General features: G+C 40.1%; 9 protein-coding genes across 13 annotated transcripts; 4 read left to right on the plus strand and 5 right to left on the minus strand.

Annotated features, from left to right (window-relative positions):
- Positions 1-272: 272 nt before the first annotated feature.
- grid2ipb (glutamate receptor, ionotropic, delta 2 (Grid2) interacting protein, b) lies at positions 273-50,926 on the minus strand. 3 transcript variants are annotated; one of them, XM_044337803.1, is made up of 28 exons: positions 50,840-50,926; positions 49,998-50,138; positions 49,683-49,810; positions 44,118-44,371; positions 43,581-43,910; positions 41,781-41,935; positions 23,685-23,966; positions 21,386-21,471; positions 18,808-18,877; positions 16,918-17,070; positions 16,635-16,790; positions 15,660-15,811; positions 15,269-15,403; positions 12,297-12,382; positions 11,965-12,115; positions 11,149-11,450; positions 10,485-10,529; positions 9,059-9,814; positions 8,199-8,351; positions 7,640-7,727; positions 7,006-7,083; positions 4,228-4,424; positions 3,991-4,146; positions 3,819-3,905; positions 3,602-3,731; positions 3,058-3,176; positions 2,392-2,556; positions 273-2,100 (listed from the first exon to the last, which is right to left on the minus strand). In XM_044337803.1, exons 4-28 carry the CDS (start codon positions 44,361-44,363, stop codon positions 2,029-2,031), a joined length of 4,350 nt encoding a protein of 1,449 aa, XP_044193738.1. In that variant the 5' UTR covers positions 44,364-44,371; positions 49,683-49,810; positions 49,998-50,138; positions 50,840-50,926; the 3' UTR covers positions 273-2,028. The 3 variants fall into 3 exon arrangements, with proteins under 3 accessions (XP_044193738.1, XP_044193737.1, XP_044193739.1); XM_044337802.1 differs by lacking the exon at positions 50,840-50,926 and having other exon boundaries at positions 49,998-50,290; XM_044337804.1 differs by lacking the exons at positions 10,485-10,529; positions 50,840-50,926 and having other exon boundaries at positions 49,998-50,290.
- LOC122971237 (eukaryotic translation initiation factor 4 gamma 1-like) lies at positions 27,338-31,089 on the plus strand. The gene is made up of 3 exons (XM_044337809.1): positions 27,338-28,696; positions 29,056-29,187; positions 29,362-31,089. Exons 1-3 carry the CDS (start codon positions 27,920-27,922, stop codon positions 30,544-30,546), a joined length of 2,094 nt encoding a protein of 697 aa, XP_044193744.1. The 5' UTR covers positions 27,338-27,919; the 3' UTR covers positions 30,547-31,089.
- Positions 48,661-53,736, plus strand: zdhhc4 (zinc finger DHHC-type palmitoyltransferase 4). 2 transcript variants are annotated; one of them, XM_044337811.1, is made up of 7 exons: positions 48,661-48,789; positions 50,862-50,998; positions 51,119-51,192; positions 51,678-51,856; positions 52,447-52,572; positions 52,885-53,129; positions 53,314-53,736. In XM_044337811.1, the coding sequence occupies exons 2-7, from the start codon at positions 50,876-50,878 to the stop codon at positions 53,611-53,613; spliced, it is 1,047 nt and encodes a 348-aa protein (XP_044193746.1). In that variant the 5' UTR covers positions 48,661-48,789; positions 50,862-50,875; the 3' UTR covers positions 53,614-53,736. The 2 variants fall into 2 exon arrangements, with proteins under 2 accessions (XP_044193746.1, XP_044193745.1); XM_044337810.1 differs by lacking the exon at positions 48,661-48,789 and adding an exon at positions 50,462-50,611.
- An 891-nt stretch (positions 53,737-54,627) lies between these two features.
- On the plus strand, positions 54,628-58,140 carry LOC122971240 (phosphoglycolate phosphatase). The gene is made up of 2 exons (XM_044337812.1): positions 54,628-55,530; positions 56,445-58,140. The coding sequence occupies exons 1-2, from the start codon at positions 54,936-54,938 to the stop codon at positions 56,768-56,770; spliced, it is 921 nt and encodes a 306-aa protein (XP_044193747.1). The 5' UTR covers positions 54,628-54,935; the 3' UTR covers positions 56,771-58,140.
- Positions 58,141-58,621: 481 nt separating this feature from the next.
- On the plus strand, positions 58,622-63,405 carry bricd5 (BRICHOS domain containing 5). Its single transcript, XM_044338097.1, has 6 exons — positions 58,622-58,777; positions 59,024-59,155; positions 59,252-59,401; positions 59,541-59,648; positions 61,027-61,180; positions 62,446-63,405. The coding sequence occupies exons 1-6, from the start codon at positions 58,724-58,726 to the stop codon at positions 62,538-62,540; spliced, it is 693 nt and encodes a 230-aa protein (XP_044194032.1). The 5' UTR covers positions 58,622-58,723; the 3' UTR covers positions 62,541-63,405.
- Positions 63,014-66,037, minus strand: mlst8 (MTOR associated protein, LST8 homolog (S. cerevisiae)). The gene is made up of 8 exons (XM_044338095.1): positions 65,909-66,037; positions 65,539-65,590; positions 65,251-65,413; positions 65,092-65,167; positions 64,807-64,959; positions 64,312-64,436; positions 64,057-64,220; positions 63,014-63,820 (listed from the first exon to the last, which is right to left on the minus strand). The coding sequence occupies exons 1-8, from the start codon at positions 66,035-66,037 to the stop codon at positions 63,702-63,704; spliced, it is 981 nt and encodes a 326-aa protein (XP_044194030.1). The 3' UTR covers positions 63,014-63,701.
- A 377-nt stretch (positions 66,038-66,414) lies between these two features.
- Positions 66,415-74,038, minus strand: meiob (meiosis specific with OB-fold). Of its 2 annotated transcripts, none has more exons than XM_044338094.1 (14): positions 73,919-74,038; positions 73,552-73,642; positions 73,249-73,306; positions 72,908-73,039; positions 72,470-72,542; positions 72,112-72,307; positions 70,372-70,472; positions 70,100-70,152; positions 69,817-69,912; positions 69,503-69,595; positions 68,962-69,106; positions 68,631-68,817; positions 68,141-68,227; positions 66,415-66,497 (listed from the first exon to the last, which is right to left on the minus strand). In XM_044338094.1, the coding sequence occupies exons 2-14, from the start codon at positions 73,606-73,608 to the stop codon at positions 66,462-66,464; spliced, it is 1,314 nt and encodes a 437-aa protein (XP_044194029.1). In that variant the 5' UTR covers positions 73,609-73,642; positions 73,919-74,038; the 3' UTR covers positions 66,415-66,461. The 2 variants fall into 2 exon arrangements, with proteins under 2 accessions (XP_044194029.1, XP_044194028.1); XM_044338093.1 differs by lacking the exon at positions 66,415-66,497 and adding an exon at positions 67,752-68,054 and having other exon boundaries at positions 73,919-74,037.
- A 23,110-nt stretch (positions 74,039-97,148) lies between these two features.
- On the minus strand, positions 97,149-121,544 carry si:dkey-121b10.7 (heparan sulfate glucosamine 3-O-sulfotransferase 6). Its single transcript, XM_044338608.1, has 2 exons — positions 120,684-121,544; positions 97,149-98,843 (listed from the first exon to the last, which is right to left on the minus strand). Exons 1-2 carry the CDS (start codon positions 121,160-121,162, stop codon positions 98,225-98,227), a joined length of 1,098 nt encoding a protein of 365 aa, XP_044194543.1. The 5' UTR covers positions 121,163-121,544; the 3' UTR covers positions 97,149-98,224.
- A 17,419-nt stretch (positions 121,545-138,963) lies between these two features.
- Positions 138,964-142,494, minus strand: msrb1b (methionine sulfoxide reductase B1b). The gene is made up of 4 exons (XM_044337758.1): positions 142,270-142,494; positions 140,878-141,020; positions 140,630-140,747; positions 138,964-139,996 (listed from the first exon to the last, which is right to left on the minus strand). Exons 1-4 carry the CDS (start codon positions 142,322-142,324, stop codon positions 139,980-139,982), a joined length of 333 nt encoding a protein of 110 aa, XP_044193693.1. The 5' UTR covers positions 142,325-142,494; the 3' UTR covers positions 138,964-139,979.
- Positions 142,495-143,314: the final 820 nt, after the last annotated feature.

The following is a 143,314-nucleotide window of genomic DNA, read 5'->3' on the forward strand; positions in this document are numbered from 1 at the left end:
AGCAAAAACAGTGAATTTACAATCTCAACAATAGTTCATCAACATGAAATACAACAAAACTACAGATACGCTGTAGATCAGAGAAGCGGGAAATGACCATTTACAGTAGGATGTTTTCTTTCCTCCACATGTTTAACAGCTCATTCATCCAGCAGCCTCCCACTTCTTTAAACAAGGCTGAAATACTCAACAAAGAGCACAGCTATTAGCTGTCCTCTCTGCCCAAAGCACTCAGCTCAACCTTCACGTAAAAGCTGGCATTTATCTTTCTGTACTGACAAAAAAAAAAAAAAGACACTAACTGTTGAAAAGATTTACTATTCCACCCACACACGTCATGAAACAGATGATTTATGAGTCAGATTTCATAATGCATCTCATATAATGGTGTGCTGATGTAGTCGGTGTCACCTCACTGTGAAAGGTGCAATATTGTTCAAGTGTTCTGAATGATGGTTTGCAAATAAATGAGAGTCCTCGTAGGAAGAACAAACATGCTGAATGGCTGACAGCTGCGGCTCCTATAATTCCTGGTATATCTGCTGCAAACTGGCGTGATTGGACAGATTTCAGTGGTAGTTTAAGATCAGGATTGAGTCCAGTTGGGATGTGATGGCTGGACTTTGTGACACTGCTTCTAACAAAAGTGGGCAATCTCAAGTGTTAACCACTCGAGCAAATATATAACAATGTCTTCATCCTTGATCACACAGTTACAGGGAGCTGAAGCAAAAGTTAAACATGACCACCCTCTTGTATACTGGCAGCTAGGTGGCTAATGCAACTTTTTCATTGATAATTTAGAGATGTAAATCTGAAATGTGCTGAAAGTGTGAATGACTTTAGCTCCCTGTGTAAAGGAAGTAATATTAAGGAACAGACATTCTGGGAAATATATTTGCTTTCTTGCAGAGTTAGATAAAAAGATTGACACCACTCTCACATCTGTGCTGTAAATATGAAGCTACAGCTTAACTTACAGTTGCAGTTAGCTGAGCTTAGCATAAAGACTGGAAACACAGGGAAACAGCTAGCCTTGCTTTGTCAAAAGGTAAAAAAGTCCACCTCCCAGCATCGCTAAAGCTCACTAATTAACATGATCTTGTTTCATCCTGGAGTCTTGCCGTCACCATGAGGTTATCGGGCAACCAGCAAAGACTTTGGGAAATCACTGCTCCCGGCCAAGAAAGAGTCCTGCATACGCTAGTAGGCTAGTAATCAATTTTCTTGCACATTTTTGTACCGATTAATTATTAAACAAGATAAAACATGTTAGTGAGCTTTAGTCCGGCTGTCCTTGGACAGAGCCAGGCTAGCTGTTTCCCCCCGTTTCCAGTCTTTATGCTAAGCTAAGTTAAGCTAACTGTCATCCAACTCTCAGGAAGCATAGAATCATTTTCCCAAAATGTCGAACTGTTTTAAATTCCCATAATACATGGGAGGCAGTGAGTAAAACTAAACTACCAGATAACTGTCGTCAGTCTACATCTACGCTTAATCTTTACAATTTTTCAAATATGATCTGATAGAAAATATAAACTTTATATAGTCATATAATAAACATAGCAACTTATCTGTAAATATCCACACCAGTTGTTTTCATTGCTAACATCTCATTTTAATGCAGCATCGAGATGCAATGAAGTGATTAAATGTACATGGATGGTTTCTCATATGTATCTATCTTTCTATCTTGTGTTAAAAAGAGATGTACACAATGGAAAAAACTGGTTTAACTCTTCAGTGTGTGTTGAGTTCCTGTTGACCTTTCGAGACCTGAATGTTCCTGCTCTACCCAGCACCTGAAATAACAGCACTGCTGCACACGGGGCACTCGTTAACTGTTGTAATTATCTACAGATTTTCATTTTTGTCTCTTTCTATTTGCTATAGATGAAGTGGTCTCTCTTCCCGTTGGTTTCGAGTGTCTCTGTGTGTGATCTTGGCACTTTGGTTTTGGAGAGCAGACTGAAAATGGAGCCGACCGGCCTGTCGGTTTGGCCCGACATCCGCTCGCATTTCTTTCTTCTACCAGGCCAGAGGGGAAGACAGTCTGGGGCTTCTGGGGTTTTCTGGGGTCTGCGTCTCATTGAGAGCTCTCTGCAAAAACACAAACCCATAATCTGATCTGATTTATACTCATTTTGACTGGATAATAGTGCACATATTTCCAGATTTAGATCACAATTGGTTATTCCACAGAATAACTTTCTAGCTGCATGCTGTCTGCACTCTGTGTGAGAGCATACGTACTTATTTTTGCAGGTCTGAATCTGTCCAACACCTGCTGTGTATGTCAAAATATGAGCTGCACACTTTCAGGAGCAAGTCAAACTTAGCCTGGCTGGTTCTCTCTATACATTCAAACAGTACAGTACGGTATTAGCTCACCTCAAACTTGGACATGAACTCCGCAAATATGCCGAAAAAGGACTCTGTGTTGGAGGACTTGCTGTCCTCTCCGAAGTAGGAGGCCACCTTGGAGAACTCCTCCATTGCTCGGGTCTGCAGAGACTCAAGAGACTGGATCGCAGGGTGGCTGTTCTCCAGAAAGCTCTGTAAGGTGCAGTAGGTCAAACATTTAAAAGGGGCACTCCACTGATTTTACAAGTCAAAGACAGTTTACTTGTCACTCTGTCTTCTGTGGCTCTGGAAGAGCTTTCAGTAGCCCTGATGATGTCACAGTGATGTCATCAGGGTTATGTCAGCTTGGGCTTGGAGACTACAAATGTACAAGCCTGCATGACAAACTGTAGGTGTGGAAAGATGTGGGCATGTATGGAGGATTTAACAGAAGATGCTATCAAAATGGATTATGGGAAATGTAGGATGTTTTTGGAGCTGGACCCATACTAAGGACTAAAAGTCAGGATATTGGTGCTAAAAACAATCATATAATGCATAAGTCTGTAGTCAAAGTTCATTTTTTGGCATAAAATGTCCAAAAGATACGAATCGAGCAAAATATTATCAATTAGCGGCTTCTAAAATATCTGTAGTGGCTTTCAAAAACCCACAAATTTCTTTATGTTTGAAGTGTATCAGCTGTTAACGTACGCTCATGACAGAGGCAAAGTGGTCCTCAGAGGTGGGCGGGATCTTCAGACAGGCCGTCCTGATGTCCTGGATGGTTGAGTGAAGGTCACTCAGCTCTGCTGTGATGGCCCTTTGGTTCACTGGACAAATCAGAAGGAGTGAGGTGAAGAGTTGCCAGAACAGTAATGAATGGTCTAATGATTGTAAAATAGCAACAAGGAAATGTGTTGATGTCTGTCCACAAGTGAGAGCACAAGATATTTTAACAACCTGCAGTCTGCAGAACAACTTGAAAATGTCAAATTAAAATATGCAAGCTATTATCTTGGGTTAACAGAAAAACATACTGTACCTTAAAACAGCAATTTGAACAAAAAAGGCATAAATCTGCATTAAATTTGATGCTTTTAGTCAAGTATGCGAGCCCAGCTGTGACATCGGCACACTGTGTACTACAGTATACAGAAATTAGCATTTGACAGGATGGAACGACCACATTCTGATACAAAATGTTACTGCGGAAGGAAAGCAGAGTTAAAGCGCTTCTGCTGTAACATCATCGTACCCTTGGCTGCCAGAGGAACTGTTGTAAGGTCTCTGGAAAAGTTGAGCAGCTCAGGGAAATGTTGGCACAGAGACTTGGCCAGAATGTGGAGAAAGGTGGATTTCCCGTCTACTGTTTTGGTTGTGCTTAGCTGCAAGAAAGAAGGAGAGAATGAGACACAATCCTCCAGAGACTAAAAACCAAGAACATGGTTAAAGCACAGGCGCACATGCTGTACCTCAGTCAGGAAGTTAATCTTAAAACTGGTTGTCCTGTGGCTCTTGGGCTGGCCGTTGTTCAAGTAATTCCCCATTGCAAGAACAAACTGTGGGCAAAAAAATATCTTATTAACCACTGAATCCATATAGAATGATGCCGTTATATTAATTTCACCTCCAGTGGATTTTCACCTCAAGGATTTTGGCCAGTTTCTTGCTGGTCTTCAGCTCCACTGAAGCCTTGTAGATGTAGTCGTACGCGACTTTCATCTCCTCCGTCCTCTCTTGCAGAGTTGTCTTGAAGTGGAGGCTCCGCAGACGGGTCTTATACTCAGGCACCATCAGCATCTGAAACACACAAAACACTTAAATTACACCATTCCATCTTGATTTTTACAACTTTGGCCTCTCTGAATTTTCTTTCTGTACCTGGAAAATGAACTGGTCTGGCTCGCTCAGTTTGGCCGGGTCTTGCTCAAACAGCTCGTACTGTTTGACCTCGTCGTCGTCGGGGGCATAGAGCAGCAGCTGCTTGATGTGCGCCGGCTCCAGACGGTCAGTGGTCATGTTCATCAAGACCTGTCGCAGCTCGTTGGGGGAGAGCTTCAGATGGGCGATGAGGATGGCTGCAGAGAGGAGGAGGAGGAAACTACATGGTAGTGGGTGAAACATTATGAGTAACATTAACTTCATACTAGGATCACCGTGTTCCCAACTGCAGAAAGAACCTTTCACTCCCCTGCGATGATGTGTAATTTTCCAGTGTATTTTTCATATTTTTCACTGTGTTTCTCTGATGTCAAATTTACTCTGAAATCTGAAATCACAGTATAAACCTGGTAATGAAACTCACTGAAAATTTGGGGGAAAAAAAACAGCATTTTGGATGTGATAACTGCAGAACAAATCCTTCTTAACAGGGAATTGAACCCATCATCCACAGTATAATAAGGTATAATTTACATACCAGTGAAGAAGCAAGTTCAGATCTAATAAAAGAAAAGACTTTGAATTGTAACCAAGTTTATCAGAGCATCACAAAATTTTCTGTTTATTACTCAATTTGAATCACTGTTGCATTTCAAAATAAAATGGTCATTATCATATAATGCTGTAAACAGTAACTAATTCTCAGAACTCCTAAGAGATTATCTAATAGTTTTGCAGAGTTTATGATTCTACTTGCCTTTACTGGCCATCATCACTGCAAATTAATTTACTGATGTCATCATATTGTTAACATTATGCGATTTAGTCATTTCTCTCTGTTAATATTGTTTATTACAGTAATTTCCCACTGGGACTGGTGTGTTGTGTGTAGAGTGAACTGTAATAAGCTCCTTTAAAATACTTTGCTTTGTTTTTGTTAGTCAAGTGTATTTTTTGTACTATGTATGTCACAATGAGCTCACAATTACTACTTTTGTTATGATATTTTTGTGTAATTTTTTGTAATTTGTGTAGCACCCGATGATATCGATAACTTTGCTAATTTGATTGTAATGTGCAAACCAGCAGTTATCAGTTATTTCTTTTAGTATTTTCTGGAGCTTGTTACCATGAAGTTGGTTGTGGTTGAGCTAATATCCTGTTGTTAAACGTCATCATAATAAACAGCTAGTTGGAGACAAAGTGTCACTTTGTACCTCTTTCTCTACACAATGCTAGAGCTTGTTATAAATAAGTCAGTATTTGAAATGATGTAGAGTAAGAATGACTGCTGTATTACTGTATTGTAAATATAGATACTGTGGTCTATAGTTTGACTAGTTTTCTATAGTTTGTATAGTTTGACATTCATACAAGGCAAAGGCACACCAGTTTACTCTTTCTGTTCTCATTGCATATGCATGTAAGGGCAATAAACAAAACCAAAAATAAAGTAATCAAAATATTTACATCAATTTGTTCATTTACTCAAACTGCAATTTACACTACATGACATATTAGTTACAATGTCACTTACCCAGGCAATCTTACAATTAGTAAATGTTCGGATGTTTAGTATCGTGCTAACAACAGCCGTAATTTTATGTATTAGGTGCGTCTCTCCTTATTTTATCTGCATGTGAGGGAGGATAATGTTGTGCAAGTTGTGGTGGTGTTTTGCGGGGTAAATTCTCTGCATATGAAAAGCAGGCATAAAAATAGCGCTACAGGCTGCAAATACATTTATCTCAGTATTCTAGTGAAACATCAGCTATATCAACTCCTTCTCCACCTCCACCTGCTGCAGTCTGAGCTGTTGCATCTGCCGCTCCCTCATCCCCCTCCCTTTCTCTATCTCTATCTCTAACTGCCAGGTTTGTGCATTTTACAGTTTTTCTCCATTGTTTAGATGCAGTATTAGAAACAAAAGCCTGGTTTTTAGGTGACACAAACACCAAAACTGTGTTTCTTTTTGCAAAACAGCAAATGCTCCTAAAGGTGTTGCATTCTTGAAAATTCTTCATACATAAAATCACATTAAAGAAATATACTGCAGAAAAAAACCCTCACTCTTTTCAAAACAGTGCAAACCTGCAGTTCTTTGGCAGTGATAAACAAAACTAAAAACAACTAAAAATAAAATTATCCACATATTTTAGTCTGTTTACTGCTCCATATTTTACCTGTCATTTACATGTCATAGACTTTCATCCACATCACAGCTACTGTAATAAATAAACAAATACATTTTCCAACCTTTCATTCACACACCCCTACATCACAGCTGCTTTTCCTACTCCTTCCTACTCTTTGCTTTTTAAGCAAACACCAGATAACCAATCTGCTGTGTCCCTTCTTTACATGTGACTTCAGACTGATTACACAGTCAAATGTTCTGTACCTCTACCTGTACATTCTCACACAGTAAATGAGCTGACACAGAAGAAACAACTGAAAACGCATGTTAAATGTTTCACTAAACATGTTTTCAATGTGACTGTTGTCAACTGTTGAAAAGAAAAGAAAACTGTGTGAAAAGAGCCAGAAATCATTAAAAGTTAAGTGAATGCATGTGAAGTTGTGACCATTGAATTTGCAGTCAGTTTTGCACCTCATATGTAAAGACAGAAGGCAGTTTTTGCCAATTGAAACTGGGACTTAAGCCAAAACCAACAGCAAAAACACTGTTTTAGTTGTTATTTCGCTGTAGTCTCACAGGCTTGAGCCTTGGCCTTTTCACATGTGTGTGACTTACAGCCACGTTCTTGTCATACTCACATGCGTTGTAGGCTTTCTTATGCGACAGAATCTCCACCACGTCTTTCTTTTTAAAGTTCTCTGGCAGGAAGGCTGGCTCTGGAGGAGAGACTGATAATTTTAACAACAGTGTAAGGATGTGTTCTCCAGGCACCAGGGATCAATAACACACATACACAGAGCCTACATGTGGCAGGTTGATGGGATAATAACACAGCTCTGCCATTTTATTCTCTCGAGGCCAAAATGCTCTGTCTAGAATATCTTCAGTAGATAACGGTAAGGTGTGTTTTTCTCTGGCAGAGCTGTGTTATTACTGAACTCTGTCAAGACAGGAAAGAAAAGGAGGGGGAAGTGGAGTATGGTGCCTTATGGAGAATGGATTTGATGAGCAGGTGATTGGAGCAGCTCCAAAGCAGATTATGGAGAACATCATAACTGTGAAGGTACAAACAAAACAGGTGATGTCAATAGATATATATACACACATACTCACATGCAATGTATTATTTTATAGTTATGATTCATACAAACAGCATGAAGTAGGATTCATAAACAAATACTATGTCATACTGAGCATGATGTACACAAACATATGACGTGCTAGTGATGATGATGCAGTAGATTAAATAGTGATCAGATGTGCATAACTTACTGGATCTGCGTTGAGTACCAAAGTGCAGATCGAGATCCAAGTATTTCACCATGTCAGTGAGCTTGTCGTAGTCTGAATCCTCGCCGAGCTAAACATAGACAAGGACACGCTCTGTACTCTCCAAAGGCACAGTCAAGGTTTTGTAACCTATAAGTAGATGTCTAAAAATATGTTTTAAAGACAGTGTTCTACACAAGTGCAAATATCAGACTTTATCCATGTCTGAAAGGGTTGTAGAGTAGGACATTTTGGTAAATATAAGCAGCATGTATTCTATTTACAAAAAAAAAAAGATTTTTGCTCCGATGACTCATCAGAGACACAACAGAGCAGATGAGTAGGTTTTTCCAAGTATGGCAAGTAGGTGGAGTGAGAAAACTCACAGGCAAGGTGGGAAGACTCACAGGTGAGGTTACAATTTCACACCAAGAGGTTTTACTTTTAGTTCAGTTACCACGGTTCAATAAACCACAAATGTGATTCGTATCAAAATGATTCTCAAGTGTCATTTATTGTTTATTTTATTTACTGCATTTGAGAATAAGAGCTCACCACTCACCTGACCCCATATGGTGCCCTCAGAGTTCTCCACCTGCTCCCAGCGCAGCCTCTTCACGCTCATGTGGTTGGTGTCCGAAGCGTGGTGGCCTGGCTTGGGCAGCGGAGGCGGGTCACAGGGTGGGGGCAGGGGTGGAGGTGGAGGCGGGGGTGCCTTGAAGGACGATCAAACAAGATATTCTCAATAGGGGAATAGAATATTGTTCTTGTATGTAACGTGTACAACAAGCAGTTGTCTTGTCCCCCTCTGCTTTCCAAAACCTCAAGGGATGCCACATGACAAATTTTAGGTAAATATGAGTTGTTCATACAGTATATTCTCCATCACTTGCAGCAAACACAGTGAATGTCCAGTTAGACTTGGACCTAAGACAGCTCAACTGTAGATGTGATCACTCTGAAGACTGTGTGCTGATGTTTGAGCTGAAACTGTCTGCTTGAGATGTACCTTCTAGCTCATTTCTTTTTAAAAATAGGCAGATATTTGAGAGTTATTTTTATTGTGCCTTTCTGACGTCTGTGTGAAATCTGTGACAGAAGCGAAGAGTGGGTGAATTGCTAAAAAGTTGTCTATTCTGTCAAATCTTAAGAAGGTCTTCTATTTTCCAAAGACAGCTCAAGAACTTTAGTCGGAGTGGTAGCCTGCATGATGCCACTTCTTTTTTTTTCTATCTGTTGCTAGGCATTCATTGCCTACTACTGCTGCACTATACCTCTCTGTGTTGTCATCTTCTATACATTTTCTGAGAGATAATACAATTTAATGTTTCATTCCAGATGAATAAATCTAACAGTGAAACTGTCCTTATCACATTTTTTAGATGAACAGATTAGCTACAGTCCCAAAAATGCAGATGTTACCTGCGGTGACTTGTGCTCCGGTCGCAGGGTTTCATAGGTCTTAGTGTGGGTGGGGAGGGAGGAGTGAGAGGCCGGAGGCTGGGAGAGCAGTGAGGAGGCCGTGGGGCCTTGGGTCTGGGACGGGCTGTGATCCTCGAGGGACGGCGGTAGCGGGCCCTGGTAGCTGTGTTGGTGGTGGAGCTGGTGGTGCCTTTGGAGGACGAGGTGGCTCGGCCTCAGCACCTGAGGGGAGGGCTGGGGGGACGGCTGGCGGATAGGCTGGGGCTGGCTGAGCTGCCGTGGGAGGTAGCTGGGGCGGGACGGCTGGGACGAGCGCAGAGTAGTGCAGGCCAGGGTGGTGTGGCCGTGCGAGAGCCGGGTGGAAGTGGCCTGGAAGCGCTGGTGAGTCTTCTCCGCTTCCTCTGTGGTGTGGACCACCTTGTGTAGAGGAGAGCGGCTGGACAGGAGGGTCCTGGGAGGGGGTGGGGGAGGAGGGATGATGGGGTGGTGGGGCTGGAAGGGCATCCGGCTGCGGGGGATGTGCTCTGGGGAGAAGCGGATGGGCGGCAGGGGGTCGGTGAACTGGAGAGGAGGCGGTATCATGGACTGGAAGGGCGGGGGAGGTGGGGGGCTCTGGGTGGGCGGTGGTGGGATGTGTTCAGAGCCTGAGGAGTAGGTGGGAGAGGAAGCCTCGTCGCTGCTACTGTGATCCTCACTGCTGGCGCTGCTGAGCTGTCGAGGCATGAACCCCAGGTCCTGTTCATCCTGGAAACTCATCTGGAGGGAAGAGAGCTACACAATCAGACCTTCTGAAATTTAAAAGAGGATACTAACTCTTCTTAGTTTTACACTCTTGCTTATCAATATGCTGTAAATCTGCTGTGATTCTAGTTATTTTTAGGCTCATTTAGGCTCTGAGTATTTGTTACGTGCACTGTTGGATATCTAGAAACAGAAACTTACTCTGCTGCACCTCATTAAAAAAAGCTGTCAACTAAATGCTTTCATAGTAAAGCTTATGTTAATTGTAAAAGTGTTTTTACCTACTTATGGGACAAAAATGCCATAAAAAGCAACAAAATAGAATAAAAGAAAATAAAAACCTTCTAAACTATGTGATTTTAAAACACATGCACTTAAATATGATTAGTACCTACCCTATCTATGTATGGAACACAAGAAATGTACATAATGTGATAAGTTTGCTGTTAAACACTGGAAACAAATCTAAAAAGGTAAATAGCCTTTTAAAAGCTGTCACACTGAGTGCTATTCTCCCAATTTCTGAAGACGAACACAAAACCACCCCGACAACACTGTTATCATGTTTGTTTGATGAATTAACTTCAGCAAGCACCTTATTATAACCTTAGATTTCTAGTCAGGAGCAGGCAGGCATAATTAGACTCTACTGTATGACCGAGTAGTTTAATCATGTTTTACTTACAGGCACACCTCTTCTTCTGAAACCATGACAACCACCTTGATATATCTGTTCATGTAACACAAGTGTTCATTGTAGCACACATTAGAGCTACTCTAATGTCAACATGCAACACTACAACGTCATTACTTCCAAATGTGAATTTGCTTATTATTTGATAATAAGCAAATGCACAGACAGTAAGATTATCTATTAATGACACTATATGTAACATTTTAGCACCAAAAATGCAGTACCACAGTAACTATGAGACATTAGTATAATTACCACAAATACCTGTGGTCTCTACTGGCCTCTACAGTCGCTACTCACACTGTGTGCAATTGTATCAGATTGCATGGAAAATATGCAGTATGCACAGAGAAAGGGTGCTGTTCTGTTCTTAAGCCCAAAAATTCAGACTTTGTGGGACTGAAAGTAATAAGAGTGCCATGAAATGTCATCTGTTTACAGTAATTATACTAAGGTGTCAGATTTAAACTGAAATAACATACTGGTATCTAAAAACGATAAATAATAATAATCATTTATATTCTATAATACTAACATCCTAAGCTCAAATTTTGAAAAAAGCATATTAACACACATATACAAACAAAGCATGTACTGTATGTGTATGTAAAACTACAGCTGATGATGCTGTTATTTGGAGGCGGGTCTTCCTCACCTCCTCATAGTCGTTCTCCCCGGGCACAAAGTCATCCACCAGAGTGACCGGGTGGCCCAGCTGCTCGCTCAGGGCATCCAGGAACTTGTCTGTGTCGCGGCTGCGTGGTGGGCGGGAGAAGGTGAACAGCTTCTTGCGGTGGGTCAGCGTGTTGAGACCTCCGTCCGAGTGCTGAGGCGAGGCCGGGGGGCTCTCCAGGCTGACGTAAGGGTTGGAGTCCACGCTGCTCTGGTGGTGGATTTCGTACACGGGAGTGGGGAGAGGCTCCTTCCAGGTCAGGGACAGGCCGGATTTACGGGTACCTTTAAAAAAAAAAAAAGTAACTGAAGATGTCTGCTGTTGGTATTAATTCAGTGAAAATCACACTGCAGATGTTTATGCTACTTAGTTTTTTCAAGAAATTGTGTGACATTCTTGTCACCTGAAGGATCATTTGGTTTGAGAGGTTCCCATGGCAACAAAAAGATAAATTGCATGCTTATATGCACATATAGATTGTAGAATTTGAATGAGTTATAACTCAAACACATTCAAAAATCAGTGGTTCTTAAGCCATGCTCACACCAGATTCTTGTTTAACTCGTGTAAACATCCACATGAGCATGTCATCAGTCATGTGCCATCCAGGCCCAAATTATGCAGTTTTTGCTAAATACTATATCTGACTTCAATAATTCCTTCTGAAAAGACATTGGGTCCAGATGGCAAATGGCTCTGAACCATTGATGAAAGCATGTGTCTGAAAGCATGTGTGGATTGTGTGTGTGTGTGTGCATGCAATTGAGTGTTTGGGTATGTGTGTCAGCCCCAGAGTACCTGTGAGAGGGGGGAGTGTGAGGGGGGAGAGAGAGCGCCCGTAGGCCTCAGTCTGTCCCGGGCCCTCGGGCTCCGCTGAGGAGTCACCGTGCAGCGGAGACACACTCTTCCCTGCGTACACGTTCTCCAGCTCCGTGTACACACCTGTCATCTATGAATGGAGGCATGATCAGCTGGTTAACACATAGTCTCTGTGGTACACTTACTTTGAAGGCCTGCTGCTTTATAGACCTTCAAATAATGTGAGACCAGAGAGCACAGATAACATAACTAGCACTCATAATGCCAGTTGTTGAGTTGCTAGGGCGCTGAAAAGCTGCAGTTATACCTACATGATTGAGGTCAGGGGACTCCGGGAAGGAGGTTCCATCTCCTGACTGCCTCTCCTCCGGGCTGCCAGATTCATCGACATGAATTCCTAAAGCACAATAAAGCATGAACAGTGACACAAGGACATAAGCCTCCTCCTTCCATCCACCTCCAGCTAAGAGGGAGAGAGGATGAAGCAAAGCAGAACAGCGTGGAGGAGCAAAAGGCACAAGCTTGGCTCCAGGAACAGGAGTTAGCAATGGCAATGGAAAACAGGGGAACCCATGAATGAAATATCTGAAGCCTGAAAAAGCCTTAGCTGGAAATAAATATGTGCTTTTGAACTGATAGCTTTGGGATCTTATTGAAAGCAAAGGCAGCTGCGTATGGAGTTAATGTATGAACTGGTGATGACATTTTTTTTCTCTTATTTCACCCTCGAGTATCCATAGAGGATACACACATCTTTTTCAGCAACAGCCTTCTGCACGTTTTAACAATTACACTCATTCCCACCTGGGAGCTGACCAATGCACTTATTACATAACACGGCTTCATATGAAGCTCTGAGCAGTTCAAGGTGCTCAAGGTAACATTGTTAGTATAGTGACTGCTGAAGGAGGACTCATTTATTGTCTTTACCCAGATTTTCCTCGTATGTCCGGGAACTCCAACTTAAACAATGATGCAATAATATTGAATTAATATTGAAGAGGTGGCTTCAATAAACATACAGTGGCTTTCAAAACAAAGCTGCACAAGAAATACCAATTTTCCAAACAACAATACATGCTTATTTTGTAGTTGTTGAGTAAAAGGCAGGCATTTACATAGTGAGATTTAAATGAATTTCTCAGAGTGGCAGACTGTGGGGTAAACAAAGTTTTATTCAAGCTGCTCTTTCTACACAACTAAATTCCTCCTCTGATCGTAAGTGACCAGTGACAATTCATACCACTCGTTTGATACTTGGAGACAGTGTAAATAAGGTCACTAGCTACAATACAGAATCCACCTGAAACATACTTAATGTTTGTTAGTGGGTGCATTTCTGTGATTGGTTGAAGAGTGGGATCAAAGTCTAAAACTGTTTGGAGTTGAGTGTCAAGTCAAAAGTCAAGACACACTCAACAATATTTAGCATAATTACATGGCTTGTTGAATACTCGATTCTCATTGGTCAATTACGGCATTCTACGGTCTGTTATTTCTGAATAGCAGACTGCTACTATGAATAATAGACCGTTGCTAAGGACGCAGTTCTGTTCATAGTCTCAGGATGACCATATCCAATTATGTCAATCTGCAGAAAGAAGTCCGGTAAAATTACCAAATACAACTGATTCACGACACCTTGTGGCAGAAAAATGTTAGAGATAATGTCTGTGACTGGGCACAGATGTGATGGCAGCCTGAAAAGCTACTGGGCTCCAACCATTAAAGAAAGAGAAAAGTTTAGCAAGATCCTGTCCTCCAATCCAGGCAATGGCAGCAGATCTGATGAGCGCCTCTCTTAGTTGCGCATCACTACACACTAACTTAAGTGATAAGCGGTACTGATAATAGTAATATCGTTACCAGTTGTAACATTAGTAACAGTTGTGTTTCCAAGTGTGTCAACTGCAAAGCCCCGGCAAGAAGGAAACAGATGAATGACAGAAACGTCATAATCTTCAGAAGGCTACAGAGCTTTCATAGATATTCACGTTGCTATGCACGCAAACTGTAGAAGCTAACAGACTTTTTTTTTTAATGGAAGCAATAAAATCATTTTTAAATCAATAACATCATTTTTAAATCAATATTTTGGGTCAGATTATGGATTTCTTAAGTAAATAGCCATGTAATAAGCGGGATAATGTACAGCGAGCGGGTCATTATGTGAAAAGAACCCAGACAGGGTGATGCAGGACTTGAATCTTGAATCACCCTGATCCCTTACATGTGGTTGAAAGCTCTGTATCACACAGTGTCTACGAAGACCATGAAAGCTCCTCATAAAGCTAGTAAGTGGACCTTGAGTTGAGATTGTCAAACTTCTATTTCCAAGGTCAAGAATGAACTTTCATGCTTAACTATAAAGTGGCAATCTCGAAGATCGCCGCAGATTTTCATTTTAATAAATGTCTGTTACGTCACTATCTATCACCGAATGAGGTAACACAATGGTTATTGAGCCTATGGTCCCCTGGTGAAAGTCCTTACATTTGCAGTATTGTCAAAGAGTATGATTATTGTGAATTATGTCGATGGTGACTTTCCCGCCATGCATTCAAATCAGCAGAGCTAATGCAACATACTCACTCTTCCTTCACTTGTGTGTGAAGTGGCTTATTTTTTTTTTGAAAAGTTTACTCTTATTGGCTTTTTACTCGCGAAGCTTTTATTGCACGTACAGTAACTGTCTCTCCTGTGCTGCGCTGTGTGTGCAGCACACACACAGAGGGCTGAGCCCTGCCCCTCAGTGCTCCTCAGAGCAGAGGAGACAGCAAAACGCAGTAGAGAGTCTCACACTGAGCTTAAATGAAACAAGTGCACATAAATTAGGTCATTTATGGTCGCGCATGTGTGTGTGTGTGCTGCACACAGCGCAGCAGAGGAGAGACAGTGAACCAGGTGAAGTACTCAAGTTGACAACAGCTACACTTGTTATGTTACTGTAAGAGCAATAAAAGCTTCATGAACAAAAACCCAGTAAGAGTAATTTATTAAAGTTATCCGCGCAAAAGAACAAAACACCTGCAATTACCACTTATCGCCATATGGTGCCGCCAAAGAGAACGAAACAGAGATCTTCGAGATTGCCACTTTAAGCCCTTTAACACAGATGAGAAATCCTAAAAGTGCTCATCAGATCCATCTTTGTGACTACTGCACAAACTTCATCCGCTAATGACCATGTGATACAGATGAAAACCCTGGAAAAAGCTAGTAAGTGGACCTTGAGTTTGAAGTGTTTTGTCAGCCCATGTTGTTGTTTTTATGAGCAACATACCCATTCCCAGGTGAGTCCCGATGATGCAGTCATCAGAGCTCCTCTCTCGGATGCTGCTGCGGTATGACGTCCCCGTCACGCGCATAGAGCTGCTCCGCCGGTGGTGCTCTGGACCTGCGTCAGGCTCCAACACAGCTGCAAAACACACACAGAAAAATACACAGGAATGATGGTGTAAATAGAGAAGAAGTCAGGCTTGAAACTCTTGATGGTATACATGGACTCTATATGACAAACAGAATATCTACACCAAACAGTAAGATCATGCTTTGGGTAAAGTCACGTTGTTTTTTCAAATCAGTCAAGCGTCTAAATAATTGCTTGCTCATGTTTGTATTCAGAGTTTCCCTCCAAAATGCAGATAATCCCCACATTGTGTGTTTTGGCTCACCATTGCTCTTGATACCCAGGAAACGTGACAGCTTGCCCTGGCAGCGTTCCTGTTCGTCGTAGGTCAGAAGCTGGTAGATGAACTGCCAGATCAGTTGCTTGGCCGGGGTGTCTAACACTGGAAACACATCTACAATCAGGGTGTCCACATTCCTGCAAAACAAACACACAAAACCCCAGTAAACACAAACACGTTATCTTTATATAACCAACCCGTGTGCAGCTCTGGGTAACTGATTGTCATTCAACGTGAGGATTTAGCTTAGATGTATATTCTCTGCATCTATAATGAGAAATATAGCTGAGAATGTGGTAGAGGATGAAAACAGATTATCAAAAAGTGGGAGGACAGCAGTTTATGCCTTCAAGTGTTTTCCTGTATGCATTTACAGTAGAATTTAATTGGTATTTTTGTTTTAATCCTGCTGCATCACATGTTTACATCAGAAAAAAAAAAGCGCACACAATACTGATTCCCCATCCATCTCTTAAATACTATCAGTGCCTAATGGGATTTACAAACTTCCTGCTTAGGTATGTTATTTGTTTTCACATTGCTCATTCCTTACTCCACCTCTGTCTCCTGCCTGCATTTTGCCTGCACTGCCTCATATATAGTGTACAGTAAAAAAAAACAGTTTCCCAGGCAACGGCTGATTTTCTTTCACTACTTGTCACTGTAAGCTAGCTAGATAATATCTTTGTTACTGCAAAGATGGTTTGACAGATGCTGAAAACTCTCTTGGTAGCGGCCAACCCCCAAAAGTGCAGTGATGTTTCCTGTCAGAGTATTTGAAAGATGATGAAGATGATTATAATGATTATTAAAAATGTTATGAATCATGCTGTGACTGTTTGGTGCCAGAAGCATTGGGAAGGCTTTGTTCTTGGATTTTGGGAAGTTCCATCAGAATTTCTAATATTCCCAAAATGTATGTTTGTTTATTGACCCTCTTGTTCCCTCCATCCCACTGACCTGTGCTGGAAGAAGGTCTCCAGGGCCTTGCAGACGGTGTACCTCTCCTGGATGGTCAGCAGGTGGTCCAGCTGCTGGCTGAATGTCCGCCCGTGGACTTTGATGCTTGGTGGAAGAATCTCAGCCACCCACTGGAGAGAACTGAGGGCTGGAGACCTGCACAGTGGGCACAATGGAACATTATCATAATAGAAAGGCCGTTCTGATATTAGTTTCTTAGTCTCAGCAGACCATGAACTACTGATAATGTCAACTCAAAATGTCAGGTTTCTTGTCTACTCACTTGGATCGCGGTAACGTGGTGGGAGCCAGGCTGGGAGATTCCTCTGGGTCTGTTTGGTCAGAAGAGTAGTCAGATGGACCTTCCTCTACAACCAGAGTGGGCATCGCCCCACTGCCCTGCAGCATGGACACCACCTTCTCATGCGAACAGTTCCTACAGAGAGAAAACAAGAGAGTGAACCCGAGAGGAATGCAATGAAATGATGGAGCGAGAAAGAGTTGATTGACTTTAACTATAGATTATAATGCAGATGGATTGAAGTCAAATAAGCATTATGTTATCTACTGCAAGACTTCTAACAAATTGAATCATGTAACATTGAGTTCCTAACCATTTTTGGTCTGTGAACATGTAGCATAAGTCTACCGGTTGTAACCAGTAAAACCAAACAGTAATTCTTTTTTTCCTTGTTATAACTACAGAATTTTTAGTCAAAAAAGAATTTAAAAAAAAGCACAGATTAAAAAAGCAATAAAAAAATATATAAACATGCAGAAATATGTTTTGTCTGCTTTCCTACTGCTCACATTTATTTTGTGATTATGTAAATTTGCCAGAGGAATAAACATTAATCCGTGAAAGCAGAAAGTCAGACTGTGAAATGTGTTGATTCTTGGCTATGAGTCTGCACGGCAACGCAGTGACAAGAGATATAAGTCCTTGTCAGAGTCCTTGTAAGACTCAATTCATTGTTAATTGTTATATTCATGGTACAGAAAGTTAGACCATTCTTTATTTTACATAAGATGGACTGTACTGACAAGTCAAAGCCATGTACTGTATGATTTCAACAAACTGATTAACTTATGCTTTCTATGTAAACACTGAATGCCTACACATATCTTGTACTTGTATTTTCTTTCTCTCTCTCTCTCTCTGCTGAACAACTCCCACTGTTTTCCCGATCACCTCCTACTGCTGCAGCACCGTGTAATCAGGGAGCGCAGCAAAATTATACAGCGCCCATCAAATCAGTACATCAGGCAGCCATGGGAACAGCGCTGTGAGCCATCCCTTCACATGGCTATCGAGGGGGGCAGGATGACTAACACCGTTTCTTCTCACAGCATTGAATATATTGGCTGATATATTGGTTGATATACTGTATTTGCTGAGCGCATATAGGTACAATTCAATTTCATCAGCGCTGAATTTCTTATCTCCACTCCCACACTTGCTCTCTGAAATCCAGTAGAAGGTAGAAGGTCAAGAAGTTGTTAAGTCCACAAAACAACTATGACGACTCCCACAACTTATGCTCACGTGTGTCTTGCTGAGAGTTAGTTGAGAAGATCGATACCAAGAGTGGTATCGATCTTCTCAGTTAACTCTAGGCAAGAAAGCAAATAATTTGATGCATTTCCCCCCAAATGCCAAACTGCTCAGCCTATTTACAGCACATCTGTCCATGTGTTTTGCCCCAAATTAGCTTTATAATGAAATTAGGTTTTTGTAAATTGTACTTGTTTCTACTATAAAGTTTCCCTTCCATTCTGGCTCCCAAATAAGGAGAGATATTAAATGTGATAATACATTTTGTATAGTGACATATTTTTGAGGGTTTATTCCTGGCTGACACTTCCATTTTCTCCTGAAGAGGAAGCAGATTTTTTTTTTTTTAATCTAAAAAATGGTGAAATAATGATGACACAGTTCTATGACAAAAAACAAATAACAGCTTCATGTGCTCTGTGGTGGATTATCTGGTACTGTGGAAGCTGTTTCTCATAATGAGAATAAACGTCACCAGATGGCTTCTTCTATAGAGAAACAAGCCCTGATATCTCTAAATTTACAGCCTAAGTTCAAGAACTTGGACAGTAGGCGAAGACCAAATACTACTACTACTACTGCTAATAATAATAATGATGTTATCCACTAAAAACAGACCTCATGTCTAGTCCATTGAGGAACAGGATACGGTCGCCTGGTTTCAGTCCACATTCCTCAGCAGGACTATCTGAGAGGGAGACAAAGATGGCAGAAAATCAGAGATTGAAAAGGGATCCTGGCACAATCTCACCGGCTAGCAAGGTGCACGGAACAGACGGGCATACCAAGGAAAGATGGTGACTAATGTGATGCTGTCAATCTGTGTATGACATCCAATAAAGCCCATCAACAAACGAGATGATCTCCATGCTAAATCTTATTACATAAGGAAACAGTGCTGTCAAAACAATCCCCAGTAGAATCTGTTCTGATTGGGCTGCAACCATCCACCGTCGCCTCCTCATCCGTCAGCTCAGCTGCTGTATTTCTCACACATTGGATGACATGTCACCTTTTTTTAATTTTTTTTTTTTTTATACAAAGTCTGAATACAACAAACTATTCATGTGATAATGCAGCAGGTGCAGGTCCCAGCACATTCACAGACTTAATATCACAGAGTTTGTGGTTTCCTACAGTAGTTATCAGTAAAGATCTCTGTTCAGATCACGATGAGAGACATGCTATCCGCCCCCACTATCTCCAGATCAACCTCCATAAGGCCCACTGAGTCAGCCCGCTCTGGCCGCTTCAGCACACAATGGTGGGAGATGATAGTGGGCGGGCACGGTGCTGTCATCATCAAATACACACACACATACACACACACACACACACACACACACACACACACACACACACACACACACACACCTCCCTCCTCACTGAGGAACCTGGCGAACCTGTCCCTCAAAATTAACTTCACAGCCTCTCTTGTCCGTTGCTTTTGTTGCGGTAAGCCATTACAGTTAATTAGGTGAGCTTTTAATGCAGGATATTTAAAAATTAGAGTAATTTTAAAAAGTTCTAAATAGCCAAATACCCCCATTAATATTCAAAAGTAAGTTTGATCTTTCTAATTAAAGGGCAGCTGAGTATATTTTATCCAAAGCAGTGGAAATAGGAAATGCAGGTAAACCAAAAAAAAAAAAAAGAAAAATCTGCATTGCTGACCTGAGGGAGCAAATAAACATGTTTTGATTTACATCTATAAGGAGAAGACATTTTAATCTACAGAAGGTGCTAAATGGCTAAATGGTCTGTTGTAAGACTGGAAAATGAGGACAAATTTAGTAACCTTAAAGGAATAGTTTGACATTTGAGTCTGATACAGTCTTAACTTAACATTAAGATAAGCTAATCAGCTCCTGGCAATCTCAAAATGTTAAGCTTTTCCTTTAAGGTTACTAAATGTGTCTTTATTGTCCAGTCTTATGACAAACTGGTTAAAGCTAGCTACCCTGGCTCTCTTTGAGGGTAACAAAATCTGCCTACCAGCATCTCAAAGGCTCACTGATTAACACCTTATATCTTGTTTCTTTAATATGTACCAAAACCAAAGGTTAAAAACAACACTGTGGTTTAATGTGGGGTTATGTTAAGAAATAATCCTGTATGTATCATTCCCGATTTCCAGTCTTTATGCTTAGCTAAGCTAAGATAATCATCTCCTGGCTGTAGCTTCATGTTTAACGGACACACATGAGAGTGGTACTGATTTTAAGTGGTATTCAATTTTTAAGGTATTTCCGAAAATGTCCAACTATTCCCTTGATTAATTATTTTTAGGTCATATCTTGGTTGTAATATGAGTTTAAGTTTGTAGCAGCATTACAGAGCATGTATTATATATAGTCCTCAGTAGGAAACATCAAAAATAAAAAGGTAGTCAATCTGAATGCGAGGATGCTTTTCTGAGACTCTGCAAATAAAACTATAGGACATTCAAGATTTTTACCTGATAATGTGGATATGCAAAATCATAAGTTAAATAATCAAATTACAGTTCATAATATTGTGATGAAGTGTGAGAAGTGCATGATAACAAGTATTGCTTATGAAAGTAAGATAAAACTGTGATGTTTATACATCTTTTTTATTTATTAAAGCTTTGTTTTTGCTTTTTTAAATCATCAATTTCTACAAAATAATAATGTGTCTTGACAAGTCTATCATCTCAGTATAATGTGATTGCATTGAACATATAAATAAATATAAATCAAACAAGTGATACTTCCAAACTCTAGGAACTTGTCATGAAATTAATGTTTTCTGTCACTGACAAAAAAACATTAAACAGGATTTGTAGTATACTCGGACTCCAGATGGATAAAAGTGTGTAAAATCCCTGAATGTAACTGTGTAGCATTGGCTGACGGCTATAAGTGTCTGTTACTGCACAGCACAGCCTGTTCTGAGTGTTTTCCTCTTAACATTACATTGGTGAGTCAGACAAATCAACTTCCTGGTACACTCATAGTCACACACACACACACACACCTCCTGATCATCTTCAACCCCCAGCGGCTGGCACCACAACAGACTCACCCACATAAAATACATCCGCCCTCCCTTCACCAGCCAACATAGAACGATGTTTGGGTCAAACCACCACACGCAGAGAGAAGGCGTCTCTCAGTACTGTACTGGACTGTACTGCACTGTACTGTACTTGTGTTTAATATAGAAGCAGTACCTGGAATAACGGAGTCGATGCAGACGGGAGCGTGGCCTCGCAGTGTGAAGCCGAAGGTCTTCTTCCCCCTGTAGACGCGAACGATCCTGAGGAAGAGATGAATGATGGAGAAGCCGATTTACAGGCAGAGCCACAAACAAACTTTTTCTTTATAATGGAATCATCACATCACACTCCTCTTTTATATAAAAATCCTTAAACTTATAAATCTTTAAGGGGACACAAAATAAAATATGGTACAGTGTGGTATCTGTGTGTTTTTACCAATAAAACCTAACTAACTGTTATTTTTACTATTGCTAAATCCTTTTTGAATCATGGATCAATTGTCTATAAAATGTGAGAAAATTGTGAAAAATACCAAGGTGATGTATCCAAATGTCTTGTTTTTTCCAACCAATAGTCCAAAACTCAATAATATTCTGTTTACAATGATATAAAACAGAGAAAAGTGGCAAATTCCCACATTTGAGAGGCTGGAACCAGAGAATGTTTTGCATTTGACTGATTGTTGCAGATTCATTTTCTGTTGATCCACTTATCGCTTAATCTATCAGCACTAAATATGTCATCATCTAACTGCACACGACATACTCTCATGCTCAATGACGGTTCTGTGAATGGACGGGGAGGCCAGCTGTCTGTGGATGGAGCGATCGCTCACTGCTGTTTACAAGGCTGATTGTACTTAACTTTTGTTTTGATTCGTCACTTCCTGTAGGTGGGAGTCTGAATGAGCGGGGATATGACGCTGTTCTTTACTGCAATCCAACTTTGTGATTTACGTTTCTGTTTTTTCTTACATAACGCTATCAACTAGTACAGCCTCGCACATCTTTCTCTGTGTTTTCCCCAAAATAAAAACCATTCAGGATGCACTCAACATAGAAAAAAAGATTTGACATTTTGCTGATGATGGTGCTTCGCTCTCATTCGCCCCAGTGGCGGAACCTCCCGTTACATCAAAGAGGAGACACTTATGCTGTTTATCTGCTGTGGGTTGCCATGGAAACGACTCAAGGCAACACTGCCGTGATATGTAAACACGGGGAAGACAAAAACAGACGAAAGGGGAGAGAAAACAGACAAATCTGTTCTTTGATAGCTCTTATGTAAGATGAGCTAAATGCAGATGGGGTGCTGTGTGCTCGTGAGGGGGCTGCGGGGTGTAATGCTTCACAGCCACATAGAGCGACGCAGCATCAGCTTTGAGCACACTTGACAAACTGAGTGTTTGCGACTCTCAGGCTGCTTAAGGCCCCTGCTGATTCCCAGGAACTTCATACCTTTACATCTTTTACATATTACATAACAGCCCAAAAAGGAATCAATCAGCCCCGCTTAATGAAATCCGCTGGGAAATCAACAACTGGCACACTGTGCAGCAGCTCCAGCAGTGACCCAAAAAGACAATTGCCAATCTATAGAGATTGACTTTGTGCATCTACTGTATATTGATAGAGCGTTTTGTCTATATCTCTATTTAGCTACTGTGGAGACACAACAACATTACACAATCCTCTTTAGGGGAGAAAGTACCAGCACGCAGCACAACTTCTTGCTGTGACTGTGCCACTTATCCCACATGATGTAATCTCTCATTTAACACAATCAGTTCACTCCTATTGTTATGTGACCTTATAATACGGTTACACTTGACATGTTCAGCAATACATTTTCACCTCCATGTGGATGAGCACATATCTTGGGATTTAGTTGGTTAGCGTGGTGTGGGAGTGTGGGCGTGCACTGCCACCCCTGTAATCCTGCACTAAGTCCATTGAGGTGTTATTAATTGGGCGGCTGTGTAATCAGCGTGTTTGTGGGTGGAGGATGAGCAGGAGAGCTTGAATGGTCGAGGGCTTTATAACGCTGCAGGATTAATGTGTTGAATAGGAATCAGTTTCAAGAAGCTAAAGACGGTGTTATTTGACTATATGCTGAGTACTTTTGGCTTTCGGCAGTGTAAAAACATACACTGATTTTTGGGGTTTTCTAAGTGCAGCTTTGTGACAAGACTCAGAGAAAAACATTAGCTTTAGGATGGAAGAATCAGAAGATGAGAGGAAAACATTTCAGAAAGGAAAAGACAACAAGAGAAGGTGTGTGTGTATGTTTCATATACATTTCCAAAACATCCTGCCTGTACAGTAAATGTCTGTATAATAAAGTGAATCTTTAGCTGCTGCATTACATGTTGAGATAAATCAAATTCCTACACTAATACAGCACTTAAAACAGAGCCCAAGAGACTCAAAACAAGACCAAAAAAACAACAAATTAGGAGTCATGTGCTCACCTCTGATTGGGTCCGATGGGGGGATGCCCAGGTTTCCCACAGACGGACTTCCTCAAGCCCCTGTCTCTCTCCGCCTCACCCCTCCCTCCGGGCTCCCCTCCGTCCCTGGGCACTGAGCTGGCCCGTTTGGACCCGTGGTGGCGCTCAGAGTGATCCTCGCTCCGACTGCGCCGGACTCTGCCGTGTGGCTCGCTGATGCTCTTGCTGCGGCAGAGCTTGTTGATCACATTCTGGGAGACGGCCTCGTCGAAGCGCTGCCGGTGCTTCTTGGGAATGAAGATTCTGGCGAACATGGTGGCATGTGAGGAGAATAAGAGGGTGATATTAAGTTTTTGTCCACAAGAGTTGCCTCAGAAAAGGAGCAAGAAAGAGGATGGATCTACATCACTGATCCACCTCGATCTTTTTTGAAAACATACAGTCCATAAGAAAAGATCTTTGATTTCCGGTGAAATTACAGCAGCAAGTCAAACATCCAGCACAGGCAGAGATTTAAAAGTGATGAGCAACTCGATCACTGCTGCAATTATGTTTAGAATCCAAGTCAACACTATTTAAGTTCAACAGGCTTCAAGACATTCAAAGAAAAGAAAAAAGGCTTTTGATGGACAGGTGAGGAGTCTTTCCCCCTGGAGGTTACCGCCGTCCCCGGAGAGGAAAAAAGAAAAGAGAAGTTGAATGAGAAGCCAGAAAGAAAAAGATATTTCTCGGAGGAGAGAGACAGTGAGGATATCTTTCTGTCACTCGCTGCTTGCTGGAGTCTGACTGCTGCAGCGTGAGATATCAGAGCCAGAATACAGCAAGAGAAAAAGGTGTGGGAGTGAGCGAGCATGGGATTTCTCCTCTGCTATCTCTCTCTCTCTCTCTCTCTCTCCATCTACAGTATCTCATTCTCACTTTCTCGTTCTCCTACACTTCCGTCCACGCCTCACCTCTGTGTCACTCTGTCAGTGTGAGCACAGAGCAGGAAGCAGTCATCATCTTATTGACCTCATACCTTACCGATTTTCCCATTTTGACAAAGGAACTCAACACACAGCATTTTACGTTTTTCAGCTTTATGAGGTAAAAGACAAGTGTAATTGTCATGTAAATGTAATTACTCTCATTTGAATTGTGGAGAACAATAAAGAATCTAGTCCAACTCATAATTAAAAAGCTCAGCTGATGACATTTTCACAACATACCAACAACAACAAGGAGAAAAACATTTGAAGTTTCCAAGCTCAAGCTTGATGGCATAATCAGGGTAATAGATTAGTTAGGCATAGAAGACATAATATTGTACAACTTTTTTCACAGGCTGCTGAAAAAAACAGCATAGACCAGTTTAAGATGGTTGCTGATTAGCTGGGTTATTTGGTTTACCAGTCTAGACAAGCTGGTCTGGCTGGTCTTGTCATTATAGTTGGCCAGCTTGGTATGGCTGTTAAACTGGTTAAGGATAAACTGGTTGGATATTTTATGTTAGGGTTTTTTCCCCTCAAACCCATAACTGAGTGAATTCATAATGACCTATGTGGTTTGTTCTGTTCTTTCTCTCAATAGAAAAACTGAAAGATTAAATTTTTAAATTTAATTTATTTATTTTACTTTGAGAAAACTGTAATTTTCAATTCAATGAAGTCAATTTAAAATGATAAATTCAAATGAGCTAAATTCAGTAATTAATTAATTAATTCATATAATCAAACAATTTAACAGTTTAAAATAGATTAAAATATTCGCTCCATAGTTTATGTGCAGGAACTGTGTTTTTGATGTAAATGCAGTGGTAATGTTATTTAACAGGGCAATATGCTGTGGCCATACATACTGGCCATGGCTCAGTATGATGCGCCATCATGGCTAAAATACAAGACTGTATATGGCTCTGTATGAAACGCTAGAGGGCTTTTAATTTGAAATGACATCTTTTAATTTGAATCGGATACAGGAAGTGGCATTGGGCTGACCGATGGTGCAATCAAGCCCCCAGGAACCTCTTTATATTATATTTATTTATATTCACATTCTCTTTATACATCCATGGCTTTGCACCCAATTTCTCATAGTGGCCAAACTGTGTAATTACAACGTCATGTGATGCTACTGAGCCCAAAAAGACTTTTTCCCATAGACTTGCATTGTGAAAGAGACATCTGTAAATCAGTGGATACATTTTTTTTTAGCTTCACAACCCCTGTGAAATGGCTCGTTTCACTATCAGAATTTGATACATTTGGCCCGATTACATTTCGAAAGTCTAGAAGAGCAGCATGATTGAATTGTTTTAACCCCATTCAAGTTAGCCGGAGGGCTAAACCGGACGCTAGCGATTTCGGTCAGTGGAAGTCTCTCATCTGGCCGGCCAATGGTGTAACTTGGGCTGGCCGTACTGTTGCAGTCCAGCCAAAAATAATTTCTGAGTTTAGGACATGCGTAGTGTGACATCTAGCGACCACACTTGGAGGCCTTTTCTTTCTTCACTGACAGCAAATTCGCCGTCACTCACCACTCACCACCTGCTACTGCGGTAAGTAGGCTAACTTATAGCTGCATATCATGTAAAGTTCTTTTAATAAACTGTCCTACATATATAATATCGATGTATTGTTTTTTTTTTTTTTATAAAGAAGCTAAAATCACGTGCAGACTGATCTAGCTCTAGATATGACCCTGGAGAATTACAGTAACTTGCAGTTTGCTAATGTTCATTTGAACTAAGCCATGTTTAGTGAATGTTCTTGTTAGCTAGCACAAATGAACCTAATTGACATACTATTGCACTGGACTTCATGCAGCCCCTCCCAAAATCAAAGGCAGTAATGTTGTATCCCCTGTAAAACAGCAAGTTTTCATTTTTGTTGTTGTATGGATTAAAGAAATGAGATAGCATTTTAGAGATGCTGGAAGATTACCTTTGGACAGAGCTAGGCTAATTTTCTTTCCCGTTTTCTAGTCTTTATGCCAAGCTAAGATAACCAGCTGCTGGCTCCAGCGATACAATTAACATACAGAGTGGTATTATATTGACCTTCTCAACTAACTTGTGAATAAGCCTATTCCCCCAAATGTCAAACTTTTCTTTTAATTGTGTTATTCAATGAATTTGAAGAACCATGGATGATGGATTTGAACTGTACGATAAAGACTCGACTGCGTGTACATGTATGAAAAATAATGTCACAATAAAAAAAAAAGAAAACATAATTTCCTGATCAAGTTCAAATTTGAATGTAAATGTTTACCAAAAACGAGTAAATTACCATGGAACTTTATATTCTAGATTAGGTAATCTGCATGATTAATTACTATACTGTACAAGTGTGCACTCTTCTTTTGGCATACCATTTTATTAAACATGTGTCTCTCTGTCAGTGTCTGTGGGCCCATTGGCAGTAAGACCCCTTTTATGCCTTTTATAGAGTGGATGTCACCACCTGCTCCATATCACCTCAGCCAAATAGGAGACTTTTGTCCGTCTCCTCTTGGAAGGAGCCACTCTGCACCGCCATGGCACCAGAACAGTCAAAAGTTTGGACACACCTTGTTCATTCAAAGGTTTTTCTTTATTGTTACTATTTTCTACATTTCTACTGGCTTTTGAAGCCAATTTGACTTCAATATTGAAGACATCAAAACCATAAAATAACATTTGGAATTATGTTAAAAGTGTTAAAATTAAAAGTGTTAAAAATTCCTCAAAGTAGCCACTGTTTGCCTTGATGACAGCTTTGCACACTGTTGGCAATATGTCAACTATGAATGTGTCCCTTAACTCTGGAATATATGACTTGACTGTGTAAAAAGGGCTGAGGCAGGAGATATTTTATTTATTTATATATTTTATTTTATTTGTCTTATCATTTCACCCTGTTCATTTTACTGTCCTGAGTTATTTATTTATTGTCTTTATAACTGTTTATTTCATCTATAGTATTAGCTTTTAGCTTTAATACAGTATCTTCCTATGTTTTATTATATTTCATTAAGCACTTTCATCTTAAAGTTCTACTTCATCTATTTTGTAAAACTTTTATTTTTGTAGAATATTTTAAAAAATAAATCAATGACATTCTGTTCTGGAACCCAGTCCTTTGTGATGCATCAAAGGACCACCCCTTACATCACCCGTTACATCACCTGGTTCAGCAGAATTTCTTCAAGTAGCAGTCAGTCAGATCTCATTTAGTTTACCAAGTGCCAAACGTTCACAAGTTATCTCCTGTGAGACAGTTTCGACTTTGTACACGATGAGCATGCAAAAACAACCGCAGGAAAACATGAATGCAACATTCATGCTAGTTCCTCTGAATGCAGCAGAGAGGAGGAAAATCAAAAGGAGGGCAAGCATGGTTCAGCCAGTTGTTTTTGTGGAGCCTTCAAACTCCACAAGAAAACGAACAGAGGCAAAAGCTGCCTCTGAACAAGTCTCGAATGGAAAGAAAAACAAAGGACTCAGTTCAAAAGAGCCTGTTGTTTTTCTGGATGAACTGGCCTCCACCGAGACACCACAGGTGAACTTCACTTTTGGGAGTTCATCCATCCAGAAGAAGCCTGTTCTTTCAGGTCAGGGTTCAGCATCCAAAAGTGAACAAGCAAAGGTTGCTTCTCCATCCGCGCAGAAGACCATGAAAAAGCAGAAGGATTCTGTTCTTTCTGGTCAGTGTTCGGCCTCCAGAAAGGAAGAAGCAAAGGGGGCTTCTCAACAACCTGCCATCCAGAGCCGGATGAAGAAAGTCCCCAAACAGAGGGAACGTAAAGGGAAAGCTCCATCTAAGGAATCTGCAACTCTGCCTCGCCGAGCACAGGACAAACAGATTAAGCCAAAAGAGGTCATCAGCTTGGTGAAGACCACCTTGGAAAAGCTGACTGCTGAAACGTTTCATGACCTGATGAAACAGCTCCAGGACCTGACGATGGACACAGAGGAAAGGTTGAACTCAGTCGTCAACCTTATCTTTGAGAAAGCCATGTCGAGGCCAGACTCATCCGTGCTGTATGCCAACATGTGCCGCTTTCTGACAAAAGTAAGTCATGCATCTGTTCTTATTTCTTAACTTTTAGGGTACAGCAGTAAACATTATAGTATACACAACACCAGATAAAATAAATGAATTGATGTTAGAGACAAACAGTCAACTGTGCATTAAGACAAAAAGACATAAAATCAGGTCTGAGTTGATGTAGATGATACTTTTCAAACAATACGTGCTCTGAGCATTGAAAAAAAGAAAAATAAGACCACGTTTTTGCAGTTTCTGACCTTAATTTGTGGCAATTATGAATATTTTCTTCATTTCTTTCCATATGAATATTACATTGTTTTCAAATGGATGTGAGTTGACCATTTTCTAACAAAGATTCCTTATGGTTTTCTCATCTTCAGATGCAAGTCCCAGCAAAAGATGCCCCGAAACTCCCTGGCAGTTTTCAAACACTGCTAATCAGACGCTGCCAGGCTGAGTTTCAGAACAACCACGGCAGAGATGACACCTTTGAGGAGAGGCAGAGTAGAGATGTAAGAACAATGTTTTTTCTGCTTAATTATCACAACTACCAACGTTTTTCTTAACGGGGAGGGGAGTTATATGAGACTAAAAATATTTGAAAATGCAAATATTTATAATAATTCATGTTGACCCTGACAGAAAGCACTGTTGAACATGTTTGTTTTCTTATAATTTGTCAACAGGAAGGAGAGCACGAGCAACTGAGGACAGAGCAGTATGATGCCAATGCGTCCCGTCGTTCTGTATCGAACATCAAGTTTATTGCGGAACTCTTCAGGCTGAAGATGTTGAGCGAGGCTGCGGTGCACAGCTGCATCCAGACACTTCTAAACAAGCAGGACGGAGAATCTCTGGAGTGTCTCTGTCACCTCCTCAACAATATCGGTAAGGAGCTGGAACTGCTGACAGCTAAGAGAGTGATGGACAGGTACTTTAAGAAAGTGGCTGACATCATAAAGGAGGGAAAGATGTCAGCCACAGTATCTCACCTCCTTAAAGACTTGGCAGATCTCCGACAAAGAAACTGGTTGCCTGAGACCACCATGGAAATAGATGAGATCTTTATGGAGGATGAGCGTCCAGATACCACCAGCCTCTCAGCCCTGCAGCCATCAGGACACTGCACCGTTCCCCAGTCATCTGCAGACTCCAGCTCTGCTCATCAGCTTATTCAGGGCACTGAGGAGAGTCACCTGTGTGAACGTCATGACAACAGAGAGCCAGAGCCGAAGAAAGAAGAGACGCGCCAAACTCTTTCTATCACTCCAGCTAAACTCCCACTGACTGAGGATGACATGGAGGACTTCTCAGAGACCATCATACATGAGTATCTGAGGACAGGTGATTTGAAAGAGGCAGTGCACATAATTTCACACCTTAACAGCCCATCTGTCCTCCATGTCTTTGTAAGGAATGCTGTGGACTTGACGCTGGAGAGCGGCAGCAGGACTCGGAGGAAGGCGGGCCTGTTGTTGCTTGAACTCTTCAGATCGGGGGTTCTGCACACGAAGCAGTTCTTCGAAGGATTAAAAGACATCTTGGAGGTCACGGACTATATTTTTGCAGACGTGCCTGAAGCATGGCTCTGCCTTGCTGAGATCCTCAGCCCTGTGCTGCATGAGGGAGGTGTCTCCATGGCAGAGCTCTTCGGAAAAATCAAAACTCTTGTGCCTCTTGGACCAGCTGGTGTGCTTTTGGCTCATATCCTGACCATGTTGTCCAGCAGCATCACACAGAGGACCATCAAAGTGATGTGGAACAACGCTGGAATCAAATGGGAGGATGTCCTTCACAGCAGTGATGATGTCAAAAAGTTTAAGGCCGACTGGATGCTGGGATACACCGAAGGAGACGATCTATGGAGTTAGACTTCCTCCACCCATCCACCAACAAGAGCACCCCACCACCACCATCCTCCACCCCCCACAACCCCAACCTTCCCTTCACAATCCCCCTGCCTCAACCCCAACCTCCCCAAACATCTCCATCTCCTCACCTTTCCTCAAGGACAGAAGTTTACTTGAGGAAAGGTGAGGAGATGTGGATGCATTATAACCCTTCTTGGCCCCTTTCATTTTTATTTAACAACAACTCAAAAAGACTTGTTGTTAAATAAAAATGAATCCAAATTTGGGCGGCATGGTGGTGCAGTGGTTAGCACTGTCACCTCACAGAAGTTCTGGGTTCAAACCTGCTTCTTTCTGTGTGGAGTTTGCACGTTCTCCCCGTGTCAGCGTGGGTTTCCTCCGGATTCTCCGGTTTCCTCCCACAGTCCAAAGACTTGCAGGTTAGGTTAATTGGTGACTCTAAATTGCCCTTGAATGTGAATGTTTTTTGTCTATGTGTGTCAACTCTGATCAATTGGCGACCTGTCCAGATGACCCGTGTAGATAATAAATATCGAATTGAAATCTCTGGTTCCTTTGTCTTTAAACATTATGCCTTTTATCTTGCATATCCCTATTTTAATACTGCTAGGTAAGTAGTATACTACAAAGTTACATCACAAATACCATCAAAGCAACTATTTTGACAAATAACAATGTGGGGAAAACCAAGAATATTTCCATTTAGCTGATGTTTCCTGTTGTTGTTGTAAACACACATATTCAGTCTGCTGTTATATGTAATATGATATTAACTTCATCATGACCAAAGTCATTTTGTAGAGGTGTTTTTTGGGCCTCTGTATGATGGCCGGCTTTTCCCCTGCTTTTTGGCCATTCTAAACAGTTATAAAGACTTTTGCCTTCTGACGTGGTTGGTTGACACAAACTAGCAAAACCCGTCCCTTTACAGAAGTTAATCCACTTCACCTCTTAAAGGTTGCTCTCTAGTGGCAGGTGAATAATTTTACTAAGAAATCATAAGAGCTTGAGGGGTGAATTTTACTCTTGACACACAAACAAAAGTTTTGAAAACATAAAATAAAGTTTTAGAAAAGGGAAAAAAAATCTGATCATATCTACCGAGGAGGATATTACTGAGCGCTCTAAACAAAATTATTTGGTCACACCAACCAAACTATGAGAAATAACTTTAAGCAAAAAAGTCTAGGTGTCTTTTCAAAACTGTCAGTGAAACAGCTTCTTATTAAATCAGTTTTATATTACGTGTCTTCTTGTGTTTGTCAATAGGATTCACCTCTTCTTGGTATGAATAAATATTTGTATAAAGGTCAAATAGGGAACAGAATGAGAGTGTAAGATGAAAATGTAAAATTTTTAGTGAAATATCTTCCCAACTGTATGGATTGCCAATTTTGGTACAGATATCCATAGTGCAGAGATGATTAACTCTAATGACTTTCTAATGACTGGTGATTCCTTAAACTTTGTGTTCAGTATTACATGGCAAATGTTAGCATGCTAACATACTAAAACTAAGATGGTGACCAAAGTAAACATTGTACCTGCTAAACATCAGCATGTTAGCATTGTTGTGAGCATGTTAGCCTGCCGATTTTAGCACTTAGCTCAAAGCATAAATGTCCTTTATACAGCCTCAAAGAGTCGTTAGCATGGCTGTACTCTACATGAGAAGTAAACTGGTTTTCATGCGTGTATTCGGTAGAGTGCCACTTTAAACTGGCAGAAAAGCTTCACTGGGGCTATGTACCATCTTGTAAGTACACCATTTCTATTTGATGCTAAAATATCTTCATAACATCTAGGCCTAATTATAACAAAATATGATTATTATATGGTATAAAACATTAAAGAAACAGTTCAAAATTTTGGGAAATAGATCGATACCAATCTCATGTCTGTAATGTTACAATAAATATGAAGCTACAGCCAGGAGACAGTTAGCTTTGCTATTTATTTTGCTATTTAGAGAATTTAGCTAATAGAACAGACAGTTCTTATATTGTGATTTTGTATTTTCAGATAACATTTTGAAATCTTTTTTGATAATAAAGTAGGTCTAGGTGCTATATAAATATTGTGAAAGTATCAAAATGCTCAGTCCATGGAGAAATGCACACAGCCTGTATTTAGAAACTGTGCCTTTAAACGAGCCGTTTGGACTTCCGTAAGGTTGTGATGTCATAACTTTATGCTCAGCATTTCCCCTACCATGCCTTGGAGGGGGGGGCAGGCCCACCCCTCCAATGGGACCACCCACTCAAGAAATGTTTATTTATGTTATTTACCTAATTTATGTGTACTTGTTTCATTTCAACTCAGTGTGGGAGTCTCTACTGCATTTTGCTGTCATTTATGATCGCGCTAATTTCTCTCCTCTCCTCTGCTCTCTGTGTTTCACCGAGGGCAGGGCTCACACACACACACAGAGCAGAACAGAGGAGAGACAGTTGCAGAGGAAATGCTGCGCAGTTGTTGGATGTCAGGAACCAAATTTGTCATTGCATAGCTTTCCAAGGTTCGGATAACATTATCCTCAGTGGTGGCCATCGCAATTTACTGCTGAGTTTTACCCAAAGCCCTGGTTTTACCTAGCTACAATAGGCTACAATCTGTTGCCTGTGGTTAGCCTAGGCGTTTGTCAATCAGAGAACAGTCAGCCAATCAGAAGAGAGGGACATTGAGCGAACACAAAACAGCCTGTTTCAGGCTGAGTGAGACAGAGGGGCTGCATCCATGGCTTGTAGAGCTGTAACTAGGTGCTTTTTGACCATAAAAACATGAAAATGTTTGTAAACAGAACACAAAAATGAAAATATTAAACTGGGAAAGGGGCATAATATGAGCTCTTTATACACTCTGGCTGCCCTTTGTTTGAAATGTTTAAACACTAGTGCAGATATGATACCTGAGTTTGGTACCAATACTAAAACAATATATGTTTTCTGATACCTTACTTTGAGGAGAATCAAACTTCTAAGATGTTACCCTTTTTTCATTTGACATCAGATGCCAATGTTCTAATGTTAAATGTTACATAAACACGAGCAGCCAACAATAAATATTTTGTATATTATGTTTAGCCATATAAAATACAGTCCAAAATTTGAATGATTTAACCCAGAAACTCTCATCAAATCTCCCAAATCTGACTTGACAGTGTTTGACACTCTGTGGCACAATAAACCTGCAAAATATTAAAGAGGGGGGATACTTGTGGACTGTACATGTTGTTTAGCATGGAGTGCTGGCTGTTTACCGCTCCAGTGCAGACTGTGAGAATAAAACAAAATGAGTCGTCCCACACACACAAGGACTCAGTCACTCAGCTGACAAAAGAAAACAAGTTTCCATTCAAGTGATCAGAGCTGCTGCCAAGAGAAAAGACAACCACCCACACATGCATCACACATAAACACACACAGTTTCTATTACTGTACTTGTGAGGATATTCATCTACCTCCTTAACACTAACCTTAATTTGTTCTACTTATTGTATGTTGTTCTACTGCATATCTAACCTTAAAGGATAAGTTCACCAGTTTTTATTGTGGTCATAAATTTAATTTTTGTTTGCTTGTTGGATATTACTTTATTATAATCATAAAAAATAATATTATATGTTATATAATGACTTTAATATAAAAAAGATGAATCTATCAAAAACATTAATAACATAAAACTATGTATAAAAAACAAACAACATACTAAGCCATAGCCTTAACAGAGCACAATGTAATGTAGACAAAAGACATGCTGTGATTTTTGAGTAAAGAGTTAAAATCATTCAGGGAAATGTGAAAAATATCACTTCCTGAAAACCAGAACAGTAAATCACAGCACCTGCTGTTCATTCATCACCATGCCAGATTGTATAAAAGCATCCTAGCTGCTATTTTTCCTTTAACCTGAACATATTCCTCATTCATATCATTCAGCCACTAAACTAGCCCCAGAGCAAAATCTCCTCATCTTGGAGGATTTATAAGGACAACAATGGACTTAAAACAAGAACATATACACATTCAGTAGCTTGTTATTAAAACCAGACCCAAAGGAAATGTGCCAAAGTGAAAATCCCAGTTGATACATCAAGCGAGTCAAAAGTTAATTATCTGATTCCATATTTGTTAAACCACAGTGGCATTAAGATCCTACTGAGAGCGGAGCCCGACCACATATTTGCACAAACAACCGTTTTGATTCCCACCTACACCAGTCTGTTCTGTTCTGACTAGCTGGTTCGCTGCTGATCTGCAGATCAGATGAATCAGCCATTAGCAGACAGGGTGTAGCGCCATCCTGTGAAAAACAGCACCAGTTGAGTAATGAGCAACAAACATGCTGATAGAGACGAGGGAGAGACAACAGCCACAATTGTAGGTGTCCACGAGAAGCTAATTAAGCTGCATAAAAACAACTTTGACAGCTAAATAAAGTAATTAGGACACACTTACTGCACAGAGAGAAGGAGAGGGAAAGAGACAGAGAAAAAAGCAACTTCACAGCAAATGTGAGTCCTGACTATTGTTCATTTCATTATGTTGTATATTATAAAGGTATTCAGGTAAATATAGAACAGGTCTAGCCCTGTACCTCTCTTGCTTTGTGGCGAATAATAAAGTCTCATTTACATGTGTAACCTAAAGGTCACTTCTTCTGTTCTCAGTACTGGCGCCTGTATGAAGAGCTCATTTTGAAACAAGACAATGTCTACAGTCACGCTAGCAGCATTATTAAGCTGTGTATTAGGTACAGTGGTGCTTCAAGCTAAATGCCAAAATCATCATGCTAACACATTCGCATTCAACAATGCTATCACGCTGATGTGAAGCATGTTCACAATTGCTCGGTGAAAAACTGACCCACTGATGGCGCTACAGGGCAAGTTAGGGAATCACCAAAATCAGTAGGGTTCATCCACTGGGGAACATTAGATTATATTAGATTAGATTAGATTACATACTAATGAACATGAATGTCAAATTTTCATGGCAATCCATCCATCCAAGTTAAGATATTTCCGTCTGGACCAAAGTGGTGGACCGACAGACCGACATTGCCATCCCTAGAGCAATACTGCTAGCATGGCTAACAACTGCACACCAGATGTTCACTCTATAGTGGCTATATAGGTAAAGACATTGATTTTTTTTATGCTGATACAAATATTGATATTTGAGAGAATTTATATACTGATCCATTTTTTTTCCCATAAACACAACAGTTTTGATAAGGATCCCTTAAAGGTCCAATGTGTAGAATTTAGTTACATCTAGCGGAACAGACTTGGCAGAAATGGAATTCAATATTCATAAGAATTTTGTAATTAGTGTATAATTCTATGAAAATAAGAATCACGTTTTCGTTACCTTAGAATAAGCCCTTTATATCTACATAAGGAGTGGATCCCCTTCTATAGACCGCCATGTTTCTACAGTAGCCCAGGATGGACAAACCAAACACTGGCTCTAGAGAGCGCCTTTTGCTTTTTTGCAAGTTTTGCGGCCAACATAGGTTCTCCCACACACTTGGAGGGGGAGGGTGAGGGGTATTCAGTTGGTTACAATCTTCAACCTCACCACTAAATGACACTAAATCTTACACACTTTTACATTTGTCTATTACAGATTGGCCAAGAGAGGGATATCACAGTTGAGAAAAACTTGTCAATGCTCTCTTGTGGACAAACTATGTAATGGCAACCTGTCTACCTGAAACATATCTTTGGCGATTCTGTTTCGCAATTTCTGTCAATGTCATTCTTGTGGATAAATCATGTCAGCAACTTATCTCTTTATGTGATGTACATTGATCCTGGCAAAAGGTTAAATATATTCTCTACTAGATGACAGACTGTCCATAAAAACTGAAGCCAACTCTTGCTGCTCTTCTGTAGTTTACATTACACTACAATAAGCTCAAGCAAATCCATTACTATTACATACTGAAGGTAATCAGACACAGGTAGTAATGTTTTGCAAAATACTATGTAACAGATCCCTTTAGTAAAAAGTTTCATATTCCATATTATAAAAATATAGAGAATACAGAAAGCATTCAGAATTTTTTTTTCTGGCACCCCCCAGTGGTAATGTCAAAAAATACACTGTAGTACACCGCCACCCCTTTTAGAGGAGCTCTCCGTTCAGCACCACAACACAAGACAAAAGACCAACAATGTGACAGCCTATTATTCTGACATGATTCCCTCACCTCCTGCTTGAATATATTTTTTTCTTTTAATGGCAATCAAATATTTATTAAAGGGACACTCACTTCATTTTATATATTAAGATCAGTCACGAGGAGTACTACTCAGCCTGTGAAATAGTTGTATGTCTTCTGTGCCTGTGGAGGGAGCTTTCTAAAGCCTGAGAAAATAACCCTTGTGATGTCATCAGGGTTATCTCTATTTTTGCTTGAGACTGTTTTTATTGGGACAATTTTCAAAATTAAAACACACCTGATCTTTTTGTTGAGGTGACAACATTAGACTAATATTTCCTCACATATAGCAGACCTCTTTTGGGAAAAACTGCACACAATTACAGTTTCAAACGTGTGCGCTCTTTAACTAATATTCAAAGTTAAGCAGCAAATAACACTTTCTTCTGTGCTCCATTGCCTTCCTGACATGCACAAATCACTTTTCACTGGGATTGGCTCATTTTACCACCAACAAAAACATACACCAGTGGAATAAGTTAAAAGATGCTGTAACAACATTAAAAAATCTACATTGTGGCTTTTCGTTACCTGCTAACCTTTCAAAAACAAACATCTTTCTTAATCTTTTTACTATCACTTGTTTTAGAGTAGCTGCCGCATTTCAGAAATGGTGGGTATCTCGTTTTTGGAACAAATCTGTTCACTCAAAGATATAGGCCATATATTCTTAGCCTGCTGTCACTGTCTCTGCAGATTTTGATCAGATTTGAGGTGTGCATGTATCTGACTGCAGCCTGAGACAGTTTCCCCTGAGCACAGACTACTGGCTACAATAAGCAGACTCCTGAGATATAAATAAATGTTCTGTAGTAATGTAGGTGTAAAAACCCACACAGATCCTCGCTGTTGCCATCTGCGCCTCTCTGCTATTTGTCATCTATTCATATCATGATGCTAATATGTCTCTGTCTCTCACAGCTACCTGTCTGTATAAGTGTGTGTCACTGCTTCTATCAGCATTATGCTTTTACAAATGCAGTTGTTCCATCTGAGTATGCACAGCCATCTGTTGAAACAGCCACCTCATCACAAAAAGTTTTCTGCGTCAACTTGTCGAAACTAAACGAGTGCTCCGATTTGACCTCATTTATGAAGAACAGAGATCTATAATTATCTGACAGAGGATTGTGGAGGAGGAAGCAAGCAGGGAGGAAGGGACAGATTTCTCAAAAGGGAAGAATGACATGCAGAAAACTACGGAGAGGAGACCTCATTTCATTTCAAGTGTCCAGATGTGGCTCAAATACAGGCGAGCAAGGCTGAACAAATAATTTGCCCCACTTCTTTTGAACACTGCCAAAAAAAAGTGAAGCACAGTGGTGGGTCACACATTTAAGGATAACGCCAGTGGAATTAAAAAATAATTATACGATTACAAATCTGTTTTAAGCATCACAAGACCGCTGGTCTGTATCCAGGAACTTGTCAAAAGTAGCTGATTGAATACTGTGTTGGTGAAAAAGGTCATATCTGATCCACTGTGTAGACATGTACATGCTGGATTAATGAAGTTAAGAATACAACTGATCAAAGTATGACTATACTAATACTATAATACTATTTAGTAATACTATAATAGAAATATAGAAATACTATAATATACTGTATTATACAGTATATGGCCTATACCTATTTTATATATAACGTGTTGACATGATTAATGTTGTGTATTAGTGGTGTAAGCAACAATATACTACTGGGCAATATACTGATATTACATCGATATCATGATATGAGACTAGATATTGTCTTAGATTTTGGATATTGTAATATTGTGATATCGTGTAAGTGTTGTCTTTTCCTGGTTTTAAAGGCTGCGTTACAGTAAAATGATGTGATTTTCTGAATCTACCAGACTGTTCTAGCTGTTCTATTATTTGCCTTTACCCATTTGATTTTGTCCGTATCACCCAGCCCTAATATGAAGCTTACAATGAATCCAATGAGATCAGTTTTCACTTTGGGTCTGAAAAACATTCACTGAGACTCAAGGATTAGTTGACCAATAAGAGGACTTACAATTGTTCTTTAATCTTGAAAAAGCCCAGATTCACCTGCTTATCTAATTCAAAAACCAACAGCACAACATTTCTTATTTCTATTTGACATCAAAATAAAAAAATGAAATATTTGTTGAGATGGTCCGTTATGTTCTTCCTGCAATCTGACAGAGGAGTTCAGTGCTTAATTCTACTAATAAAGATAAACGGATTGTGTCAAAAATTGATGTTCCTCTCTTACTTATGAAAGTACAGGCCTTGGTTCTGTTTTTGTTCATCATCCAGTTTAATAAAAACAGTTTGCAAGGTATTTGGGAGCCACTTCTGTTTCTCGTCTTGTGTAGTGAAGCATGTCTTGTGCAATGGATGCAAACAAGCTCCAGCCACTGATTCCTGCAGTCACGATTAAACACCATCATTAACACCCCTATTGAACAGGAACGCTTTATGCACAGAGGTGCTGAAAACTGCAGTTTTGTGGCTAATTTAGACCCACCATGATCTACTTCTGATCACTGTAGTGATGAATGGTAAATGGCAAAATGTTTTTTAAAAGCTAGAGGTGTAAACTATTAATTTCTTTCTGATTTCTGCATAGCTGAAATAGACCTGCTTTTAAACACACCTCCATGACTGTTACCCATCCAGCTACTGGTAGACATCATGCATTACAGAAAAGCCAAATGTGTTATTTTCAAAGCAGACAACACTCAGTTTAACACAAGCAGATACATTTAAAAGGAATATTTACATAATCTGAAAGTCAACATTCAGCTCAAAAGCATGCTCAAACACAGACGCACCCTCAAACATGTGGCAAAAGATTACCTCCTAAAAGCAGAGCATCACTCACCCTAATGACTTCAGTCACTTAGAGAAAAGCACAATAGCAGGGCTTATATTGTTAACTGTGTTAAAAGAGGCAATGTCCATCCAAGTGTGGTCACATCAAACTACATGAATGGTACATGCTGTTGATGATTCAGTAAATCTGATTAATTATAGATTTAAAGAACACTTACAAAACAGGAGTTTGGAGCTAAAAACATCAAATATTAAACATTTACAGCTTTTGATCAAGATTTGTTGAGGTGCGTTCACACTAACAACTTACATTATGTATATAGAGTACACTCTGCGCTGCAGAATAAAGCAAGAAGCGAATTTACATGTATAATTACTGTTGTCACTTTGCCAAAAAAGTGCAGTTGCCAGATCTAAACAAGCTGATGAAAACGCAGAAATACCTTTAAAAATAAACAATATATGGCAACCAGATTTCATAAAACCTTAAGGTTAACATATTCCAAACAAATCTCAACTGAAAAGAATGGAAAGACATACTCACCCCAGACAATTCATTGTTTTAGCTGTCACCCATAGTTCAAAAATAAACTAAACCTATAAGCACAAGTTGCACCATCTAGTAGTGTGCAGAATAGCGGGCACACCTACTGCTATAGCGCTGCTTCTCTGTGGGGGATACAAAATATGGTGGGACTTCAGCACATACAGGAGGCTGCCTTTACCAAGTGTCAGGGGAAAATGGTCACCGCACAGAGAGAGCAGGGAACAGCCCAAGCTCTGAGCAGAATAATGAGAAAAAAATCCATCAGAGCAAAACACAAAAACCCCCTCAGAGAGAGAGAGAGAGAGAGAGAGAGAGGTAAGAGAGTTGCGAGATGGGTGGGGGATGGAAGACAACAGAGAGATGGCATTTATGTTATTATTGGTGCATGTGCAAATAGGAGGATCCTTTATTATACAAGTACCAATGAGGAGTTCTCGTTTGACAGTTTTTGAATTATTCATGACCAATTTGAAGCATAAAAATACTGCCAGAAAAAAAAAAAAAACTACACTAACACTACTTGCTCTCATACTGCTGGAAACCCTTCTTACAGTGTATTAATACCATTAAAAAAAAAAGTTAAAAGTGGTGTAGTAGTGGTGGGTAACAAGCCAGCATAGTAAGAGAATAAAAGGTTTTATTGGCTCTATTTGCGGAGGAAGTGCAATCTGTGGACAAACTGTCTGGGGATTTATAGAAAGGCAGAAATATTGGTCATTTTGGCACATGGACAACCAGGAAACTCTGGCTGCCCAAATAGTTTTTCACGTTCAGTTATCTGGCGTTATTCCATTTCATGAAAACACACCACCACAAACCTTCAATAAACCTGTTGGGTGTAGCTCAAGTTTTTTCTTTTTCTTTCAGAAGGGACTGCAGAAGTAGAGCAGCATGACCACTGCTACTGAAAGTTATTTTCATGAAGGGAGTACTCAAATAAATCTGTCTTCATCTAAATCAAGCTTACTGTGGCTCATCATCACAGACACCTCCATGCTGTGAATATGGTCCATGTTGCCAATCCTTATTTGCTGCTGAAAACTCTAAATGCCCCTCCATGTCAGTCCAGTCTTGTCTGAGATCCTGCGGTTTCACTGACACCAGCGATGACACTTTAAGCGACTTGGAGGGTCACTGTGGATTTACCCCTGGGTGGCAGATGGAGCCCACCTAAACCTAAAGCGTAGTTCTAAAATGGCTGGCCTCTGTAATCCATCCTGTGACAGAACAGGAAAAGCCTGTATACATAGTCATTATGAATTAATCCCTGGAGATTACTGTAGTTTTCACTGGGACTTGATAATGACAAGTGGGTATGTGTGGATACAATACAAAGACATATAACTAGTAATAATAATCTTACTCTAAAAGCTTGGCAGAAGCACAAACTAATACTGACTTTTATTACCTTTATGTCCTTAAATCACAGTCTGCACCAAACAAGTGGGAGGATAATGCAATTTTGAGGATTTTTTGTGAGATTTTGTTTTTATGAGGCAGTTTGACAGCACAGAATGACAGAAAATATGGTAAGAGACAGACGTGGACCATACTTTAAATCATAGGAAGGCCAGGCCACCTTCTACCTGCACTTTATTCTATACTATGTCAAGCAATCCAGTGTAACATGAGCAAAAACCTCTCGCTCTCACCTGATGCTGGAGATGAGCTGTCGATGCTCATCAGTGGCGAGTATTTCCGGCAGGACGTAGGCCAACCAATCGACTCTCTTTTCGGCCGCGTATTGCTTCAGAACAGTGAAGAGTCTCTCTTTCACTTCTGGCTCATCGCCTAAAATCTGATCAACCTGATGGAGAGTGAACGATGATGTTAGAGGTTGGGCTACTTTGAGGGTTGTTGTAACCTAGTTTTACACAGTGCCAGATGAATTGTCTCTGCATTCTGGTTCTATTCTGGACTTGTCTTGGCCTGTTACAGTAAAAACTATTTAATGGATTACATATGTGTATTGTATGTAATGGTCCTCACACGTTTATGGATTCATTAGTTTAAATCCCACACACAAATGTGAAAGATGTTGAAGAATTAAGCTGATTTACTGTATGCTATTTTGGTGTTATACCAGAGCTTTCCATAAACGCCAGCTGCCGACCAAATGGCCGACTACTCATTTAAGTCCAGCCAGCTACTTTATGATAATAATTTCTGATTCTAATAAAATGGTTTTAATTAACAAGTTGCGATTCACTATGTGTGTACAATTATGTCCATTAGCCTCCGCTGCAAAACAATGCCAGCATGATGATAGAGAAATGTTCCTATCTGTCTGTATCAGTCCTGCCCCCACTTACTCTATATGAATGTGTGTGAGCACTCAGGTAAGAGGTTGTGTACTGCCGAGTAGTGAGCGGAGAGTTGACTTCAGTGTTTGACAAATATTAGCAAAATAATTGATGACAAAACACATTAAGAACTGCATTGATTGCACAGACAGGATACATCCTCATTAGACAGGCTACTTCAGGAAAAAAACACCAGAAAACACCGGAGGCAGCAATTTGATGATTGCGCAGTAAGTATTAAAAAGTTCACTGAAAGCGCTGCATTTTCCATATACACCACACAGACGTTTATGGGCTTAATGAATGAACTAATTAATGAAGTATCTTTATTTACGTAGTGCTTTTTACAGCAGAGCCATCTCTAAGACGCATCGCAAACACACTAAAACAGGCAATGTTGTCGAAGTAACAGGCCTGTGTCATATGAGGAAAATGTAGGCTACGCCTCAGCCTCACACTGATAGTAGAGATGAAAACGAAGACGAAGATGACAAGAAATTCAGTTGATTCAGTAGATTTATATGATTTGAGTCTAGTGATTCATGTTTTGTTATTTTAGAGTTACTGTATTATTGGCACAGGTTTTATAAATAATTTAATTTACAACCAAAACATAGGCTAGAAATAGAAGAGTGCATTTATGTTTCTAGTAAAACAATACATTAACCATCATTGTGGCATGTCTTGATAAACCTTACAATGAAGGTGTTAATAAATAAATAAAAAATCATAAATATGGTCTAATGATTCTTAATTACAAAAGTTCTGATCAGTCAGGAATAGGGGAGGTTTTGAATATAAATAGCTATTTATAGACTGTATAAGCTAAAATGCACAAGAAGTCTGATTCTCCTTTACAATAGTTCACTACATGTTTACAATTGGGTAGGCAAACTAAATATGCAATAATTAAGATCAGTGTATATGATGGAATAGTGGCATTATAATGTGCCAGAGGCCACCAAATTTGGGCTTTCACAGACAAAATATTTCTCCAGGGGGCATGGACTGAGAAAAATTGCCTCTTAGCTGGCGACTTTTCCCCACTGTCCATATCCTTGTAGAAAGCCCTGGTTAAACTCCCTATGTGTGCTCAACTTGACCAGTTGTTGAAATTAACTTGGACTCAGCCATTCATGCTGCTCGTACCTTCCTGTTGAACTCAAGAGCCTTGTGTTTGCGGTCCAGTCTCGCCCCCTCTCCTCCCATCTGACTGTCCTCTATGCTGACGCTGTGTTTCTGCCGCGGGCCGAGACACAACACCCCTAGACGGAGCGTCCTCCCCTGAGAGGCCTTGATCAATGCTGCAGCCGTCTCATGCTGCCTGACAGGGATGCCGTTGACCTCCATGACGTAATCCCCAGCCCTCAGACCCGCGCGACCAGCTGGGGAGCAAGGCGAGCAGTCCTCCACCAGCAGGGGGCAGTCTCCCACAATGGTGAATCCAAAACGACCATCCGGACCTGGTATGATGTCCATCTGTAATGCAGGAAAAGGAAATGAAGAATAAAGAAAATATAAAAGAATTTGCCTCGTTTACCCCCAGACCCACTTTGAAAAACACCACAACAGACAGTTTCATTTCCAATCTGGACATACAGTTACTGATAACTTCACTATGACATGTAGTTGTACAGGCATTAATCTACATATGTATTGCTGTGATGGATTCAAGAGGTGTAACACCTGCTGTATGCGGGACACCACTCCAATGCTGGGAGGGATGTTCTTCTGAGTTTGGGCGATGGCGATGACGGCTTGCGGACCCAGCGTTGACACATTGTGGCCCTCAATCTCCAGGACCTGGTCCCCGGCCTGCAACCCTGCCAGGTGGGCGCTGCTCCCTTCCTCCACAGACAGGATATAACTGGGTCCATTCCCACCCAGCTGGAAGCCAAACTCCTCAGGCCAGCCCTGGTTGGACGTAGGCATGCTGAGGACTTGAATGAGGGGAGGGTAGTGAATGAGGTAGGAGAAAAAAAAAGGATGTAAGACTGTAGGATGGGAGAAAAGTGACCATAGAAGTCTAATAATCCAAGAGGTGTGGGGGTCCCGCACTACAATCTCTAATGCACTTTGGAGCTTCACTGAAGAGACAGTATGCTAACAAGACTAGGACAAAACCTCGTATATGGCTGGACCGTGTATGAAATGCTAGAGGGCTTTTAATTTGAAACGATGGATACAGGAAGTGGCAACCAAGCCCCTAGGAAGTGCGCCAGGCTTTGACTGAAGACAATTTGACCTAGGGCCTTTCTCAATACCAAGTATGCCAAATTCAGACTTGCATACTTGCTAGTTTGGAGTACAAACTTCCGAGGATGCAGTACGATCATTCTACAATTGGAACAACAGCAACTCAGCTTCAACACACCTATCTGACTGTACTGTGACAAAATAATCTCGACTCAAAGCTCAACTAATACTTTTTTTCTCACAAAAAAATGTCATTGACAGAGAGATGCAGTAAATTGTGTTATTCAGTCTGTAATGTAGCTATAATAAAAATCCAAACGGTTGTATAGCTTAATAAAGTTAGTTAATATAGACTGATCTGTTGATTTTTATACGTTTATATTTATTGAAATGTGGTGATATCTGTACAGCCTATAGCCTATAGAGCCCCAGAGGCAGCGCTGTTGTTCTGTCCAGTAAAAACATGAAGCTTCACTTTACAGACAAACTAATGTGGCAGCTACAATTGTTATATTTCATCTGTGAGACAAGCATTTATCTTCAAAAAGGAATTATATCATATATCAAAATGCTACAAAGACATTAGAGCAGTGGTAAATCACCAAGAGCTGCACAGATCAGTTTGTTAGATCATTTCCTCCGCGGGATGACGACAGACGTTAACCAGCTGATCATCGCAGAAGTCAGGCTGCTATTCGCTGACAGGACTGGCTGCTCTCACCCGGCTAGCAGCTCGTCACATCTCCGAAAACGTCGGAGAAAATTTCCAAATAGGCCTTATTTGGATAAACTGACCAAACAATGGGAATCTAAATGTTTACTTTCTCGCCTGACACTTAATAAAGTGACATATTAACAGTCCTACAGTGAAAATTACAACAGCTTAATCTCCGCCATTGCTGCGGGTTGGTGCGAAATGCATTCTGGGATACTTAGCTTCGGCAACCTTCAACCGGCTTTGGCCGACCAATGGTGTAACTTCATCACTCAGTCAGTCAGTCAGTCAGTCAGTCAGGGACAGACATTTGCGTTTATGGGGCTGGCGCCGCTGTTGCGGTCCAGCCAAAACATGAAGAAAACGACACAAACACATTCAAACACATAAACTTACCCACAGCAGTCAATGCACTCCAGTCTACTGACATTGCAAAAGAACTCTTAGATCAAATAATCCTTTGCATGTTATACATACAACTTGAGATACATCTGTGCCCTGTCTCTTCTCCTTCCTGCTCTCTCCTGTGTCTCAAGTTGTACTATCGCGTGCGGCTCTGTAACCCTCTACCCTGAACCATGACACACTCAGCGGTCCCTGACCTGATTCACAAACTCCAAAGCAGCCAATCAAATTAAGGCATCGCAGAGATTGTGACCTTAATTAGCTTGAGAGACAAAAGTTCCTGCAGCAATTTTTTTCATTCAGTGCACACGCACGTCTTTCCTGTTGAATAGTAATTATGCAATAAAGAATGGGAGTACACCATTGGCTGCACTGATGAGTTCTACGCAGGTAAGATACCGGACAGCATTAACTAAAAAAAACATCTCAAAAATGATAAATACAGAATTACAGAAATTGAGATGTTGGTTTTTGCTAAATATAATCTACTATAAACCCCACAGCTCAGCTGGAGGCTAATGATGTGATCCACAGCCTCCAAAACCACAGCACAGCAGGACTCACACAGTGGACGAAGCTGATAAAAGACTTACAGAAATCTTTAGATGGATACCGAGAGCCCCGTTTGCTCTGCCGAAAAGAGTATCTGCCTTTTTTGTTTTGCAAAAACTTCTTCATCTTGAATGTCAGACTTTTATCCAATCTGTCTTCTCAAATATAATATGAAAAAAAAAACCCAACTCCCCCCTGACCACCCCACAACCCAAAGTCAAACAGAAAGGGTGACGAACTCAAAACATTGACCCATTCCTCCACTCTGAAACCACAGCAGTCTCCTCGTGAGCAAGGGGTGAGTGTGCATGAAAAGCGAGTGCAGTCTCTCTGTGGGTGTGTCAAGGAGTTGGTCCTGCGTCTCATTCCTGATTCATCCTTGGGCCAGCCTGCTTGCACAGTGTTAATCAGAAAACTGGGACGCATGCACCCGCGCACCTCGGTTCCTTAATAATTCTCTCTCCAAAAAGGGTATTGTGAGGCCTCATTTTTCTATAAATACACCGATGTGTCTTTTTCCTCCTCCTCCTCTCTTGGCTAGGTGGCTCTCTGAGGGACCGCTCCTGGCCCAGAATCACTCTGCGTCGATGCAAGAAAGCCTGATGAGTACTAATTGGAGCGTCTGCTTGCCTGGAATTCTGTGCGTCCATGTGTGTGTCTCCATGTGTGCGAGTAGATTTAAATGTTCAGTCCATTGAGAAGGAGCAGGGGCAATTTAAGACTTTAGCCTGCAGGATTAGTAGGATTATGGGCTGAATCTTCAGCTCTCCTCCACCCCCGGTTATTAATACTGTAGGAACACATGGTCCCCTCCCTTGATGGATGTTTACACTCACTATAGTAAGAGAATATTGTGAAAGCCTTGTATTTAAGTCAGACAGTGTGACAGATCACTGCAGTGTCAAGATACAGTCTCAATCGGAGGCTGAGCTGAGTCAAAGCAGGAGTGAAAACAGGCATTTCACTGATAGTACAGAACAGGTGCAACAGTTAGATCATCTTAAAGCCACTCTGAGTCTGTTTACACTTGGTTTTAAAATGTGTTTCGGTTATCCGAACACAAATGGACAGCCGAGAGACATCATCGTTTACACCTGTGTCTATCATGCATCTCCAAGGTGCCCAGCTGACCATTTGTGTTCAGATTTCGTTACTGCCTACGTCACTTCCACTAGAGGGTCCAAGGGCCCCGTGCATAGCTATTAAGTCAGTCTGTCGCCAGAAAAGTGCCAGATTTGTTTTGCACGGACGAGCTAAGAAAACTAAAATGTTTCAAGAAGAGCAACTATCACATCCTGCATTGATGACATATTTTCCAGTTACGTCGTTTTCAGGGACGCATCAGGACGCATGAGCATTTACGCTATAAGAGATATGTGGTCAAATGCATCCCAAACCACTGTAGTTAGAGTGATCGGATCACAATGCATCTTGGTAGTTGTTTACACTTGTATTTAATATTGTCCACTTGTGATTTGATCACCCAAGACGCATTTTTAAAACCAAATGTTTTAGACCAAAAGAAACATAAGAAAATAAATGGGCAGATTAATTGATAATGAAAATGTTGGTTGCAGTCCTTATTATAGACTAGCGATAGTTGGGAGTGAAAAGGTCAGAGCTGTAGTACCCGCACGATATTCTTGCGACAGTGAAATGACCACATGCTAGAAAAAAAAATAGTTAATGTGAGACTTAAATTAGAAAGGTCTTTCTTGTGTTGAAACATTAGTCAATGAATCAACAACAATTCAAGACATTTTACAGTCACAGCTCTGATGTGAGGATTTGCTGCTTTTCTTATGTCATTGTAAATGTTATATCTTTGAGGTTTAAACTGCTGGTCAGACATAATAAGGAAATCTTAAGACATCTCATTAAACTCTGGGAAATTATGATGAGTTTTACTATTTTCTGACATTTTATAGACAAAATGATTAATCCGTTAACAAAAAAAATAATCCAGCTATTAAACAATAATGAAAATAATTGTTAGCTGTAGCCCTAGTTTTTTTGTGGCGGTTGTTGTGGAACAATGTTGCAATGACCTACTCAAGCAGAAGTGCTTTTACATGGGGGATATTTTTCTTAATTATCTGTGAAAAATACTTGCTTAAAGTCCCAACATTGTACATCTAGTACACCTCCTCTGAGGACTGAATGGGTGTCTACATATTGATTTTGATTGACATCCCCCTGAGAGTTTGGTGACTTCATGTAATTCCCAGCAAAGCTCCACCCAACTTCAACCTCAACAAGGGTCTAATTAGTCTGAAGTGAAAACACCTGTGTGGGTTTGCTGGCCATTTGAAATGCACCTGCAGTATTAGTCAAAGCTACAGACTTACTTTTGAGAAGATGGTCGTTTAGAAATATATTTAAGTAAATGGCAATAACTGATACTTTAAAGAGTAAAAGTTATTGAGTTTGTTTTTTTAAAAAGGAGATCATAGTTATTAGTGATTTTTATGACTGAAAATACTACAGAAGGTAGAGTTCCCTATAGATTTATTTAATTAAAAAAAAAAATTCAATTACAGCAACGAGTAAATTTAAAAAAGCTAATTCCACCCTTGAATATGAGAGATTATGTCGAGAGGGAAGATATCACAGAGAGAGTATTATATAATATTATATTATGTTACTGTATTAAACAGTATTAACTTATTGTTAGGGTACCTCAGGTACAGACAGCTTCAGGGCTGCTACTAATAATTATTTTCATTATCAATTAATGAAATGATTTTTCTCAGTTTATTAATCCCTCTCTATTAACAAGTTGCATTCAGTATTAAAATGAGAATTCATCCCAGCTGAAGAGAAAGTACCTGTAAGGAAGCCTTCAGGTGGACCTACTGGAGTGTGAACCGTCATTAGTGGCAAAGCACACAATAAGGAACAGCCCGTCTGGTACCAACTGAATAATTCAACACGAATGGCTGTATCTCCAAACAGACACTGTTCACTTCAATCAAACTCTCCACTTACATGCCAAGACGGTTACTCGTGTGTGACAAGAAGACAGACAGAAAATGACATTTCACAGGCAACTGAGTCTGATTAAACTGTCTCAGCCTTTTCGCTTAATTAGTCCAATTGTAATAATCACTTGAAATGATTATTACTGTACATTTGAGTATGTCTACATTATACATTAGATTAGATTTTCTCTTTATGATAGCAAAACTGGCACTTCATCACTGTTATGAGAACACAGAGTGAAAAAGTTTCAGAAACAGTTCTCAGCTTCAAAATGTATCAACAAATACACAATATTTTGTGAGCAATAACCTCTGTAACACCATAAACATTTAAAATCATCTAAAATGATACAAACACCAGTATAACCCACAAAGGCTTAAGCACAACCACACACACCGTACCTTTTTAAACAGCATCCACAGACGTGCATGCAGAGCTCCTGAGTAATGCTCTCCTCTCCAGCACTGTGAGCTGTAATATGAGTGTCGGGCCAAGTCAGCAACCAGATCCAAGAGGTGTCTTGTGATGCCTTTTTGCATTGTGTGGAGCAGTGGATGTCAGTGACAGAGAGAAAAAACAACTAAGTAACTCTGAAATAGTCATTTATGTAGACAGTGAAGCCAAAAAAAGGTCAAGACAGTGCAGTCATCTTTAGTGGTCTAATTTCTGTTCTAATTTTGAAGCAGGAATGTGCTCCTTGCATGACATTAACTGACCTGCTGAATCCAGGAGAAAGCCTAAATGCACCATATCTGCTCTTTGTTCAGGAACAAAGACAAACTCTTCAACTTTTTTGAACATACAGGAGCCTGGAAAACTGAAGCCTGTCATGTTAAAGACAGTAAAATGGGATGCCCCTGTGGATAAATAAGAAAGTCTGTATTAAGATAAGTACGTTCAATATATTCCAAAAAGGGGTGAAAACATTGGTCGGACTATTCACAAAGAAAACCATACTATACATAAGAGCTGCACAAGTGTGAACTAGTTATTTTACAGTTATGTATAAGCTTTTAAAAACAGGAGTTTACTGACATAATGCAAACTAATATCATTTTCTCCACTTTTGTATCACATTTATATCAGCATACTGTTTGAAACAGACATTTTTCCTCTCATAGCTAAGCAGCAGCATCAGCCTCAGCAGACCCAACCTATCATCTGTTAGCTTTGTAGTTAGCAACGTCGATGCTAAGGAACTAGCATTGTTTACAAGACATGGGCATGGACCGAAAGTGGAGCTGACGGCACACGCTACGAAACCCCAAACAGCTATGCTGACGTGAGATAAAACACTAAAAAGGCAGCTATGTGTGACCTCGACTAGGAGGTAAGAGGAGAGATGAAAGATTTAAAAAGCTTTGAATGGGAGGGTCGGTATGGTTCGCTAACGTTGGGTGCTGACCTAGCGTGCTAACGTAAACTTGTTTATCAGACTCGTTTTCAGTTACATCTGCGTTTTTTGGGTGTAGAGATCTTCACCAGGTTGAGACAAAATGATTGGGAAACTTAGCAGTATCAAAACCATAGCTTCTTGTTGAGTTTGCTCCACAAACACCTGTTGTTTCGTTTCTATGAAGCTCCCAGGTGAGACATGGATTTCCTCACTCTGTTCGCTATATACGTCGCGGTGGTGCTAACATGTATCGTCCTCGTCTGCAAATACTCAGGCCAGCAGCAAACCCCCTTTACTATCCTCTTCAACTTTCTGGTAAAGGTAAGAAAAGTTAACTGTACTTCTTCAACCTGACGCTGTGTGGCGTTGTTACACTAATTTCTCACAATACAATGAAAACACGTCCTCTGCTTTTACAGTTGTTGTCAATTTCCTTCACAGGTAATTTCACCATTCACGCCCAAATGGCTTCAAAAGCTTTCACAGTGGACCTTGCACAGGCTGTTTCATCAAAGGTTTGTAGTTAAAGGTCTCCTCCACACATGTATTAAGGCACACAAAAATACTCTGCTTGGAACAATAATGTGTGTTTGATGTGGTTTTTCAGGGGAAAAGTATAATTATCTTGCTAAAATCCTTAAAATGACATCTACTCCTTCTCCCCCCAGTAAAAAGTCATACTTCACTATAAAGTCCATTTTCAGTGTTTGTGCACTGGTGGCTCTAAGTTTCCACATCACTCTTGTATACTTTGAATATTGTACTAGGATTGGCCCCCAAACTATTTGTGATGTTACAAATCATGCTTGTAGGCCCACCCCTTAAAATCAGATTTTCAATGAGCACAGAGAAACTTTCCACTTTAAGCAGATGAATGTGAAACAATCAATTCTCATTATATTTGATGAATCTAATCTTGTATATTAGTGTATCATTTTAGCCCCAGACAACTTATCTTATGCATTTACCTTCAGTGTTTGTCATTTGCCTTTCATTATAGGAACAACATGTTCATCTATCTGCATATCCTGCTGGAGGGTGCTGTGTATGCAGAGTTCACCTATGAGGTGTTTGGCTTCTGCAGGGAGATGGACACCACTCTGACCAGCCTGTCTGTGCCTTACGTCCTGCTGGCCATAAAGTCTGTGTTCTTCTACCTCTGCATCAAGAGAGATCCAGGTGAAGTTTATATTAGCTGCAGCATATATGCTAGAACATATTTACATGAGAAAGGAAGGTGAAACGCATCCTGACACAGCTCCGTGTGAGATATGTAAGACATGAACACCTTGTTTACCTTGATCTTGGGAATGCCAGATGCAGCTACTGTGCTCATTTACCCTCTAAACTCTACCTAAATTCTCCGTCTTTTCATATTAAAGGCGTAGTATTTATTTGGTCTGTGTGCTTGAGTTCTTCTGCTGTTCACATGCCTACTACTGTTACATTTGCTGCAAATGCCTAATTTCCATGAAAGGTTACATGATAGATTCATCCAATTTAGTCTTAAAGAGTGGTTTTACTACTGGTTAGAAGGCCCATGTAATGTAGGTTGTGGGTTTGCAGAAAAGCAGTTGCATGTAGCATCAATTTCTCATAAAATGTATTACTTACTGTAGGTCATTTCAGATGGTGTTATACAAGAATAGGCAGAGAAAATATATTTTATTAGAATATCTGAAATCATGCAGCACTAGTATGTGCTTTGTGTTATTACACAGTGCTGTATTTTTTTCTCAACCCGCTCCTCTCGACTCACCATCTGACAGGCACAGTGACAAAGAAGAAAGTCGCTGGCCAGATACACATCTATCCGTATGACAGGAGACTGTTTCACCCAGGAGTCTCCTGTCCAACCTGCCAGCTCGTCAAACCGGCCCGCTCCAAACACTGCAGTGAGTACTGCTGTTGTAGCAGCTATTCTGTTCCCTCTTGGGTTCATGCTGTACCCGTAGTTTCTCTACCTTTACAAAAATACTTGAAATGTATCATGCTGATTTAAACTTATTCCTTCTGTGCCCTTTCTGGCATTCTCCACATGGAGTTCATTTTTGTAGCAAAATATCTTCAAACCAGCATGTTAGAATTAAAAGTAACAAACAGTGACATAATTGTACACTTTTTGTGCTCAAAGAAATAAAAGTGCCAAAAGAAAAAACACATTTTCCTTGTAGTAGTGCTCACTCTATCAACACTTTGTATTTCAGGGGTCTGCAACAGATGTGTTCAGCGTTTTGACCACCACTGTGTCTGGGTGAACAACTGTATCGGTGCTCAGAACACACGCTACTTCCTGCTTTACCTCTTCAGCGTGTGCGCCATGGCAGGCGACATTGCCCTACTGACAGCAGACATGCTGTTTCATGCTGTATTGCGGTCTGGGCTTATGAGGGCCAGTTATATAGATGAATATGGCCAGCAGCAAGCAACTGGGCCTCTGTTTGTTGTACAGGTGAGACTCAGGACCACTGACATACTGTATATCATTTTATACATATGCTGCTCGAATAGGACATTTACTAGCTGAAGTGACTTTAATCAAGTAAAAGGCTCTAATTATTCTGAAAATCTAATATTTGCCATGTTTTTCCAATTAGATATCTCATGTTGAAATGTTTTTCTTTCTGTCCTTCCAGCATCTATTCCTCACCTTCCCCCGAATCGTTTTTATGCTGGGCTTTCTAGTCTTTGTCTTCTTCCTGCTGGCGGGTTATGCCCTGTTCCATTCCTACCTGGCTGTTGTCAACCAGACCTCCAACGAGTGGTACAAAAGTCGAGGTTACGTTTGTCAGCACTGCCACCCAACTTCAACAGCAGACCATCTCTGTAGCCCAACACCAGATCACTCTAAAAGACACTACTACAGCCGAGGTTTACTTCGAAACCTGGGCGAGATTTTCTTCCCTCCGCAACCTGTTCGGAAAAAAGACAACTGAAAGATACTGCCTTCTGTGTTGTTATGCTGCATTCACTGTACGTTCCCCTCGGATTTACTGTCCACGAGATCTACTGCTACTACTACAGGGAAAATAAAGTTTATGTCAGTGATTTCTTTATGAGCTCTGGTGTCTGTCCTACATTTGTTGACATGAATTTGAAAGGTCTGGTAACAAAAAATATTGCCTGTTAATTACATATTCTAGCTGCAAGCTTAGGGCACCTTATTCAATCCCTTTTGACTTTTTTGTGTATGTGAATTTCCTAAGCTGGAGCAAACACATTGACATGTAATTTCTTCAATACTACACCATGGCATGAGCTTTTGAATATGTTGAACTTTAAGCACTATTGTCTTTTCCTGTTAGGTAACACTCTATTTTATAGGTAGGCAAGGATTTAAATAATGTCATTATTTTTATTATTATTACATAATCCACAGTCCTTCTGTGTAAAAATGTATTTAAAAGTTTATCTGAAGCTAATATGAAGCTTCAGCATCCAAATGAGTCAAATCAAGTAGTTTTCTTTCAATGTTAGTCTTTTTAGCCCCAAAGACCCTCTTCTTGTCTCCAGCTCAACAGGGAAACACTGTCTGAGGAAACACAAAGGGGGAATTTGATGCTAAAATGTGGCAGATATCCACTTGATACAACTAACTTGGACTGCTGAAGCCTCATATAAGCTTCAGATAAACCTTTAAATGCATTTTTGCACAAAATGAATAAAAATGTGGACACGCTGTGGATTTTGACCCCCATCACTTACAATGAAAGTGCATTTGAGGGGATCTTTTAATAGCCAGTATGAACAGGAGGATTGATTACAGCGAGGAAAATCTATTTCAGTGTTCATATGGGCACCTTTCAGACAGACTTGAAAAATTGTGAACCTATCCTTTAAAACTCCTGGGAGCTTAGAATACCTCGATACTATAGTTAGTGATTTTGTTTTTTAAAATTTTTATGTGTTCTTTTTTTTTTAGTACAAATTGTGCGCAAGCGTGAAAGTGGGCCGGACTTATTTTTATGAGGCTCTTGTCCCTTTAAGCCGGTGCGGAAGTAACTGCAGTATTGATTGCAACACTTAGCTGGAAGGTCAGGCTTTCTTCCTCTGAGATTCGTTTCAACACTGTACTTAATAAACTAAACTGGTCGGTATTTGCCTCCCAGCTACAGGTAAGCGTTTCTACCTGGGGCACTGCTCCGCTCTATGAGCGTCGTAAGGCGGGTGACTGTGCTCTGCGGGGAAAGCAACGTGCGGTGACGGCGGTTACGTGATAAGAGGTGTTAAAATTTGAATTGTAGTTCAGCTCTTCCCGATGTCTGGGTCTAAATGTACACGACTGAGCGGACCGCTGGTGAAACAGGTGCTGGACTCCGTGGACAGCGTCCTGTTTGACTGCGATGGGGTCATCTGGCGGGGGGACCAGGCCATCCCCGGCGCCCCGCAAGTCATAAACCTGCTTAAGGAGCATGGGAAGAAAGTATTTTTCGTCACCAACAACAGCACCAAGACGAGGAAGATGTACGCCGATAAAATGTCCGCGTTGGGGTTCAACGTGACGGAAGAAGAGGTGTTCGGGACGGCGTACTGCTCCGCCATGTACCTGAAGACGGTCTGCAAGCTGCAGGGAAAAGTGTATCTGATAGGGGGCAACGCGTTGAAACAGGAGCTGGAGGCGGTGGGCATCCAGCAGATCGGGGTGGGACCTGACCACATCACCGGGAAGCAGATCGAGTGGGCCAACGTGCCTCTGGACCCCGAGGTGAAGGCGGTGCTGGTCGGCTTTGATGAACATTTCAGTTACATGAAGCTGAACAGAGCCCTGCAGTACCTGACCCAGTCGGACTGTCTGTTTGTGGGCACCAACACAGACACCAGGCTGCCTCTGGAGGGAGGCAAGGCCGTCCCAGGTAACTTAGGGAGAAACGGACACTACTGCACACTTAAATGCTTATTAACGGTTGTGTCTAGATGGTGATGATCCTCCAGACCCGCGTAAGATCTCGCGAGAGTGATCCTTTTTAACACAAACCATGATCTTTCTCTAACACTAACCAATGTTTTTTTGTGCCTAAACCTTACCAGGCCCTAATTACAGCGTTGTCACATAAGAAAACTAATAGTTTTGTATAACGCGCACAATGAAGAAACAACGCCTACAAATCTCGCGAGAGCTTCGTAATCTAGGGTAACCATGTAGATATGACCCTGATTAACAACAAACTGCTGACCAGAGCTTCTACACAACTCAACTCTTAATTTTGTTTGTTGAAATTCAAAGCGTCATTTTTGACTTTACGGTAATGTTGCTGCTTCAGTACAAATGTATAATTTTTAAAATATACTTAAATTAAATTAAATAATGCTTAGAATACCAAAAAAAACTTTATTTCCTTGTATTTCTATATGTAAATCCTACTATGCATGCAAAGTGTTTCCAAAAAGCCTATAAGCTCCTACCATCCGCAATATCCAGTAAATGGCAAATATCAATATGCTCTCAAAACAAAAGTTCATTGTAATTTTCAGTGTAGAGACAAAATACAGCCTTACCTTAATCACAGATTATCAAGAATCCTCAAGGCCTACAGAAACTTGGTCTGACTTGAATGATACAGATGCTTTGATCTTAAGAAAAAGCAAGTTCTAGGACACCTGACCAAAATTTACAAACCTCTAAGGATTTTCAAGCTACTCAGGAACTCTGATTTGATCTCAGTTTCGTTTTACAAAGCTAAACAAAAGTCACAGGACATTAAATAAAATTGTTGTGATTTGTCTATATATGATCACCTCATCTTATGACCCTCACTTCTCCCCCCAGGTACGGGCTGCCTGCTGCAGGCGGTGGAGACAGCGGCTCAGCGGAAGGCTCACGCAGTGGGCAAACCCAACCACTTCATGTTCGACTGCGTGGCCTCAAAGTATGGCGTCGACCGCAACCGTTGCCTGATGGTGGGCGACCGCCTCGACACCGACATCCTGCTGGGCTCCAACTGCGGCCTGAAGACCCTCCTCACCCTCACAGGAGTCAGCACTGTGGCGGACGCTGACGCCCATCAGAAGAGCGGCTGTGCGGAGAGGCAGGGGATGGTGCCAGATTACTACGTGGAGAGCATCGCGGACCTCCTTCCAGCTCTGCAGGGATGAGACTGCCAGTCTGTCAGTGTAGCTACGTGATAGCTTAGCTGCTATAAACCTGAGGCTTGCCTGTCACATGCTGGGGTCCATTGTCTTCTAAAAGGGATTATTTTTCATAAAGATTAATATAATTAAAGCCATAACAAAGTCACACAAGCTGCTGTGTGACAGAGGATACAAAGACACTATCAGGTTTTAACATCACTTTTATCTTCTACTGAATTATTATTATTTTTATTATTATTATTATTATTATTATTATTATTAAAACCTACTAATGTCAACAAAATGAGTACTGTGCATGTTAAAAGTGTTACTGGACTTACTTTTTTGGGGAAATGAGAGTTGAGTGTACCCTGTCTGTGATGCAACCTCCCCTTAGGCAATTATGAGCACATACAAAGTGTCAATAGTTTGGGTAACATGTCTGTGTGTTAAGGTTAACAGTGCTGTTTCAAAGGATGGATTCACAATGTTTCATGTCTTTCTTAAAACGACGGTCAGATGCTTGAACAAACATTGACACGTTTTTCTTGCTGTAATCATTCCTCCTGTTCATACTGTCCATTAATAGATCCCTTCATAATGCACTTTCAGTGTAAGTGATGGGGAACAATCTCAGATGGCTGAAGTTTATTATCTTAAAGATCCCCTCCAGATATGTATTAAGACATATAAAATACTCTGCTTGGAACAAAACAGTGTCTTCTGATATTTTATATGGGTGAATATATTTCATTTAAAAAATGTAATTGCTGGACACAAGATGTCTTCTACTTCACTGTAACGTCCATTCTCAGTGTTTGTGCACTGGAAGTTTCAAGTTTCCTCATCTCACTGTGTAGGTTGAATATTGGACCTGGATTGGCTCCGAACTAGTAGTGATGTCACAAATCATGCTCATAGGCCCGCCCCCTAAAGATATTTTCAATAGGCACAGAGAAACTTTCCCCCCCGACAGCAGACGGATATGAAAACAGCCTTCTAATGTCAAACTCTGCACATACATCACTCTGCACAGTGAGGCCCAAACATCCAACTGAAGTAACAAGAAGAAAAACACGTTTGAGTGAAGGGTTATCTTCTAATGGTGAGTATGAACAGGAGGAATATTTATAGCAAGCAAAACCTGTTCATTTGGGCACCTGACTGTTCTTTTAAAACAGACTTGAAAAATGATAAACCTATCCTCTTAGCTTTATGTGTTTTTCATGGGATAGTGCAATGATACCCAGAATGACATTGTTTTAAAGGTAATCCAGTCTTCCTTTTACCACCCACTATTCCTGCCTTGTCCTAAGGAACAGTAGCCCTCCAAGAATCACTGAAAGCAATGATCAAATAATAATAATAATAATAAATGATCTTCACCAAATCAACCTCCTCTCTGTGGTTTTAAGTTAAAAGTGAACGCAGCAACCTTCCCTCTAAGTCTTGTGTTTAAAGTCACCTTGGGCTGTCATCAGCTGGATGCAGCAGCAGTCAGAGCTGCTTATCACCTCTCACCTGATGAGAGAGGCTTTCCATGCTGCACCTGCCTCACCCCCTTTGTCCATTGTTTGGGCTGGGGTAGGCAGCCAATTGCTTGTGTGTGTGTGTATATGTGTTTGTGTGTGTGAGAGAGAGAGTCGTGGGGCAAAGGAAAGATGGATAATGTAAGAGGGGCGGCTGTCATATTAAGCCAAGGAGACATTACAAAAAAAAAAAAGGAAATTGCAGGAAGACAAAACTTGGAAAATTGAGTTTGGCAAGATTGATGTGAGATTTGTGTGACTGCTTTTGGGAGGGGAACAGAGACACCAAAGGAGGAGGAGGAGGAAGAGGAAGGGGGAGGTCTGTGGGGACAAAGAGAAGCTGGTCAGGTGTATTGGGTCTCAGTCAGCGCTGGTCATGACCACAGCTCCATGCCGGTAGCTACGAGAAGGGAGCAGACCGAGTGAGGACCTGTCAAGGGACACCAGGATGGTGAGGTGTTGGAAACATTCGGAAAACCATTTGGAGGAAGCACAGTGCACGGTAAGCAGGTGGATTTTAATAGATGACAGATGGAAGGTTTGAGCAGGAAAAGGTGTCAAGACAGGAAGATGTTTGGTAAATCCAGCCGCCTCAGCTACATCACCAGCTAGAGTCAGCTGTACTCTATAATAGCTTGAAGTACAAATGTCAGCAGGTAGTCAAAATTGATCAATTCCCACCCTGCTATAGTTAAACGTATACATCCCATACTGACAAGTCAAGTACTGTGTGGTAATATATCTTCAGGATGGGGGCCCTGCAGTGTCCCCCCACTTTCCACACAAGGCCTTCTGGGTCAGCCTCTCAGCCTCTCTGCTCCTGGTCATCATTGCCCTCGGTCTGACAGGGCACCTCGGGGTGTCCCAACCCCACGCTCAGGTACGACGTGCGCCTCGCTCACCAGAACCCTTCATCCCTCCATCGTTGGAGCTCCAATCGATTGCCAGAGCTTCACGCTAATCACCATTTCTGTAGTCTTTACAGATTGTCCGAATCACAGCTCCAGATCAGACCGGAGTTCTCATCAACCAGTCAGCAGTCGTGGACCAGCAGAACGACCTGGTGACCTTTTCTGTGACCTCATCGGCAAACCAAACATCCACTGTGCTCTTTGATATCAAACATGTATGTATGTAGATTTTATGTGTTTTATCTACTACATAGTGTGTCTGACTGTGTTAACAAACAGCATGATGGAATGCTTAAAAGAAGGGGTACAGGTTATGATGGGAAACGTCTGACGGTCTGCTGTTGTGTTTTTCAGGGTTTGATATGCTACAAACCTGTCGACCAGGACAGCTGCTTCCTGCAAAACATGGAGACGTCTGACTACGAGAACGTGCACTCCCTCCTGAGCGAGTCAACACACAAGGTAACGGCCGGTGACATTTCCACACGTGAGAACTGAGCAGAGGTGATATATAATAAGGGTTCCCTCGCTGCCTTCAGGATATGTGAGACTACAAAGCACAACAACAGAGAAAGAGTAAGTTGGGGCTGCCCTTTAAGCTCCTGCCAGCCATTTCTTAAATTGCAGCCTGACTAATGAGTGAACTGGCATTTCTGATTGGTGATTTCTGACTGTGACTCATAGCTTTAATCCCTAAAGCACTGAGCCCCTGAGCCAGGACCTGCTGGGTTTCATAGGGTTTTTGCATGACTTCCTCACCACTCTGTTCAACAAGACGGGTGAAGCGCACAGGGCCTTAAAGAGCCTCATAGTCTGCCCCTCTCGCCTCCACGGCTGAATTCCTAGGCACATCTGATCCCTTCAGCCCCCTCTGCGTACCCAGGATCCTCTTACAGGAGTTTACGGCAGCGAGCCTGAGCCCTGGACCGTGCACAATGGCCACTCTGTGTGAGAGCTTTTTAGCTTTTAAGACTCCTCTGTTGGATTAAAATACAGCCCGATCCATTGGTTAGTCAGGGAAGGAACTGTGTGTATCTGCTTGAACATAAGTGGATCTCTGATATTGACAACCTTACAGGCACTTGAGGTTCTGGATTGAGCTGTGTGGCCCTCAGGATATGATTTGTGTGGGACTATCTGATTTTTAATTGTGCTTTGACAATATGAGCAGGTGAATGGTCAAGGCTGTGGTTAAATAGAGACCAGAGATGTGATGTGGGAGCTTGGAGGTGAGCTCACAGGGAGTTCTGTTTCTTATCTTTTTTTGCACAATACCACATTTCCACGCATCAAAAGCAGCAGTTGAGTTTTTGTGATCCCGTCTCGTGGTGTCACATGTCTCATACAGCTCCTCAGTATTCAACTTGCAGTCATTTAATCTACGATAGGCGGGATAGGCCCTTATGGATGGAGAGTAGATGTGGTTTGTCCCTCTGTGCTGCAGCACAATGGTCTTTTACAGCAAAGGAAAACTGCTTGTTACATGACCCACTCATAACAGCACGTTAAGTGGTCCACTATCAGAGCCAATCAGAGCTGTAAGTGGCGCAATTACACACAGTCTTTGTGATGAATGAGAGCGCAAATGTGCAACCTCATTGGCCTCATCAATAAAGATATCAGGCTAATAGCAGCTTAGGTTTCACCTCAGCTGCAATCTTGGTCTTCCTTTTCTTCTTCCTATCTCACCTGCTTTGACTACAATCCTTTCATATAACCTTGTCACTTGTCACTAGTTGAATATGATTTCTCACACTTATTAAATGACACTGCAGCTCAGCAGCTTCTGTTCTTTTCCACGGAGGACGAAACTTCTCATCTGTTGTGATACTGTCCTCAGCAGAGTCAGTTCCAGCTGTATGGGAATGAGACACAGAGGCAGACGGAGTTCCTAGGGGTGCTGGCAGCCAGTCAGGTGGACGTATCCACCCTGGAGGAGCCTCTGCAGGCTCTGTGTCAGGACAGGACCGTCCACTGGACCAGGAGGGCCGAGGGTGAGAACAACCATACTTGTATTAGAGATGTTTGACCAAAACTAACAATGTATCATTTGAGCAATTATTGCCTTATTCCTCTGTTCCATAGAGCATCATTGTTGTCCAAAAACCATTAAAAACATCAATGAGCCACACTTTTGCAGTGGGTGACATGGCCCTTTACTGCTGCGAACACACACTGTAGTTTTGAGTCAATCCCACATAAACTGTCACTAGAGAATCAAATGTGTGTTAATCCAAAACTGAAAAAAGTACCCAAGGAACACACCATTAACTCCTGTTTAAGTAATAGTTTCTAAAAACAACAGTGCCCAGCTTATGTGGAGCATTACTAAGCCTTTTTTATAATAAGACATGTTTTTTTGACTAGTTTTGAAAGTGCCACAGAAAGGTGAGGGAAGTCAGAAAATATTGAGAGATGGACTAACAGTTTTCTGGTCTTTCCTTTACTCTAATAAGGATAAGGCTAAATCCTGGTCTCATAACAAGTTAAGGAACTATGAAAAACAGATTTTATCTTAACTATTGATTTCTGGAATGGTTTTATAGGAGTAGTAAAATAAAGACAATATGACACTTAAGAAGACTCATACTACAGATGATTTGAAATCATAATTCACACCTTGGACCTTGGTGACACTTCAGATGAAATTACCTTAAAAACTTTAAGAGGCACACGTGGTCACATTTAACACAAGAGGAGTTTGGGAATAATTTGAAAGCACCCACAGACACTGTACTACTTTAAAATTAGTCATCTGGCAGCTCCATAACGAAGCGATGTGTCAGGCTGAAACCTAACACTAATCTAAGATGTACAGTGACCTTTCCTCAGGTGCAGTAAATGGCAGACTGAAAAAACCTTATGCATTTGTACTCACTGCCGGCAACACGTTTTCCCCCATACAGACGCAATAGCACACACTGATTAGGCTGGTTTTAGATCATCATTTGTGTGTTTAAATTGTAAATACTGCAGAAAAAGCACTTGTATTAATACTGGGAAAAACAAAAATGTTTTTATCTAATAATTTATTATTCGTGTATAAAAGTTGTGAAGAGGGATACACTTCCCTCCAGTTATCCAGTGTGAAATCTGGGTAATTGTAAAACTACAGCATAATATTCTGAATTTAGGGTGTCAGGTTTGTTTTGTTGCTTCATAGTCGAGTATGACAGTTTGTTGACATCATGTTCACTAAATCTGTATCGAGGATTTTGTCATGTTTTTTATGAGCCACCGCGGTTTCTCTGTTTCTCAGGCCCGGGGAAACAGAGGCTGGTCTACTTCTGTATCGACATCTGCTTTCCCAGCAACATCTGCGTATCTGTTTGTTTCTACTACCTGCCAGAGTGACTGTATATTCTCTTCCTCTCCTCCCAGCAAAAGATCAGGGAAACAAAGTTGTCTTTTTAGCTCCCTTTACAAGAAAAAAAAAAAAAAAGAACAAAAGCCAGCTTTGACGGTTTCCTTTGTGCCATACTGCCGCCAGTAAACCAGTGAAGCAGCCAACTCCTTCAGTACATTTCCATCCTTCCGAGAGAGAGGAGATGGAGACAGGCTGTCACGGTTATTGCCAAAGCCCCATCGTCACTCTCTTCATGTCTTATACCCTCTGTGGCGGCACACTTCAGAGATTACAGAAGAAAGATCCCCTTTTTTGTATGTGCCTCTAATTGTATTTCCTGTAACCCACTGCTGCAGTGTAATTATGTGTAACCATTCCATTTGCAATGTGAGTGTTTGGATCTGTCCAATAAAAGACTGTTGGTAATTTTTGGCCAATTTTTCTTCATTAGACTGAAAAAAGGAGACTGACACAACTGGAGGACAGTAAGGACTTGTGTAAATCTTGTGTTTACTGTGGAATCATTTTCTGTACATTGTTTGAGAAGAATACACCTTACAGCTTAACTTTGAATAAAAATATGAAATGAATTATACACATCACACAGCAGAGATCAATCAATTCCATGGCATATACCATTATCAGTCTAATGTGAATAATATTTTGATACAGTAAATAAGGTTTACTATAAAAACAATGACATTAACTTGAAAGGTATCTCCTCTTGTGCACAGAGTGAAGAAGTTAAACACCTATAGGGTCAATGATAAATATTACCACGTTTTTTATACAAATTTATAGATTGGCGGTACAGAAATCAATACCTCTGCTTCATTGTGGATGGATTTCTTCTTGTACGACTGCCTTAATTTGGTGTAAAAAAGTGGATTTTTGCTTCATATCTTGGCTGTGATGTTATGCTGAGTACTTACAGGCATCTGGCGGGGAAACAGCACTGTAGGCATCTTGGTACACAACTGAGATTCATTGTAATGTTCAAGCAAATGTCTCAACTTTCTCAAGATGATGAGTTTCTGGGAAACTGTTTAATAATTCCCATTGATGCCAACAGTCATGCACCATCTGGGAATTGAGTCCCACGCTTTTCTGTCCTTATCCCACCTGTGCACAGACTGTTACCTCCCGTCTCTTTTTCTCTATCCTCCTCTTCAGCCCAGCACACTGTCATTGAAGGCCAAACACACCACAGCCTTCTGGTGGCCGCTGTACTCCCTCTTGATCTCCCCGGTCTCCACACACCACAGACGAGCCAGGTTGTCTGAAGAGGCTGCGGATAGAAATGAGAGCCGAGACCTTTAGTTCACCTTGAGAAACATACACACTGAAGTTATCAAACCTTTACCTGCTTCTCTCTAAAAGGCTAAAGTCTGTGTCTCTGTGTTTAGGTCTGAAGGTGAGTAACAGTGCCCTGATTTTGAAATGATCATTTATCATCTCACTACACAATGGTATTAAGATTGCTGGCCTAATTGTCAGGGCAGGCTTTGTTAAACACGCACTGACCGGTGACAATATACTGGGAGTCTCCGGAGAAGGCACAGTCCCACATCCAGCCTCTAGACGTCTCTCCAGGATTGTTGCTCTTGATGCTCAGCTCTGTCATCAGTGAGAAATTGGACGTCCTCCAGATCTTACAAGTCTGATCTGCTGAGCAGGTGGCCAACAGACTAGGAGATGATGACATACACACAAAAAAAGTCAATATCATCAACAACAACACGAGAGCAGGAAACTAAACTTTCTGAGGAAGGCGCTCACGTGGAATCGGGGCTAAACTTGCAGCGGAGGGAGTAGCGTTTGTGCGCAGGGATCTTTGTTTTGGGAATGAGCTGAGTCACCTCATCTCCGATGCCTGCAGCAAGATTCCACACGTAACAGTTTCCCTGTTAGAAGGACAGAAGGACCAAAGGAGGCTGTTTTAATCAAGTTGTATCTGTAATATTTCCTTTAAACGAACATGTTACTAATGAGATTCTAATGCCAATGCCATTGATTGATCAAGTTTGCACAACACATCAAAAGAAATGATACAAATGGCATTTAATGAAATTGTCACTGTGGTTTCTTTTCACTTCATTTTGGTCTGCTCTGCTTTCCAAAGAACATCTAACTCTTATACCAATAAAAATGTTGCATTTTGAGGTTTCCTGTAATTGGTTCACATTATATTTTCATATATGTAGTATATTGGGAAGATAATAGGACCATTGTAACTGTACCAACTGTGTTTTTTCAGACTGTTCTGGTACTGACCGAGCTGTTGACTGCTGCCATGTAACTGGCATCTGGGTCAATATGAACTGAGTTGATGGAGACCTCTGGCTCAGGAATCAGCTGCTCATTGTGGTCAGTCTTCAGATCCCAGACATGAATCACACCACTCTGGTCCCCAACTATCAGTTCTGCCTGAAAACATACAGACATTTTACACACTGAGCTGTAAACATATATTGTAGAAAACCAACATAAGCAGCCAATAGTGAGGCTGTTTTTAAATTTTTATCTAATTTGTGATTCAGTGTAAATTGAATGTCTCACCTGGTTGGGATGCAGGCACACACAGTTGATTGGAGCATTGACCTGGAAGATCCTCTGACACTGCAGATTTCTTGACCTGTGAGAAACAGCAAGGATCAACTTTGCTTTATTTAACACAGAGTGACTGTGTTAAAAGATAGTTAGCTTTCCGTCCTGTACCTGAGGTCCCAGATGCGAGCCATGCAATCCTCTCCTCCTGTGTACATCCAGCGTCCATCTTCATGGAAGCCCACGGATGTGATATTCTTGCTAACGCCATCATAGTTGATCACCGGGTTGGGATTGTTGGAGTTCAGGTCGTACATGCGGATGTGTTGGTAACCTGAAAAGCAGAGTGGACACTTATTGTGACATTAAGCAAGTATGCCTTTAATTATGCAGTTATGCAGCTGTGTATATAGCATGACAATGATGTTACATATGAGGTAGAAGGAGGGAAAAGCCTACCTGCAGCTGCAATCATACTCCTGTCAGGTGTCACCTCAAGTGAATTCACTTGCTGGAGGACAATGTTAAGAAAGTGCAAGGCTTGGTACATACTGGTAGTGTACTGGTATAACAAAGGCACAAAGATGCCCTAAAAATATACTTAAACAAAAAAATAAAGTGGAAGGCTCAGTTCATTTAACAGCTCTTATGACAGCACCTATGTTGATTTTAATGGGATTTTTGATTTGTTGTTAAGCTGAAATGTTGATACTTTTCTTGATACATTTGTGTGAACTAACTACTATCATCAATCATTTGATCACAATATAAATTCAGTTTCAGGTGTCATATGTCACAACCGGTTGTCTGTTAGGCCAAGTAAGGATACAGAGTCCTGGTGCTGGACTGTCCTGGTGCAGATCCCGCTGTGGGCCTGCCAGAAGCGGACAGTGTGGTCATATCCAGCCGTGGCCAGGATGACCGGGTCGCTGCCCACCGTCCCCTGGTTCACATTCATGCTTCACTGGTAGCTGTCACTGCTCAGAGTGAAGCATGTATGCCGCTGCGTATAAATGTACGACAATCAGCTACGGTACTTTTCTAGTCAAATGTCATTAAATGTAGTTAAATGTCAACTTAAAACAGAAACATTGATGAATATATTGCCATGCTGTGGAAAATAAAGGGCACTAGTCAAGTATCAGCTAGCGCTAGCAAAGCAGCCGCTGTATTAAATGACTATGCAAATCGGACAATTAATGTTTAAACTTCACAAGCTAACACATCGTCACTGTTACATTTCGCCGTGTAATAGTATTTATGGCAATTTCGACTTTCTAAGAGAGAAAATCTGATAAGTTTTGATTTACCTTCAGTTGTTGGTATTGACGACAAGCCGGTACGTCCCCGTAATTAGTCCCCAAGCAACACACCGCGATATTTCAAGGGTTCCGTTTTTTCTGCCACCTACTGACTTTCTTTATCATAGCAAGAAAAATAGACAAAAGCTTTTCTATAAATACTTGAGTTAAGCTTGTAACATTTTTGCTGAGACCGTCAGAAGGATGATTTAACTCTACAGTAATTATTGAAGTGTGTGTTGCTGCTGTAAATTACATTGTAAGTGTTCTTACTATTGAAAGTAACAAAACACACTCGCGCGCACGTATGTATATTATATATATATATATGTGTATATGTATATATGTGTTTGTGTATATATATATGTGGTGTGTGTGTGTATATATGTATATATATATACACACACACACACACACATATATATATACACATATATATATGGTGCTCCGTATATACTGACAGCAACAACAAAATATGAACTTAACTTAATGAAAGTTTAAATTATTGTTATTGCTGAAGCTTTATTTCAGTCAAAACCTACTTGAGTTAAAAAGTCATTGCATTTAAAAAGCACCATATTAATTATGCACCAATAAATATATGGTATAACTGTCAAATTGTCTTATTACCTAGTGTGGCCTTTTAACCCCATAAAGGGCCTTTAAGTCTCTTCTGTTGGGTTAAAATACAGCCTGATGTCTTGGTTGTATTGGTTAGTCAAGTGTATCTGCTTGGAGGCAAATACCAAGTGGATCTTTAATATAAACATGCATAGTCTTGCATCTTTCCTAAATTCTCTGAAATACAAAATTGAACTCTGTTGCCCTCAGGTATGATTTGTATGGAACTATCTGATTCTTAATTGTGATTTGACATGAAAAACAGATGAATGATCATGGGTGTGGTTAAATGGAGACCAGAGATGTGATGTGGGACCATGGAGGTAAACTGTGAGGGAGTTCTGTTCCTCTGTCCCTTTTTCCAGTCATCTGTTTCATGGTGTCACACAGTTCATACAGGTCTTCAGTATTCAAACTTTAATGTATGATAGGTACGATAGACAGTTAAGTATGAAGAGTAGAGGCTGTTTGTGTCTCACTGCGTTCATTCCACATTAATTATTAGTTATGTACTAATAAATGAACAAAAATAACTGTCGATGAATTTTCTTATTGTCTTATTAGTTACAATGGTGTTTTCACTCTGGCTGCTTAACAAGTCACTTTATGATATAGTAGACCACCTTTTTTGATAAATGAACCTTTATTATTGATAAGTTTATTGATAAATCAAATCGATAAATTAGATAATTTTACACTTTAAAAACTCAATCAAGTCAAAAGTACATTTTTAATAAATAGTTAAATAAATAATTTAAATAAATAAATACTGCAGAGACATAACCACAAAACACAAAAAGCTATATGTGTAAATGAATTCTGCACCTGTTAACATCTCCATCAGCGCATTTGATCAATAACAGTCTCTGTCAGGTGAACAGGGAAACTGTAACACCAACAGATGTTCTTTCCTGTTCTGTCTGTGTCTGTGTGTGCTGATCACAGTCGCTGCAGCAGGGCAGACATGTGTTGTTTCACCTCCCCGGGGTCTGCCAGCGAGCAGGCCAGGACTACCCCCCTGACCCCCGTCTTCATCTTAGTGGAAGGGAGGATCTAAAACATCATGTCACATTTTTTTTTTTACAACAATTGTGATTTGTTTTTAGAGCTAACCCACAAGATAGAGAAGGGATAGCTACCTTTACATATGTTTTGCATCTCTCCAAAAGAAACTTCCACTTCATTGCAGTCCGCTCGGCATCAGTCAAACTGGTAAACTCTTCTGTCTGCAACGCAAGAAACGGAAATGCTGTTTATCTCAGCTGAAGCACAGGTAAAACTTGACGTGCTGAAACTGCAACTACCAGCTTACCTGAATCATATAAAATCTATACGTATAAATCAATGATTCTTTAAACTTTTCATCCTTCCCTACTATTTTCAATCTGCGAGACTTAATAAATTTAGCTAACAGCAAATATTTCCAGATTTTTTGCACACACAGATAATTTGAATTGTCTCCAAAATGGGTTTAGCTGTAAACATAATCAGAATTCAGCAGTGTGTGTAGTGGCATATTATTTTCAACATGTACTGGTACTGTAAGTGTCTCTCTGCTCTTGTGTCCTTTAATTCCTGCACATACGAGCAACTAATTTTAGAATGAGCCTCATTTAAAGTAATACTAACAGTGCAGCCAAGTGTCTTCTCGGCCACTGGGCCTCTCAGGGAGCAGGCATGCAGGGTGCCTGTGTGGTCTGTGAAATCCACCAGCAGGTCAAAGCCTGTGGTGGCTGAAAAGGTTTGATCCCTCCCCGGACACAACTGGTTGGTGCAGCTCAGCGTGTCCTCAGTCACCTGGAACTTACATTTGGAGCTGAGACAGAAGAGAGAACACACCATTACATTTACTTTAATATGTTCCAAATGTTTAAGTAGAAAATAGTAGAAGTGAGAATAATGTATTTATCACAACGAGTGTTTGATTATGTATCCATCTCATCTGCTTGTGTGACCTTACCACCGTGTCCTGATGACTTTTGAAACAGCAGAGTCGAGGTCGAGCTTGGAGATGAAGCTGTACGTGATGCCAAAGAAAGCCTCGGGATTCTCCTGGGCCTTCTGCTTCAGCTGACTCACTGTGTACACATCAGTGATGGAGTCCACTGCAGAAACAGAAACAACACCACAAATCCACGTCTGCAGCCTTACTGTTTGACGATAGGAGACTAGTTTTGCTTGTTTTGCTTCTGTCATCTGGATAATTTGATCTGCTACATCAGGAAATATAAATGACATGCTTAAACGTAGAGCAACCTGAATTCTGAATCTTTTAGCCATATCATATAAATATTCATAAATGCAACGTGATACACTTTCCTAAAGTAGATCTTTATAAGGAACCTAGATTAAGGAGTGCAAATACACAGTGCACAATCTATATGATTATGAAATAAGAGCTGAAGCCCAAAATACAAAGTACACTTTACCTCTTGATACAGCAACACTTACTATTTCTAATACTACCAGCATCAGAATCAGAGGTCTGTATTTTAACCTACCAGACATATCCTCGTCCTTCTCATCTTGATCAAGAGCTCCAGACTCAGACACTTCTTTAGCATAACTGAACAGCAGGCTGGCCTCCCTGGTGTCTGAGAGCAAAGTATGATTGACATGGACAGGAACAAAGAGCATGTCTGACTGGAAATATTCTACTTCTACAGCAGGAAGATTATTATTTTATTACACTGTACACCATAGCTGGTTGATTGGTTTCTCAAAATAACTTTGAAGTTCTGCTTTTGATTAATTCCACAATAGATCATTAAATCAGATCCTGTATTTTTTGTAAATGTTGCTGTGTTTTTCTTACCAGGATTGACGGTGATAACGGTTTTCGAGTTAACGGTTGCGGTCATGCTGTTGTGAAAGCTGTCAAAGCTAATCTTTGCATCTGCTATGAAGAGCACTTTGAATGAAGAATAAAAGTTAAAACAACAGTAAGTTATCTTAAACATAAACATAAAGTTACATCTCAAATATCCACCTCCATGTCTCCCTTTAGTGCAACATGTTAATAGGACATGACAGGCAGGAATAACAGTTAAATAAAGATTCATTTTGTGGCTGAGAATGAGCAGCAGCTGTTAACCTACCCGTCTCCTTGGGTATCAAAGTTTGCACGAGCTGAATGGCTTCTCTGTCCCAGCTGTGAGTGAAACAGAGGTCAGGGGAGACCGTAGTGAAAATCAAACCCACATGGAGTTGAGTGGGTTAATCTAAAGCTTGATGTCACCAAAGTAAGTTTGTGCTGACGTAAAGATATATGGCGGTGAACCAAGGGCTAATAAGATGGCATGTATCAAAAAAGCAACCAAAGTAATAAATCTTTATTCATTTTCCAAATTAATTAACAACCATGACGCACCAGATGAGGGGGAAGGAAGCGACGGAGTCATCAAAGAGCTTCAATTCCAGCCTCTGCCCTTTGCGCCCGTCTGAAGTGGTGAACTGTTTCGGCTCTCCGATCTGAAAACATAAACAGAATCATCTGAAGTTCATATCACAGTATCTTCCCTCTCTGTAAGAAAAAAGCAGTGACATGAAGTGCACGATCTGGCCTCATTCTGAACCCTGAGGCCATTATGGAGAGTCTGTATGTTTCAGGCAAACAACAAGCATGCCACCGCATAACCAACCAGACTAAATAGACACAACACAGTCCATTAGGCAATTTATAAGATATGAATTAAATAGAGAAACTCTGATATGTTTGACTGTCAAACTTGTTTTAACCAAATAAATATTTGCTGTGCGTCAGCGGTCATTGTCAAAAACGACCCACTTCATGCTTTTCAGGCTCCTCGCCACAGCCTCAATGACTTTCCATGACTTTTCCATGACTGACTTTCATAATGTTACATCCACCACCACTTTTTAACAACCCTTCCCTCCTTGTTAATGTTGTTTTTTCAGCTTAGCAAACTAACTGCCCATTTTCCACTATACTGGAGCTTACAGTGGAGAAAAAGAGCTGAAAAACCACCATCTAATTCAATAAGTGTGTATATTAAACTCTGGTATATTATTGCAGAGTAAACTATTAGTGAAATTTCTTATTACTCGACTTTCTCAATGAATGTATTGAATTTCTTATTCTCTGTTTGGAGTGAGCCTCTCAAAAATCAATGATATTCCAAAAATTTCATTACCATTCTGTACTATGATCACATCTGCAACAAATACTTATTGTGAGTGGACGTCAGTATTGTGAGCAATACTCCTCTGCTCGCCCACCATGGCAGGATTCAAATAGATGAGTGGTCACTCTTCAAAGAAATAAACCACTGTAAGACTCATTTAACAGCACATTATTTTGTATTTCTAGCACAGCTACATTTTCTTACTCCTGCCAATAAGAGGCTAAACATCACTTATATAACAACAGCCCATTACAAGTCCTATTCTTTTCTTCAGGATCAAAGAGCTTTCACACCCATCACACAATGCGCACACATATCAAATTCTCCCCCAAGAGTAGCATTAATAGACCAGCATGCAAAGCAGAAATGTAAATAATTGGACCAGCTGTCAGCAGTGTATGAAATTTAAAGCCCTCTTTACCTTTTACAACCCTCTTTACAACAAACTAGAGCTTCGGTCTTTTACATTTCCTCCACTGGAAAAACACACTGCTGTCGCTATCACCATCGCTCCACTCTATTCAACAAAATGTCTACACAAAGGCATTCTGGAAAACATAGGAAATCATAAAAGTAGATGAAGAAGGTTGATGGGAATGTGAAACAAGTTATAAAACACTGTAAAAAAAACAGTTTTGAGTTAAATTCTAACACTTAACACAAAGTACAGCTGAGGCTGGGATTGACATTAGTTTTGCAGAAATTTGTTCAGGAACCAAAATTTGGACAAATTACAATTTTGACGTCAAAACGTCAAGGCAATTCATCCAATACTTGATGAGATATTTCAGTTTGGACCAAAGTGGTGGACCACCCAACCTGCCGACATTGCCATTCATGGAGTCATGTCTCTAGTGTGGCTAAAAACGCACTAGACAACATTAACTGATACATAAATGTTTGAGCGTATCCACAGATGCATTAACACTTAAATCCTAAAAGACTGTGGCCTTAAGGCGCTCTACCGATTTCACTGCCGCCAGTATATTTATCACTGTGCCGTTCAGCCTCTGCCCGTTGGCCATTATGTCTCCCAGAGAGTAGAAATCTCTGGAGTCCTTCACTGGTAGGTGGATGAGAGGCAGCAACCTGTCGATGGTGTCCATGTCAGTGCACAGACACACCTGAGAATGGGCCTCCGTCACCAGCAGCCTGTAGAGACTGAGACAGCAGATACAGACCTATGAACCAGAGAATCCTTTAACAACATCAAGACATGACACACTGTTACATCATATTTCACACAGCATTACACTGTGTTAACCTTACTTCTCTCTAGCTGTCTAAAAGCACGGCAGTGTGAGAATGACTCTAATTTGTTACCTTGGTGTTGCAGGACAAAATCTTTCCCCTTTCTCTGGGTCTTTGTTGGAAACTAAAGGATTTTCAATGATGACTGGAAAAAACAAAAAACTATTTAGGCATTTAATTGCTTACATTTTCATTTTTTTCTAATTGTCATTACTAAATTTAAGTTTCTCAGTCTTGCTTTAAATCAAGAATTTGAAAAAACCAAGAGCAGGGATTCACACTCAGTTCAATTTTGAATACAATTACTTTTCAACGACTTTCAAAGCTTTATTTGGTCAAATTCAAGTACTCAAAATTGTCAGGCTTTGGAGTAAAAAAGAAACTGGACATGCTGGACATGACGAAAGCTTCATTTTGTAGTATTTTGATGAATCTGGGAACCATATAGATCAAAAAATTAAAGCATTTCTGTGACATATGGTACATTTTCCTTGAGAAAGACTCCCTCACCACAGTCTCCTATACTGAAGCTGTTGGAGAGCCCGTTGATGTAACCATCATTTCCCCAGGCTGTCACATTGATGAAGAAGTCAGGTGAGTCCTTAATGGTGAAGCCAAAAGTGAATCTGTCCACACCGATATCTGAAATTCACACATATAAGTTCAGTTAGTGTTGCAGCTCAACAGAAAACTGAGAAAAAGAAGAAGAGAGAGAAACTCAGAGAAGAGATATTGTTCTCCAGAAGAGGGAGCTGGTGTACAAGACACTGAGGTGCAGTGTTGATAGAAGAACTTGTGTTTAAAGATAACTTGTTTGACTGCAATAATGTAAGAGGTAAATTGATACCAACTTTTTCTGTCAGGGAAGCTTTTGACATCAGTTTTTCCTATGATGATGCCGACCACCTTCTGAAAAAAATTAATCACAAGGGCAATGATAGTGAGCAGACTTTTCTAAAGGGATTCAAGCAGTTCAACACTGCTTACAAAACAAATACAGAAAAACAGACCTCAAATATAAATATCCTTTTCTGCCGGCAAACAACTGCAACAACAAGAAAAGTATCCCTGACTATCTTGTGGTGGTTTAAGGCCTGGTAGAAGAAGAGAAAGATATTTATTTGTTATGATTAGCTGAAAATACTTTTACTCACTGAATGAGAGAAGTTGGGATGTAGCTCAGAGATGGAAACGTAGTTGTGAGAGGCCATTTTCAGTCCAACTGTTATCACATTTATAGACTCTCTATATTGTGGAGGCACAAATAAAACACAGATAGAACATTTGGGGTTTAATTTCAGGTGGATAAAATGTTTTAAAGCTAGCTAACACCTTAGCTAATAAAAAACACTAAAATAGGCTAACTGCCAGTTTAGGTTAATGCTAATGTACTAATTATAAACATTGAGTGTAACTTATTTTATATGGGATTTCACATAAATTGTTACACAAGGGTTGAGTAACAGGTTATTTTTAGCTTTACGTACAACATATATTCAGTATTTTTATTAGTAAGTTTACCTGTATCCTTTTTCTTCACAGTTTATTGAGTTTTTCGCGGCAAAGCGACAACCACGGCTAAATTCATGTGGTGCCTTTAATTACAGTCGGAAATATCACAACGTGGTGGGTCCGAATAAACTGAGAGAGGAAAAGACCCACGTAAATTTACCAATTAAAACGTCGAACCAAGCAAAGCCCTATGTAAAATAACAAATTAAGACATCGAATATATGTTAGTTAGTATGGCTTAAAGTAAGTAAGTTGTTTGAGTAAATGAATGTTGAAGTAAAAAATGTCTGACAGCACAGACACAGCCAGTGAATACTCAACAAATCTTATGCCATATGTATATAAATGAAACCAAATGTTACTTTTTACACATAAAAAAACTTATTTTAATTTAAGGAACTTACCTGCATTGTTAATAAAAATCAAAACAAACATGCAAATTATAAATAATGAACCAATACAATTTTATTTTAGCCATTGTGAGCTTAAATAATATATGTGTTTTAGATCAACACATGAGGACGATTGGTTACCAAAGGTGTCAATTTATATTCAAGGAGAAAAAAAAATTTGCGCAACAGGGCCCCCTAGGGCCCTATGCAAATACGTAGTCCACGTAGTTTAGCAAGAAAAGGCCTTGGTCAGAACAAATTAAATGAAAAACTTCTAATAAATATGTTTAATTAGGTTTGTTTCTTATCTTCATTTAGTCACTTGCCCTAACATTCACAATCTGCAAGAATGTATTAACACACAACTATGGCAAAAAATTTTTTTTCCTTTTTTTGAACTATTGAGCCAGGAATAAGTTAATGTTGCCCATATTCTACAGATATGGGCAAGGAATGCACAAGTTAAAGTAATTTTCAGCACTGCTCTTGTTGTACAGTAAAATAAAATCTTCCAAAAATGACTTCTGTCAGATGGTCAATTCCTTACTGTTTTGCAATACAAGCTGTGTTCGATCATGTAGCAACAAATTTATGAAAAGCACATGAAGGCAAACATGCCTGTGCAGGAAACTTCTTTTCAGTTCATTTAGTTGGGGAACATCTTAAGGAGTTTGTTGTATTTTGATTTATTTCTTTTTGTGAGGCTATATATGGAAAGGTCTATCTATCATTTTTTCCCCCCTCCATTAAAAAATCATATCCCGATAAATAAATAAAAACCCTATAGGCCTACTAATTTAGACAAAATCATTGGAATGTGACCTTTCTTTAATTTCAAACATCCACTTTATTGATTCTTCATTTGTTCAAAGTATTTAGAAGATTTTACGACCTTCAGTTATAATCTTCATGACAAAAAAACCTTCTATACAAAACTGTATGAAAAGATCACCTGATGTTTTGGCAGACTTTACGTGATGTTGCCTATGGTAAAATCTACAATTTCAACACATATTCAGTACAGTAAACCTTTATCCAGCTGAGCAAACACAGTGCAATGGCACCGAACAATACAACTGCTATCACTGATGGACCCATTGACTGGAAGCTGTCAAATATACACACATTCACACTGACACACACACATATACACACACAATATTCGTACACTATATGAGTCATTTCTTTATAAGTCTCCACTGTGAAAGGTATCCCTGATATTGCCTTGATAATCCATCCCAGTCATCAGTCACAGCATGGGATTTGTGCTCAGACAGCTATGCCGAGATAAATTTGACACTTTCCTGGTTTGTTTTGATAGCACAAAGCTGTATCCGACATGTGATACCGTCTTATACACCTAAGCAGGAATCAAAAGGTGTAACAGTAAACCCATTCAGCTCTAAAGAGCCGTGTTTCTCGTCTATGATGACTAATCCTCGTGGTCGGGTGTTTGGATCGGATAACTCATCCCTGTGACTAATGTTGATTTTTTCAGGCAGTAATATTTCTGTTAATGTGATGTGTTCCTAATTTTTGACAAAAACAGTGCAGTACGGCAGCCATAAAGGCATTTTACCCACCACACATCTACAACACAGTCACACAAAGTCAACGTATTATTTCTCAGCAGACAGACTGATGTGTAATGTTGTATCAATGTATTGACTGACTTTGTATAATGTTGTATAATGTGAAACAGGAGTGATTGAATACATTGAACATTTACTTATGCAGAGGTATCGATTTGCTATTTGCACCAGTGGCGAGCTATTCAAATGAAACAAAATTTCAAATTCTAATTTCATTAGGTTTTTCTGACTATAGTTTGTGAGTCCATTAATCACAGCAGCACTGTAAATCATCATCAGATAAATCAAGTGAAGCTTACTTTTGGTTCAATGATTTATTCATAATGAATTCACGGCCTCTGTTAATCTGTCATCAATCATACTTTAAGCCAATATTCCATTGCTTCAATCTGCATATTGTTTCTTTGGAGTGATTTTAGTTTTTCCGTGAAGAGATGTCACATGAAGTCTCGTTTCTCACTTCTGATGGCATTGACTTTATTCAGAACCAAGCAGCAAGTACCTAAAGAGTTGGAAACACATTCACTGTGGGAATGTGCCGGGACTGGGAGGCCTCTCTGCCACAGGTCGGCTCCCAGGAGGGCCTGCAGCCGTCTGACCACTCCCCGACTATTAATCCATCATCTCGCTCTGTGCATGAATGACTGTGCTTATGTGTGTGACATACATGTAAATGCATACAGTAGGATTATGTGTTGTGTGTGTGTCACTACATAGGAGCTATGACACACTATCATATTCACGGGATGTACCTGTATGTCCAGAAGATCCATAGAAAATGAAGCAAAATAAGAGTATCAGTGGTGAGTACACACCATCAGGCAGCCATATTGGAGCGCCTTAAAACTTTGGCAAACTGACTTTGTTTATAAATGTGCCGCTTGTCTATCTCAACTGAACTAAGCAGACATGGTTCATTTCTGTGCTGTTTTTCACTGGGAGTTCAGTATTTTGTTAATGATCCATCCCTCAGTGTTTTGTTGTGAACACATTCTATTTTTTATTTTATTCATAGAACTTACTGTACGTGTGTTTACTCAAGTACAAGTACAACACCGCAAACAGGTGGCTTGGCTCTATCTAAATGTTTAAAAAAAATGCATTTCACTATCAGCACCTCTAAAGTTCAATGAATAAGAATGAATAAACGTGTTGTATCTCATTTGTTTATTTTTCAAAAGCTGAAGTGTAAAAATTAACGTGGTTTTACGGGGGAGTTATGTGTTGGTCTACTTTTTTGGCCGGGTGCTGTTTACCCATTATGTCAAACTGTTCCTTTAACATTGTGGCACTGCTATGTTTTTGTTGCATCATGAGATGTGATAAGATTAAGTACAACATACACACACAATGAAAATAAATACTCAGGTTAACAGGGCTGCCACTTTTCAAACCTTTGACTCATAGTGCTTATAGAGACATGAGGATCAAACATACTGGATCTGAGGACAAATTTGTACCCAAAACTACCACATTAAACTATTCATGTTTATATATAGTATACCATTATAAACTGACACCCACACCCTCAACAACAATCTCTTTTTCCAGCCCAGTTATTATTACATATTCAGCGGTGAAAAGATACTGCGTACATTTGCCCAAGCACTGTGAATACAATTCTGAGGATTTTGGGTATATACTGTAGTTACAAGTTATTTTGCAGAATATGAGCATATAAAAATATTATATTAGTACATTTTACTTCACTACAGCATATAAAAATGTCAAATTAGCTCCACCTCAACTAGCTACAACATTGAAATACTGTTTATGTTAACCCATCAGTAATAATAATTAATGCAGGACTTCTTTTAATGGAGTATTTTTACATTGTGGTACTGACATTTACTTATTTAAGTAAAGGACCTGAAAACTTATTCCCTCACTGTTCATATTAAACAACTGTCTACTGGACCTCCACGGTGGCACCAGACAGGAGATTTGTGGTTGGACTGTACACCCTGTATAAAACATGAGAATAGAGGAGGAAGTAAAGACAGCAGTGACTGCTCAGAGGCATGGCAACACAAAGACAACACAAAGCCAAGATCAAGTCCTTTTCGAGCTGCAGGGATTGAAAGGATGTGACAGCTACAACATTTCCTTTATCGTTTTTTCTTGGTCCAACAACAGAGCTGAGCAGAGCTTATGGCTTGATCTAAATGAACATTTGCAATCAGAAAGTCTAAGAACTCATGTTTACACTATATCCATATGTAACATACCAAAAAACCCTATACACAAGGGTTTTACAGTGTTGTAATTTTCGGTAGGGGAAGCGGATAGAGAAATTGCAGTATTTAATTTGGTGAACCAAAGGGTTTTAGTTCACATGCAAGCATGCACAGATGTGTATGAGTGCACATACACATAGACAATAGGCCTATTGTTAAGAATAAAATCCGTTTCACTGTAGCAACTCCTGAAAGACATATTCTGTGAGGATCTAATGGAACCAATCAGCATTATTTTATTGAATCCGATCATTAAAACATATTGTTCAGTATAAGCAGTGCATGGTGAGCAATATCTTGGCATGGCCCAAACCTCTACATCCAAGTATAGCTTTTGCAGTTGTTGGCAGCAGCCTGCACAGTCTTTATTGGCTTCCAGAAGTGGAAGACATCCAAACTACAAGTATGTGTACACTGTAATTTCCCTGCCACCTGTGTGACTGACTATAGCTGCTGTACCACTGGGTCTGCTCACTGCCATTGAATCCAGCTGCATGGGCTCTGCAAGAACAATGCAGTCTGTTTCTTCATCCCCATGACCAGCAAGACGGGGGTATATGACTGAGGAGGAAACCTTAAATGATGTTAATAATGTGCTGTTGTAAAGCAGCACGAATAAAGAAATCAGTGGCATGCATGATGTCAACCATCCTTCCCATCATTATGCCATCATACTGAGGTAATGGGAGGAATACTGTGGCATTTGGTCATGTTATTACTATGGCTGCTGTGTGATGTACTAAAGAGTTTTTATGTTTTGCAGGTAAAGTGTTACAGTTAGCTAAATGTAAGACTGAAGTTAGACAGGAAACATTACATTACATGACATAAAAATGAGGGAAAAACTGAAAAATGGAAAACTCTTTTCATTTGAGGTGGGTGAACATTTTTATGTTGACACAGAATGTAGAAAAGAATGTTGTTTTGATGCATCTGTGGTTGGGATGCTTTTATGTCACCGTCTATGCAAAACAGGTACCACCACCTACACACCTAGCTCAGGCATGTTCTCTATTTTCATGCTGTCTGCCTTGCACAGTTATGGCCTTAATCCAAATTTGCAATGCGCCCAGTTAGACTAAGTGAGGGATAGGTGAAGAAATTCAGTCCGTGGCATTGCTTCACAAACTTCTCAGCATCATCTGCCATTGTGGAGGTTGAGTCAGAAATTGGCTGTGCATAGATAATGGAAAAAAATGGATGACTATTACATTTTGTTTAAATGGAAGTGTTCATATTAAACATAATTAAGATACAGCAGCACTAACACCAGCATGACAACAGGCTCATAACGACAATGCTGCCATCCAGATGTTTACAGGCATAATGTTTACCATGTTCAACATCCTAGTTCAGCATGTTAGCATCCTAACATTCACTAATCATCACTAAATACAAAGTAGGCTGGTGGGAATGTCAATAGTTTTCCAGATATTTGACCAAAAACCAAAATATTGGACACATTGAAACTCTGACCTCATGATGGCACTACATGAAAGGTCAGGCAATCATCAGTGTTATTATAGTTCATCCAGAGGGAGACATGAATGTCTGTATCAAATTTCATTGCAATCCATCCAGTAGTTGTTGAGACATTTCTTGCAAAACCAAAACCGCTCTATAGGATAAGTAAAGAGATCACCAAAGACAGTAGGATTTATCCACTGGGGACCATGAATATCTGTAGTAAATAGGTTAAGTGGATGAGTGAAAAAACTTTGACCTGCTGGTGGCACTACATTAAAAGTTAGGGGATCAATAAAGTGATTAGGATTCATCCTCTTGGTACTATGGATATCTGTAACAAATGTCACAGCATCCAATGGTTTTTGAAATACAGTCAGAATCAAAGTAGTGGACAGACCGACTGACAGACTGACATTGCCATGCATACAACCACACTGCTACTGTGGCTAAAAACACAGTAATCTAGGGCTGCAACTACTGATTATTTTCATTAATCTGTCAAGTATCGATTAATCTGTCAAGTATTCTCTATTACTTGATTAGTCGTTTGGTCTATGAAATGTCAGAAAATGTTGAAAACTGTCCTACACTGTTTCCCAAAGCCCAAGGTGATTTCCTCAAATGTTTTCTTTTGTCACAACCAACAGTCCACACCCCAAAGATATTCAGTTTATTATCATAGAAGACTAAACAAACCAGAAAATATTCATATTTGAGAAGCTGGATTCAGAAAATGTGGACATTTTTCACACAACTTTCTTATGCTGAACATAACAGAGCTTTAAGTCTGGCAGCAGTAGGAAAGAAACTGGATCTTAAAGAAAAAGGACAGTTTTTCATTCAAATTTATATGTTTTGTTCTCGTGTAATACTTTCTGAGTAGACACTCAGGCACACACATGCAAACTTTTTATCCACTCAGATAGCGTGATATACTGCCACTGTCAATGTAATGTTACCCAGAGACATTTCCATCCATTCATCATCTTTACTGTGGAAAGACCCTCAGCCCCATATTTCAGCAACATCAAAGCCTGTCCTGCTGTCCCAGTCTATCACAAACATCTTCACAACGTCCACTGTTTAGGCAGTTCCCCTCTGACAAGCCCTGACAGAAATGTCTTGCTCCAGATTTGACCCCAAGTGTCTTTTTCATGAAATTTTAAAATCTCTGAAGTGTTTTTTTTTTTTCCTCAAATGAGGGGAGAAACACATTTCTTCAATTATTGCTGAGTGATATATGAAACAGAAGCTTCCATTTCTTTGCCGCATGTGTTCCACTGAACAATGAAATCATTATATTCTGGACCATCGCCCCTAAAAATGGCACAAAGCAGGACACGGTTTCACGCTATTTGACAATAATGGCATTTATGAGCTGATTGTAAAATTATTTCAGTGTTGCTTTGTTTAGGTGCTGATTTTATGGCATATGGGACTGATGTTCTGTGTAAAGCGTCATCTGCAAGGCCTCAACATATGCAGCTAAACTGTTTCTCTAGTATTTAAAATGGAACATAGTTTCATTAGAGAATGAAACATGCAATGTTTGAATCACAGTGACATCAAGTCTAGTAAAGTGCTTACTGTTTGGAATATAAAACTCATGATGAACTTGAGCATGAATCATTTGTGCTTTTTTTTTTTTTTTTTTAAAGTGGATTGAAGACACTTGGGATGGGTTTTTTTGTACTCTAATTTACTGGTGCCATGGTTAGAAATGCTTTGCTGGAAGAATCCCATGGTAACAATGTAAAACAAAACATGAATTATCAGTTCTGTATGCATCTACTGTATGTTGTTCATATTCACTGTGTGGTTGTAAGTGTCTCCATTTTGTCTCCCTTTGTTTTTGCCTTTGGCTGTATCAAAATATGCATTATAAAATACAGATTCATACTCACATGATCACAGTTATGATCTGTTTACCAAAGAATTTAATGTGCAGAACAACTGAGACAACCAGATCCATTGAGATTCTGATTTCTGGGGTCTCCAACATAAGCAGTGATACATCAGTTATTTTTGCCCATTAACAGAAAGCTCCTCAGAGGATGTGGAGGAGAGCCATTAGCTTTCTCTCTTGCCAAGGCTGATGTATCACATCAGTCAGAAAACCCATTAATCTACCAGAAGTATCACAGCCTGTATATGTATCTCATCTATATTTTTTTAGTTCATCCACTCCACTTTCCACTGACCCAGACACTGGATGTGAGTGCCAAAAAAAGAGTTGAAATATTAACACCTATTGAAAATGGAACATAATTTCTGCCAAAGAGAAGCAGACAGACATAGATGTAGCGGACAAAGTTGAGTTCATTTTTTTAATGCAAGTGCGATGCACTGCTACAGCTTGCACTTCATTCCCAAGAATAACTGAGGGAAAAAAGTTTTTCTCTATTTTCAAAGGAATTGTTTAACATTATTTGCTTTCTTGAATAGAGTTTAATGAGAAATCTATGAGAGAGTTAATTTAGTTTAGTTTAGCATAAAGGCTGGCAGCAGGGGAAAACCAGCTAGCCTTCACTGTCTGAAGGTGAAAAACTCTCTACAAGACCTGGCCAAGAAATAGTCCATAAGTACATAACCCCTCGTAAAACCACAACTTATCAATTTTACACTTTGTATTTTGTACAGAGTTTAAAAAAGAGATATAACTTTATAAGCCTTATAATTGCTGGTAGTCATTTCTTTTTTGTTTTACCTTTTAACAGAATTAGACTAGCTGTTTCCCAGTCTTTATGCTGAGCTAAGCTAACTGCTTGCGGGCTGTAGCTTCATATTCAAAGCATATGGTTGGCGATTTTCAATATTTTTCTTATTGTCAACACTCATATGCAGAGCCAAATCAGCAATGAATTGATCTACTTACAAGTATTGTGTGTGTATCCAAAGCCTGGTATATATTATTCCTCTGTGCCGTAGAGCTCCATTATTGTCCAAAAACTATCAAAAACACGTCAGTGAGCCACACCATTGCACTGGGTGACATGTTCCTTTGCCAGAAAGAGTATGGACACATTAGTTTGTTTAGAAATGGTTCCAAAGACTAATAACAGCAATCATGTTTTCAATATCCGGAGAATAGTTCTGTTTACGGCAGACTTTACTGTGCATGGGCAGGAATGTGGGTTCGTTTTGACGCTTGTTGTGCTACATATCACAACTTTTTGACTAATGTTATTTACTGTGTGCAATGTAGTACAAAGTCAAGAGGTTGTGTTATCTGATATGTGATATATGTGTTATATACAGCAAGCTAGCAAAGCTCTGTTTATGGAACCATGTTCCCATGCATGCACACTGGTGTCTGCTTTACATAGAACTACTCTCCGAGGATTGAAAACGTGATCGCTGTTACTGGTCTTTGGAGCTGTTTCTAAACAAGGACCATGTCACCCAGTACAGCAGTGTGGCTCATTTACATGTTTTTAATAGGTTTTGACAACAGAGGTCTACAGAACAGAGGTATAAGATATATCAGGCTTTGGATGGACACATAATACTTGTAAGTAGGATGAGTTCATTGTTGGTTTGGCGCTCCACATGAGATTCGAATAAGAAAAATATGGAAAATCGCCAGCCTTATCCTTTAATGGACAAATAAGTGTATCTCTCAAAATTTCCAACTATCCCTTTAAGTCTCTAGATCCTTCAAGAAAGTTAGCAGAAACTAGTTATCTGAGATATATTGCAGCACTGTGTTACTTTTGCTAAAATGGAAGTACAAATTGTATTCAATATGACTGAAAGACAGATTCAGAAAAGGAGAGAAGAAATGCACTAAAGGCAGACTTTTACAATGCCACTGCAGAAATGAGTCCTGCATTGCAGCTCTGCACTGATGCATTAGATGTCTGTGAGAGTGAGCCATGCTGCTCTTAACCCGTATCCTACTGGATGTCACGTAGGCCTTCTTCAAACCAAACTGCCATTAGAGGGAAAAGGCTCCGTCTCATCTGTCTCTCCCAGCCCTCTCTCCTTCTCCTTGGGATGGTAGTAACATCACATATGGAAGACATCACGCTGTTACAGAGCAGCTCTTCTCACCAAGCACTAATAACAGTGTGGCTATGGGTTTAATAAAAAGGAATGGAACGAATTATGGACCCATCCCAGCCAGGGCCATCATGTACTGTAGTGCATTAGCTTGGCTTCGGCAGCTATTCCAGACCAGCAGAGACTGGGAGGGATGACAGAGCGAGAGAGAGAGGGGGAATGTGACTGGGAAGGGCCAGGCTTCCCAGCAATAACCAGTCAGGCTCTTGGGTTGGATGCTGTGGTGAAGAGGGAGAACACACAGAGAGAGTAAGCCTGTGCGCAGCACAGAAACAGGCTCTGCCCGGGGTAATGGAACGTCAACCTCAGTTTGACAATGAATGTTAAGTTGAGTTCTGATTAAAATGGAAGTAAGGATATTCCGTGCTCAGCTAAATGAGGGAATAAATAGGAACACAGGGAGTCTCTGGAGATTTAACAGACGGGAACCCACTGAGAGTGAGAGGAAAACAGAAAGATGTAGAGCCACAGGAATGTAAAGCTGGAGGGAGAACATACTAAAGTCTAATTAATTGACTTGCTTAATGAGTAAGTTAGTGACCTAAAATAATAGCCTAAATGAAGTTAAGACCAGGTTTTACTCATTGCCTTTGGATCAAGTGTCTTGGATTCCCTTGAGGCAAATGTTCCCAGCCTCAAATGGGTCGAAAGATAAATCTAAGCAGTCACAAGATGAATAATAGGATACATACTGTATTAAACATGATGAGGACTCACAAGTTTTAAGGGGACACAGTCCAAAAAGGTTTGGAACCACTGCTTTAGGGTAGCAGAGCAAAGATCCATTGAATTCACAGTAAGTATGAGGACATACATATTTTCATCTTGTGTTTTTCTAAATCAGCAGCAACATGCCACCCACAAATATGGTTGAGACAGGACACACACTTAGAGGGCAGGGCTCAAAATATGTGTGTGTACAAATGGACTGTTAATTTAATAAAAGGAATAAAGATAAATACAAAACCTTTTTTGTATGAATAATATTTTGTTAAATTTTCTTAATTAATCACAAATAAACATGGATATACTAGTAGTAAAGATAAAATTAAACACATGTAAAGAAAAAACACTGAAACAATTTTTTTTAAAAAGGGAAAAACTATTTGGTGTTTCTATTTTGGGGCATAAAAAATCAGTGAATTGTTCACCTTACTTATTTTCAATTTGAAATAATACTCTATGACATCAACCATAAGTGATATGACAGTTTTGCTACTAACTTGGTTCATGTAAAAACTAGTTCAACCCATCAGTGGTAACAAAATATCAATAACACTTAAACACTTTAAAAAATAGTACAATAACGATGCAGGAAATACCAGTTGAATAAATCTGGTAGAAGTATTAAAGCAATTATCATATTAAAAGTCTCAATTCAGTGAAGCAGAGGGTCTATTTGCCTGTTTTCCTTAGCGTGGAATATATGACCACGATCAATGAAATGTTCTCTTTCTCACCACATTACACAGTTTTGCATTTTGATTTTGTTTTTTGCCAGCAAATCTGGCAGCACTTATCCATCCTCTTTGTTCTTTTTTGTGGTGACTGTCGCACATTCATTGAGACAGACATATTGCTATATTGAACATAATATGGCTCACTTGTGAAGCTGCCTTTTGAACTGTGCTTTAAAATAATTGCTGCCTTGTCCAACATCTCATGTCAGGTAGGTCATTTCAGGAAAAGTCAAACATATATTTTATTTCATTTGACATAGTTTTCTTTGTCACTTGCAGGAAGCCTCACCCTGACATTTCACCTCTCATGGGTGTCTTAACCCCTACTGAGACCACCTCGGAGTTTAACCCTGCTAATCACCATCTTAATGACAGCGCTGCCTCTTGTCTATTTATGTAAATGTAAAAAGTCAATCAAGCTTGATTAAGAGAGTTGCAGAGCAGATGAAGACACGAGGAGACCAGTTGGAAGTGAAAGTGGGTGCTGTTGCTTCATGGGTGGGCAAGTCAGGGTGCAACCCTTGCCTCTGTATGCAGTGACATGTTTGTGCTTAGATCAGCTGCCAGCGCAGGAGATGACTGGTTAGTTCAGACCTACAGCATGGAGGGAATCCTAATGGCTCCATCAGGACAAGTGCACTTTCTGTTATGTTATATTTCACCTTCTGGATTTGACCTACATGTCACCATGATTGAGTCTATGAGAGCAGCAGACTTATATTTGGCCTGTGACTGTCTGGTCTTGGTTATTTTGGAGCTTAAATTCAGCATTTTTGCTACTGTCTCCCTCAGACTTTTACTGCATTTGGTCACTTGATACTGACCTCCACGCCAGCTCACCGTCTCTGTCTGTCTTTAAAATGGGTCTGTTTTATTGAACCTACACAGACGTCTGTTATATTTAGATTAGAAGACACCACCTCGCCTGATTTGCTTCCCACTGCTCTCTCTTTGGGACATTTATTTTGACCTCTAAGTCGTTTCCCCCTTCACTGTCAATGACGTTATACTCTGGACCACCAAAGTTGGACTTCTGGTATTTCACTCTGGTTGCAGGATTACAGTACATACCTATATGTAAGAATAATTACATCTAGAAGGATTTTAAAAAGAGCTGCTCACGGCTGTTTTCTGAATTGGTGAAGGCAAATGCTACTGCACAGTGTTTGGATGATAAAATGATGCAGAGAATGAAGTGGGAAAGTCACATACTGTGGTATAAAAGAAGCATTTCTTCATATTAGCAACTTGAAAGCTAATTCATCCTTCAAATACCATTTGGGAAATTTCCCTGCTAGTTTATTTTTCAGTAACAACCGATATATGTGTAAATGGGGAGTCATTCATGAATAAGTGCCAGCGCATTCCTGATATTAACAACATAGTCACTGTGTAATTGATTTCCTTTAGGCCTCATGACTACACCAGTGTGTCAGACTGATCAACGCCGGCGAGCTGTAGCTGGCAGAGTGCCTGCTAAGAATGCAATGGCATGTCAAGTTGGGCAAAGATAAATTTGTGTTGTAAAAAAAGTATATTAACTCAGACACACATGCATGCATGGGCGGTTGCAGAGAAGCCATGTACACGCACGCACACACAGACATAAAATCACAAACATCTGCTCACCATCCTTGTAATTGTGGGTCCATCAATATCATATTACCTGTTCCTTTAGCTGCCTATTGATCATGCCTGCAGTGGCTGTTCATGTGCTGGTTACGATGTGCTCTATTACCTGTGCGTTAGTGTCAGCCTCAGTGTCAGACTGGGGTGATTGGGACTGAGTGTGCATGTTGGGTTCAGTGTATGGGTGGGAGGTGGACTGATTATGGTTGTCCAGGCTGCCCATTGATCTCTGGGAATGTGAAGTGTCTCTGGTACAGATGGATGCCTTATGGCACATGGAGCATGTTATGGTGGCCTGCATAGGATGTATGGATTAGGTTTTGAGCAGTATGGATTTCTAAAGGCTGATACTAAAAGTGATGGCTTTGTGTTGAAATTGCTATTCAATTCAGAGATGTACTGTATAAATTGTCCATTCAAATACTAAAAACATACATTATAATACACACTCAATAGTTTATTATATGGTAAGCAGTAAATTGAGATTTTAGACATTTATAACCACCATTATTTTTGTGTGATCATTGGCAGGGACAGCATTGCATAATAAAACATTAATATGTTCAGCAAAGGCAAAGAATTGCATTTCAAGACTAAGGGCATTTACAAACCTGTAGTGTAGTTAGTTAACTGTGGTTCAAGTCAGTGGATGAGCTGGTAAACTTGTTGTGTTTTTCCCACTGGTTTGGTTTCTTTTTGCACAGAAATAATTCCTCCGCTTATTGGTCACTGGGGTGAGAGCAAGAATGTAAACACAGGAAGAAGGTCCTGAAGAAGGTCCTCTCGGCTGTCCAGGTCAGATCTGGATTCACTCTCCGGCTAGCTGCCTGTAACTGTTGATTTTGTTCATCTGTATCTCAGTATTCAAAGTGCACCTGGCTACAGGAGCCGTTTAGCTCAAACTTGCAGAGTACACCTAGTAATTGGGTCTGATCGAGGTGGGATCACGTTCCTACTGCAAACTTGCTCCAGAATTCCTTTGGGACCGGATGAAGACCACTTTCTCAAAGCATCTCAGTACAGTTGAGTACAATTGCTGTGTTCAGTAATCTTCTGCCTAAATGAACCGTACGAAAAGGGAAAACAAACAAGTCCAATTCAACCAAACAACACAGCTTTGAAAATGCCCTTTGGGACAGTAGTGCTTAGTAGAGCTAAATGTTAACATTATCATGCTAACATGCTGATGTTCAGCAGGTTGTTTTATGTCTCAGGGGAACATCAAAATAAATTATTATTTTCCTTTTAAAAAGGTACAAGATCCTGACACTTAACTATCTGAAACTCCATCATATCAGTGAAGGATTACAGTGACTTCCCAATATATTTTTTTTATTAAAAGGCCCGATATTGGTTCTGTATATCTGTGAGGAACAGTATATCCTATTTATGTCTGTTTCCAAGAAGTGAAGGTTTACCTCTGGACAAGACCAAACTTGTGGATCTGTAATGTATCTTTTAGTATGAAAATGTGGAACATTTGCTGCTGTATCAGTGCTTATTACCCCTATTTAAATATTTCTGGGCCTACTGATGAATTAGACATCTGAGCTGACCATGAGGCACATCAGAGCAGTCATTTCATATAATTAAAAAGTGACGATATCAGTGGTAATGTTTGTCTTTCCAACCTTTTCTCATCTGCTGAGTTCTACTTAAAGTCATTGGGATTAATGGCAAAAATAATGGATATGTAATTTTTCTCATTGTTAATTTCTGGTTTGTCTTTTCCCCCAAAACCATAGGATGTCAGTCTGATGTCTGAGCATCTGCCGCACAGTGACAGAAATGGTAAAATCTGAAGTGTATGGCTATTATGGTCGGAAAACAATATGATATTCTGAAGCAGATGAAGAGTAATTATGACTATACTGTCAGTGCATTCATATCATATAATTTTTTACTGATGATTTAAATTGTGGATGATAACCACATCTGTTTGTAGTTAGAGTTGGTGATCTTCTATCTCAGCTTTTGTGTGTCCTATCATGAAAGCAAAAGGAAAAGAAAGATGGAAATTTATGTGTGTGGTCAACAATTTCTACTTTTCTTGGGACCTCTTGTCTCATTTCTCTGCCTGGTTTTGAAGGCCTGACCTGGACCGGACTCTTTCTCCATCCCCATCTATTCGCTCTCATCTCATCTTTTTTGCTCTCCTTCTAGTTCTACCACAGCCTTTACCCATTTGTTCTGTGTGAATCTGCATCAGCCCTGTCTCTTTCTCTCTATCTCTGCATCTCTTCACCCTCTCTGCAGCACAACTAGCTTCTGTAAATCTGTGGGATGGTGTGTGTCTTTTCTTATGTGTGTGTATGTGACATGCTTCTTATTGAACACTGACCATAAATCTCTGACCTCCTCGCAGCCTCTCAGTAAAGCGCTCTGATACTAAATAATGAGACTCAGGGAGGTGATCTGGTCCTCTGTCAGGCCCCCGGGGGATGAGATGTGATATTGTTCCCATCTCTGGCTCCAAAGAGGGAATTAAGTGTAGCCTGGCTCCCAGCAGTACACAGGAAGAGGACACAGTCCAATCTGCTCGGGTAATCACCAGATAATAAAGCTTGATGATCTTTTCTCATTGCGACGGATAACATTTGCTTAGACTGAGCTACTGACATTCAGTGAGGACACAGTGAGTTAGCATAAATAAACTTTGACCAATGTGCAATTTTGAGAGGGCAAAAACAATATGTATCTAAAAATTTTGGACTTACTTTTAGACTATTTTAGATTTATTTCCATTGTGGTCCTTGATGAAGGCAAGAGACATGCACTTGAAGATGAATGAAAGCAGAAAGCAGAAAGCATGGTGTTTATATTCACTTCCTGGAGACTTACTCTAACCACTACTTGCCTAACCCTAATTCTACCCTGCCCTTAAACTTAACCTTAAACCAAGTCTTCACCCTCAAATTTAATAATTTATGTTATAATTTACTTTCTTTTTGTCCCCAAAAGGGAGGAAAGTCCCCACATGTGACTGTGTAGATTAATATCCCCACAACATCAGTTATACCTGATACACACACACACACACACACACACACACGCACACACACACACACACGTACATACATGCATAAGACTAAAAAAGTAGAAGATAAAGAGAAGAACAAAATAAATTGAGCTTTTAATTATTATTTTATTGACTAATTGGTAAGCTCTTTAAGTACAGTGACAGACCAACAAAAACATCAACAATTGAATTAATTAATTAAAAATGAAAACTAAAATAAATACTGTTTTACTACTGTCAGGAATTACTCTTTAATATTCTATAATGTAGAACATAACTTTTCATATATTGCCAATATTAAATTCTTTTTTTTAAAGTGAAAAAATAAAAAAGAGAAATATCTGCAAACTAATACATCAGTCTAAGCAGTCTGCCAGGATAAACATGTTGGTTAGATTACCTCACAGTGTGCTTTATAACATGCAGACAAAGTTACAAATCACGGATCACTTGCCTAATAAACTGAAAAGAACTACAGAGGAACAGCAACATCAGCTTTAATAATATTGATGAAAAGGCCTTTTTTAAAAAAAGCTATTTTGTGTTTCCACATGAGCTGCATTCTGCTTTTCCTCTCTGCATCGTCCCTTGAGCAGCTGAAAGACGATCACGTCCCTGTAGACATTCTCCTTCTCCTTAACGGGAGTGAGAGGAAACTCCATCTGACCTAAGTGAGCCTTCAGAGAGGGACTCCAGTGTACAAGAGGAGACCTGACTCCCCAGACATCTGTTATGTGGAATGGCATCTAATTTACCTTTTGGTGCAGAGGGAAAAACAAAGGACAAAAGGGGGAGGGAGGGAAGAATAGAAGAGAGGTCTGTATGTATGTGTGTGTCAGAGTCTGTCTTTGCTACTGTCATTGCATGCATGCACATCTGAGTTAAAGCTCATGGGATTTTATTTGAATATATGTCCATTTTACATTTGCTGTTTCAATCACTCCAGGAAAAACTGTAGCGCAGAGGAAGGATTTTATGTTCTCTGTCTGGATTGAATGAGAAGTAGAGATGATACCTGGCACAGAGAAACAAAAGAAACCCTGGCAACAGTCAACAAAGGATAGTTCACTGAAGAATAAATCACTGGGTTTGATATACAGTGCAGAAACACAACTGCAATGAACACTTGCCATCAGATATGATATCAAATAAATAGCATGCAACAACAGAGATAGTACTATTACAATTTGAACGTGTTTTGCAGTGTGTGTAAAAAGCAGCTGAAAAAAAGTCTCCCATGTCTGAGTTTGAGGGAGCAGGCTGTTGGATTGTTTGAGCACAGTATTCAGAAACAGCTGTGTAATGGCAGGTTCCTCACACAGAGTTACACACAGGCGAATGAACACTGAGTTAACTATAGGAGGGAAGAAAAGTGAGCAGGTGAGCTGGGGGGTTGTTTAAGGTTCTTTTGTGAAAAGTCTTGCATTTATTCAACCCTTCTGTCAAGATCATTTTAATTAAATGTTTAAAATAAAATGAGCTTAAATTCAAAATTAAACTAGAATATGACATAAAATAAATCTTTCTATATCAGTTATTTCTAAATTTTATAAAAGACATGTATTTTTAGTTTTTTAAAAAGTTTTTAGGTTTCTCCATCTTGTCTGGATCAAACTGATCATGTCAAATATTTTACATGTAATTAGGAATAATATAAATATCTCTTCTACTGCATTCTGGCTTTGACCAAAAGACTACCACTGAGCATAATTCTTACTGTAATCATATTTATCTTATTTTGCAAAAGGGGGATTTAAATAATTTTGTTTTTTAAATATTTAATCTAGATTTTTTTAAATGATCAATAAATCATTAATAATTAATAACCATAGTTCATTATCAAAAATAGCTGCATATTCTCCGAAGGACACTATCGCCTGTCTCTAAGAATTTGCCTGGTTCATGGGTTTGACATGCACTTTGAGGGTCAAAGGTCATCCATAGATATCCACTATGGGGTCAGCTTCATTAGGTGTTAATGATCCTCCCTGAGGGCAAGTTGTCGGTTATGCTCTCCTCCTCCTCCCTCTTTTCTCTACTCAGCCATTTATATATATATATATATATGTGTGTGTATATATATATTCAATGACAACCTGTTCCCTTACATCATTAACAAAGAATATTGAATCTTTTTTTTAATAGATTAAAAAATGTTCATCTGACTGTTTCTCCACTTTCTCTTTCTCCTTCCTTGCACTGAAACACTAATTATATTAAATCTTTTTTTAAATATATTCATCTGGCTGATACTCCACTTTCTCTTTCTCCTTCCTTGCACTGAAACATTAAATGACTGAACCACCAAACATCTTGGATCCGAAACAACACAAAACCTCATTGAATTGGCTCTGCTGAACATATGGTGGAATCAATGAGAGGGCCCATTCATTAAGCAAACTGTCATTGGGAGGCTGTTCAAATGGAAAATAGCACATACAAGCATGTAACATGGAAAACTTGGATTTATTCCCAGTGTTTTGTAATTAATGTACAGTATATGTCTTCATTCCTCAATTGATCTACTAATTAGAGAGGAAACATGGGTGCAAATCTTCTTCGCTTTGTTGCAGGAATGCGGCTTTTGCAGCCAGAACCAAGTGCCTCCTAATTTGAAGCTTGCCTGTCAAAGCAGAGAAGACCTCATATTAAACCAATCACAGGATGTATGATTTGGAATCCGTTCAGGCAGTTGCGATAAACAGACAACAGCAGGACCGAGGAGTTGAAGGACACTTTTTGATCTTCAAGGCTTTGATTCCAGTTCCCTTTTGAGCTGGCCTGACCGCGTTCTTGTTAGCAGCATACAGCACAAGCAGTCTTCTGGCTCGGTAGAGCTGGGCCTCTAGTTCAATCACTATGCTGCCAATGCTTTCCCTTAAGCGTGTGTTACAGATGATTAGCAGAAATTGTGCTTGATCCCCCCCATTTTTTGATGCCTCTTTGGTGTATGTTTTGATGCATGCTAGCCAAGAATCCCTCAACTTTTGACAGTCGTAACGTAATAATTATCGGAGAATTGTTTCAACCTGTGGCAACTCAGTGTCCAGTGGTAAATCCTGAGAAAGATCCCTTGTTTCCTGACCGGCAGTGATGACTAAATGGAAGAGCTGGACAGTTAGCTCTTAGCGTCAAAGATTTAGCCAAAATCAGAAAATCATAAGACAAAATCTAGCACATGTTAATAAAGAGTCATCGTGTTGAAAATGATAGAGTTAAGGTGTCAGACTCAGGTATGTGTGGCTGACAGCAGTCTCTCTGTTCCTCACACTTCCATACTTTTGGGGTCAAAGGGCAACAGATGACTCCTCTATCAAATGACCACCAGGACACACCCCATCCTACAAAGAAATCACTCCATTAGGCAGTTGTTTCATTAAATCTATGAATAATTTCAGGTTATGTTACACTGACACAGATTGATATATTATTTTGTAGCTGATTGAAATCCACAATCTGGCAAAGCACAAGGGATCATACATAATAATGTCACATGAAGGGTTTTATCCCTGAACAATTTCCTCAATAATTACCAATTTAACTCTATAACTCACAGTAAATGAGTCAATTACATGAAGACAGTAACAGATGAATCACTCTCCCCTCATCAGTCTGGGAATAACCCTTTGTATAGGAGAGGGTCAAATGACCATAGGTGACCGTGGTGGTGGAATGCATTTTGAACTCCGACCTCTTGGATAGACCGGTGGGCTGATCCTGACCTCCACAGAGAAGTCGTAGAGTGTAGCAGTGACCGGTGACCAGTTGCTCAAGTCACTTCAGGAGTGAGAGGAGATGTTTGGGTCACTTAAGGGGAATGTGGACAGTAGATGGGCTGTGTGTGAGAACAAGAAAGGCTTGTTTTCAGCTTGGTTAGAGGGAATTTTTGTGCTTATTCAGTAGGTTTTGGGAGAGAGGCACGATTTGGTTAACCTATTGAGGAGCCTGATGCCCTTCAGCTGAAAATTAAAGATTTAATAGAACATAGCAAGCTTTCACTCTATTACACAAGCGCTTTATCTCAATTATAATCAAGATGTTAATGTACTCTGCTTCTTGTTCATTCTTGCCTTAATTCAACTTAGGGATGGCAAAGTTACTCTGGCAGTCGATCGGCCCACCACTTTGGTCCAGACTGAAATATCGCAAGAACTACTGGATGGATTATGATGAGTTTCTACAGACATTAATGGTTCCCAGAGGATGAATCACTTTGGTGCTCCACTGATTTTTTCCTCTAGCGACACCAGGAGGTTGACAGTTTTGGCTTTTAGTCAAGTATCTCGGCAACTGTTGGATGGATTGCCGTAAAATTAGGTACAGATGTGCATAGTGCCAAGAGGACGTTCAAACCAATGCTGATATATATGAAAAAGTATGTGGTGTCAGGATTTTTTCCTGATTTTTGGCAAATGTCTTCAATGTGTATGAATCTGGTAATACTGGTTTCACATTGTTTTGTGGATGGGGAAAATGGAACCTGATTATTATAGGATATATGATGTATAATAATATAAAAGACAGTAGGGTACAGCACCATAAAACCACTGACTCAAGGGCAAGCACGTGCCCATAAAACAGATTAAAGTAGGGTTCTTATTCCATTGGTATTTCAAAGTGGATGGTGAAATTTTGTCAAATACACTTAACATAACATGCAGTAGGCATTGCAGTAAGCTGTGCAAGTACCTGGAAAGTGTTGTGGTTTCTGTAACTTCCCCCTGTCCTCCAGCTGCTCCATGCCCGACCGAACCCATCCAGTGCCCTGGCAGACTGGCAGGCACTCCTCAAACAGCTATTCTCCTCCCGCCTGACTGAGGACACTTGACCTCCTCAATAAGGGTCACCAGTCACTTGTGTTAGGGGTGTAAAGATCTGAAGGAGTGACATTTGCCCATCCATCCCGATATCCGGGTTGTGGTCTAATCCAAGCATGTTCGGATCCTATGTACCCTCTGTGGGGCCAGACGCTCACATGGACCATTGACAGGAGAGTCATTGTATGAGCGACACAGCAATGTATCAGGAATGGAGCCAGGGTTTTTTGGATAAAGGCCTGTTCTGCAGACCTGCAGCTGAACCATCTTGTTTGCATATCAATACCTTCAGGCCTGAATAACTTCAGTCAGCTGATGAATGAGAGATTTGCTGCTATCTCAGGTCTCAGGGCTCTCTGGTGCAGAGAGAAGCATAAAGAAAACTTTTCAGCAGGGGGAAACTCAACGACATAGCTGGCTGGTTCCCTTTACGCACTCCTCACCCATGAATGGGGTTGTGTGACTTGAGGATATTCTGTAACTGAAGAGTATGCAGAGTGGAAAATGAACACCACCCACCTGTCAAATGCCAGTAAGTTTTGGTAAAAGTTTCCTAAAAGGTAACTGGTTATCATTTCAAGCCTATTCTGAAAATGTACTTGGCTGTGAAAGTGGCTGCTGAGTTATAATAAATAAAAAACTTTTCTTGGCTTGATGTTGGTATAGTTAGTTTTCTGATCCTGTTTTTGTTTTTAGCCATGCTAGAAGTGTGGCTCAAAGGATGACAGTGATGGTCAGTTGGTCAGTACACCACTTTGGTTCAGACTGAAATATCTTAACAACTGAAATTTTGCACAGGTAGTTATGGTCCTCAGAGAATGAAACCTACTGACTTGGTGATCCCTTAACTTTTCATCTAGCACTATCAGGTGAAAATGTTTTATTTGTTCAAATTGGTTTATGATCAAATATGTGCAGAACTAATGACATTCATATCAACCTCTGCTGTAGCCTACTTTGTTTTAGTGCCACTTAGCAAATGTTATGCATGCTAACACGCTAGACTAATATGGTGAACATGGTAAAAAATTATAACTGGTCAAAATTAGTATGTTAGAATTGTCATAGTGGTTATGTGAGCTTTCTTAGGTGAGCAGTGAAGTAAAACTTCACAGAGTTGTTAGCATAGCTGCAGACTCTTGGTCTCATTGCTGTTTTGATTTACATACAATTTTAAATTTTTTATATACAAAAACCTTGTAAATTTGTCATTGGGATTCCATTTTGCCCCACTGTGCTTGATTTTTCTGCTTTGCAAGCTCTTTGTTGATGTACCAGTTGGGGACCAGTGACCAGGGAATTGAATCAAACTGATGGTAAATCACTGATTTGTAATGATATGAAATAAGAACTTTGACGATAATGAGAAAGTAGATGGATGGAACAGAAACCCCATAGTGACTGTGTATCCCCGAAAAGATTAAAATCATACCCAGGTTCAGCATCTGTGTGTATGCCCCTGTGTATTTGTGTTTAGGCCCTGAATCGATTACAGATGTATGGAAGATATATCAAGTGTTAAATAATATTTTACAAATGTATGATAGCGACCCATGCTCGACCCCTGAGCTAAATCAAAGTGACAGTGGGACATGGTACGTATAAGCACATATCCCTGCCACCTATAAACTAAACAGGCCGTTATTGATCCGGACTATCTCCCTTCAGTGGAGGTCCAAGAGGTTGAGAATGCAATATTAATGGATCAAGGGGGAGTAGTTGTATGCCTGTGTGTGTGTTTATTTGTGTGTGAGTGTGTGCATGTGTGACAGCACACATACGCGAGCATAGCTCATGCAGGGCGACTCCATTAACCAGCCTGGTGGTAGCAGTCAGCAGTTTATGGCGACCAGGCTCACAGGTCAAGGGGGAGTGACGAGGTCAAAGATTGCCATCCCCAAAAGGTCTCCAATCACCCCAGTGAATTGATTGCTTACACATCAGAAAAGCCAGTCTAACGTTAGCTTCAAATTTAGCTCCAGATGCCTGCAGCTGACTGCCAAAGATTGACTGACCACTCACTCACAAAGGAATAGTTTAACATTTTGGGAGATGCCCTTATTCGCTTCCTTGCTGAGAGATATATAAGAAGATTGATACAACAGATATGAAACCTTCTCATCTAACTCTCAACAATAAAGTGCTTATTTCCCAAATGGTCTATGCCTTTAAAGTTAACTGTTGAAGGGCATAGTATTATTTATCAATAACAATCCAAGATATGTTAAAAAGTGATTTATCCAGCTAGTTTAACACTTGATTTTATAAATGGTTGAAGGGGAAAGGTTAACATAACAATCTGCAGCATTTTCATATACAGTAGGTGCTTTCCTTCTAGTTCATCACTTGAAATAACACAATAATGATTAACTACATTTTCTTTTTGTAATCATCCAGAGTCTGGTAGGTCTCTCTTTGGACAAAAAAAAGAAAAAAATCATCTGCCCCACAGATGTATTTTGTATTCCCGGCAGCAGCATTATCAATTTGTTTGGAATAAATACAAAGAGGATGAACAGAGTAGTTCTCAGACATGCAGTTCAAAAATAAGCACAAAACACATGTTTTAGAATAAAAGTTTTAGTCAGAATTTCAGCAGAATTTCAAATACAAAAGTCTCAGAGAAAACATCTCAACAATAGCTTGTCAACTTATAAATTAGCATTTTAGAAATATACAGTTGCATGTTAAGTACCATTTGTGGAGGTGAGTGTTGATCACATGAAGTTGAAAACAATCACAGATACAGATGTGGTGAGCATTTCAAATAGCATTATACTGGCAACATAAATAATAGCAAATTTACAGCACATAGTCAACTGTGTTTTTACACTTGTACCTTTTGCATCAGTACCAGGTTTACTCCTGCAGTTTGCTACTTTTAATTTTTTTTATGAAATTAAAAGACAATCCAGAATAAGAGATTGCATTGTAAGAACTGAAGAGAAAAGAACTCGCTATAACTGCATATACTGTATAAACATTTCAGATTATTTACCTAGAGGTAAACTGAACAATGCTGATGTGACTCTGAATGATTAACACATCACACATTTACATTTATTTGATTGTTCCATTGTGCATAACTCAATTCAAAACCTTTTGCTTTTTTCCTTGCTGTTTGTGTTGTTTTTGTAGCAGAGGTCCAATATGTAATTTGGTTTATCATAGCTTTACCCTGCTGCCAAGGTTTGTTACTCTCTTGCCATTTGGTTTAACTTTCTAATTTTATTTTCAATGTGGATGTTGTGCTGTTAAGTACAGCACATAGAGCTTAGCATACTTCTGGCACTGAAGGTGCCAAGTGCTAGATGTTCCAACTTTACACAGATAAGCAGTATATTTCAATCTGGCTTGTCCTCTTGCCCCTTTGTTTAGCATTGTTTGCTAAAGTGGATCTTGGGAAGCTCTCACAAAGTTTGTTAGCATGGCTGCTGTAAACCTGGAGGAAGGCGGGAGAGTGTGTTGGCAGATCATCCTGCATTCAGTTTTTATAGATTAGGAAATGAAAGAAAAGCATATTTTGCACAGTAAAAGCTTTGGTAACACACAATGTCTTTAAAGCATCCCTGCATGGTCTTGGTTGTTGGATGAACAACAATGCTACTGACAACTTTTAAGAGCTTTGGTGAGTAGCCGTTCAGTCCCAGCCAAAATTGTGGCCAGTCATTTGGTAGAACTTGAGATTGAAGGGTCTGTAGAAGTCTCTGAGCCTAAGCAGGACCTCAGAGGGGATCTGGGGATGGGGCCTGCCCTTTGACTTCCCCAGGCAGCGCGGCCTGCTGCTCCCCTCTGGCTTCTTTAGGCAGGGGAAACCTTTGGTCTGGTTGAAATAGAAGTGCTTGTCTGTCACCACACGTTTGAGTCCCAGGAAGTCCTGGACCCGGCCCATCTCGCCCGCTGGGTCCGTCACCAGACGTTCGCCGCTGACAAAGAGGAACCGCGAGAGTGGGAAGAATCGCAGCCAGTTCTCTAGATGCTTGGCATAGATGCCAATGCGTACCGCGCTCCAAGAGGTGTCAATGAGGCCTGTGGTGGCATTGCGGAAGGCCAGGTTCTGAAAGGATGGGAGCCCGGGAGATTTGGTCAGAGTCTGGGTGTAATCAGAAACAGCCCGGGTCACAGGGTCACGCACCACCACAATCAGCTTGGTGTGGCGGCTCATGGAGAAAACACGACGAGGGGCTTCTTTAGTGATGAAGTAACTGGGAGTCTTCTCCATGGTGATTTGACCCTCCAGTGTACGAGGCATCAGGTTCCTGGATCAAAGAGAAAAAGAAAGAGAGAGAAACACTGCTATTAATAAAACTGTACTCTAAACATTCCATGAATATACTTGAGAAAGTGCCAGCATATGCTCTCTATTACAAAAATAACATAAATATATTGGAAAAAATTAATACATTCCCTTAATATTCTCATAATTCTCAGAAAATTCTTTTGATGGTGCCTCAGTTGCCTTGAAGGGTTTTTGATTTTGCTTTGTAATTAGTGGGCTAAATCTGTGATTAGAGGGAGATAAACATGACATTAGCTGCTGGCAGTGATGGAGTGACCATGTCAGCGCAGACTGCGAGGGAGTCTGTGAGTGGCTACTGTAGGAAAACCGCAAGGCTATATTAACCTCAGAAAAGTAATTTCCTCTCATCCGCTGCCTCCTCTTAAACAGGCTCATAACTGCCTGGACTCTCCCTCTGCTCTTGTTCTTCACTGTGTTCCTCGAGTATGTCCCACAGGACTAAAATAATAGCCACATTACCATCATACCGCTGGTATTTGTAGTCTTACAGGGCTGGAAAACCTTTCTTCTTCACTTTAATTCCTTGTTTTCCCCTTTTGTGGGTAAAACATATTACAAGCTGAGCCTTATCATGTCATATTAAGGAATAGTTTGACATTTTGGGAAATACTCTCATCCATTTTCTTTCTGAAAGATAAATGAGAAGATTGATACTACTCTCATGTCTGTGTTTTAACTATGGAGATGGAGTCATGAGTTGATTAGCTTAGTTTAGAGTAAAGACTGCTCGCTTGGCTCTCTCCAAAGTCAAAAACACCCCTATCAGTACTTCAAAAGTTCAACAATATGTCTACCAGCACTTCTAAAGTCAATAGTAGTTAGTGCATGACTTCCTAGGGGTTTTTCTGTGACCGTTGTCAGAAACCCAATGGGGACTTGAGAAAATCACTGCACCTGGCTGCTGGTTGCAAAGAAATAGTTAAAGCATGTAACTCTAGGGAAAACGATAACTTTTTAATTTTACATTTCTGTTTGTGTATGGATTGTTGTGGAAGACAAGTAAATAAGTGAGTTCGATCTTCTCATCTAATTCTCGGCGGAAAGAAATAAGAGTATTTCCCAAGAAGCTCAACTATTTCTTTAGATGATACAAAATTGTGGAAATTCTTTATTTTTGTAGATTCTACTTAGAAAATACCTGTGGAGGAGTCACGTGTAGCCCAATCAGATAGAGCAGATTGGAAGTGTTAAGTTAGAATATTTTTGATGCTTACAGAAAACACAAAGTCAAAAAGTCAAGAGCATCCTATAACATACACAAGTTATTTGAGTATTATCTTATGGCAGCCATGTGTTCTCGTTCAAACTAGGTTATTGCCTTTGGCCCCCTGATTGTTATTATCAGCAGTGGTTGAGGTATTCTAGGCACAGTTTGCCTTTTAGTAGACTGGATTGCCCTCTTTCTCGTGATCTTTACCCCTACTTAGATGACTCAGAGGCTAAGAAGAAGTAGTACCTCAAAGAGTTCAACAAACCCCAACCAAAGGCTATGTTTGACTGAGAGCCCTAATAACGTGCCAGAGTAGATTGTATATAAAATAAGGGAAATGGGAGGGAAAGGAAAACCTATTTGTCTTGTGTCGTTTATTTCATTCAAATGCTACTGTAACACTAAAATGGATTCTAATAACCTCCGTTGTGAAAAATATCCTGCCAATTTTCCTCTGTGAAAAAAAAGACAACAGCCCCTTTCGTTGAGTTTAAAAGACGAGATTCAAATCTCAGGTTCAGTTTGCGTTTTAGAAATCTAAGCAGTGAGGAACGCCAGTGTTACAACTGTGAAAGATCTCTCAGCTAATTTCCACAGTTCCCCCTCCCGCCTCAGCAGGCATGTGGTGATGGTCGGGTCTGAGTCTTCGTGGTTGGTCTGCAAGTGAAGGGCTTATGGGGCTCTGAGCTCTGGTGTGTGGTGATGGAGCCAACTCCATTCCTCTCTCTGATCCAATACACACACTCGGCTCCAAGTCCGGCATGGCCCCTGGCATGAATCTATGAGGGTAACACCAAATACACAACTTATGGTATTCATAAGAAACCCCTGAGTTGTATTACAGGGCCGGGGCAAAACAAAATCGAGGAAAATACAGTGAATACCTCAGGGAGAAAAGTTTAGAAAAACAATACTGTTTTTATGGCTAGTCTGAACGTTGGGATGTATTACAATGAGCACTTAAGGCCAAAGCATAAGCTACAACCTATCGTTCTGAAGCCAAGTTTCTGAGACTGTGGGTCGTGGGCTTATTTCTGGTCACCACATGACGTGAGTGGCAATATACTTTTTATGAATCTGACTCCCAGAAAAGGCTAAATTTCTCATTTGGATCCAAGGAAAGTTTAACAACTCTAGCTTTGAGAGGAAATTCCACCTTTTGGTTACTGTTACTCTCATGTGTCATCAATCGGTGAGGTTATTTTGTGAAAATTACATGGTTTTGGTGCATCTACTTCTCCTCAATCTGCCTCATCTACCTGTATTTTACCACATTTCCCAGAATGTCTCTCAGCAACCCCCAGAGAACCTGCTTGAGCAATTAAGCATGTGTTTCCAGTAGCAAAAAAGTAGAGCTGCATCCTTTAATCAACATATTTTTGGCTACTATGCACTATGTTCCTTAATATTACTGTCAGTGGAGTCTGCCTCTTTTACGATTGATTTCTCCCAGTATGGCTCTTGAACATTTGTGCACAAACAGTGGCTACAGAAATAATCCCTCTGCTCTTAAGGAACTGGAACTAAAGCCTGACAGTTACTGCTGATGTTTTAGATTGAGGAACAATTTTCTCATATCAAACATGGTCACTGGAAAACCTAGACTTGACGTGACATAATAGAAAATAAAATAAAACCAACAGGAATAAAAAAGAGAAAAACAAAACAGCACTATGACTCCTTTATATTTTTGGTTCTGTTTTTCTGTGCGGTCGTATGCAGTGATACCACTGCCCCAAAACAGATCTGAAAGAAAAAACAACTGAGGTGCCAGTGTGTTTGGGTTGTTTGGCGTTTTGTGAGTGTGTCTGTAGCACTGAATGGATGTTTAATTTCATCCAATCAGTTTAATGGAAGCCATGGTGTTCCATGCGAGGCTGAGTGGGGCTTCCATTGACATCATGTTTACATTTTAGAGCACTAGCCTGTAATCACAGGACAGCCTTGGTACAACAGAAAGCCCGGGAGGAGGCCACACAGCGGTGGAGCACAGGGAGGAGAGAGGGGGGTGTGGGGGTACAAGAGAAAAGGGATAGAAGAAGAAGAGCAAAGAGAAGAAAAGATGGAACGAGAGGTAAGAGCACAGATGTGGAGAAAAACAGCACAAAATCCTCTCATCAACTTGGACCCACTATTCCGGAGCAACTAATCTCTTTTTATCTCATAAAGATGAAAAACATAGTGTTTGTTCTTTTTATCTGATACTAATTGTTGTGTATGGTGACGCCACTGACCACTGGCCTCTGTATAGCTTCCAAAAAGAGTTTAGGGGAACCTAGCAACCTGATGTTTGTTTTTCATCACACCTTTACCGTTAGCATCTGGAGCAGGAATGTGGTTGGGTTTGAAAGTACGCAGATGTGCGTTTATCTGTGCATACAAATGTGTCCAGGCGCTCTCACACGCTCACATTTTGCTGTGCTGTGTGTGGGTGGGCCGAGCTTTATTAGGGCCTGTTTAAAGGACTGCAGGCTAATAGGCCACTGTTTATGACTTGAATATGAGGGCACATGCAAGCAACAGGAGAGGATCAGGGTCTACTTCAAGCACAGATAGTAGACACTATGTATTAAAATTGATTGAAACAGAATTTTTCATTTCAGCCCTACAAACCAACATGCAGCATATTTGAGTTAACACCAGAATCTTTTTGACATTTGCTTTACCATATAAAAAAATTATGCCATAGAAATGAATAATTTCCATGAAAACAGTATACAGAATTGCTAAATAGAGCTAAAAACCATGTCAAACCACTCTCTGCACTGCCACAGACAGACAGCTATCCTGACTGTTATCTGTAATTTAAATCTTTTTGATGAGCTGACATCTTGGTAGTTCAGTTTGTTTATCCCACATAAATAACACAGTAACTAAATCCGGTCATGATGGAGGGAAAAAAAACAGCTAAAGTTTAGCTAGTCCTGCTAAACATTTTTAAAAAGTAACTGTTTGGTGCGGTTTAACTACCTGTAAATCAAAAATTAAATGCACTGTTGATAACAGTAATTTATTTATCAGTTTAAAACATAAATGGTAGATCGACACACATTAAGCAAATATAAATAATAAAAAATTGAATAAATAATCTGAAACAAGTTCAAAAGGACAAGACAATTCAGTTTTTAGACACTGTTGTCCAAGGCCAGAGTGCAGTATCTTTACCATTTCTTAGGTATTTTGTATGGTCTACACCAGTGATTATTGGGGTAAAATGAATAACCTTTAAAACACATAAAAATGAAAGTTTATCTGTTTTGCAGTTTGTCCTGCTAGCCTGAAAACCTGTTTTTAACAATTTCACAGAAGTTACAGCTCTGTGACCGTGTGGGGTACATTTTTGCCTTGAATGAAGGGTTTCACAACTAAAAAATACATGTGTGTAACTGTGTATATATTTTAAATTAAAAAGAGCACCTGCAGGCACTGTAAACACAGTGGCTATTATCGCTTTTCCCGTCTCTCTCTCTATCTCTGTCTCTGCTTTCTACACTCACACAAACACAACGCACACACAATAACCATCTGAACATGCCTTCCACAGGATGGATCCACATCTGGGAGCAATGAAGTTCTCCGTATGTGTGCATGTGTGTGTGAGCTATTGGGGAGATGAGGGAAGTGTTTCTGGGTTAGGACGTTTCCCTCTGGTTCGGAGCTCGGAAAGCTGTGATCCATGCCGGCTCTGCCGGGCCTGAGGCCAGACCCCTGGACCCTCTTAATCCCCTCCACCCTGTACTGCACGGAAATGGACTCTTCCACCCTGAAGGTCAGAGGCAGATGGTTGTGATTCAGAGGGCGAGACCACCGGGGATCACGGGGGATCATATAATGCAACATGTCATCATGTGCAGATTTCTCTCTTGTACATGCTTTCTTTCCCCCTGTTTTCCTTCCTCTACCCCTCCATTTCTCCTTCCCTCACCTCCTCTCTTTTCTCCACTTTTTTTACAACTTCAAAGCCTCCTCTTGGCCTCTACTGTATCCTTCAATGTGAGATTGTTATGAATACATTTGACATGTGTGAAGGAATTTTAAAACACATCAACATCCTCAACCACTACAGAGGGACATATGAAGACAGATACAGTCTGCCTCTGAGGTTTCCTTTCAGTCAGTACACTCGGTACAACATCAGTACATCAGTATGGGGATTGCATCCTCACGAGACCAACCCGAAGAACCTTTCTCAATGAGACTGTTGCAGGCAGGGGGAGTCACGCCTTCCCCTGGGGGTACAAAAGACCCTGCACAGTCTCCACTCTATCTTTTTGCACTTTACCTTGCATAACTGCATAACCTGACTCTCGTAGGACCATTGCTGGTGAATTAACTGCCTGTTTGGAGGTGAGTTAGCTCTCTGCCCAAGGTTTTGCTACCAAGGCTCTCTACACAGTGCTTGTTTAGCTCACTAACTAACTGCTTTGCCGTGTTTAGCCCAGCTAACATGCACCTGTTTAGCCTCGCTAACATAACAGCTTTCCACACCTGTTTAGCAAGCTAACTCGCCAAGTGGAATGGCACCTGACAAAAAGAAAAGCCATTCCAGTGGGTCTAACAAAGCTAGCAAAGCTGTGAAGGCAAAAAATTGTCCGTGCCCCAGTGCTTGCAGGTTTTCTCTTTCTAAGACAGATACCCATGACACCTGCCCGGTGTGTCTTGGCATCTTGCATGTTAAAGTGGGACTTGCTCACCCTGTGTGCACTGTCGCCAAATCCAGAGGATGACACTGGAAAGACGTGTGACATTCCTGTTGAAGATGCTAGGAAGCTCAGCCACACATGGAGATCCCCTGCTGTCTGAAGCCGCCGAGTTGTCTGTGGAGTTTGAACCCGAAGGCGGGAACTTCGATGAGGGAGTAGGACAGTCATGGGGCGATCACATGGATGATATCCTCCCTCCCACTGAGTACACGGGTATGGAAGAGGACCCATCCAACTTCACTGTCTCCATCAACAATATACAGCTCAGTGTGCTGTCTGAGGATGAGCTTTCCCTCGCTTCCCGTCAAATGCCCTCTTGGAGGAGGAGGTTGAAGTCAGAGGTGGAGGAGATGAAGGGGAGCCTTTCCAGGTCATCGGTGCTGGAGATCTTCTGACCAAGACCGACTGACCCACCCCAGCCTGCGGTACCATGAATGCTTGGCAGACTGGCCACAAGGGAAACCTCTTGGCAGGCATGCAGGGTGTCGCAGTGGATCGTTTCCCATGATCCACTGCTAAAGACTCCAATTCAGGAAGTGTCCCCCACTATTCAGAGGCATTGCAATGTCAAAAGTACATCCATCCTGCGCCCCAGCATTAAGAGAGGAAATCCACTTTCTGCTGGAGAAACAGGCTAGCGTCCCCATGAACAAAGAAGATTTTACAGCTGTTACTTTGTGGTACTGAAAAAGGACGGAAGTCTCCATCCTATTTTGGACCTCAGAGTACTAAACAAACACCTCAGAAAGTTCGAGTTCAAAATGCTGACATTATGCCAGGTAATGCAATCCAATTTTCACGTGCCAATATTACCGAGACACAGACAATTTCTGCACTTTGTTTATGACGGCACAGCGTATGAAGACCAAGTTCTAACATTTGGCTTATCCCTCGCTCCTTGTGTTTTCACCAAATGCCTCAAGGCAGCACTGGCACCGATCAGAGGCCAGGGGATTCGAACCCTCAACTACCTGGATGATTTATTGATTCTGTTGGACTCAGCATATCAGGCCAATACCCACATGTCCCAGTTGGTGACTCACCTAAAGTCTCTGGGATTTATCATAAACTGGAAAAAGTGCTGTCTCACTCCCAGCCAGAAAATGTTTTCTCGGTCTGGATTTGGATTCTATAGACAATCGTGCCAGGTTGTGCAAGGTCTGCTCCAGCTGCATCACATTGTGAGTCTCCATCAGTGCCAGTGCCTGCTGGGACTGATGGCCTCTATGATTCCAGTAGTGCTTCTGGACTTGCTGATGATGAGAAAATTCCAGTGCTGGGTGCAGGACAGACAGGTGTTCTTCTCTCGTCAGAGAGAAGACGGTCACACCTTCGTGCCTGAGGGCTCTGCTCCCATGGTGAGATCCATTGCGTTTGAGCGAGGGAGCCCCTCTGGGCCGGGTTCCCTCACGCGTTCTGGTCACCACGGATGCATTCAAATGGGGCTGGGGAGCCCTCTGCAGGAACGTGCATGTGAATGGGACCTGGACAGATGAGGAGAGGTCATGGCATATCTATCTGCTGGAGCTCTATGCTGTGCATCTGTCACTAACACAATTTTACTGTATGGATCTTCTGTTGGGACAGCATGTTCTAGTATGCAGTGACAATATGTGCATAATTGTGCACATAAACAAACAGGGAAGGACACACTTTCTTCCCCTCCCCTCTCTTAGAGCAATGCACATCACGGGAATACTGAACGGTGGGGCAGACCTTCTCTCCAGGGGTTTTCCTCTGGTGAGAGAGTTGAGATTGCGCTCCAACATAGTGGAATAGATATGGGGTCACTTTGGCAGAGCCACCGTTGATTTGTTTGCCTCGAGAGTTTGCCCTCTCACTACAGGATCGGAGCGTGCCCCTCGGGTTAGATGCACTGGCTCATCAGTGGCCTTGGAAACTTCTGTACATGTTTCCTCCAGTGGTGCTGATCAAGACCATACTGGAGCGTGTGCGTATAGGGAGATTAAATATGATACTGATCACCCTGCGTTGGCCCAAGAAAGCATGGTTTGCGGAGATTATTTCATCTTCTGAACAGCAGAACTACTGTTGCAGGCCCAGGGCCAGATTTGGCACCTGCACCCCGGAATCTGGGATCTGTGGGCCTGGCCCCTGAAAGGGAGAAACTGACCATGACAGGGTTGCCTGCCAACATCATTGATACAATACAGAGTGCCACAGCAGTGTCCACGCAGGAGTTATAGACGCTTAAGTGGCGTTTATTTGATGCTTGGTGTCACGGAAGGAATATTATTCCGTTCCAAAGCTCTGTGGTAGATATTTTGCCATTTCTCCAAGAATTATTGGAAAGAGGCCTTTCCTTTTCCACTATTAAAGTCTATCTCTCGGCTATCTCTGCCTGCCATGTGGGATTTGACGGAAAATCCCCCGGTTCCCATCCTCTGGTGATGTGTTTTATGAAGAGTGTACAGCATAAGAGGCTGATGTGCAAAACCATGATTTCCCAGTGGGACCATGCTCTGGTTCTAGATACACTGTGTGATGTGCCTTTTGGGCCATTACCATCTGTGGGCATTGATACGCTTTTGTATAAGACAGCGTTTTTGTTGGCCCTGTGCTCAGCGAAACACATGGGAGACTTCCATGTGCTCTTTGTTCATCCTTCATGTTTACAGTTTCCGCTAGACAGCTCTAAGGTGATACTGCATCCTAATTCTGCATGTATCCCTATAGTACCTGCCTTGTCATACAGGGCATTATCTTCTGAGCTGACATCCTTTTCACTGCCCCCATTTGCATCAACCAAGCAACAGCATCTGCATAATCAATGCCCGGTACGTGCATTGTGCGTGTATGTTGACTGAACACAGGAAATAGGCACAACTGACCAGCTTTTTGTCTGTCTTGCTAACCCAGTTAAAGGGAAGGCACTTTCCAAGCACTGTTCTCACCGAATAACAGAGGCCATCTCGCATACTTGCCTGCAAAGGCATACAGATGCCTGGTAGCATGCAAGCACACTCCACCAGGGGTATGGTCGCATCTTGGGCCCTTTTTAAAGGAACTTCTGCAGAGGATGTGTGCTCTGTGGTGAGCTGGACTTCTCCACATACATTCATCACCAGGATATCACAGCACAGGATGTCACTCAGTCTATACTCTCAGCAGGAAGGCAATGTAGCTGATGTTATCACTGCTGCTGTGTAACGTCCGGTTCATCTCAGTCTTCTGCAGGGGTGTTTTCAGAGTGTGTTGCCATATTTCCATACTGATGTGTTATACTGAATGTATTAATTGAAAGGGAACTGGAGGTTTTGCACATAACCAATGTTCCCTGAGGGAGGGAAACGAGCTACAGCACAAGTCAGCCCCTCACCACTTATTTGGTTTGGTGAAGTGCAGTTTAGATTGAGAAGCAGAGACTGTGCAGGGTCTCTTGTAGCCTCAGGGGAAGGTGGGACTCCCCCTGCCTGTGAGAGTCTCATTGGCCTTAACAGGTATTTTGAGAAAGGTTCTTCAGGTGGGTCTTGCGAGGACGCAATCCCCATACTGATCTGTTGTACCTCGTTTTCCTCCCTCAGGGAACATTGGTTATATGCATAACCTCCAGTTTGTCATTACTGATGGCAAATACAGGGCTGAGGAGCTTCTGTGGGCTGATTAGAAGTCAGAAAGGACTGTAAGCAACTCAATAAAAGGGAAGGAAGAGTAGTGCTTCTCTTTGTGTCTGTTGGAGTTGGAGCAATATATTAACTGGATGATGTTTCTGGCCAGTATTCAGCCTTTTGTCAAATGAATCCATTGCTATGTAAAAATACTGAAAAGCTCTTTCTTAGATATTTGTTTAATTTTTTTCAGTTATACAATTTTTTTGTAGGTTGGCCTGCCAAAAGGAGATTTTAAGAAAATTCTGGTGGAAGCAATCTATACTTTTAGGAATGAAAAAATGTGCAAAATATTATCCATCAGCCCCTTACACGTTATCTATGTTACATAAAACCACATTGCTGACACCTCATGTTACCGTATCTCTCTTCAGCATGTGTGTGGCACACTATTACACACTCCGAAGGTTACTGTCTGGCTGACGCACCAGGGTGGTGAAAAGTATTTTTACCGAGGAGGTTTGCATCACTGGGGTAGGTCGGTAGGAAAGAGCAGAAGAATGTGTCTAGCAGAGGGGAAAAATAGAGGCGTAACAGTTAATAGAGACATCACAGGGCCTGAGAGTGGTGAGTGAGTGAGAAGTGGTCAGTCAGAGTTTCCTCTGAGAAACCAGGGCAGCCCTAATCACAGAGAAAGACCTCCCTCTCTGTGTGTGTGCTTTCATGTCAATGCATGTGTGATTCTCAACCAAGCCACTAATTTTTCACTGTTTGAACCTTTAGCATTAGCTGGCAGCAATTCGTCTTAAAGGGAAAAATTAGACATTTTGGGAGATACCCTTAATTCACTTTCTTCCTTATTCCTTTCTTCCTTCCAGAGTTAGATGAGAATATTGATACTACTTTTATGTCTGTGTGTTAACTTTGAGAGATGGAATTAGGCTTGGTTATCTTAGCGTAAAGACTGGAAATGAGGAAACAGCTAGCCTGGCTCTCTCCAAAGTCAAAAATGCGCGTACCAGCATTTCTGAAGCCAACAGTGGCTGGGCGCGACATCCTGGAGTCTTATTATCACCATGAGGTTGCCAGAAAAACCAGCAGAGACTTGAGAAAGTCACTGCGCCCAGCCACTGGTCACCAACAAATAGTTACAGCACATACTCCCCGTAAAAATTGTGCATGGATTGTTGTGGAAGATACAACACCTTAATTAGTGAGCTTGAGAGGTGCCTTTTAGCGTACTTTGAACTTTGGACAGAGCCAGGCTAGGTGTTTACCCCTGCCTCCAGTCTTAATGCTAAGCTAGGGTAATTGCCTCCTCCGCTAAATATGTAGCTGTAGCCTGCAGCCGTTCAGCTTTGCTAAGACTAGAAACAGGGGAAAACAGCTAGCCTGGCTCTGCCCAAAGGTAACAAAATCAGCCTGTCAACATCACTAAATCTCACTCATTTACACATTTTATCTTGTTTGTTTAATCCATACAAAACCTGAAGTGTAAAACACGTCAATCTGCAGTTACAACCCCCATAAAACAGTGGAAACCAGCTGGTCCCCCTGTTTCCAGTCTTTATGCGAAGCTAAGCTAGCCAGCTACTGGCTGTAGGCCTAGCTTCATATTTCACGACATGCATGAGAGTGGTATCAATCTTATGATCTAACTTTCAGCAAGTAAGTGAATTAAGCATATTTACCAAAATGCCAAACTATTGCATAAGCTTTTGATAGCTTGTAAACAGCATAATCAGACAGCAAAGTACTAAAATTCTGACTTCAGAAACAAAAAAAGGAAGGAAGTGAGCAAATATGTCATCAAAACACAAACGAATAAAATTAAACTAGAATCTCAAAAAATAGCAGAAAAAATTAGATTCAGTGATTATATCTTTAATAGCATAACAACCTGATATGAGATAACATGGTAATAAGGTAAAGCCTGTTGTGTGTGTCTGAATGTATGTGTCCATATGAGTGAGTGCAAATGTATGTATGTGTGTGTGCATATTGCCACTGATTGCTCCCACCCCTCCTGACTTATCAAATGGGAAAATCTGCGGTTGTGTTCCTGCCAGGCCCACAGTGGCCTACTTGTGTGGCTTTATCTCCGAGCTGCCGGGGGCCCCCGGGGCCCCACCCTGCCTTCATCCGATCTCCTAAACGCATGATGGTGGTAGGGATGGACAGATAGATGGGGTGGAGAGACGGACAGATTACAGAGAGACGCTTCCTGCCTCCTGCATCCTGACCCCAGTGATGTCATGATGTCCCCGCCACAGTTACATAACTGAGCTGTTAAGTTAGTGAAATTGGTTTAGAATATATTTTCAACTGCTAATTTAAATTTACAGTAATATCCTTAAGAGGTCTTTTGAATTAAAAAATATCATAAATATGATTTAATTAATTAAATTTGTATTTTAATGTGAAAAGACTGAATTTATATCCTGACAAAATAAAAATAAAAAGGTCCAACCAATGTGTTGTTTCTGAAGTTTTTTTAACCACATCTCTTGACCTTCCTCAGTAGCTAGAGTTGCTCTTTTGTCAACTCCTTCAGGTCACACGTGACTGAAATTCTCTGCTTAGGTCATGTGAGAACAACTAAACCACATCCATGAGAACTTAGCTAATGAGAGCCATGGAATGTGGTTGAAAGCTCCAGAAATAACAAGTAACCTTAGCACTGAGACTTTTTTGTTTTTGTTTCTGTTTCCAAGGTCAAGAATGACCCTTCAAGCTCAATTTCATTCATTCAATCTATGCCAATGAATACTTTTTCAAAATAAATATTAAAAAATATACAAATTATATTATTATATTAAGATACATGATCATTTTTATTTGAAAGTTAAGGGATTATTCTTTGTGTTTCAAATACATTGAAAATGTCCATATATATAAAAAATTATTAAGTATCATTACATCGTTATTTATATTTGGATATACACTAATATGTTGTCTCTTTCCTCAATATATTACATTATAGATAGATATTGATTGGTATTTCTAGATATAGACAGAGCTGTTTATTATCTTTAAACCTGCAGTTTTGTCCTTCAGTCCAGTTAAAGATTAAACATGAGACTTCCTTCCAACATGTACATACTGTAACATTTACCCTCCTCTCTGACTCTGCACAAGTGACAGAGAAAACAACCATGTTTCCAATAATTAAACAGCTTTTCTAAATGAGTACACACACATGTGGGACAGACAGACAGACAGACACACACACACACACACACACACACACACACACGCACACACACACACACACACACACCTCAGAAACACTGTAATTGACTCAACATGGACTTTTGCTTGTCTGGCAACTCCCCAGGTCCCAACCAATAAGAACACTCGATACTGTCCGATCACGAAAACCCACTTCCGAGCAGTTTCAGCCTGCCACTCCTTGTGGTTTCTCAGCTCATTGTTAGCAGTGTCTTAAGCAGAAAAACGGAAATCACTGCTGGCAAAGGCACAGCTTTTACAACTGGAAACAGCCAATTCAGCGGTCTGCTATTAGTGCCATCTATCAGGCTCTTCAGAGTGGACTCAGTGGATTTTGGCTACGTTTACACACACACACGCACGCACGCACATCAAACATACAGGACGGAGTAGAGTTTGGATGGACATGAAGAAGGAGCTGGTGTTGGTTTCCAGACTTCCTCCCATCACTGCATCTTGTTTGATGTTTTTACTTGTCCTCAAATTCAGCAGTAGCTCTCTGCCAGAGTTTCAGGCGTAATTAATCTTATTTCCCCTCAAAATGAGCACAGGAATCACCGGCAGTTAACCAATTCTTCTAAGTTGGTTAAGTCAAACTGATAGGAGTTTTCTAGGGAGGTTTTATAACAGGACAAAGGAAGGTGTGTTTCTCTGTGGGACTCTCAGGGTGACTGCAAGGTTCTCATGACCCCCCCCACACACACACACACACTCACCCAGGCAGTCAGACATTAAACAGAGATGAACACCAGTGAGAGGTCGACGACCACACACACATACACACACACATATGCACACTCAGTCAATAATTACCTGCCTCTCCAGACAGACTGGTGATGGTAAACTGGGTGTGGATTTGAGTATCTGTTCTGTCCAACAAAACTAAACAGCAACTTTGAGCGTTAAATATTTTTCTATGAAGTTAATGGGGAATATTTTAGCTCTGTTTCATGGTCTTTTGATAATATTGTTTGCTTTTTTTCCCCTCCATTCTTAAACACTTATATCAGATATGGAAAACATTTCTGATACGCTAATAGTATGGAGGTAAAATAATTATAGCTATCCAATGGTGGAAGAAGTATTCAGATCCTTTATTTAGGGAAATGAAGAGTAATGCAGTGTAATGTATTAAAAGTAAATACAGTCATTTGACCCCTTCCTTGTAATCCATAATGTATTATTGTATTATTTGCACTGATGCATTAACATGTGAGCAGCATTTATATATTGCAGCCAGTCGAGATGGAAGATATATATTGATGGGTTGTTATTTCAAGAACTTGCACCATTATCTGATAATATATAAGTACAATCAATATATGAGTACAATGTATAAGTACAATCTTTATCTGCAAAGTAAGTACTTATTGTAACTGACAAATAAATGTACTGCAGTAAAAAGTACAATTTTTTCTACTGAAGTGTAGAAGTATAAAGTGATGTAAAATTGTAACTCTTCAGTAAATTACAAATAAATCAGCATTACTTGAGGAGAAAAATTGTGTAATCGGCCATCATGTCTGAGCTTGACTAAGGAGATATCCTGTACTCTCATGCAGCTAATTCCATTTTAAAACAGCATGATGCAGTTTAACATCATGCCCTGCTTTTCATTACAGGGGATAAATTTACCATTTTCATCACTTTGTGCCGTATGAAAGAGTACAGACAGTGTTGAGAAGTAGACTCTATCATTTTTGTTTCCTAAACGTCTCCTACTGAAGCTGCCTCAGGATATCACATCTCTTCTCAAATTTAAAAAACACTGCTCATCAGACCACATCAGTCTGACCTCAGTTCCATTGAATTACAAATGACTTTGAAAGTCTCACACCACTGAATGAAATTAAAGGTTTAACTTTTTAGAGCTGTTTTAGAGATTGTTTCTGATGCAGTTTGTATGTGTTTGTGTGCGAGTGGCCATGTTTGGTTGTGTCTCAACTCTGTTATTATTTCCTCTGCTGCACTCAGGTCTCTCTCGCTAAAAAGATCTCGATCTCTATGAGATTACATGATTAAATAAAGGGTTTTAAAAAAGTACAACACATGAGTAAATGTACTTTTCACCACTGGATTTACGGTACTTTCCATAATGGGATTACAGCTTTTACGTAAACTTCCACTTTCTATTCCTATATCACATCCTCTTTTTCACATGAGTCATATAAGTAAGACAGTTTTTGTCATGCGTTCAGACCTTGCACATATTTTCTCTTGCTTTGCCTCACTCGCTGTTTGCAAGAAATCTAAAATGGCACGAAGCAAAGAAAGACGTAAAAAAAAAAAAGCGAGGTCGAGAGAAAAGAGACACACAGAAGAGGATTGAAGTTGGAGGACGCAGAAAGAGGAGAAAAAAGTAGGAGCATGTCTTGAGTCTTTTACTTAAAACGCACGTCTGACAGTCTGGAAATTAAAACCCAGAAAATTGAACTTAACTGAAGAGACGGAAATTAAAAGTCAGTCACAGCGATGAATGGAGTCTGCATTTTGACACAAACTTTCTCTTTCTGCCCTCTGTAATTGTGATTGAAATGTGGTGGTGAGGCTCCCAGTTTCCCCAGTGATCCTTTAATCTTGCACCTCTCACCAGTCCTACCCATCTGACTCCATTATTTCTGACTGGATGAGACACAGCGTGCTAGGAGGGGAAAGGTCGGCCAATGACGAGCTGTCAAAATATTGATGACTGAGTTGGATCAGGCCTTTTTTTCCCCTCAGACTAAAAATCCATACCTATCCTGCACCAATTTATCAAGTCATGTTTGATTATACCTTTATAGTTTTCCCAGCCTAATTTACATATTGTATTAATTATGACAAAAAATCCGTTTACATGTAAATAACAGTGTGTGTATGTTATGTTGATTAGCTCTGACAGATGTGCGTGGTGGTGCCGCTTATGTTTTTCCTTCTGACACTGATGCGGCTTTAAATACTATGCAGAGCACTGAACCCTGTCTTCTGCACAAAGCCCTCTTTCTTCCAGCAGGATCTATACATTTCCTATTTCTACAAATTCTTCCCTGAGAGCCTCTCTCTCTCGCCGAAAACCTTTGTCAGTCTGAAAAACTCTCTCCGCAAAATGCAGCTTCCAAGAATGTGCGCAGAGAGGAATTCACCAGGAGAATCCCCTTGTGATTGGTAGAAAAGTCTAACAGGAAATAAAACCTGAACATTCCTGTCTAGGTAGCACATCCAGCTCTTCGAGAAGGGACTATATGAGGGAAAGAAACACAGAGTCGATGAGGAAGGAGATTTAGAGGCAGGGAGCAAAATCATCGACTCTAACAAGAAAGAGAACTTGTCTGGTGGCTTTACATTACACAGTCGGAGTGACCTGAACAACCCAATAAATCCGCTACAGCAACACTCCGACTGTGGGGTGTAAATGTCAGCGGTGCAAAGGAGTAACAGCTCCTTGTCAACAAGATTGAATATTCAGAAGTTAATTCATTTCTGCTGCAACAGCGTGATAAAAGCAGAGAGGGGAAGATCAATAGAGAGAACCTATTTTAGGTGATCGATATCGGGAAATGACATTTATATCTGCGGGATATTTATTATGTCAGGAAAAGGTTGGAGAGGCGCTGAGAAGAACAGGGGGAGTGGACAGGTAAAGCTGAAGTAGTGTGAATGAATCCACACACATCCAAGCACACACTTGCAAACCATGGCTGTCTAAACCCTCGTTCTCCACCACCAGACCACAGAATCGTTTCCAGTAGATGGCAAAGCCAAGGCTTTTCCACATATAAGCATTTTTTTTCTAAAACAATTTGCCAAATGCTTCCTTTAAGGATGTCCATGTGTTTTACTTGGTTACCAGCTAAAGACAGGGGCCAAGGCTCTCCTTTAGGCTCAAAGACACACAGACAGCTCTTTGAAATGAAGAGAATAAATCTTCAAGTGATACTTTCCAGCCTGGTTTCAGATGATTTCGTTGGCTCCACATGCTACGCTTCTGTTTCAAATTGATATACGTGAATCACTGGGTACTTAACATGTAATTACTCTAAATGAATAATATTTTTATAACAACATATGATATGTGGAAGTATGGAATAAGCAGGAGAACATAAGAGGAAGGAGAGGAGGAAGGCTATAGGGGAAGTCTTTTAACATAAATACGGATTATTCATAGGCTACTGAACGAGAAAGGGGCAGATTGTTGCAAATAAATGATTTTGTCACTACTAGTGTAAAGGAAAAGAAAGGAAAAGAGAAGAAGGAAAAGAAAAGAAAGGAAAAGAGAAGAAGGCAAGAAAAAGAAAGGAAAGACAAAGAAAGGAAAGGAGAAGAGGGAAAGGAAAAGGAAAGGAAATGGAGCGAACGATAGGGAAGGAAAGGAAACAGACGATAGGCAAGGCAAGGAAAGGAAAGGAAAGGAAAGGAAAAAGAGATGAAAGGGAACGAAGGATAAGGAAGAAAAGGAAAGGAAGGAAAGCTAACAAAAGATAGGAAAGGAAAGAAAGAAAGAAAGAAACGCGAGGGAACGAAGGAAAGGAAAGGAATCAAAAGATAGGAAAGGAAAAGAAAAGAGAAAGGAAGAAAGAAAGAAAGACAGGAAAGGGAACGAAGGAAAGGAAAGGAAAGGAAGGGGAAGGAAAGAAAAGGAAAGGAAAGGAAGCGAAAGATAGGAAAGGAAAGGAAGACAACTTGACTAAAAATTTACATCTGTCTCATATAAAAATAAAAATTCCCAATAACTCATTACTTGTCCGTAGGCCAATGAGCTACATTGCCCCTGGGTACAATAGGCTTTCCCTATAGCACTGAAGGTTGAAGTGTAGGAACACTGAAGCGCTCATCACGCTTCAAGGTGAGGGGTTGGGTGGGTGGTGTTGACTAATGCTTCATAAGGCCTTGTTTAACTGTGACTGGGGGCCTAATCCCTCTCAGCTCCTCCGCATGTCCCTGAGCTGTCCATGTTAATGCCTGACCTGTCATTAAACCGGTCCAATTCACGCAGTGTTGACACGAGCTGTCAGCGCTTTAGGACGGAGCGAAAACACACGTTTCATTACGCCTTCAAAAGAGAGAAGAGACAGAGAAAAAGAAAGAGATGAATACGTCATGTCTGTGTAAGAAGAGTACAAGGTGAGGTCAGTTTCCTGTCAGCAGAGAGCAGTAAAAGGAACGTGTAAAGGTCAAATGCTCCTCTCACCTTTAACTCTTTCTACTGTCACCATTCACGTCCTTACTTCAGCTGAACGTCATAAGTCTGCATGGGTTTCCCCTCACACTAATTATATATTTCTTAAAAAAGTAGAAACTAACCAAATCTTTGATGGACACATTTACAGTTTTCCTTTGTTGCCCAGTAGTGTACATGCAAAATTATATTTGAACCAAGAATTTGCAGCAAATATACCAAACACAAGAAAAAGACAAAACTAGCTATTATTATGTCACCAAAGATTAGCAGACATACTGTATGTTATCCAGTTTGAAGTACCCATTTGCAGTTGGTCTGTATCTACAAACAGATGGGTTTTTTTTACACCAAAAGTTTAACATTGCCATAATTTCCAATGGAAAGCAGCTCTCTCAGCCACTGCGGTGAGCCCTATGCTGATTTTCCACCAGGTTGAACACGCCAAATTTCAGCTAAATTGAACTTTGACCCCACACAACTTGCTTCCAATGGGATTGTGCCATTGGCAGAAGGTGGAAATTGTGATGGTGATAATTTCACCGTAGAGAAGATAGTGAAAATATTAATTTTGTGCTTCTTTTTTTTAAATTCACAGAATTCTGTAAGTCATACTCCCTGATCCTACCGCAACTATCGTGAAAAAATCTGAAGCCTGGCAGACAATATTAGAGAGAACTGGAATATTTTTTATTTACATTGTGACGTAATCTGTAGTGTTCTAGTTGACTGCTTTGGAGGATTATTTCCTGTTTTTCATTTTACACTCCACTCCGTGCTAACTATTCACTCCTGTACCGTCAGTGTGAAACCGCAGGGGAGACATGAACCCACAATACGTATATACTTGAGACAACAATGCTGACATTCACCATCTCACAGTTACCCTTTTACACCCATATGATCCTCTTAAATGTCCCCTTATATCAGACAGGAATATGACAGTAATGATGAAAAGGTATAAAAAAGGAAACAATATGTGAAACCTTTTCCTTCCAGATAAATCGTGCATGTAGTGGTGAAATGCTCACATCCAAGAATATCCACTTTACTGATTTTTTAATTTATTTTTCAAACATAAATACCCCAAATTCTCAGATTTCAAACTCATAAATGTAATGATTTGCTTCTTTTCTTTATGATATAAGGTAGAAAACTGAACATCTTTAGGTTATGGACTGATGATCAGATAAAACAAGGAAACTGAATGGGCTTCATCTTCAATTTATAGACAAAATGATTAAAATCCATTTAACAGTGAAACAAGGACATAATTTGTATTAATTGATAATGAAAATAATAATTAGTTACAGCTCTCTCCCCTATCATTAACAGAGACTAACAGTTACAATAGTTAGGTAAAATTCTAGTTTGCATTTTTGCATTTTCCCATCTATGAAAACTGATTGCAGACTTTACACCTACTGGATGATTAAAAGCCACAATATGCCTCTGTTGAAGGTTTCAGGTTCAGTTGTAGTCATTCATAACTCAAAGTTGAACTGTTGCAACAAGCAGCTGTCCACATCACTCACGACTTTAATATGTATGTGTGCTGTAACTTGCAGCCAGAAAAACCCCATCCTCTTCCTCTTCCTGTAACACCTTACTGAATACAATACAAAGAAACAAGAAAAAAACAACACTTGTCTGCACAAACACACAGGCTTTGACCTATGATGTCACTGCTGTACCACCTGAGCCTCACAGTGAACTGATCATTACCCGGCTGTATTGATCCCTCGCCATGTCTCTCTGTCTTGTTCTCTCACCCTACATTTCTCTGCCACACCTCCGTGTTCTCCTCTCTCTTCCTCACATCTCTTTATCAAACCGTCATTTACTCCCTGGATCTTTTTTCCTCATTCTTCCTCTGTGATGGTGGCTCTCCGCTGTCCCTGCCTCTCCGTTCTGCTGTCTGTCTCTCTGTCTCTCATTTCTGTGTTATCAGATATCAGACAGCAGCCACGTCCACAAAAAGAGGATTTGTCTGACTACAACTGCTTTAAAACATAATTTCTCAGATTTAATTCTTTAATTACGCTAATTTGATTTTGTAGAATAAAACTGAGCGTGTCTTTCTGCACGCTGCTATCCAGAAAATGGTTTCATTTGTCTGGATTTAATTGGAAAAAATTACAAAGTACTGGCACAAAATGTAGGCTATTTGTAACATAAAACTACTGTATGAACCTTCAAAGGTCCATTTTTTACTTATCCTCCTTCAGAAAATACACGACCAGTTGACTTATTCATTTCAGGCACCGCCACCATCCACAATCCACGTCCTCCCTCAGCCTGTGATCAGGCTGGTAGTGACGAAGGCCCTCAGGGGACCAACATGGACACTTTAGGGAAGCAGCGTGTCAGCTCAATAAACAGCAATTTATTGGCAGGGGACTGAATACGCTGCCATCACTGGAAGCTATCAGCAGAGGGTATCATTGGTGCTGAGAGATATTAATGAAGAGAGAGGAGAGGAGAGGGATTGATCACATCAGCATGACATGATGTGTGCACCTGGGCAAAAACATATTTATGTGGACTTATCAGAGGAGAGTGTATGTGAATCAATGTTCCTGATGCATCATGTCTATGATTAAGTGTAACAAGGCAACTGGAAAAATACATGATAATAAGGGTTTGTGTACATTCGGTCCCCTGAGGACAGCTACACTTTTTAACACTGTGGTCACTGATTGAGAAAAAAGTTTAAGAAAAAATATGTTGGAAAACTCTCAATTTCTCATTATTTATGAACTTATATTGGTAAAGACACTTTTCAGTTTGCAGGTTTCCTCAAACTGCTTCTAGAGAAACAAAATGAGCTCAAGTGTCTTAGACTCAGCAGCGTGCACATCTGCCTGATCAGACATCCACATCATCAGATTGGTCAGGCACACTAACTACTAAAAATGCTCAACGTATTCAAAATATTGACGATGAAAAAAATAAATCACATGCTTTTTTTTGCTTGACAGGGAAAATTTTTACAAACAATCCAGAATAATCTAGAAGAGAGCTGGGGTCTTGTTGGGCCCCTGTGGTTTAAGGGCCCCAGTGTACTTGGCCTGCATGACCTGTGTATTTTAATACATTAACACCTAATGCAATATATGGCCTGTGTCACAGGAATAGTAAGTATTACTGCATTTTTCTATGAATACATCTTAAATCAATGCCTTTATGTATGAGTGGCCTTAAATATATCACCAGAAACCAGTTTAATAAACACAAAATAAAAAGGCTTTTGCATATTTTCATACAGATCTTTAGCTTTACATAGGCTAATGTTCAGGGTCAAATTTGACTCATTTTTACATTTGAGAGCAGTAAAAACACCCTAAATATTTTTTTCTTTTAGCCTGAAATTTGATAACTTCTCTTAATGTGAACCAGAACATACAAAAAATGGAAATATTTCTAATCTGTCAACATAAAATTATGCAGCTGACACACATTTTTGTAGAGTGTCTGTCTCATATTTATTCAAAAATCAATTCAAAGATATTGTTGCGTTCTTCACATTTAATATAATTCATTAAAATCGTCATGTTCTCCTGTTTTATGTAACATGGGCTCATTATATAGTGTGATTGTAAATGTTTTTCCTCCATGAACAAAAAGCGTAAAAACTAAAGAATAAACTCTGCCCCTTGAAAGCTTCATTAAGGATGTGAATATGTGAAGATTAAACAATAAAAAGAAAGTATAGAGCTCTAACTTTAACTAATTTGCAGACGTTTCCTTCTGGCAAGTGACAGTCCGCAGTTACAACTTCTAATCAGCCGTCAGTGACTTCTGACCTGAACTTTGACTCTTTAGTTCATTACTATTCCGATCCTTTTCCCGTTTGGGGCCAGCAGGACAGCCTCTGCTTTTGAGTTTAACAATCTCTTGTGAACTGTTGTATCATCAAAGAGAAGCTTACCTGTACCATTCCAGTCCCTTATCGTAGAAACGGTCGAAGAAGTGCGGCTCTGCGCCGACGGCTCTCACGTCCGGATGGATGCGCAGGAACTCCAGCAGAGCCCGAGTGCCACCTTTCTTCACCCCGATGATGATGGCCTGAGGAAACTTTTTGCTGCCGAAAGTATTGGCTATAGAGATATTGGTGGATGGAACATCGCTGATTCCCATGTCCGACAGCTGTTCCCGGACAAACGAGACCGGGGACGCGTTATACGCGCCGAGCTGCTTTGCTGACGTTTCTTGTCCATCATTTAAGATAATTTTATTTTGAAAATTAGTTTGTTGGTCATACACAGGCCTGGGCAAGGAGTCACAGTATCCGTTGAGGCAGTAAAAGAGGTACATGAAGAGAATGATCATGGTAAAGAACACGGACAGCTTGGACTGCACCTTCAGGTGTCCAAAGTTGAACGCAGCTCTCCATTTACTACATCCCATGAGTCGCAACCCTGAGCATGAGGACACAACGCAGGAAACATGCCATGTCAAATGACTTCATACTACTGACTTTAAAAGTCACTCAAGCTGAGAACGCCTAAAACTATCACCACGCTTTTGCCACAACAGCAAGTGGCGCAAAACTTGTCCATCGCGCGTCAAAAAGCTCCACATGTTCCTCTGCTTATCTTACTTGCCCGTTGCCAGTTTTCTTTGTCAGCTCGTCAAAGCATCAAAGACAATCTGTAGGTTTCACCAGTAACTTGAGCAAAGTCCCAGCCAGGCTCCGCTGAAAGATGGCTGTAAATTTACGTCTCGCCGCGCTCCGTGCCTTCTGTGCGTTCCCGTGGCTCCCTGGCAGCGACTCTATAGGAAACCCTTTCCGTGTGACAGCCAAATACACGCCCTGTTTATCAAACACACGCCCCTTCCATCCTCAGCCCGTGCGACACTAAAACAACAGAATAATTAACAGGCACCCTCTCTATTACACCTTCTCCATGCCGACAGAGAGGAGAAACTCTCATATCGCAGTATTTTGAAAGCAATTTTACAGAAATATAGTCGTTAGTTTAATTGTAATTAATGCATTGGAGGAGGAGGGGAACATGATGAAGAGGGGATATTATTTTCTGATTGCAGGACTGAGGATGCAATTTCCCCTCATTTCCCCTTCAAATCACCACACTCACTGAGATGCTTTCTGCAAATTTGGAAGTCTTATTATTGGTCTTATTGGCTCCGTGTTCCAGATTTTGCGCTTTGAATAGCTGCAAGAAACCACCTGCTGTCTGCTAGCCTGCCTGACCACACACCCCCATGGAGCCAGCCATGACACACACATTTAACCTTTACGCTTCTGCACAACAGGGTCAAACAGGTGTCATCAGCTTTCACTATTTCCTTTCTATCTGTGTGTGTACAATGTGGGTCCATAGTAAACTATGTTAAACGTGCAGTAACACAGACCACCGTCAGTTTCTTTTCATCTACTTTCTCTTTTACAGTAAAGTGAAAAGCTTACATTTTTTAAAACATTCACAACAGTTTCATTTTAAAGAGACATTTAACAATGTGATAAAAAATGATCAGGTCAGGTTTATGGAACAAAATATAGCTATTTTAAGCCTATTTGTACCTGAATCTTGCTGAGAAAGCCTTAGGGAATGGATTATATTTTCAGCAATGAGACAGACAGATAAAATGTCTGGGTCCCTCCCTCCTTGTGATAGTATACTGGAGGTGTATCGCTGCACTGAGCAGCCTGAGCACCTATAAAGTGGGAAAATATCTTCCCTGTTTCATCTCTGCAACATGAAGATGCACATTGAGTTTTCACATGGTTCTCCCTTCCAGAAATAAGTGACTGACTTCCTTTCCCCCCCCCCCATGCATACATTTTTGCATATAGAAAAGAAGCAACCAGATACAGCATTGTTGATGATGAGGATAGATAAGAGGAGAATGTCTACAACTTAGTCTACACCAAGTTAACCATTAAAACCTCTATGATCTCAATATTCCCCTCAGATTCCCCTTCAAATACCTTCAAATGTGTAGTATATAATCATAGTAATAGAGCTGAAAAAATGTTTAGTTAGTATTTTGATAAGCCATTTATTGTTTCAGTAATTTTTCAAGCAAAAATTGTGAAATGCCAATCCTCTTGTTGAAGCCTGTTAAATGAGAGAATTTGCTGCTTTATTTATCATTGTAAATTGATCATCTTTGGGTTTTGGACTGGTGAAGATACCATCTTGTGCTCTGGAAGTTGTAATGGGCATTTCTTCCCTACTTTGTGACCGCACAGACTAAATGATTAGTTGAAAAAAACAAATCAACATGCTAAAATTCTAGCATGTTGATGTTTAGCAGGTATAATGTTTATTTTTACGCCATCTCAGTTTAGCATCTTGGCATGCAAGTATTAATGGTAATTCGCTCTATACACACAGTACTACTGCAGCTGTTGGGAATGTCCTGAGTATTGTAGATATTTGGTCAACCTGATGATGTCACTAGATGAAACATCAGGGGATGGCCAGACCATGAATGTCTGCATGAACTTTCATGGCAATCCATCTGGTGGTGGTTCAGATATATCAATAAAAATCAAAAAATGTCAACCTGCTGGTGAGCTAGAGAAAACTCATGAGATCACCAAAATCATTAGAATCCATCACCTGGGGACCATGAATATCTGCATAAAATTTTGTGTCAGTACATCAAGTTAATGTTGAGATATTTCACTGAATAAGGGAAAACTTTGACCTGATGGTGGAGCGAAAGGAAAATTCAGAGGATCACCAAAGTCATTTGAATTCACCCTCTTGGGACCTTGAATATGTGTAGCAAATTTTCTCCGGTGACCATGTGTGTACAAAATTTCAATCCATCCAGTAATTGTTGAAATATTTCAATCTGGACCAAAGTGTTGGACCACATTTCCATCGCTTAAGCCATACCATTAGCATGGCTGAAAACACATCCCAAAACATTTCTGAATACCTGACAAACATTCATAACCTTACTTCACATATAGAGTTATTTATAATCCACTGAACCTGGACTGTGACAAGGAAACACGTTTCAGGGACCCAAGACATCAGTGTCAAATTAGGTTTTATTGTCAGTCCTGCAGAATCAAGGAATGTCTTAGAACAGCTTATCTTATCTCGGTGACTCTGATGATCAACAATCATAATTACTAAAGAGACAGACAGACTGGTTTCTCACTCAAAAAAAAAAAAACATTAATAGACCAGACTGCAACTCAGTTACTGATTAACTGCTTATGGTACTGTTATATCCCAATGTCATGTCTATAGATTGGTAAAAATTCCAGTATCTCTCTACTGTTCTTTCAATCACACACATGGTAGTGACCCTTTCCCCTAAGGGTTGAAGAGGTGACTTTATGTTTCATGCAGTATGGAGTTCATTGTGATATAGTCAGGTTATCTTGGGCTAATCCAATTTCTGTAAAATCTTCCTTTTCTGGGTGCAAGTTTACACTGATAGCAAACCCAATATGAGCAGTCAAGTGTCAGACTGTTCTGAAATGGATGCTGCTGGATACTAAACCCATTTTCCTAAAATAGTTTTTGACAATATATGTTACAGTATAAATCACAAATTATTGACAACTTCACCTTATACGTTGAAATATAAGTGAGGTGCTACACAGCAGCACGTCCATACGGATGATAAATCTGAGGGGGATGACAATATCTATCGACTCAGGCCTCTTCCAACCTGGCAGTATGTCAATTTTGCCGAGTCTCTAAACAGAGAAGGCATCATTTACCCTTCTGTACTCTCCGAGCACTCCTCCATATTGATCAACTGTGATGTTGAAAAACAATTGGAGACATGCCACTCTGGAGTCAAAGTGATCAATAGTGTGGGCTTGCTTTGTTTTGTTTAATGTGTTCTCTTCAGTTAGATACTGGGTTCAAAGGATTTGGGTTTTAGACGGCAGACACTGATTCTGACTTTTTAAGACCAAAGTGGCTTATATTTGTTTCTTTGTTTGTCAAGAACATATTTTTAAAGAAACACCAAATAATTTATTTAAATATTCCAAAATTATAAAATAATTTGTGCTTAGTCAAAATTTTATGCCAGAAACTGGTATCTTTGAATTTGGCAACTTTCTGTTTGTCTGTTTGTTTGCTTATATTCTTGCTTGGGTTTTTGTTCATACACTCTTACAAGGGTGGAAAAAAGGCTGTGAATCTTTAACATAATTTATAACACAACAAGACTGCACATAATGCTAATGTCAGCATGCTAACATGCTTACAGTGACAATGCTAATGTTCAACATCTTAGTTTAGCGTGTCAGATTGCAAACATTAGCAAACATCTTCTGGAAACCAAGACATTTTGAGTTAATCCATCCAGTAGATGTTGAGATATTTCAACAATAAGTGGAAATTTTTTGGTGGCACTAAAGGAAAGGTCAAGGGGTCACCAGAGTCATTATGGGGTTCAACCAACCAACAAACCGTCTGACTGACACTGCCATCCCTTGAGCCAAGCCACTATAATGGCAAAAAGTAGAATAAATACATAAATAATATGCAAAAAAGAAATTAAACTGCCATATTATGCTGCAGTTGTGGACAAGAAGATATAAGACAAGATACATTTGAGCCAATATCAGCCCCATGTACAGTATCTGTCTAATCCTGGAAGACAGGTTTACTGTATGTATGGGAACATGGCTCACTTTGGCGGTTTACAGGTTTACAGGGGAACACCTGAACTGAGATATTCTCAGTCACATGCACACACACCTGTGTCTATGAGTGACATCCTCTGTGTTGAATAACTACCCACCTGCATAAGGTCTGTGGTTGTGGGAAGGCAGGCAGCTGTACAAAGCTCGGCAGTGACTGCTCTGCTCTGTAATCCGCAGTAAAGCCCCTGTGACAACCTGCGGGGGCAGCTTCAAAGACAGGATCTGTTTCACGCGCCGCCTTTTGCTCCTGATAGGTGGTTGAATATGAAATGCAAAAATGAGTTGCACTTGAAATTCTATGAAAGCTAAGAGGAAGTGTAAACTTTGCACAAGAAGAAAAGAGTTAGTACCAGTAATGTCAGTTACACAGAAATATCTACCTAAGTTAAATTCAATGCAGGCTGATTCATGTATTTATTCTGACTTTGCTGACTGCGCCTTTTTAAAGGGTTTTGTTTTGTTTTTGTGTTCCACATAATAGATAATCTGCTCACTGTTTCAGGTCAAAGTGAATACAACAGACTTCTCAAGTAGTCCAGAAGGGCGTAACAGTCATCATTCAACAGGAGAATAAACAGCATTATCCCAGCATTGTACTGGATCACTGAGGATACAATACATGCAACTAATTACTGAAGAGCTGCTCTTCAAATGGCCCGTTAACTCACCTCGATGGAATGTGTCTCACTCTGAACCTGACACACACACACACACACACACACACACACACACGCACACACACACGCAGAAACTTGTCACCAAACTACCCCAGATGTCATCATTAAAGACCAGTGTGGATTAGAGGCTGAGTTGCTGCAGGGTTTTTATTAAAAAGTCAGTCTAAGTGATTCAACACAAAATTCAGGAAAAGCTTTTACACTTTCCTGCATGAAATCCTTTTGTGCATAGAAAGCGATAACATTCACAGATCAGCATGATTGAGTTGAACGAGTAGAAAACGATGTGGGTAATCAGCAGTGACAATGACTATGATTATACACCCAAAGAAAATCAAATTAAAGGTCTCTCAGCCAATGAATGAATACCAAAGTTTAGTCTTAGCACTTTTAAACTTTATATCCTGAATGTCATGAAATCTAAAGGCCCACTGTTGTTGGCTGCTTGCCCTATTAACTGTTGTTGCATTGCCAGTAGCGTCAACTTCAACTTCAACTTCAGTTTATTTAAAGTGCACATCACCCAAAGAGTCTCTGTACAATTTACAAGTCAATAAAAATGACAACAGAAAAAAAGAAGCACACAACAGTATTTGTAACACACATACACAGGAAGTAATGTTAATATAACAGAGATCATATAACCCTAACAGGGTTGAGGAAGCTACAAGAAGGAAAACAGTTAATGACTTTGAGTTCCCAGCTGGTGAAATTAGGCAAGGTCATAGTAAACATAAAAAAGATGTTATTTTAGCCTGGATTTGAAAGTATCAACAGCCTCTTGAATGTGCAGCAATAGATTATTCCCGAGAAACGGAGCTTGGTAGGCAAAGGCTCAATCACCAAAAGTGTTCTGATTGAATTGAGGAACAATTAAGTAACCGGCACCAAGGGAACGTAAAGGATGTGATGGAGTATACAGGACAATAAGGCTGGAGATATATGAAGGAGCCAATTCATTTAAAGCTTTACAGATAAGAAGGAGGATTTTGAAATCAGCTCTTGCATGAACCGCTAGCCAATGCAGTGACATCAGTACTGGTGTTATATGATCTATCTTCTTAGACCTTGTGAGGACTCTGGCCGTGTTCTGGACCAGCTGAAGACCTTTTGTTGTTGTCTTGGGTAGGCCCAAGAAAAGTGCATTACAGTAGTCTATTCTAGATGTTGTGAAGGCATGTATGAGGATTTCAGCATCTGAATTTGATAAAATAGGGTGTATTTGGGTTATTTTATGAGGGTGGAAGAAGGCAGGACAAACTGCTACCCAGAGGATAGCAGAGCATCTATCAGAAGTTTAAAGTCTGTTTTCAGGGTCTCTGACTGTCGGCTGCTTGTGTCATTACATCCTTTAATTAAATCAGTGTGCAGCTCATTTTTAACAAACTGAATTGATTGTGTTATTGTTAATATTGGATTTTAGATGTCTAGTAACTGTCAGCTTTGTAGGCTTTGCAACCAGTTTGTTGACACTAATGTAGGTCTTTTGACCCAGTGGGAGACATCATTGCTGTCAGAGTATCGTGGACTCTGAATTACAACGAAGAAACTGAGGTGAATGTCTTATAATTATGTTCTGCACCCATTCATTCCAATGAAAGCTTTGGTGCTCTCCCATAGATTTTGCATAGAGATGATGATGTATACATAAAATAGCTTCTTTAGGCTCTGGGGATGTTTTACAAATTTTAAATCATTATAATATTAAAAAAATAGTACAAATTCACAATATAAAAATGGACCTTGTTTGCTGTTCAAGGTCCTGTCAAAGGTTTTACGCTTCTTTTCCATAATGAGAAAATGCTCTTTTGGCTGTAGGACATTTTTTGTTGCAGTAGCATGGTTTTCTGGTTGTATCCAGCCCTCCAAATATTTCTGTGCTTTAACCCCCCACTGCTACAGAGTGAAGCTGTGCCATACCTAGGACATAAACTGCTCTAGACACATACCTTACTCTATCAACAGTACTCTTTGATTGACAGTTACTGTAGTCCAGCACGGAAAACACAGCAGGAATTTTTTTCTCAGCATCAAGGATGTCAGCACGAAAACAAACCCCTGCAGACGATCATTTTGAAACACTACACACACAAACAAAGCATAGACCAATGGGAGAATCCATACAGCCCCGGCTTTTGTGCACTGTGAATCTGTGTGTTGTGTGAAAGGCAGTGGCAGGGCCATACTCTCAGCCATAACTGCAGGGCAGAGTTCTGCGGCTAGCTGGGTAAGTATAGGGCACGGCAGCACTGTACATTATCACATGGGTGTGGCTACGAGCTCACTGCTCGAAAAATGTTTTCAACAGAGGAGTAAAGAAGGCACGTAAAGTGCCAGACATGCCTGCACAGGACCGTCGCCTCGCTGTGCGACATTTTGGAAATGTGAGGATAACAATAAAAACTTTACCAGTCATTACAGAGGGAAAAGGTGAGAACAGCTGCCTCCATGAAACCCAACCTGATGCCTGACCATCATATTTAGACTTTTACTGCAGTGCATTGTTAAAAGTTGGACATTGTCTACAGTAAATCTTCACAGTTTTTTTCTGTTGGAAGTTGAAAGAGAGTAAAGGCATTCCTGAATGATTTTTTCTTTATTTTGTTTCACATATTTTCTGACTCCAACTGTGTAAACTGTGAAGGAAAAAAGCCTCATGTTTGGGAGAAAAACTGGAAGGAAAACAAATGAAATTCAGATGCTCAGTGGAGGAGTCATGCCATGAAAAGTGTTAAGTTTTAAACACACATTTAAAGGGAAAAATGAGGCAGTATAAAAGTGTCAATACTGTTTCCAGTGGCTGAAGACACTAATTCAAGTGCACTTATTAGCATGCAGTAAAACAAAATTATATAATAAAATAATATTTTTTATATTTTTTACTGTTTTCTGTTAAATTAGTCATTTTCTCATGTCTGTTCTGACCATTTCTCACATTCATGTGAAGTAACACTCAATAAATATTGCATAAATCTCTGTAAAATCATTTTTAATGAAATTAAAAAAAACAAAACAAACATATTTTGGTTAGCATAATTTATGTGTGTCCATAGGTTTCATGTTCCACCTCATCACACTAATGTATTTCTGCACCTTTAAGTGACATCAGTAAGAGGAAATGACATCATTTAAGAGTTCAAAGAAGACAAATTTAAATGCTGGTGAGTTTTGATTTTCTTATAGGGCATTTTTTGGTATATTTTTCTTTCAAAACCTTCTCTGTCAAGCATAACATATCCACCCCATCACTCAAGACACATGAAAAAAACATTTTTTTAATGATATTTTCAAAATGTATTTGTATAAAACAGGATTATTTCATTTAGCTGCATGCAAAGTGTGGTGTTAGTTTTGACCACAGAGAGAACTTTGGCAATATTACTTTGAATGTTTCACCCCGTCACAGGCTTTAGTATGAAATTAAAAAAAATAATAAAAAAACAACAGTGCCTGAGCTTGCAAAATATGTTTTACTGCAGTTCTAACATATTTATCATGCTATGAAATACAAAATTCTACATTTGTTTATGATCAAATATCTAAAATTCCAAGGTCCAGTCTGAACAGTTCTCATGGAATGACCTGGTAACATTGTGGTTTTGCACTAAAACAAATATTTGGACTCTCATTCAGCCATTATAAATGTGCTCTCTGTGTAATAGGATTGGGGGAAATCCATAATGAGCTGTTGATCTGTGCTGACAGCATGCTGACCAATCACATGCCTTCAGCATTTTGGGCCCATTCACAACCTTGTGGAGTAGCAATGCGGGAGGAGATAAGGTTTCAGGTGTGCTATGCAACGTTAAGATCCAGACACAACAACACGGAGAGAAATCAGTATCAGTATCATTATCTCTTTGACATCTGACATTTTTGTTGCTACAGGATTGAAGGAGCAAAGTGGCTGAAACAAAATGTTACATTCACCGTGTAGCGCCAAATGTCAACTTTTCAGGAACAGGAAGGAAAACAGCCCTTTTTTTCTGAGTCCTTTAGGTTTGAAAAAGTGTCATAAAACAAAAATTTACAATATCTTCAACAGTCCTTTAGCTACAAAACACAAATGTCACAAAAATGACATTTGCAAGGACGTGACTGTGATAATGTAAACAGGAATATCTGTCTGTAGGTGCAGCATATTTCAAACACTCTCTTAAAGGGACATTTTGAGATTTTGGAAAATACACTTATTCACTTTCTTACTGAGAGTTACATGAGAAGAAGACACACACTACTCTAATATTTGTTGGTAAAATATTAAGTTACAGCCAGATATGAGAGTGGTATCATTCTTCTTATCTAGCTCTCGGAAAGAAAACAGTATAAGCGTATTCCCCTAAATGTCCCTATTATTCCAATGTTCATGTGAAGCTGGAGACAAACAGCTTAGACCTTAACACAGGAATGAAGTTAAGGGATATATCAGGAGCTTTTGATGACAGTTAGATATCAGCTATCAGTCAGTCTGTGCTGCACTTTACAGCAGTAAGCAATCAGCTTCTTTGATAAGTTATCTGACCGGTGTAACTCAAGGTAATAAGACCACCCTGTAAAACCTGCCGATTAGAGCTGCACGGCAGCCGCTCCACTCCGCTCGCAGGTTATGTGAGTACAGTAAACTGCATGTGTGAGTACATATGTGTGCTGGCATGTAAGCATCCCTTCGCCGACCTTCCATTTTTCCCTCTGCACCAAATCCCAACGTTAAGCCAAGAATTTTGGACTACACGCTACAGCTCCTGTGCGATTTACTGCGCCGTGTATAGAGGATTTCCAAAACCATGCGATTCCATGATCTACAGTCATGATGTCATTCATGCAATAAAGGCTGGCCTATAATCATTCTGGTCACTTCTTCTCTCTGCTATGAAGTTCCACAGAGCAGGATGATATATCAGAATCTGGACATGGCTGTAAATATAGAGACGCACCACACTGGTAGACCATCTGATAGGTACTTGCAGAGCCCAAGGACAAAATAAAAATGACTAATGCTAGCACTGGTCTCAGACATGGCGTTCGTGTAGATGCCTGGAAAACAGGAGCTTTTTAAAGTTAGAACTTCATCAAAATGCCAAACAACCATCTTTTTTGATTATTTGACTATTTAAGCTGCAGAAATCAATGGACTGTGGAGCAAAAGTGGCCTCAGAAAGACTAAGAAAACTCGTAAGATCTTCAGCAGTCTCACCGCAGAATTATACCTCTATGAGCTTGAGCCTGATCCACTGAAAGAGACAAGCAGCCTAAACAAACATGACCCCTCTAACCACTAGCACACACACATACACACACATACACACACACACACACACACACACGCACACACACCCACGTCTGCTTTCTGAGCGTATCACAGCTCCAGGTCTTGCAGCAGAAGCCAAGAGAAAAGCTCCTGATTAAATAGTTTTGGAGCGAGTGCAGCAGCTTTGAAGCCAGTCGCTGTGTTTGGCTGTTATCTGCTCTCAGGACTGAAGATAACGCAGTTAGACAGCACTCAGAGACCATGTTTACAAACAGTCAGAAGCGCTGTCAGGAGGCATCCACGGTTGAAACTGAAATGCGGCTCAACAGAAGGCAACTGAGACAGTGATGACTGGGCAGGTGTTGCTTAAAACCTGGATACGCCGCTACCTGCTGCTGCCAGATACGCCATAAAGCACTTTGTGTAAACTTTGTGTCAACTCACATCCTTCACTGCTTTGCACTGGATGTCTATTAAAGGGTAAGTACACCCAAATGAAAAAGCACATAGCTCTGGCAGTGAGCTATATTGCTATGCAGATAGCGGACATAGTTTTTCCCACCCAGCAGGATCTAAACCTTCCCTTTTTTCCAATACAGTAAAGTTTTAGGAGCTTTAATCCAGTGTGCAGATACTCTCCATTTTCCACTCATCTCTAATCTCAAAGGGAGGCTAATGGAACTTAATTTGTGGTGCTCAAACTTTGATAAGTTATCTGATTTTTAAAAAATCCAACAGTAATGTATCTGTCCAGAAATAGTGTCGTGGTTACTCAGAAAAATCCACAAAGCACACTATCAAAAGTTTTGGTACCACTTCCTGATAAATCACCCTTTATAAAAGGGTTATAAGCCTGAATTAATGACTTTATTAATGGTTAATAATGCTACTAATGTTTTCTAGATCATTTATAAGGCATTAAAGGATAGGTTCACAATTTTCCAAGTCTCTCAGCAATGTATTTAAAAGTTTATTTGAAGCTAATATTAGTGAAATCAAGTCCATATCTTTCAAAGTTAAAATCTTTTAGTGCTAATTCCCTCTTTTTGTTACATTGAGACACAATAGTGGAAGATATCCACTTTATTTGACTATCTCAGATGAATGAAGCTTCATATTATCTTCAGATAAACTTTTAAATACATTTTTACTTAAAACAAGGACTGTGGATTTTGTCCCCCATCACTTACATTGTAAATGCATTTTGAGATTTTTTTTTTAAATGGTGGTTTGTGGAAACTGCTCCTCCAGCGTCAAGTAAAGAATTTATTAACTATTAATAAAGCCACAGATTTATGGTTTTAAACCCTTAATAAAAGGTGACTCATCAGAAAGTGGTTCCGAAAGTTCTTAACTACTTTATTAGAAAAAAAGCAAAGCAAAGCAAACTTGACTGTTTCAAAGCTGTAAGTACCACAAATGAAAATCCAGTAATCTGCACTGCATTTGGTTTGAAGCAGAAGTATTAGAGATGTATATATATTAAAACCATCTGGATGGCTAGATACATATATGCTACAATATGTTTTTTTTCATTTGGGTGATTTGACTCTTTAAAATCAACATGTTGGTTTACTTTAGGTGCACATTTAATATATTCTTGATATATTTAACATGTAACATGCTGTAGACTTGTATGACATGATGTATCTCATCTCTAATTCTCTTTGATTTGTAAACAGAAAGGATATTTGAAGAAGCACAACAAGAGAAGTGAGGGATACAGATAGATGGATAGAGTGGACATTGACAGAGGAAGCAAAAAGAAGGAGAAATGCATTTGAGATATGGTGCTACAGGAGAATGCTCAGCTAGAGAAGATTTATGTCAAATGATGGAACTGGTAGGAGAAGAAAGGTATTTTACTAGGAAGATTGCAGAGAGAAAGTTTGAGTTTGCGAGGCACATTCTGAGAGGGTCCAGTGAAAGGCTGATGACGAGGGTTTTGGTAGGAATGATTGATGGGAAAGGAGGAGTGGGAAAAACGCATAATGTGGCTTGATGACAAGGAGTGGAGAGAGAAGATATGAACAACTCAAGAGAAAGGCTGAGAACTAAACTATTTACAGAGTCAGAGCCATTGAGAGACATCCAGAGAGAAAGCAATATGTCAGTAAAGTCCCTTGTTGCTCTCTTACTCAAATCCCATCCAGAGCTGAAAGGTGTCGATACCTCTCTGTCTGTGGTGCCTGTTCACTGACTTATTGAGCAGCAGCTCAATGCTCTGGATCTCCGATTATGATGTATGGCCATATGTGTGTGAGGTCCAAGGGGACCTGAGAGATGCCGCTGACATTGGGGACACACAGCATGCCTGGTGTGGTGGGTGCTGCAGTCTACAGGCACCACATGTCAGGACATCAAGATGGATGACAGAGATTTACTCTGTGTCCAGAGGATGGAGTGTAATTCATCCCAGATGCTGAGTGACTCCTGTCCTACTGACTGGTTAGCTGCCTGCGGGTTGCAGACAGTTTATGATTTAACTTCTGACCACAAATTCTTCACACACTAGGAGTGGGTGACAGAACTCAGACAGTTTGCAGTTTTCAGACAAATAAATTTACAGCTTTTGTTAACAAGCCCACTTTTCTAAATTCAAGGCTTCCATTGCCAGAACACTGTAAATAAACATTGATTTGTGAGCTATCTTGCAAGCAGGAGCTATTTTTTCATTTCCAGTATTTTTGGCTGGACTGCAGGGACCAGCCCTACAAAGATGAATGGCTGTCCCTGACTGAATGACTCTCTAGTCCCTTTTAAACAGAGATCCTGCAATATTGCCATAAAGAGGACCCCTCATCATTAATGGCTCTTTGCAGAGGAGACAGTACTCATGGAGAGAGGAGACAACATGTACACTAATCGCTTTTTAATGGTTATCTATGTCCCAGAAAATTATGTTTTCCACTGAGTTTGCTGCTGTTGTAAAGAAAAAGTATTTACATGTAAAATTTCATTTCTGTATTGATTTAAAATGCTGATTATGCCCTCGGTCAATTTGACCCAGCAATATCATTAATGGATCCAAAAAGTGAATACCGCACAACATAGTACTGTTAAAAATGTGAAAAATTCTTCTTCTTTAGTGTTCTGCACAAGTACCAATTAAGTAGATAACTGATTAATTCATGTTCAGTCTATAAAATGTCAGAAACTGGTAAAAACACATTTATCATAGTTTCCCAAAGTCCATGGTGATGTCTTCAAACACTTTGCGTTGTCTGACCAACAGTCCAAAACCCAAATATATTCAGTTTACACTGATATTACACTGAGAAAAGCTAACAAATCCTCACATTGGAAGACCTGGAACAAGAAAATGTTGGAGTTCATTGGAGATCTACACACACTGATGTTAACAAAGAGCAGAAATTACAAAATTACTTTTGTGCAAAATTACACAACCCATCTTTGACTGAAGGCAAGTTCGAGCTTGACTTCTGGCTAATTCTGGGAAAAGTAGGTTGGAAAATAAGTAGGAGGCATTTAAGAGAAAATGAACACACCAAAATGTAAACTACAACAAATCTTTAGACACAAAATACACAATGTGTCTATGAGTGATGATGGAAGAATCTTTCTTTAGGCGATTTGGCTGTTGCTCCTGTTGCAGGAGAGGTGTGTATTTCACAATCACACTTCATTCAGTGAGATTTAACCAGGCCACATTCTGTGTAAAACTCCGAGATGGAAGTTAAACTGTCTTCCTGTCAGACAGCATACCACAAACATGCCACGATGCTGGTGTGGTGAAGCTGTCAGTATGTAGCAGCTGCCCCTATGAGAAAAGGCATTTCCGTTGTTTCCGTTGGCAAATGTTTACGGTTAAATCAAACTCTTTATCTAGATCTAGAGAATAGTGCTTCACTGTCCCTTAACACGACTATTATCTACTGCACTGCGTGTGTGCGTCTTAGTGTTTTGTGTGTGTCTTGGCACAGCAAGCAGGTCTAATATTCCCTAATAACCATGATGTCATACACCTGTTTCTTGGCTCGGGGGTGACGATGACTGATGGGACAATTTTCAATAATCATCTTATCTGATCTGGAGCTCACAAGCTGAAACTTGGAGAAATTACAAGCCTTAAATGTGAAAAGCCGTCTATTCAAAAATACTCTGGGGATTTATCCACTTTGGGACAAACTGCACAATAGAGGTTTTTCTAGTGAGTTTCTTTAAAACAATGTTTATCAAGTCTAAAAAAAAGTGTTTGTTCTGTCTAGCAAAACATTTTCTTTCATAAAATACACTAATTTGGTTTCATTTACCCTTTCAATCATTCTGTGGTTGGGGATTTCTCCTTTTGAAACTGCTGTTCATATTTAATGGAAGATTCACCTGTATAGCCCAAAAAGTAAAGGCGGGGTAGCTATGGCCTCTAGATAACCTTTTCCTTTTTAGCTTTTTCATGCTTATACAAAGATTATTTTCCCACTGAATCAAATATTAACCCTGTCTGTAAAATTTCTCTGGGCAGCTGGGTTAATGCATTGCAGACTTTCAGCACAATGAGCCCGCACAACCCTACAACAAACTCTGCCCTTTTAGGAGATTCACCATGAACCTGATGTTTAAATGGAATGGTAAATGGATTGCATTTATACAGCACCTTTCAAGTCTTCCAATCACTCAAAGCGCTTTTACACTACATGCCACATTCATCCATTCACACACACATTCAAACACTGATGGCAGAGGCTGTCATGCAAGGTGCCAACCTGCTCATCAGGAGGAGTTTTATTCATTCACACATACACTCACACACCGATGGCACAGCCATCAGGAGCAATTTGGGGTTCAGTATCTTGCCCAAGCACACTTCGACATGTGGACTGGAGGAGCCGGGCATCGAACCGCCAATTAGTGGACGACCCGCTCTACCTCCTGAGCCACAGCCACCCCTGTTTGTTGGTGAAAATAGTATGCTGAGTTCACATTGCATCAAGAAAGCACTTCTTTTGAGTAGACAGATTAATTCAATCAGTGTGAAACTCAAAATGCTGTGTCTGTCTGATGATGAATATGAGTCATAAAGTGGGGAACATCAGAGATGAGAAGATAAATTATTGCTGATGCATCTGTCTAGTAGTTGAGGCACAAAATGCCAAGAGGAAGCATTTTATGAACCACATCACTGTTCAAACCAGTTTGGTATGTTAACGTAGTAGTGGTCCAGACACATACCACTTTGTTATTGCCAAAACACTCCTTTTGAAGTCTAGTTTCCTGGGAAATAGAATTGTAAAGCACTGATGGGAAGGATATAATACACATATGTCAGCTTTAGAGAAAAAAATCCCCTTAAAACATTTCAGCACAGTTGTGTGTTTTCTTTTTCCTGAGGATAAATGGCTACACTTAGATGACATATCATTAAAAATATAGTCAGGTGTCTGTCAGGCAAAGAAAGAAAAGAAAAAATGGGGGGCAAATGAGAGAAAACCTTCAGAAGGAAGGTTCAGTCTCTGAAAATCCAAGGTATAAAAACAGGTTTTAATCATGCTAGGGGTGTGGACGAATCTACTTTGTACAGAGACGAGTAGAAAAAGGAGAGATATGGGAGGAAAATAACAGATGTGGGGTTTTTGGTGAGTTTCAAGATCAGAGGCTAAACTACATTGCTAGCTAGCGTTTAACATTAGCTGTTTTGGGCAAATAAACAAAGACTACTCAAACTTTATAGCTGTCAAATTTGCACCAATACCATGAAAATTTGCTTCACTTTCTGTTAACACACCATAATAACTTTTGTGATCTATTCACTCTCATCTTGTGCCATTACCACATCAAAATATTAATTTCTGCATTAGTTATGACCAAATACCAGTTAGCATGCTAACATGCTAAGCTAAGCTGGTCACCGCTACATTTGCATGTTAGCATTGGTATCACTTTATTTTATACAGCTCCCTTAATTTAACACTAATTTCCTGGAAATTTTCTGAGTAATGTGAATGAAACTTTCTCTGTAATTTGCAAGTATTGGTTCATTTTACAGAAAGTTTGGTGCAATTCGGGACATATAAGAAAAAATTGAAAAAGGTGTTAAGTTGGTAAGTACCCACACACTTTATTTAGATTTAAATGTAGTTGTTAATTTGCAAAAAGTCTTAATAGGCATATTAGGTTTTTTCAATAATTTCCTGTTAATTCTGAGGACATGTCTTTGAAAGGGTTATGTAATTTGGTAGTATGTGGGAAATGAGCTCATTATAGAGTTTTTAAGAAATGCTAATGTATAGTTTGACACACAAAACTATACACTGAAAACTTAGTATTTTATGTCAGTTAAAGTTACTAGTTTTTTTTCTTATAATTTGTACCAAATTGCACTATCTTTTCTGTAAAATGTTTCTAGGAAATTAGGGTGAAATTAAAGTACCTGTAAAATAAAGCATTAGCATTATACTGTTGGCGTTTCGCTGGAAGCACCACTCTGCTGAGTACAAAGTTGCTAGCTTGGCTGTAGACTCTTGTTTGTTTTTTTCATAAGGACACCTCACCAGCAGGTGAAGAAAAGGAAGAAAAAAGAAAAGGAAGAAATGAGAAAAAATGTCCTCGGGAAAGCATGTGTGGGTAGACCATGAAGTAGATATAAATAACAGGTTGAGGTTGAGGTGAGTACATCAAAAAAGTAAATTACAGCTGGAATGCACCAAACATCACAGACTGATGGAATTAAACAGCATAAGAAGATCCAAGGGTCGTTTTTTCTTTAATTATAGGCTTCACCTCAGTTATCTGATGTAGCAATCACACTCTCATCTGCCTTTATTTGCTTTGTGCTTATCAAACATGGCTTCTCCTCTAGAGTTTGATGGGCAGAGTGCAACACAACCATAGCCAAGGTTGTGGGTTTGATCGCTAGCGGGACCACCTATGCTAAAAATGCATGCACTCACAGCACTGAAAGGCAGTCGGGGTAAAAAACATCCACCAAATGGACTACCCTTAAAGGATAAAGTACTGAGTGTTTGCCTGCCAAGACAACACAAGAGGAAATTTACTCAGCCATAACAACCTCAATGCAAGGTCAGGCTTCTCAGCCACACTGAGGCTGAAATTCATTTGAATACCTTTGGCAGCATGTAGAAATTAAGTTGGATAGAAGTGGAGGGGTGCTCGAGAATATTCAAACTGTTGATGCTGAGAGTTCATCGACATCTATGAATGTTATGATGACCTCTCGTAATTGCACGCTACAAGAAGTGATGTTTTGAAAGAAAATAGGCTTCAAACTTTACTTGTTTGTGGTGAGACCATTAAAGTGCAGTGTGTCTTTCTGTGTGTGTTTTGGCGTGTAAGTATTTGTGAACACTGTATATGACGGAAGAGTGAGAGACACCAATGCATATGATAACATAATTTTGAAATGCTTGAGTGTGGTGTTGCATGTGCGTGACCTATTGCAATGTGTTGACTGGCACACACATTTTTCTGTGCTTGTTTGTGCGTGTATGTGTGTACTTCCTTTGTAATGATAGCCCTCGATCTCTCACCAGGCGGCAAGGCTACTCCTCTAAACCTCACGGTCTTTGCCAGCCCCCGGAGCCCAGAGTATATAGCCTGCAGCTGGGCCAAAGAGAGTCGGGTCCCGTGTTAGCTACTCAAACTTGAACAAACGTTAACAAAATACACAAATTTAATGGAAGAAAACAAACACATACACTCTGTGCTCATATCAAGCAAGTGTCTACACGACAGCAGATAGTACACCATATTCAAGGACAGAGTATCACATATTTTTTTATACATCAGACTATACTGAGGATCCTATACTACTGTAGAGGATGTGTGTGATCTAGCAGGGTCTAACTCCATCTAGAGGTCAATCTAGGAAACATCGGTTCCTTTGCCTGTCTGAAAATTCATAAATAAAGCACAAGAAAATAATCTATCAAACTATATTTTTATTGTCAGTCCCTTCATATAAGCATTAATAAAATGTAACACACAGTATTTCATAAAAGAATTACTTTTGCACAGGTGAAAAAGCTCAATAAATGAAATCAATCTGTTCAAGTAAACCAGCTTACAGTACATGACAAGTAGGAAGAAAAATGTAGCTGATTCATACAGCTGCTTAACAGTTTCTTTGCTATTGTATAGTCTGAAAATAAACATAGAAAACAGATACCAAATGTGCAGACTTACTAGAAATGTGGACTTCATCAATGCATAGATAGTATTGTTAAAGTCTGACACAACTAGTTTCAATACTGTGGAGTAAATGACTCAGTAGCTATAACGTAAATTCACACAGGTAGTGAATAAGATGTCAGAAAGGACTGGTGAGTAGTTGCTTAACAAAAACATTAAACTGTCGATGCATCTTTCTATAACTCAAAAATTTCATTTCTAGCTAAAATAAGATGTATCTGCAAATATATTTAATTAAAACTTGGAGTTAATAAGTACTTAAATATGAGGTATTTAAGGAATGTGACATTTCTGTAAAGGAATATTTGCACATGTATGGCCCTGTCCCTGTGTCACAGGCTGGTCAGAGATACATCAGTGGACAGGATGTCCTTCTCAGGACTTTCCCCTGCCCACGTCACCAATTGACCCCGACCTGTTCACTGGTCCTGGACTGAGCAGCAGATACAGCAGCTGGAGTGATAAGTCCTACCTCGCTCTTTATTGCTTATCCTTGCCTGAGAGACAGAGACAAAGCAGAAATTCACTAAGAGTTATCCACTATTACAAAACCTTAATGTCTGTCAAATTGTACAAAAACGTCTCAATTAATGGTTAGAAGAAAAACTGTAAGTTGAGCACTAATTATACACACATACACTAAAATGTCAGTTTACCCAAATGACACAAAAACACATTTTTTCACTTATGCCAGTCATAGTTAACTATGTAGATACTGTAGTTTTGGATTTATTTACAAAAGTTTAAAGCCTTCCACCACTCTGTTGTTGTAACCTCAGTGCAAAGGAGGTGAATGGAATTTCATTTGCGCACAAAGGATCATAAAAAAAACATCCACAAAACCAACATCTCTTTCCAAAAACAATGTCCTGGTTACGCAGGACAATCTACAGACCTTGCTGCAGAGAGTTTTCACTATTTCCTACTTTCTGCAGAAAATAGTTCCTGATTAAAACTGCTGACAGTGAGGTCTGTGGATTATCCTGACTGACCCTGGGCACTGTTTCTGGAAAGTCTTCTGATTTGGTTGATCTGACTCTTAAGGCCTGCACGCTTGGAATTTTAAAATCAAATTGTTATGAAACAGGAGTTAATCTAAATTTCCTCACTCCTGTCTGTGTTTATCTCACCTTTGTTGGGGACAAACTTGAGCGAGTGACTGAATATTCAAAAACGTGACACTCCCTCTTCTGGGCCGTCATTCACAAACTCGTGACCCAGCCCGTTGCCGCACTTGCCACAAAGAACCTGTGTACGTAATGATAAGATGAAAGTATTGGTTCCTGTGTCTAAAACAAAGAGGATCCAGTACTTTCAAGCGAGTGATTAAAAAAATGTATTAATTCTGTTGTATGACAGTAGTTATTGTGACTCTGACCTTGAAAGCGGTGAGAGTCTCCATCATCTTGGTAACGCTGTCCTCTCTGATGGTGTTGGTAAAAGCAGGCCAGGGAGACGAGTGGGCGAACTTGGAGCGACTGGAGAACAGTGGATGGTTACACTTGGAGCATACATACATACCTGCAGGGAACAGATAAGTTAAAAGGTAGAGGCAGTTGCTTTTTTTCATTACTTGAGAGATACTGGGGCTGGACCCCCCTCAAGGGGGCCCAAGGTAAATCTGAGGGGTCACAAGATGATTAAAAGGATTTTAAATAATAATAATAATAATTCTGACTATACTATCATTTTGCTTTTGTCCTTTAAAATATGCATCACTTCTACTTCTTTAATGTCCCTTTAAACTCCTTCATATAAAATAATCCGAGAGGGAAAAATCACTTTGTTTGAACTGCTGAAAATGTGTCAAAACTAAATCCATATCATGTGAGGAGGGGTTCAAATGTAAACACTGCTTTAATTTATGGGGTCACAAGCCTAAAATAGGTTGTGAACCACTGTAAATTTTACTTAACGATCCCTTCCAGACATGTTTTAAGACATATAAAATACTCTGGTATGGTTGTTCCACAAATAAAGCTGGTTAAAAAAAACCTTTAAAAATGACATCTGCTCCTTCTCCCTCATTGAAAAATCCTGAATCTATGAATATGCAAATATTGTTAATTTCAAAAGTTTAATTGATGAACACAAAATGTCTCTTACTTCACTGTTGAGTCCATTCTCAGTGTATGTGCTGGAGGCTTCAAGGTTCAAATGTTTTATTTGTCACATACAGGGTTGTACAGTGATGTACGGTTTTGCAGTGAAATGACATTCAAGTTTCCACATCACAGTTGTTGAAGTTACATACTGGACTATGATTGGCTCCAAACTAGTTGTGATGTCACAAATCATGCTTGTAAACACACTGCTTAAACTCAGATTTAAGGCCATAGTGGTAAAAAGTGGATTTCAATATGACATAAAAAGATATTACTGCTTTGTTTTTTACAACAAGCGTTCATAGCAGATTTATTTATTATTTATTTCCATTATAAGCTTCACTTAATTAGACAAATCTGAGATATCATGAAATTTAAATAAAGGTGGGCCTAAACTGTTCTTTTTCAGTTGCATATCCCAAAATATTGTCATACCATGCCCTTCCTCTGTACACGTCACGGTGATATTATACAATATTTGAATAATTATTTTCAATTAAAAACTATTCATTATTAACCATGACGTTTTTAACAAATCTAATAGCCTAATAAATTGAGAAGCAGACCTAAAAAAAAAGTGAAATGGCAATTTTATCCTCCATAATCCAGACTAAAGGGAGGTTACATCACATCACTGCTTACTGTATAAGTCACCGCCAGCTCACCTGGTTTGAAATGATCCTTGTAGATCTCACCGCCAACAAACTGACAAAAAGACATGCTTTGGCGTCTGCACTGACGAGCTGCAGCAGAATAAATCTTTAATCTGGCTCAATGTTTCTTCCAACGGCTGCGTTAGATCACAGGACAGGGCTCTCTGGAGCAGTCTCTTGTTTTCTTTCTCTGGCGTGAGGTGATCTCTCCCGGCTGGAGATTTAACAGGAGCTCCGCCCACTGCTGTTACCCTGAATGAGCACTAGGTGTCAGTGTCTGACAGCAGGAGCACAGGTGGATGTGAAGTATTCCCATGTTTTGTTTTGGCACATTGAGTTTGGGTTTAATCTAGTTTTGATAAGAAAACTCCGTGAAACTCTGCCAGTGAGGGAAAAATGCTGGAAATCAGAGAATCTAAGTTTCAGTTGGCGATATCAACTGAACAGGTGACACTTTTTGACTTTTGGAGTCAGATACATATAGGTTTGTTTAAAATTGAATCAGAAATCCTGGCTCTTTTCACAATGTCTCAGCAGTCTCAGTAGTTTCACTATTCAGATCACCACCACAATTTGTCTCATTGTAAGCTTAAAGAAGACTTGTTCAAAAATAAAAATAAAAATGAAACAATCAATATACTGATAAAAGATCTCAAAGAAATAAGATACAGTAACATACCTATTCGTATCACTATCTGACAGTCTCACATACTATTCTGTAAAAACTCAAACTCAGAAAGTAATTGATTTACTTCTCACTGCTGCTTGCAATGTGAATTATTTACTTGTTTAATTATCCAAACTGTTTAAAATCACAAGACATAGACAAGACACAGCCTACTTTCTAGGCTTGATGATACTGAACCCGTTATTTAAAGGAATTGCACACCCACACTAAACCTACCCAAACAGACCATTTTAATGATGATATTATGTCTGATTAGACATCTTCTCAGAACCTTGTGGGCATGTACAGCCTGTGCTTGACTGACATCTCCCTGACTCTCCTCTTAGCTTTGTTGCACCTGTTAGGGCGGGACAAGAGTTAAGTAATTCC

The sequence above is a fragment of the Thunnus albacares genome, chromosome 20 (genome assembly GCF_914725855.1).
Source record: "Thunnus albacares chromosome 20, fThuAlb1.1, whole genome shotgun sequence".
NCBI classification, from domain to species: domain Eukaryota; kingdom Metazoa; phylum Chordata; class Actinopteri; order Scombriformes; family Scombridae; genus Thunnus; species Thunnus albacares.

What these genes read in the sequence shown, in the direction of transcription:
- meiob (XM_044338093.1), bottom strand. Translation starts at nt 73,608, where the DNA reads ATGGCCTCTCACAACTACGTTTCCATCTCTGAGCTACATCCCAACTTC. An exon ending in TTTTGTCCTGCAACACCAAG is followed by an intron (nt 72,308 to 72,469) that starts GTAACAAATTAG and finishes CTGCTGTCTCAG; the next exon opens with TCTCTACAGGCTGCTGGTGA. An exon ending in GCTTCCTTCCCCCTCATCTG is followed by an intron (nt 70,153 to 70,371) that starts GTGCGTCATGGT and finishes TTTCACTCACAG; the next exon opens with CTGGGACAGAGAAGCCATTC.
- zdhhc4 (XM_044337811.1), top strand. Translation starts at nt 50,876, where the DNA reads ATGGATTTCCTCACTCTGTTCGCTATATACGTCGCGGTGGTGCTAACA. An exon ending in GGCCCGCTCCAAACACTGCA is followed by an intron (nt 52,573 to 52,884) that starts GTGAGTACTGCT and finishes TTTGTATTTCAG; the next exon opens with GGGTCTGCAACAGATGTGTT. An exon ending in GGCCTCTGTTTGTTGTACAG is followed by an intron (nt 53,130 to 53,313) that starts GTGAGACTCAGG and finishes CTGTCCTTCCAG; the next exon opens with CATCTATTCCTCACCTTCCC.
- LOC122971240 (XM_044337812.1), top strand. Translation starts at nt 54,936, where the DNA reads ATGTCTGGGTCTAAATGTACACGACTGAGCGGACCGCTGGTGAAACAG. An exon ending in GGGAGGCAAGGCCGTCCCAG is followed by an intron (nt 55,531 to 56,444) that starts GTAACTTAGGGA and finishes TTCTCCCCCCAG; the next exon opens with GTACGGGCTGCCTGCTGCAG.
- LOC122971237 (XM_044337809.1), top strand. Translation starts at nt 27,920, where the DNA reads ATGAGCATGCAAAAACAACCGCAGGAAAACATGAATGCAACATTCATG. An exon ending in TGTGCCGCTTTCTGACAAAA is followed by an intron (nt 28,697 to 29,055) that starts GTAAGTCATGCA and finishes TCTCATCTTCAG; the next exon opens with ATGCAAGTCCCAGCAAAAGA. An exon ending in AGGAGAGGCAGAGTAGAGAT is followed by an intron (nt 29,188 to 29,361) that starts GTAAGAACAATG and finishes ATTTGTCAACAG; the next exon opens with GAAGGAGAGCACGAGCAACT.
- si:dkey-121b10.7 (XM_044338608.1), bottom strand. Translation starts at nt 121,162, where the DNA reads ATGGGATGTAGTAAATGGAGAGCTGCGTTCAACTTTGGACACCTGAAG. An exon ending in AAGGGACTGGAATGGTACAG is followed by an intron (nt 98,844 to 120,683) that starts GTAAGCTTCTCT and finishes TCTTTGATCCAG; the next exon opens with GAACCTGATGCCTCGTACAC.
- mlst8 (XM_044338095.1), bottom strand. Translation starts at nt 66,037, where the DNA reads ATGAATGTGAACCAGGGGACGGTGGGCAGCGACCCGGTCATCCTGGCC. An exon ending in TGTGCCTGCATCCCAACCAG is followed by an intron (nt 64,960 to 65,091) that starts GTGAGACATTCA and finishes GTATGTTTTCAG; the next exon opens with GCAGAACTGATAGTTGGGGA. An exon ending in AAGTTTAGCCCCGATTCCAC is followed by an intron (nt 64,221 to 64,311) that starts GTGAGCGCCTTC and finishes ATCATCTCCTAG; the next exon opens with TCTGTTGGCCACCTGCTCAG.
- grid2ipb (XM_044337803.1), bottom strand. Translation starts at nt 44,363, where the DNA reads ATGCCTACGTCCAACCAGGGCTGGCCTGAGGAGTTTGGCTTCCAGCTG. An exon ending in ACCACGTTACCGCGATCCAA is followed by an intron (nt 16,791 to 16,917) that starts GTGAGTAGACAA and finishes CCCACTGTGCAG; the next exon opens with GTCTCCAGCCCTCAGTTCTC. An exon ending in AGTTCCTCTGGCAGCCAAGG is followed by an intron (nt 3,177 to 3,601) that starts GTACGATGATGT and finishes TGATTTGTCCAG; the next exon opens with TGAACCAAAGGGCCATCACA.
- bricd5 (XM_044338097.1), top strand. Translation starts at nt 58,724, where the DNA reads ATGGTGAGGTGTTGGAAACATTCGGAAAACCATTTGGAGGAAGCACAG. An exon ending in TGGAGGAAGCACAGTGCACG is followed by an intron (nt 58,778 to 59,023) that starts GTAAGCAGGTGG and finishes ATATATCTTCAG; the next exon opens with GATGGGGGCCCTGCAGTGTC. An exon ending in TGTCCCAACCCCACGCTCAG is followed by an intron (nt 59,156 to 59,251) that starts GTACGACGTGCG and finishes CCATTTCTGTAG; the next exon opens with TCTTTACAGATTGTCCGAAT.